The following is a 144,179-nucleotide window of genomic DNA, read 5'->3' as shown; positions in this document are numbered from 1 at the left end:
TTTTCAGGTTTTAGCGCTATCACACTTTGAATGACAATTCCGCGATTTAAAAAATGTATAAATTAGTGCTGTTACTGCTGTTAAAATTTTCGCGTTCGATTAATCGATTTTTTTAAATCGATTAATCACTAATTTCGATTAATTATAACACAGATACAGATGCAACTACTTTTAGCTGATCTACTTGCAAAGCAACTCTGCATTAGTCAGTGGTAAATGTGGTATACACTATATACAATCAGCCGACACTAGTTAGTTTCCACAATCCATGACTTAACTTCACAGTTCACACAAATACGTTTTAAATTCAAACTGTAGCACTGACGTAAGTCATTTTTTTTCCCACAGTAGCGTGACAATCCCTCCACCTCCGGTCTAAGGCCCCTTTCACACTGGGGCGGTGCGGCCGCTGGCGGTAAAGAGCCGCTATTTTTAGCGCCGGTTTACCATAGTTTTAGCGGCGGTCTGCGGGCGCTAGCGGGGTGGTTTTAACCCCCGCTAGCGGCCGAAAAAGGGTTAAAACCGCCCGCAAAGCGACGCTGCAGCAGCGCTTTGCCTGTGGTATAGCCGCGCTTTCCCATTGATTTCAATGGGTAGGAGCGGTTTAGGAGTGGTGAATACACCGCTCCTTTCACCGCTCCAAAGATGCGACTGGCAGGACTTTTTTTACCGTCCTGCTAGCGAACCGCTCTAGTGTGGCAGCCCTCGGGGCCGTTTTTTTCAGGCGCTACACAGGCGCTATTTTTAGCGCTGTAGCGCCTGAAAACCGCCCAGTGTGACAGGGGCCTAATTAATCACTCTAACCTTATGGCATGAACCCCTGTGCAAACAGGTGGTCATGCAAGCGGGTATCAAAAGGGTTAACACGGACCATAAACTTCTCTCACGTCTCCTTAGATCTCAGCCCCCCCCCCCCCCCCGCTTCCCTTCCCTTCATTAGCAGACGGTGCCACTTGGGGAAGGGGGAGGAGTCCAGTTACGTCGATGTCCGTGACGTCACCGGATCTCCGACGGAACTCCCTGAAGACCCGGAAGCTGGCAGAGAAGTGAGTACTGATCAAAAGAATGTTGATCGATCAAAAAAATGTATCAATTAATGAAGGAATTAATCTTTAATTTCCACAGCCCTAGCATAAATCGTTGAACATCAATAAAAAAAAGTGTAGAATGCAGATATAAAACCCCCCAAAAAGTCTCATATAAGGGTCCATATGTAGAAGAATAAATACATACACAATAAGTGAAGAAAGGGTGATGTTCCTTCAAACCAGAGAGAGTCCAGCTCCACACCCAGTGAAAGTAAATACAGACTGCTTACCAGCTGTACCTGACCACTAGATTATAGGTGGTTTAACCAAGCACAGGGAAACCTGATATGATCTCTCCAATCCTCTCTGCTCACACAGAACCTGGGAATAAAACAAAAAGTGCTTCCACTGCAGTCACTTATCCAGTTTATTTGTAATAAAATCATTGCACTTACAAGAGTTCAGATGTAATCAGCATAAGGTGAACTCCAGTGGAAAAACGAATGATAGCGGCATCCCTACGAGCCTCACTTCCTGGTTTACTCTCAGGGAGGTATAGCGTGATGATGTCACCATTGTAGGCTCCACTCTACGTGTTTCGTCAAATAGGACGCCATCTGGGGATTGGCCAAGTTTGTAAATATTTTGTACTTGCTTTCATTGGGTGTGGAGCTGGACTCTCTCTGGTTTTAAGGAACCCTTTCTTCACTTGCAGTGTTTCTACCCTGCGGAACACGGATGATAATTTCTGTATTTATTATTCTACATATGGACTCTTATAAGAGACTTTTTTGAAGGTTTTACATCTGTATGCTACACTTTTTTATTTGTGTTCAATGATTTATACATTTTAAGCTGTTTATTCATTCTAGCGCTGCACTATTTGTATTTACAATTTTAGTTTAGATTTACCAAAACCATATAATATAAGATCAAACCTAAACCCTTTCAATCTGTATGCAATCAGGCAGGCCCTTGCACTACATAGTTAAAGTTAAATCTAAAGGAAATCGAATAAGAAAATTGTATAACCACTTGCCACCCGCCTACAGTGCTTTTAAAAAGTTTTCATACCCCTTCCACATTTTGTCATGTTACAACCAAAAATGTAAATGTATTTTATTGGGATTTTATATGATAGACCAACATACAGTGGCACATAATTGTGAAGTGGAAGGAAAATGATAAATGGTTTTCAAAATGTTGTACAAAAAAAAATCTGAAAAGTGTGGGTGCATTTATATTCAGCCCCCCTGAGTCAAAACTTTGTAGAACCACCTTTCACTGCAATTACAGCTGCAAGTCTTTTTGGGGATGTCTCTACCAGCTTTGCACATCTAGAGAGTCACATTTTTGTCCATTCTTCTTTGCAAAATAGCTCAAGCTCTGTCAGATTAGATGGAGAACGTCTGTGAACAGCAATTTTCAAGTCTTGCCACAGATTCTCAATTGGATTTAGGTCTGGACTTTGATTGGACCATTCTAACACATGAATATGCTTTGATCTAAACCATTCCATTGTAGCTCTGGCTGTATGCTTAGGGTCATTGTCCTGCTGAAAGGTGAACCTCCACCCCAGTCTCAAGTCTTTTGCAGGGCCGGTGCAAGGACACCCTAGGCGAAAGTTTATTTTTGCCCCTGACTCCACCCTCTTTGCCAGTGTTAAATAGATTGATTTAACCCTCTAACTGCCACAACTGAAGACAGCAGGACCAGAAGCCCTGAAGAAGATGAGAAAGCCAAGGATCATCTTGTCCAGGTAGCAGGTGTTTGATCAGGCTGGTGCCACTGGATTAACCACTTACGGAGCTAGCTGCCATAACCCCGGTATCCTCCTTTTCAGTATACGGTCCGCTACAAGACAAAAGTGGTCTCTGCAGCGGTTTCGGCGCAAGATCACTTTTATCGGTGGTGGGAGAAGACCCCCCGCCAAAATCTGGTGCCCTCTGCTATGATCCGGAGCCACCGGCGATCGCGTCCTCTTGCTGGCTCAGTATGGAGGTGCGTGAGGGGAACATGGCCCCATATTGTCTCCATATAATTGCTGGGTGGAAGCGACATTAAAATGTCACTTCTGCCCACAGCTCTTAAAAGGCCATTTAAAAAAAACTAAAAAATTAAATAACCAAATTTTATTTATTATGTACCGGTAAATATGAGATCTGAGGTCTTTTTTGACCCCAAATCTCATATTTAATAGGTCCTGTCATGCTTTTTTCTATTACAATGGAGTTTACATTCCTTGTAATAGGAATAAAAGTGAATTTTTGTTGTAAAAATAAAAAATAAAAGGTAAAATTAAGAAAAAAAAACATTTTAACGTGCCCCATCCCGACGATCTTGCGTGCAGAAGCGAACGCATACGTGAGTAGCAAACCACACATGTTAGGTATCGCCACGATCGGGAGAGCAAGAGCAATAATTCTAGCCCTAGACCTCCTCTGTAACTCAAAACATGCAACCTGTAGAATTTATGTCACCTATGGAGATTTTTAAGGGTAAAAGTTTGTCGCCATTCCACGAGCGGGTGCAATTTTGAAGCGTGACATGTTAGGTATCAATTTACTTGGCGTAACATTATCTTTCACAATATAAAAAATAAATTGGGCTAACTTTACTGTTGACTTATTCTTAAATTCAAAAAAAGTGTATTTTTTCCCGTAAGACCGCTGCTCAAATACGGTGTGACAGAAAGTATTGCAACTACCACCATTTTATTCTCTAGGGTGTTAGAAAAAAATGTACAATGATTGGGGGTTCTAAGTAATTTTCTAGCAAAAAAATTGTTTTTAACTTGTAAACAACAAATCTCAGAAAGAGGCTTTGTCCTTAAAGTGGTTGTAAACCCTTACAGACCACTTTGACCTACAGGTAAGCCTAGATTAAGGCTTACGTGTAGGTCCATGAAATATCTCCTAAACCTACAAGGTTTAGGAGATATTTGCAAAAAGACAGGCACTGCTGTCTACGGCGCAGGCGCACTGAGCATGCTGCTGCTAGCGGCGATATTCCGTTAGTGGCAGCTCCCTGCGCATGCGCGGGAGTGACGTCATCGCTGCTCCGGTGCTGTGAGTGGCAGAAACAGCGATACCCGGAAGAAGATGGGCACTTTGTGCTACAGGGGACAGCGGTGACATCGCTGGCTCCTGTGTCAAGTGACAAGTGACACATAATGGGCTACTATGCATCGCCCATTATGCTTTACCTTTGCAGGGAGACAAAGAGGAAGTAAACCCATCAGGATTTACTTCCTCTTTAAAGCATCGCCTATGGAGGTTTTTAAGCGCTGTAGTTTGGCGCCAATTCCATGTGTTAGCCATTAGCTATCATGTTAGCTATTAATTTACTCGCTGTAACATCATCTTTCAAATTATACAAAAAATTGTGGTATATATAACAGTATGTTTCGGGTTTTTTTAATTTCCTTAGAGTGTATTTTTTCCAAACAAATTGCATTTTAAAAACAACATTTTATTCTCTAGGATCTCTGCTAAAAATATATATATAATGTTTGGGGTTCTAAGCGATTTTATAGCAAAAAATACAGCCCCGAAAAGGTTTTACCCCCTTCCTGACCAGGCCATTTTTTGCGATACACCATTGTGTTAATTTAATTAAAAATCTTGCAGTTGTGCGATGCTATACCCAAATAAAATTGATGTCCTTTTGCCCATTTGATCACCTCTGCGGTTTTTATTTCTTGTGCTATAAACCAAAAAAATAGCAACAATTTTGAAGAAAAAAATATATTTTTTACTTTCTGCTGTAAAACACACACAATAAAAATTTAAAAAAACAAAAAACAAATTTCTTCATCAATTTAGGCCAATATGTATTCTGCTACATATTTTTGGAAAAAAAATCCCAATAAGCGTATATTGATTGGTTTGCGCAAAAGTTAACTATGGGCTAGATTTCTAGACTTTTTTTCTAAATATTGTTTTTACTAGTAATGGCAGTAATCAGTGATTTTTAGAGCGAGTGCGACATTGCAGCTCCTAGAGAATGATTTCTGTGTGGGAGATGGACTGACTGGAGGAAGAGTGAGATCTGTGATCCTGATTAGCAAGAACACAAGATCTCTCTCTTCGTCTCTGACAGAACAGCGGTCTGCCTTGTTTACATAGGCAGACTGCCATTCTGCCTCTCCTACAAATGATCGGCGGGTCCCAATCACAGGAGTGCTACACCGGTGACGCACACGTGCGCCCCAGAGCCGATGATGTACAGGTACATGATTATGTGCTTAAAGGAGAACTCCAGCCAAAGCTCGTTTGGCTGTACTTCTCCCATGGATCACAGGAGTGCAGTTGGTTTTTGCACTCCTGTGACCCGTTTCTACTCACAGAAATCAGTCCAGGCACCTCGTCATTGCAACAATAAAGTCTGGATTCACCAGGTTCCTGGACTGACACCCAGTCAGCAAGCAAGCGGTTGAGAGCCTGAGCCAGCTGCCCCCTCCACAGCCCAGCGCTCCAGTGAGCGAGGAGGGGACAGTAATCCTTTACTTCTCTTTTAAGGGCCACAGTACATGTACGTGGGGCAGTCCTTAAAAAAAAAAAGGCTTACCTTCTATTGCTCTCAGCCTCTTCCAAATCGTCAAATGTATTTATTTATTTACTTTTTGCTGTGGTTCAATTTCCTTTTGGAGGGTGGCTACATTCATTTTTCATGGTCCCACTGTATGTAGGAACGTAGCCACCCTCTCTCGGCCATCTTGAGTAAGGGCAGATAATTCATGTAGCATTTACTCCCTGGAATACATCTGCCCTTGGCTCAGGCATTACAGGTGTTGTGTCAGAATCGGCAACCCATCAGATTAGGTAACAGAAGTGACATTCCATCAGCTGCGCATGTATTCCACCGCTACCAGGTTTGCTAATCTGACAGAACACCTGCAGTCAGAAGAAGGAGGCAGTGGACTTGCTACACCCAGCTACGTCTTGAATTTCATAGTAATTTTAGCAATAAAGTGAGCGTATATAAATAAATATAGTATATTGACATCTGTGATGCTGTTTTGATGTTACATCATTTTGAAATAAGCTGCACAGCAGCAGTAGAAAGGTGGCGGAGGCCATGTTTGTACACCCCGCACTGCTCAGCGCTAAACCTTTAGGCTGGGTTCACACACGTACGGTGCGAATTGCAGCTCTGGTTTCCCTGCAAAGATAAAAATTGTTCATTCAGCAGTTCCTCTCCGTTGTAGCTGCGGATTGACCAGGGAGAGGGTCAGAGGGGGTGTGTGTGTGTGTGTGTGGGGGGGGGATTTGTGTTCAGAATAGAACACATCTACAAATCAGATGCGTTCCCATTGAAGATTATGTGCCTGCAATTCGCACTGCCTAGAAAACGCACGTTTTTTTATGCATTGCAGAGTGCGAATGTAACACATATATGTGAACCAGACCCACTGAAAAGAACATATTTTCAAATGTTCTGCAAATTGAATGCTGTGCAAGCCGCATCCAATTGGCATATGTGTGAACCCCATACCTCCCAACTTTTTGAGATGGGAATGAGGGACACCTATCAGCAAAAGTATGCAGGCATAGGACACACCCCTTGCCACGCCCCCTTAAAGGAGAATTGTACAAAAAAACAAGATTGGTTAAATAAACAAGTGCTTTCTTTTTTTATCACTACTATTACTTTATATTGGCTTTTGGAATTCACAAATGTAGCAATTTAGAAATCAGATGAAAGGTTTAGCGGTGGGAAACACTTTTTGATAGATAAAAAGTGCATTTTATATACAACTATATAGATCAGACCAAAATGAGGGACAAATGAGGAGCAATGAGGGACAGAGGGACATTGCTCCAAATCAGGGACAGTCCCTCGAAATCAGGGACAGTTGGGAGCTATGGAACCCAGCCTGAAGCCCCATACACACAATCAGTTTTTCCTTCAGATTTACCAAAACCATATAATATGAGGTCAAACTTTAGGAGTTTCAATTCAAATGCAATCAGGCAGGCCCTTGTACTACATGGCTTTGGTAAACCTGAAGGAAAAACTCAGCAGAAAAACTGATAGTGTGTATGGGGCTTTAGGCTTTCAAGATTAAACATCCAAACAGCATCACAGATATAAATATACTATATATATTTTTTATATATGCTCACTTTATTGCTAAAATTACTATGACATTCAAGACGTAGCTGGGTGTAGTAAAATGCTGCCTTTTTCCGACTGCGGATGTTCTGTCAGATTACCAAACCTGGTAATGGTAGAACGCATGCGCAGCTGACGGAGCGTCACTTTCGTTATCTAATCTGACGAGTTGCCAATTCTGATGGAACACAGGCAAGAGGGCGTGCTTAGCTGGAAAAACCCCTCCTCCTTTCCTGGGATGTATGACATCATTTTGGCCTAAGCCAGAAACCAGGAAGCAAATGAAGAAATGTAAAAAAAAAAAAAAATGTAAACAAGGAAATATAATATGATTTATTATGTATTTACTAATGATAGTAGCATAAGGATTCAAACTAGTCAGTGTTGATTGAGAGAGTGAGGTTGAGCTTTACAATTAATATTTATTATATTTTGTTTTTGCTACCATCTTCCACTTTTAGAAATATATAATGTGTCGGGGGTTGTAAGTATTCCCGACCAAAAATGCATATTTTATCATGGAAGTAAAAAAATGAAAGGCCTGGCAGGCAAAGGGTGTCTGCATGCGGCCCATTAGGATGGCAGAGGACGGAGTGCGGGGAGGTGGGGGGGGGGGGGGGGGTTGCAGAGTCCAGGGGGGGGATGGAGGTTTCTCTGCACACTGGATGGGATGCATTGATCTCACAGATATAGCCCTGGGAGTCTGCACTTTGAAGGCTGTGTGTGGATATTAGGATTCCAAATCTCTGTTTGCTCTTGTGGTAATTGAATCCCGAATGTCTGCGGCTAGTCCTCTGCATCACTTATCAGCCTTCATCATCAAAATTTGTAATGATTAGAGGATCGGATTGTGAGGATGACAGGAGTCAGGGGGGTGAAATTTGCCAGCAGTGAAGAAGACATTGCGTGCAATCACTCTGCTGAAGCTGATGTCTACAAGCTGTGTTCAGGTGTCTGTTGTGTTGGATTGCCTTAAAGTGATTCTGCTATATATATATATATATATATATATATATATATATATATATAGAGAGAGAGATATATAGATATAGATATATATATACACTCTTTCTGCAGCAGAAGAAGTGAGACTCCTTGGCTTGGGATGGTTAGCACTGAAGTTTTTAATTCAAATGAACCCTGCGAGTAAAAAATCTTTCACAAATTTCAGTGCAGTGCCCTCTGAAAAGCGATTTTATTCAGATCATTTTTTCAGAGGGGATTTGACAGATGGTTTTAAAGTGATTTAAAGTATTAGGCCCCTTCCACACGATAGACCTGCTCAGATCTGTCTGTTTGTTTTTCAGGTGGATCAGAGCGGGTTACCCATTGGCGCATGTCAGCTAGGATTGCCACCTCATCCCTTTAAACCCAAACACACATTAATTACACAGGTTCTCTGGCTGATTAAGGTGGTAATTAAAGCGGGAGTCCCGCAAAAAAAAAAAAAATTTTTAAAAGTCAGCAGCTACAAATACTGCAGCTGCTGACTTTTAAAATAAGGACACTCACCTGTCCCAGGGTCCAGCGATGTTGGCACCCCAGGCCGTCCCTCGGTCCTCGGATGCTGGCGTCGCCACCTTCGGTATGGGAATCAGGAAATTAAGCATTGCGGCTTCACTTCCTGATTCCCTACTGCGCATGCGCGAGTCGTGCAGGGCAATGAGAATGGTCCGTGCTGTCTCTGGGACCCGTGTGTCCCAGCAGACAACGCGGCGGGACAGGATGAGGCAAAGATTCCCATGGGAGTCTATGCTCGGAAGTGGGTGCAAATACCTGTCTGTACCTCCCTCCCCCTGAAAGGTGCCAAATATGACACCAGGGGGGGGGTCCTGAAAAGTGGTGCTTTTGCAGTGCTTTAGCGTTCAAGTTCCGGCCATTGGAGCTGTAAAAAAAAAAAAAAGCAGCCGGGTAATGTATATCAACAACATTGCTCCGATGCTGATACAGAAAGATAAAAAGAAATATTGTTTATTTTTGTATCTTTCTGTTTATTCATCTACAGATCAAAGAGATTAACTTCAGTCTACAGATGATGTCCACCGGAAGGTTTACCCCCCTTCATGACCAGGCCATTTTTTGCGATGCGGCACTGCGTTACTTTAACTGACAATTGCTCAGTTGTACAACGCTGAACAGAAATAAAATGTATGCTTTTTTTCTCACAAATAGAGCTTTTTTGGCGGTATTTGCTTACCTCTGCGTTTTTTCTTTTTTTTCGCTTTGCAGAAACACAGGATCACTATCCTCCCTTTTCACAGAACAGCAATCTGCCTTGTTTACATAGCCGTTCTGCTTCTTCGTGTCAGCCAGACCCGCTGATTGGCTCCCGCTGTGCCCAATCACGGATGGGAGCGGGTCACCAGTGGCGCACGTCCCAGACCAGGAAGTGCAGGATCACTTACAGGTACGTGATCCTGCACAGAGGAGCCGCTTTGCCGCTGTATATATACAATAAATGGTCTTCAAGCGGTTAAAGCAACCTGTCAAGTAGAAAAAAAATGTTGTTTTTAAATAAATGTTTCTCTGTTTAACCCCTTATTAACACTTAATTTACTCTAATCAGCCTTAATAACCTCCTTATTCTCCTTCTCTATTTAATTATTATTTTCCTACGCATTTTTTTTTCTTTCACTATTTTATAAACTATTAAGCAATTCAATACAAGGTACTTTGACCCCCTTCCTGCCCAGACCAATTTCCAGCTTTCAGCGCTCTCACATTTCGAATGACAATTACTCAGTCATGCAACACTGTACCCAGACAAAATTGTTTATCATTTTTTTCATACAAATAGAACTTTGTTTTGGTGGCATTTAATCACTTTTTTTTTTTTTTTTTGCAATATACAGTGCCTTGAAAAATTATTCATACCCCTGAAAATTGTCCAAATTTTTCATGTTGCAACCGAAAACGTAAATGTATTTTATTGGGATTTTATATGATAGACCAACACAAAGTGTCACATAATTGTGAAGTAGAAGGAAAATGATAAATGGTTTTCAAAGTTTTTTACAAATAAATATGTTAAAGAGGAAGTAAACCCTGATGGATTTATTTCCTCTTTGTCTCCCTGCAAAGGTAAAGCATAATGAACGATAACAAAAGTGCAGGATCCGAAAAACGAAAGATCCGACATAAACAAATGCTTTATTTTCATTTTCGTTGTGACAACAGTTCGATACAGATAGGAGATTCGACGTGACACTGACAATAACAATCTGTGTCTATCGAACCTGTGGTCGAATGTGCCTAACCTTAACTCTCTTAGTCCAGGATTATTCTACATAGAGAGAAAAGATTCGACATAGAGAGAAAAGATTCGACAGAGAGAAAAGATTCGACAGAGAGAGAAAAGATTCGACAGAGAGAGAAAAGATTCGACATAGAGAGAAAAGATCGCTGCTGGAATTGGGTGGGGGAAGTAAAATAAAAATAATGATGATGATGAATGTTATTGGCTGATTGTAACAAAAGAGGAGGAGCAGTAAAATAGCTAGAACTAAGTACACACGTACAGCCAACTTACTTACGATTGCTAGCAGAGAGAGACACACACACTGAATCATTTCAGAAGACAGTCAATCTTATCTGGTCCTTTTGTCAGAGAACCTGAATTATTTAGCAATTAAGCATAAGCACAGAAGCAGAACAATAGTGAAGAAAGCTACAGTTCAACTTAACCTTCTCATAATAATCTGCTGTTATTGTGTTAGTGTTGTGAACTTGATAGTGATACTAGTGTTGCTAGTGTTGTGATAGCCTCAGAGGCTGCCCGTGTTGTGGGGGGGGATTTATTATTATAGATTCTATATTATAGACAGATTCTATATAGATTTTATATACCCTATCATGTTACCTGTCTGATCGCTGATCACTATCACCAGTCCATTTTCTGTTTGAACTACATACATTCAACATGAATCAGAAAGATTTGACAAAGCAGCGAAAAACATACAAACGTTGAACCTTTGGCTTATGGTGTCTGTTGAAAGTTCTAAAGAGATTCGATGGAGCAGCTAAACTATATGAAGTCATATAGTTTAGCTGCTCCATCGAATCTTCTTTGAACATTCGACAGACACCATAAGCCTTCAATGACAGATTCGACCTTAAAGTGGAGGGCCACCCTTAAAAACAAAAATACATTAAAATTTAGAAAAAAATCTGAAAAAAAAAATGAATTTTTTTTTTTTTACTTACCAGAAATGCCTATTGCTAGGCACATCGTCCTAATCTGTCTCTTCCTCCTCCGCGGTGATCTTCTGTCTTCTCTCCTCTTGCGGCATCTTCTGGGTAATGGGGCGCTGTGTGTTCTGGGAACTGCGTGTCCCAGAACACAGCGAGCCCCATTCACAAAGCGCTGCGCGACTCGAGAATGCGCAGTAGGAAACGGGCAGTGAAGCCGCAAGGCTCCACTGCCTGTTTCCCTTAGTTAAAATGACAGCGCCAGGACCCAAGAGCCGAGGGACGGGTCAGCCTCGGGCGGCCGACATCACGGGCGCCCTGGACAGGTAAGTCTGCTTATTAAAAGTCAGCAGCTACAGTGTTTGCAGCTGCTGATTAAAAAAAAAAAAAGAAATTTAAACTGGCTCTCCTCTTTAATTCATTTTGGATTTTTGGACGAATGCAATTTTTAACGAAAAACAAAATAAATCAAAACTAATTTTGGGAGTAACAAAATAAATTTCTTTTTCGGACGAAAACGAAATTCCGAAACAAAATATTTCAATGTGCACATGTCTAATAATGGGCTACTATGCATCACATAGTAGCCCATTATGTGTCACTTACCTGACACAGGAGCCAGCGATGTCACGCAGTCCCCTGTAGAACGAAGCGTCCATCTTCTTCGGGGTATCGCTGCTCTGGCGTGGCGAGGGGCCGGAGCAGCGATGACGTCACTCCCGCGCATGCGCACGGGAGCTGCCACTAACGGCATATTGCTGTTAGCAGCAGAATGCTCAGCGCGCCTGCGCGCTTCTGTCTACGGCGCATGTGCCGTAGACAGCGGTGGCTGTCTTTTTGCAAATATCTCCTAAACCATGTAGGTTTAAGAGATATTTCATGGACCTACAGGTAAGCCTTAATCTAGGCTTACCTGTAGGTCAAAGTGGTCTGTAAGGGTTTACAACCACTTTAAAAAGTGTGGTGTGCATTTGTATTCAGTCCCCCGGAGTCAATACTTTGTAGAACCACCTTTCACTGCAATTACAGCTGCAGGTCTTTTTGGGGATGTCTCTACCAGCTTTGCACATCTATAGAGTGAAATTGTTGCCCATTCTGCTTTGCAAAATACCTCAAACTCTGTCAGATTGGATGGAGAGCGTCTGTGAACAGGAATTTTTAAGTCTTGCCACAGATTCTCAATTGGATTTAGGTCTGGACTTTGAGTGGGCCATTCTAAAGCCTCATACACACGATCAGACTTTGTACAAACTTTCCCGTGGATTTTTGTACAAAGGGCATTGGCCGTGAACTTGTATTGCATACACACGGCAGGACTTTTTCAGCCAACTTTCATCAAATCGCGTGGTTTTTCTTCTCTTTACCACCACCTTTGGTCAACTTTTGTATTGTTGTCTGATCTTTTGCATTGGTTATGATCATGCGTGTTTGTACTTTGTACAAAAGTTCTATGGTTTTCTATACACACGATCAAACTTTGCTCCATCAGACTTTTGTTGCCAGAAAGTTTGTCCATTCGCACAGCCAACAAAAGTCAGATGAAAACCGAAAAAGTTTGTCCGATGGAGCGTACACACGGTCGGATGTTGCTCCAAAACAGCCAATTTGCATGTTTGCTGTCAAAAAGTCCGATAGTGTGTATGGGCCTTTTTGTAGCTCTGGCTGTATGTTTAGGGTCGTTGTCCTTGTGGAAGGTGAACCTCCACCCCAGTCTCCAGTCTTTTGCAGACTCTAAAGCCCCATACACACTATCAGATTTTCTGATGATTTTTTCCTTCAGATTTACCAAAACCATATAATATGAGGACAAACCTTAGGAGTTTCAATTTGTATGCAATCAGGCAGGCCCTTCTACTACATGGTTTTGGTAAACCTGAAGGGAAAAATCTGCAGAAAATCTGATAGTGTGTATGGGGCATAACAGGTTTTCTTCATAAGGCCCATACACACGATCTGACTTTTTGACAAAAACATTCAAATGAGCTGTTTTAAGGTAACATCTGACCGTGTGTATGCTCCAGCGGACAAACTTTTTCGTTTTTCAGTGGACTTTTGTTGGCTGTGCGAACGGACAAACTTTGCGGCAACAAAAGTCCGATCCTTTTTACAGAAAACTATAGGACTTTTGTACAAAGTACAAACACGCCTGCTCAGAACCAATGCAAAAGATCAGACAATACAGAAGTTGACCAAAGGTGGTGGTAAAGAGCAGAAAAAACACATGTTTTGGTGAAAGTTGGCTGAAAAAGTCCCATCGTGTGTATGCAATACAAGGTCACGGCCGACGCCCTTTGTATAAAAATCCACGGGAAAGTTTGTACAAAGTCTGATCATGTGTATGATGCTTAAGATTGCCTTGTATTTGGCTCCATCTATCTTCTAATCAACTCTGACCAGCTTCCCTGTCCCTGCTGAAGAAAAGCATCCCCAAAACATGATGCTGCCCCCACCATGTTTCACGGAGGGGATGGTGTGTTCAGGGTGAAGTGCAGTGCACCTTCTTCCATATGTTTGCTGTGTCCCCCACATGGCTTTTCTTTCAACAATGACTTTCATCTTGCCACTCTTCAAGGTCAGATATATGGAGTGCACGACTAATGCCACGTACACACGACCGGACTTTTCGAGGGACTAGGTCCAACAGACTTTCGACGGAGTTCTGACAGAGTTCTGACAGAGTTCTGACAGACTTTCCGAATGAACGGACTTGGCCACACACAATCACACCAAAGTCCGACGGATTCGAACGTGATGACATACGACCGGACTAGAATAAGGAAGTTCATAGCCAGTAGCCAATAGCTGCCCTCGCATCGGTTTTTGTCCGTCGGACTAGCACACACACGAGCGGATTTCTCGGTAGGAACTGGGTCCGGCGGAGTTCTGGCGGAAAAATTTGAAACATGTTCCATTTCTAAAGTCTGTCAGACTTTTGCAAATCAAAAGTCCGCTGCAGCCCACACACGATCGAATGGTCTGCCGGAATTATTCCGTCTGACTTTTGATGTTGAAAAGTCCGGTCGTGTGTACGCGGCATAATAGTTGTCCTGTGGACAGATTCTCTCACCTGAGCTTTGGACCTCTGCAGCGTCTCTAGAGTTACCATTGGCCTCTTGGCTGCTTCTCTGAATTCCCCCATTGCCTGGCCTTTCAGTATAGGTGGACAGCCATGTCTTGGTAGGTTTGCAGTTGTGCTATACTCTTCATTTTCGGATGATGGATTGAACAGTGCTCCAAGAGATGTTCAAAGCTTGGGATATTTTTTTAGAACCTAACCCTGCTTTAAACTTCTCCACAACATTATCCCTGACCTGTCAGGTGTGTTCTTTGGTCTTCGTGATGCGGTTTGTTCACTAAGGTTCTCTAACAAACCTCTGAGGGCTTCACAGAACAGCTGTATTTATACTGAGATTAAATTACACACAGTTGTACTCTATTTACTAACTAGGTAACTTCTGAAGGCAATTGGCTCCACTAGATTTTAGTGAGGGGTATCGGAGTAAAGAGGGCTGAATAAAAATGCACGACACACTTTTCAGATATTTGTAAAAAAAATTGAAAACCATTTATCATTTTTCTTCCACTTCACAATGATCTGCCACTTTGTGTTGGTCTATCTCATAAAATCCCAAGAAAATACATTTATGTTTTTCGTTGTAATATGACAAAATATGGAACATTTCAAGGGGTATGAATACTTTTTTAAGGCACTGTAAGTGAAAAAAGAATGAACATTTTGAAAAAATAAACTTTTTTTTTAGTTTGTATTATAAAATGTAGTAAAAAAATTATTTTTGTTCATAAATTTGAGCCAAAATTTATATTGCTACATATCTTTGGTAAAAATAACCCAAATTTGTGGATATTATTTATGGGTCCGTGGGAAAGAGTCTACAAGCTATGGTGCCAAGCATTAAAAATTGATCATAACTGATGATATCTCTTTTCTTTTCTTCGTCTCTCTACATCCTCCTCCTTTTCTTGACCTGATTTACTAATCCATATTTATTCATATCACTCTTTGTTTTCTATTACCCCTTGGTCCCAGTCTTTTCCTTCCTTTCAGGTTTCTCTCTCTTTCTTTTGTCTGTTTTCCTCTCCTATTCTCCTCTCCTTGTTCTACCGCTGCTTTGACGGCTGTGTTTCTCTCCACTCACTCACGTTCCTCGCATTCACTTCTCTTCCCAACTTCCCTTAATTGGACGCACTCTACCTTGATGGGCGGGGCCTACCGACGTCATATGTTTCCATGACATTGGCGGTCCCAGCACTGCACCGTCCCTCGTTACTTGGCTTCCCGCTGACGCATTGCACATGCGCGGCCAGTGATGATTGTTGTAATCCAAGCTGACCTGCAAGCATTGATCCCCACACTGGCGCTGATCTGGGTCTGGCCAGGATTCCCCAACGTCACACATTTCCATGGCATCGGCAGCCCCAGCACTGCTGCATCCCCCGTGGCTTGGTTACCACGGCCGCATCGCGCAATGCACAGCTGGTGATCGCTGCTGTGATCTGTCCTGCAACTATTGATCCCTGTACTGGCGCTGATCGGCGCAGATCTATATCCAGATCGTGCGCTGTATACAGATGCTCCCTAGAAACAGGTCTCACAGTGACTAAGGATCCACATCATCAAAAGTTTGTAGAATTCACCTCCGTAACATCTCTAAAATTCGCCCCTTTTTAAAAATCTAATCCACCAAGCTCCTCATTCACTCCCTCGTTATCTCTCGCCTTGACTATTGCAACTTCCTTCTCATTGGCCTGCCTTTCCATAGGCTATTTCCTCTTCAGTCTATCATGAATGCTGCTGCCAGACTTATACACCTTACTAACCACTCAGTGTCTGCCAACCCTCTCCTCCAATCCCTACACTGGCACACAATCACCCAGCGAATTAAATTCAAAATACTAACCACAACATACAGAGCCATTCACAACTCTGCCCCGAGCTACATCACCAATCTTGTCTCCAAATATCACCCAAATCGTTCTCTCCGCTCTTCTCAAGACCTCCTGCTCTCAAGCTCTCTCATCTCCTCCTCCCAAGCTCATCTCCAGGATTTCTCCAGAGCCTCTCCCATCCTCTGGAACTCACTACCTCAACCTGTCAACCCCTGCCCTTGTCAGGCGATCCCTGAAATCTCATCTCTTCAGGAAAGCCTATCACATCTCCAACTAATCTCCTACCACTTCCGACAGCTCATTCCCCACAGTTACAACCTTTTGTACCACCTGCCGCACCCTATTAGATTGTAAGCTCTTCTGAGCAGGGCCCTCTTAATCCTTTTGTATTTTATTGTATTATAACTGTATTGTCTCCCTTTTATATTGTAAAGTGCTGCATAAACTGTTGGCGCTATATAAATCCTGTATAATAATAATGATAATAATAAAAATTTTCATTGGCTCTTTATCCTGATTGCAAATGGGCTCTGTCCCAAGGGCCATGCCTCATCCTCATTGGTGAGAATGGGCGGACGTCATATGACATCCACCCAGAGGGAGGAAGGGATCCTGCCGGCGTAATTTTCCTATACGTCGGTAGGGAAGTAGTTAATAGTTAAAACTTTTTTTTGTTTGTTAATATTTTTACACCTTTAGCTGATATTTAATATATATTTACACGTTTCACATTGAAAAAAAAAATCACAAAATTTAAAAATAAATTCTATTCATTTGTAAATAACTTTTAAATGCTTTTTACCATTGCTGACAGCTGACGTGTAAACAGTTGCGGTAAGGGTCCGTTCACACAGGGGCAACACGACTTGTAGGCGACTTGAGTGAGGCAACTTGGACACGACTTGAGTTAAGATCACAGCGCGACTTGTGATGACTTCAACCTGACTTGGGACGACTTACAAGTCGCCCCAGGCCAGGCGACTTTTGCCGTGGCCAAGCAGAGAATGAGCTCAAGGGGGAACTCCACGCCAAATTTCTGAAAAAAATTTGGCGTGGGTTCCCCCTCCGAGAGCATACCAGGCCCTTAGGTCTGGTATGGATTCCAAGGGGAACCCCCTACGCCGAAAAAACGGCGTGGGGGTCCCCCCAGATCCACACCAGACCCTTATCCGAGCACGCTACCCGGCCGGCCAGGAAAGGGGGTGGGGACGAGCGGGCGGCCCCCCCCTCCTGAGCCGTACCAGGCCGCGTGCCCTCAACATGGGGGGGTGCCTTGGGGGAGGGGGGGCGTGCGGCCCCCCCACCCCAAAGCACCTTGTCCCCATGTCGATGAGGACAAGGGCCTCTTCCCGACAACCCTGGCCGTTGGTTGTCGGGGTCTGCGGGCGGGGGGCTTATCGGAATCCGGGAGCCCCCTTTAATAAGGGGGCCCCCGGATACCGGCCCCCCACCCTATGTGAATGAGTATGGGGTACAATGTACCCCTACCCATTCACCTGTGAAAAAAAGTACAAAAAAAACACAACACAGGGAAAAAATATTTTATTGCACAGCTCCGGGGGTCTTCCGTCTTCGGGGGTCTTCTCGCCGGACTCCTCCGCTATCTTCTTGTAGCTCTTTTGCTAGCGGAGGAGTCCGGCTTTCTTCCTCGCCGCCGGCCTCTTCTCCCGACTTCGGGGGTCTTGTCCCCCTCTTCGGTTCTTCTGCCGGGCCACCGCGCCTTCTTATAGCTTTTTTACAGGCGGTGGCCCGGTCTTCTGTCGCCGCCGTCGCCGCCACCGCCTTCCGTTCTTCTCCTTCTTCTTCTCCTGGAGATGTTGACTCGACGAGCTCTCCGGCCGCAATGCCAGGGACGCGCTGCGCTGCCACTTATATAGGGACAATGGGGCGGTGTCACATGGGTTGATGTCACATGGGTTGGTCACGTGGGTTGATGTCACATGGTGACCCCGCCCCCTTACCATGTGACATCAACCCATGTGACCAACCCATGTGACATCAACCCATGTGACACCGCCCCATTGTCCCTATATAAGTGGCAGCGCAGCGCGTCCCTGGCATTGCGGCCGGAGAGCTCGTCGAGTCAACATCTCCAGGAGAAGAAGAAGGAGAAGAACGGAAGGCGGTGGCGGCGACGGCGGCGACAGAAGACCGGGCCACCGCCTGTAAAAGAGCTACAAGAAGGCGCGGTGGCCCGGCAGAAGAACCGAAGAGGGGGACAAGACCCCCGAAGTCGGGAGAAGAGGCCGGCGGCGAGGAAGAAAGCCGGACTCTTCCGCTAGCAAAAGAGCTACAAGAAGATAGCGGAGGAGTCCGGCGAGAAGACCCCCGAAGACGGAAGACTACCGGAGCTGTGCAATAAAATATTTTTTCCCTGTGTTGTGTTTTTTTTGTACTTTTTTTCACAGGTGAATGGGTAGGGGTACATTGTACCCCATACTCATTCACATAGGGTGGGGGGCCGGTAACCGGGGGCCCCCTTATTAAAGGGGGCTCCCGGATTCCGATAAGCCCCCCGCCCGCAGACCCCGACAACCAACGGCCAGGGTTGTCGGGAAGAGGCCCTTGTCCTCATCGACATGGGGACAAGGTGCTTTGGGGTGGGGGGGCCGCACGCCCCCCTCCCCCAAGGCACCCCCCCATGTTGAGGGCACGCGGCCTGGTACGGCTCAGGAGGGGGGGCCGCCCGCTCGTCCCCACCCCCTTTCCTGGCCGGCCGGGTAGCGTGTTCGGATAAGGGTCTGGTGTGGATCTGGGGGGACCCCCACGCCGTTCTTTCGGCGTAGGGGGTTCCCCTTGGAATCCATACCAGACCTAAGGGCCTGGTATGCTCTCGGAGGGGGAACCCACGCCAAATTTTCTTCAGAAATTTGGCGTGGAGTTCCCCCTTCAGAGCTAATAATTCTGTCAAAGTCGCCTCCGTATAGACAGAAATCCGACTTGGAGGCGACCTCCATTGAAATCAATGGGTACCGGTCGCCTACAAGTCGGATTCAAGTAGTACAGGAACTTCTTTTGAAGTCGGAGCGACTTCAGTAGTGTGCATTAAGACAGCTCTCATTCACTTACATTGGTTTTTAAATGTTGTCCGACCTGAGGCGACTTGGGGCGACTTGAAGTCGGATCCCAAGTTGCCCCTGTGTGAACGGACCCTATCGGTAATTGGTATTGGCGAGTACTAAAAAAAAAAAAAAGTATTGGTACTCGTAGGCTATGATCTTCACCATAACATGGATGAATGACATAAGCTATGACACTCATGCATCTTCCTCATAGAGTGTTTATAAAGAAATGACTGTTGGGAACCTTTTCTGATAGCTCTAATGCCGCGGACACATGACCCGACTTTCCGTCGGAATGAACTCTGATGGACTTTGCGATGGAATTCCAACAGAGTTCCGCTGAAACAGACTTGCCTACACACGATCACACCAAAGTCCAATCGTTTAACGCGATGACGTACAACGGGACTAGAAAAAGGAAGTTCAATAGCCAGTAGCCAATAACTGCCCTTGTGTCGTTGTTGGTCCGTCGGACCTGCATACAGGCGAGCAGTTTCCTCTATAGGAACCCGTTCCGTCGGAGTTCCGGTGGAAAGATTTGAAACGTTCTATTTCTAAGGTTCGTCAGATATTTCGACAGAAAAGGTCCGATGAAGCCCACACAGGATCGAATTGTCCGACGGATTCGTTCCGTCTGAACTTTGCTGTCGAAAAGTCCGGTCGTGTGTACACGGCATTACTTGGCTCAAAGACTGCCCGGCCTGTGTGCATCCAGATCCTCACTCCCACAGCTCAGTAGGGGGTACCTTCTGCCGTTGCTTTTCCTTTGTTGAATGCCAAGAGCCTCATGAAAACAAGATATTCCATTCGTCCTGGCTTCTATTCTTCTGAGATCTACATTTTGCATTCCTAGAACAACTAAATTTTAATATCCAGAGGGACAGATCTGGCCTACTTTCCTGCACGCGGTTTTTATATCAGTGGGATAAATGCGTTAACATTTCCGTGCCGCAGTGAGAAAAAGCCTTCAGATTACACCTTAATGTGTTAGTGCTCATCATTACGAGGCTTTGAGGTAAAAGTATGTTTGTGCTGTACAATGCACAGTTCTCTCCTGTTGCGGATCGAATGTGATGAAAGGGACACTTGCACACCACAAAGGAGTGTGGGCGTCTTTGGTGTTTCCAGAGAGCACAAATGGACATTTCCCAGCAATTGTAGCTGTACAGAAGAAAAGTCTGAATGCAAGAACTACCAGTAAGGCCTCGTGCACATTGAGCGTTTAGCCCCGATGCGTGGGGCTTTGGCCCTTTGACTTCTTGCATTCTCTGAATTTTTCATTGAGCGCATTTTCCCCTAAACGTTTATATTGAAGGGTGCACCATTCAGCACTGTCCAGTCACATAAGCTGTCAGCCTCTTAGGCTGGATTCACACCTATGCAGTTTTAGTGCTTTTTGCATTTTTTGCAGATTTGCACTACAGTCCATGTAACATAGTTCCTTATGAAATACATTCTCTTGTGCAAATCTGCAAAATGCAAAACGCACTAAAACTGCATAGGTGTGAATCCAGCCTTATAGAGTTTGACAGGCTGTCTGCAGCAAGGCCACCACATCTAAATGCCAGGGCCCCATGCACTAGGGCTAAATGCTCAGCATGCATGGGACTTAAAGTGGTTGTAAAGGCTGAAGGTTTTTTACCTTCATGCATTCTGTGCAAGGTAAAAAAAAAACTTCAGTGTGCCGTTCCCCCCTCAGTCCTCCAATCAGGGTCGTAACTATAGGGGGTGCAGCAGTCGCGACCGCAACCGGACCCTGTGATGCAGGGGGCCCATGCAGCCCCCTCTACATATGGCCGGCAGCAGCATAGGCAGCTAGGGGTACCAGTGCACCATGCACACGGGTGGCTGGAGGGTGACTAGCAGAGCTCCATGCTCGACTATCGCACTGGCTGCTCTTCAGTTGTGCATTCCCCGCATGACCTGTGTCCTCGGCCGGCTCCTCAGAGTACCCCTCCCCTGCTCCATGCATTGCCGCTCAGTCCGATGTCTGTTTTCCCCAGCCACAGTCCCGTGCCCCCGGAGTCCGGCCTGCACTGCATACTTCCCCCGGGTAAACAAACTTTAAGCACACAGATGCAGTTCAGCCCTATGACAACCGGCTCCCCGGAGAACCTGTAGGCTTGTCTGCCAGCCCCCCTCCTCCCCCGTCATACACAGATGATGAAAGGTCTTTCTGGGAGATATGCTGATCACCCGTCCAGCACACTGGATGGAGCCCAGGCCAACATGGATGAGTGCGCGGCTTACAGCTTGTTCATGGTGAGTGAGAGGACCCCATCCCCCACACACCATTACATACCCCCTCCATCTCCCCCTTGGGACAGGGCCCCCTTCTCACGTGGGGACAGGGACTCCCACCTCCCCTGGGGACAGGGACCCCTTCTCACCTGGGGGGCAGTAACTTCATCTGCCCTGGAGAAAAGGACCTCATCTCTTCTGGGGACGGGGACCCCATCCTGCCTAGGAACAGTCCCCAAATGGGGCACCTAAAAATAAAATAAAAATAATAAAAAAAAAACTACTGATACCAGTGGTGGAACTACAGGGCTCACAAAGGTCATACCCGTGACCACGCCCTGGAGTTCCACCGCCGGAATCGGAGGGGAGGGCCCTGGCTGGGGTTCAGGGGGGCCCTTCATGGTTTCTTGCATCGGGGCCCTGAAGGTTCTAGTTACACCACTGCCTCCAATACTTACCTAAGCCCGATCTCAATCCAGCAATGTGCATGAGACCCAAGCAGACATCCCAACCTGCAAAAATGAAATTTCAGGGAGATTATAAACTTATTTCAAGGAGGTGGCGCTTCGCACCCGCAACCCACCCCCGCAGCAAAATAGTGCTTCTGGGGAAGGGGTGGTTGGTATGTGGCAGTGGATGGTGTCAGTAGTTTTTTTCGTTGTATTAATAGATTTTTTTACAGTTTAATTTGTTTCTTAATTTTTTTTCACAATCCTTTTTGGGGGGAGGCGGTTGGGGCAGTGGACAGTGTTGGTAGGGCAGGGGAGAGTGGTATCAGTAGTTTTTTATTTTATATTTTTTACACTTTAGAATTTTTTACAATTTTTTTTATATTTTTTGAGGGTCTTTGGTGAGATGTCAGCATATACACTTGTTATTTTTTTTTACTTCAAAGTAGATAAAAAAAAAATATATATATATATATATATATATAGATAGATAGATAGATAGATAGATAGATAGATAGATAGATAGATAGGATAGATAGATATCTGCTCTGAAAAAAAGTACACAAACAGTGTATGTGTGTGTGTGTGTGTGTGTGTGTGTGTGTGTGTGTGTATGTATGTATGTATGTATGTATGTAATATATATATAGATAGATAGATAGATAGATAGATAGATAGATAGATAGATAGATATATAGATATATATATATATATATATCTGCTCTGAAAAAAAGTACACAAACAGTGTGTGTGTGTGTGTGTGTGTGTGTGTGTGTGTGTGTGTGTGTGTGTGTGTGTGTGTATGTATGTATGTATGTATGTATGTATGTATGTAATATATATATATATATATATATAGATAGATAGATATAGATATATATATATCTGCTCTGAAAAAAAGTACACAAACAGTGTATGTGTGTGTGTGTGTGTGTGTGTGTGTATATATGTATGTATTATATATATATATATATATATATATATATTTTTTTTTTTTATTAATTAATTACATACATACATACATACATACATACACACACACACACACACACACACACACACACACACACACACACACACACACACACACACACACACAGTTTGTGTACTTTTTTCAGAGCAGATATATATATATATTATACACACATATTTATTTATTTCTTTGTCCTATGCTGTAAAGACACTCAACACTAGAAGAACGTTTGTTCTCTAGCGTTTGAGAATTCTCCCATTAAAATCAATGCAGTTTGGTCCACCACAAAATGGCCACCAGCCGGAGCGCTAATTACAAGGACAGATTGTTTAGTTTTTATGGGGCTCTCTCAGTGTGAAAGCATCTATTGACTTAAGTGCTAGTTCACACCAGATGCAGTTCTGTGCGTTTTTTTTTCTGCACTAACAATGCAATCATAGTGTTTTCCATGTATTCCAATGGCTGTAGTTCACACCAGTGCAGTAAGTTCCAGTTCGTTTCCGGCCAGTTTCTGCACTGGAAACTGACCTGAAACCGACTGGAACTGACTGCATTGGTGTGAACTAGAGCCATCGGAATGCATGGAAAACACTATGCATGCATTGTTAGTGCAGAAAAAAAGCGCACGGAACTGTATCTGGTGTGAACTAGCACTTAAAGCGGGAGTCCACCGGGACTCCGCGTTTATTTATTTTTTTTAAAAGCCAGCAGCTACAAATACTGCAGCTGCTGACTTTTAAAATAGTGACACTTACCTGTCCAGCGCGCCCGCGATGTCGGCACCCGAAGCCGATCTGTAGATTGTCACTCGGGTGCTGCCGCCGCCATCTTGGGTATGGGAATCAGGAAATGGAGCCTTTCGGCTTCATTTCCCGGTTCCCTACTGCGCATGCGCGAGTTGCGCTGCGCAATAAGGACGGTCCCCGCTGCCTCTGGGATCTGTGTGTTTCCCAGCAGGCAGCGGGGCACTTGCGGAAGGGGGCGGGCACTTGCGGAAAGGGGCGTAATCTACGCCCCTTTCCGCAGAGAGCTATCCCAGAAGTGGGTGCAGTTACCTGGATTATCCAGGTAACTGCACCCCCCTCCCCCCTGAAAGGTGCCAATTGTGGCGCCGGAGGGGGGGAGGATTCCGATGAGCGGAAGGTCCATTTTAGGGTGGACCTCCGCTTTAAATCACTTAAATCAATAGATGCTTTCACACTGAGGCGGTGCGCTGACAGGGAGGTGAAAAAACTCCTGCAAGCAGCATCTTTGGAGCATGTTTGGAGAGCTAAAAAAAGCGCCTCAAAAGCACCCCTCTTGAAATGAGTGGGAAGCACCTGAAAAGCTCTTCAAAAGCGCCTCAAAATGGTTCTTACAGCAGTCTTTTCAGTCATGTGACCTTCAAAAAAGCACACCTCCAAGACCCCTTTCACACTGAGCCACAAACAAATAAATAAATCCTTTAAAACCGCATTTTTTTTTTTTACACAATCAAATACACTCACATTTTAAAAGAAGAAGCAGCATGATGACGTCACTGCATTAGCTCCTGTCCCTACGTGTTTTGTCCTGTAGGCCTCCCCATTAAGCTATTGTGTTCTGACAGCGGGGAGACTTGTCAGAATTCACTGATCAGTGCTGTCGGCTGGAGCGGGAAAATCTGACAAGGTGGTTGTACAGAAGTCGATGTAGTCACCCTTTCGCTCCCAAGTGTAACCACGATAAGCCATGCCATTGCACAGTGTGCTGACTCCTTGTGTTGTAGTCACTGCAGTAAAACTGTGATAATCAACCACTGTTGGAGTGAAAGAACGTTCCTGCAAAAAGGTTATTGAATATGCAAGAAAAATAAACCCAAACAAAAGGGGGGAAAAATAGGAACATTTATAACAAAAATATATTGTCATCCCATAGTGTCCTACAAAACTAAGTATTTTTTTTGTAAAGTTTACTTTAAATTATCAGCACAAAACTGATAGACAGAAGATACAAGACGACAAGAGCATCACGTGACGCGTTATCTGGCTGAAAGATACATTTTCGTTCCAGCCGTGATGCACATAATAAAGCAGACATTGTGTAAAGATCTCACTGATAGAGATTGAGTAATAGATCTTCTGCACTAATCTAAGGAGAAAACATGTCCTTTCCAGCCGCATGTACAAAGTAATGACACCACTGTCATTCCAGCAGTGCAATAAACACAATTTAGGGTGATGGGTCATTTTCCTGCTTTTAAATGCAATCAGCTTAAGTGTAGGGAAAAAGAGGCTTAGTTGGAAATGGAAAAGTCTGACAAAGAAGAATTCCGACCTCATTAAAAAGCATGGTATTTACTTAATAATGAAGAGCTGTTCTAAATTCTACGTATAACCCAATGCAGAGGTTGTAGTTACCCCTCACAAACAAAAAATGTCATTGCATCCTTCCCAAATAAAGAGTTCCCCTTTCCAACATCACGTTATACTTGTCCACCTCACTGGCTCTGGTTCCTCTCCTCTCTTCCTTTATTTCAATATAGTCATCAATAAGCACTGTAAGTGAACTACCAGAGTCGCAAAGGTCGCACTTTGCGACTGGGCCCTGGCGTTCTGCCACAATGGAGGGACCAGTGCGGAACCCTAAGCCCTTGTACACACGGTCGGACATTCCGATGGAAAATGTCCGATCGGACCGTGTTGTCGGATAATCCGACCGTGTGTGGGCTTCATCTGACTTTTTCCGTCGGAATGTCCGACCAACAAAGTTTGAGAACTGGATATAAAAATTTTCCAACAACATGATCTGATCGGACTTTGTCCGATCGTTTGTAGAGAATTACAGTCGGACAAAGTGCCACGCATGCTCAGATCAAATTCCTAGACCAAAGCTATTGGCTACTAGCCTGAACATAGTCCCATCGTAACGAACGAACGTCATCACGTTACGAATGATCGGTATTTCCAACAACTTTGTCCGACCGTGTGTATGCAACATCAGTTTTGGACAAAATCTGTTGGACAAAATCCGACAGATTTTGTTGTTGGAATGTCCGACCGTGTGTACAAGGGCTATGGCGGTTCCCACTACAGCGACCCCAAAGTCCTGCAACTTGTTTGCAATTTCCTTGCGACTTTTGTGATTTAACGTTGCAGTCTATGCCACTCAAATTGTGCCAAAGTTGCAGAAAAGTAGTGCAGGAGCCTGCAACTTGAGTTGCTTTGATTAAGATGGCACATATTAAAATTAATGTGTTTTGACTTGTTATGCAACTTAACGTGTCACATTGTGAACCAGGGCTTGTAAAGGGCCCTGGAATCAGTGGGAAGGGCCCTGGGCCTGGAGGGACCGATGGAAAGGGCCCTGGGAGTCAGGGGAACCCTTCATGGTTTCTTGCACCAGGCACCTGAAGGTTAAAGTGGTTGTAAACCTCAGTCATGGAATTTGAGCAAAGCACATCTCACAAAAGTGAGTACACCCCTCACATATCTTTTCATTTGACAACACCGAAGAAATGACACTTTGCTACAATGTAAAGTAGTGAGTGTACAGCTTGTATAACAGTGTACATTTGCAGTACCCTCAAAATAACTCAACACACAGCCATTAATGTCTAAACCGCTGGCAACAAAAGTGAGTACACCCCTAAGTGAAAATGTTCAAATTGGGCCCAATGTGTTATTTTGTGTTGCCACCATTCTTTTTTTAACCCTCTTGGGCACAGAGTTCACCAGAGCTTCACAGGTTGCCACTGGAATCCTCTTCCACTCCTCCATTACAACAACATGGAACTGGTGCATGTTAGAGACCTTGTGCTCCTCCACCTTCCTTTTGAGGATGCCCCACAGAGGATTAATAGGGTTTAGGTCTGGAGACATGCCAGTCCATCACCTTTACCCTCAGCTTCTTTAGCAAGGCAGTGGTCGTCTTGGAGGTGTGTTTGGAGTCGTTATCATGTTGGAATACTGCCCTTCGGCCCAGTCTCCAAAGAGAGAGGATCATGCTCTGCTTGAGTATGTCACAGTACATGTTGGAACATGTTGGCACTTCCTTGTTCATGTAAACAAGGAAGTGCCGGTAATCAGCTCTTCTCGCCTCACACTGAAAGAGAGGCAATCAGCGGCATCTCCTCACAGGGGGACATGTAGAAATGTAATCAGGTCACTGAACATCAGTGCCCTGATTACAATAAAGAAATATAGTGTCACAATACAGTGCCCAACATTGCCCACCAATGCCACAATACAGTGCACACCATTGGCAGCAATCAGTGCCCACCACTGCCCACAAGTGCCACCAGTGCCCATTAGCCATGCCAGTCAGTGCTGGCAATCAGTGCTGCCTATCAGTGCTGCCCATCAATGCCCATCACTGCTGTCCATCAATGCCCATCAGTGTCGCCCATCAGAGCCACATATCAATGCCCATCAGTGCCCATATGTACCGCCTATCCATGCCCACCAGTGCCGCCTATCAGTGCCCACCAGTGCTGCCTATTAGTGCCCATCAGTGCCACCTAACAGTGCCCATCAGTGCCGCCTATCAGTGCCCATAAGTGCAGCATATTAGTGCCTCCTCATCAGTGCCCATAAGTGCTGCCTCATCAGTGCCCATAAGTGCCACCTCATCAATGCCCACCAGTTCAGCCTATCAGTGCCCATCAGTGCCGCCTCATCAGCGCGCATCAGGGAAGGTGAAAAATTACTTAGTTAAAAAATTTACTGACAGAAAAAAAAAGTTAAAAAAATGTATTTTTCAAAATGTTTGGTCTTTTTTTTTGCAAAGAATAAAAAACCCAGCAGTGATTAAATAACACCAAAGAAAGCTACCGGAGCAGAATTCTCCCCAAATGGGGACGGTGAAGAATCGGGAGACTTTAGCAGGTGTCAAGCCAGGGACCCGGCCAGCGAAGGTGACGCTTGCAGAGCAGCCTTGTGTGTCAAGCCAGGGACCGAGCAGGCCAGTGGGGTGAAGCTTGATAAGTATCTGGAGTGCCAAGCTAGGGAACCAGCGGAGAAGTGGGGGTAACGCTTGAGGAAGATACTACAGTGAAGATTGGAGGAGCTCAAGGGATTCAGTGGCAGTGAATCGTCTAGTCTAGTGAGAGAGACTGTGAGCTCAGTGGGTTGAAGAACTACAAGAAGTGATTGTAGTGGAAGTGATGCAACTGTTACACTTCGTGTTAGAAACTGGTAAAGACTGTTGCCATAGCAGACAGCACTCCTACACATGCAGATGTGGCGTCTCGCTGGATTCCTTTCCCTGCATGGCTGTCTACCTGTAGAGTCTCGGAGTCTGCTAGTTAACATTGCAACTACCTAAGGGTGTCCTGGCCCTAAACCCTCTCTCCCACAGTTCTGTTTAGGAGAAATAAAATCTCTTTGCATTCAAGAAGTGTCTGGCGCCCATGAATCTGTGAATCTAACTTGCATTACACCCACTATGCCTCACAACCCACTCTATATGGAAGGATGCCACCAGTCCTTGGCTATAAAGGTTCTCACTATGCCACATACACACGTTCTAAATTTTGGCCAGCAAAAGACCGATGAGAGCTTTTCATCGGAAAATGCGACCGTGTGTATGCTCCATTGGAATTTAGCTGGCCGAATTCCCACCAGCAAAAATATGAGAGCATGTTCTCAATTTTTCCGATGGAAAAACTTTCTGCCGGAAATTCCGATCGTGCGTATGCAATTTCGACATGCAAAAACTCACGCATGCTCAGATTCAACTACGAAATGGAAGCTATTGGCTACTGGGTATTGAACTTCCTTTTTCTAGTCCCGTCGTACGTGTTGTACGTCACCGTGTTCTTGGCGGTCGGAATTTGGTGTGACCGTGTGTAGGCAAGACAGCTTGAGCGAAATTCCATCAGAATTCCATCGGGAAAACCATCAGAGCTTTTTCCGACCAAAATTCCAATCGTGTGTACGCGGCATCAGAGTTATGCCCCGTACACACAATCGGATTTTCCAACAACAAAACCGTAAAAAAAATTTCCCGAAGGATGTTGGCTCAAACTTGTCTTCCATACACACGGTCACACAAATGTTGTCGGAAATTCCGAACGTCAAGAACGCGGTGATGTACAATGAGCCAAGAAAAAGGAAGGTTAATAGCCAGTGCGGCTCCTTCTGCTTGATTCAGAGCATGCGTGGACTGTTGTGTGACGGACTTGTGCACACACGATCGGACTTCCCGACAACAAGTTTTTTTGTCTGAAAATTTGAGGACCTGCTCTCAGACATTTGTGTGCGGAAATTCCAACAGAAACTTTTCGACTGAGCATACACACGGTTGGACTTTCCGACAACAAGCTCACATCGCACATTTCCCGTCGGAAATTCTGATCGTGTGTACGCGGCATTAGCCTACAGGAGGCCTGGGATCTTGCTACATATACTTTTTCTAAATCCGTAACAGTACAACATGATGAGTCCATAGGGGACACAAAGAGTGCTGAATGGAGTTTTCCTTTAAGAATTTTCTATTAAAAGAAAAGTCCAAGTCATACACAATGGCTATTCTTGCTAGAAGCAGAAGTCAGAATGCTTGACCTCTATGATTGCTATCGGAGGTCGGCACTCTAAATTTCCCATCAGGATGGATTATGATTACCCTGCAACCGCTGCAGAGAATGGAGGAGGCTATCCATTTTCTGTGTGGGGCCATCCGTGTTATCTGGCGAGGATACAAGTAGTTTGTCAGTATCTTCAGGAACACCTTGAACTCTCGCGGGTCAGCGTAATAGAAAGGTTTTGTCGGAAATGACATTTTTCTGAAGTATTCAACAGCAATTTACCACAACAGCCATTCCTTCACACTGTTAATCGATGGTGAGCCCCATACCATAAATAACAGTCTAATGCTTATCGTAAAGAGTCACGATTTATTTTTCTTCATTTGCCCTTTTCACAAAAAAAAAAAAAAATCCAATATGCAGCCAATTGTAAGCTAAACCTGATGTGATTTTAGAAGGTATTGTGATCTCATGCCTTTCGGACACAAATGTAGTGTAATAAGTATTGTTCTCTAAGATTTTTCCTCATACGCTCCCTAGTGGACAATTTATGAAGTTTACCTAGCCTGCAGCTTTTCCCAGTCTTTTTACCATGGAGGAACCCTTGAAAAAATATTCAGCTGTCAAGGAACGCCCGCTTAAAATTATTTTATTTATAGCTTTGGTACATTAGCATGATCAATAAATTAATTTTAGTATACTAATAAATAAAATAATAAGAATAGTAATTTGCCTAGGATATCTGAGACCTAGAGCACATCATTATTTAACACCACCTGCTCTAGGTGAAAAATTCATAATAGTATTAATTATGAAAGAACAAAACAATTTAAATTGTAATGTTCCCTTTCCTTAGTGGTCAGTGGAGATATTGCCCACATCACTGGTGGTCGCGGGAGGTATGCCCCCTTAAATTTTACATTAGTGGTCCGTGTAGTGTTCCATTACATTGGTGGTCATTGTAGAGCTACTTTACATTGGTGGTCAGAGGAGAGGCGCTCACTTGTATTGGTGGTCAGTGGAAGAAGAACCTCATACATACACTATATTGTCAAAAGTATTGGGACACCTACCTTTACAGGCACATGAATGGCATCCCAGTCTTAGTCCATAGGGTTCAATATTAAGTTGGCCCACCCTTTGCAGCTATAACAGCTTCAACTCTTCTGGGAAGGCTGTCTACGAGGTTTAGCAGTGTGTCTATGGGAATGTTTGACCATTCTTCCAGAAGCACATTTGTGAGGTCGGGCACTGATATTGGACATGAAGGCCTAGGTTGCAGTCTCCGCTCTAATTCATCTGAAAGGTGTTCTATCGGGTTGAAGTCAGGACTCTGTGCAGGCCAGTCAAGTTCCTCACCCCAAACTTGCTCATCCATGTCTTTATGGACCTTGCTTTGTGCACCGATTCAAATCACTTGGATGTGGATTATGGTGTTTGGTTGTTTTTCAGGAGTTGGGCTTGGCCCCTTAGTTCCAGTGAAGGAAACTCTTAAGGCGTCAGCATACCAAGACATTTCGGACAATTTCATGCTCCCAACTTTGTGGGAACAGTTTGGGGATGGCCCCTTCCTGTTCCAACATGACTGCGCACCAGTGCCCCAAGCAAAGCATAAAGACATGGATGAGTGAGTTTGGGATGGGGGAGACTTGACTGGCCTGTACAGAGTCCTGACCTCAACCTAACAGAACACCTTTGGGATGAATAAGTGCGGAGACTGCGAGCCAGGCCTTCTCGTCCAACATCAGTACCTGACCTGACAAATGCACTTCTGTAAGAATGGTTAAACCTTGTGGACAGTCTTCCCAGAAGATTTGATGCTGTCATTGTTGCAAAGGGTGGGCCAACTCAATATTGAACCCTACAGACTAAGACTGGCATGCCATGTATTCATGTGCTTTTAAAGGCAGGTGTCCAAATACATTTGACAATATACTGTAGTTGTTCAGTAGGAAACTAGAAAGAATTGGTGGTCAGAGGAGAGGAGCTCACTTGCATTGGTGGTCAGTGGAAGAAGAATTTCTTACATAGGTGTTCACTATGGAGCTAGAAAGAATATTCCTTACATTAGTGGTCAGAGGAGAGGCGCTCACTTGCATTACCCTACGTTCACACCTATGCGTTTTTTAGTCTGTTTTGCAGTCTGCAGAAACGCACTACAGTCCATTTATCATGGTTTCCTATGGTACTAGTTCACATTTATGCGTTTTGTGGCTGGTGCGTTTTTGAAAAGGGTCAGGGACACTTTTCCCTGCGATCTGCGGTTAATTGATTTCAAAGGAGCTTCACCAGAAAAGCAAGTGGTGTGTTTGTGATGTGATTTTTTGTATTTTGCGGTTCTTATTTTACCACTGTATATAGCTGGTTGCTAAGCAGGGGGCCGGGAAGCCGTCAGCGGGGTTTCCCATTCAATGCTGAATTGAAAATAAATAAATTTGCTGGCAAAAAAATGGGGTCCCCCCCAAGTCCATACCAGGCCCTTTGCAGCGGAAGAAGGCGAGGGCACTGGGAGAAACCACACCTGGAAAGAAGACAGCTCAGAGCTATTTTACTAATAAAGGAATTTTCAAAAACTGGCTGTTTTTTTTTTTACTTTTCACTGCTTTTTTGGTGAATGGGTACAATGTACCCTATACCCATTCACATAGGGTGGGAGGCCGGGATCTGGGGGGATTCTAATAAGCCCCCCGCCTGCAGACCCCGACAACCACCGGGCAAAGGTTTTCAGGAAGAGGCCCCTGTCCTCATCAACATGAGGGCAAGGTGCTTTGGGGGAGGGCGTAGAGCCCCCCTAAAGCACCCGTACACCTCCACATTGAGGGCTTGTTGCCCGGTATGGTTCAGGAGGAGGGGTGGCTGCTTGCTCATCCCCTCTCTTTCCTGGCCTACCAGTCGGCATGCTCGGATAAGGGTCTGGTATGGATTTTGGGGGGGACCCTACGCCATTTTTTTAAAATTTTTGTTGGCGTTGTAGTCCCCTTGGAATCCATACTACACCTAAAGAGCCTGGTATGGACCTGGGTGGTTTCTTTGCCGTTTTTTCTTTTTTTGCGATTTTTTTTTTGCAGTCAAATTTTACGTTTTTTTTCAATTCAGCTTTCAGCGAGGACCCCCGCTGACAGCTGATGACTCATCGGTTGTTAGGGACACGGCGGTTGGCTTCCTGGGCCCCCTCCTTAGCAACCAGCTTTATACAGTATGTTTTACAGTGCGTTTAAAGAGAAAAAACAAAAAAACGTAAAGGCTAAATGAATGAAAACTGCATGCAAAAAAGCATTAAAAACACTGGTTTAAAAACGCAAAATGCACTGAAAAACGTGCCTGAAAAAACGCATCAAACGCAGCTGCCTAGGTGTGAACCTAGACTTATTGGTCAGTGGAAGAAGAACATTTTACATAGGTGTGTAGTAGGAAGCTAGAAAGAATGTTCTTTACATTGGTGGTCAGGGGAGAGGTTCTCACTTGCATTAGTGGATAGTGAGAGAAGAACCTCATACACAGGTGTGCAGTAGGAAGACAGAAAGGATGCTCCCTTCATTGGTGGTCAGAGGAGATGGACGGGCTTAGGGGTGCATCATCGGGAGGTTCATCGGCTGAACACAGAAGAGCTGGCAAACTCACACAAGAAGATGGCAGTGGGAATGGGAGCAGGTACCTGTCTACCCCCCCCCCCCCCCCCAAAAAAAATAATGTGCCAAAAGTTGAAATGGAGGGGGGGGGGGCAGAGCAGAACTTCCCCTTTTGGGTGAAGTTCTGTTTTAGGGGTCTTTTAACCACTTGCTTACTGGGCACTTAAACACCCTTCCTGACCAGACCAATTTTCAGCTTTTGGTGCTCTCACACTTTGAATGACAATTACTCAGTCATGCAACACTGTACCCAAATGAATTTTGTGTCCTTTTTTTCCCACAAATAGAGCTTTCTTTTGGTGGTATTTGATCACCTCTGGGGTTTTTATTTTTTGCGCTATAAATGAAAAAAGACCGAAAATTTTGAAAAAAAACGCATATTTCTTTGTTTCTGTGATAAAATTTTGCAAATTATAATTTTTTTTTCATACATTTTGGCCACAATTTATACTGCTACATATCTTTGGTAAAAATAACCCAAATTATTGGATATTATTTGGTCTTTGTGAAAGTTAGAGAGTCTACAAGCTGTGGTGCGGATCGCACAAAATTGATCACACCTGATGTACTGGTGGCCTATCTCGCTTCTTGTGACCCGAACAAGTCAGGAAAGTACAAATACCCCCCAAATGACCCCTTTTTTGAAAGTAGACATTCCAAGGTATTTACCAAGATGCATGGTGAGGTTTTTGATGTTGTCATCTTTTTCCCACAATTCTTTGCAAAATGAAGATTTTTTATTTTTTTTTCTCACAAAATCTTTAATGTAATAGGTTATTTCTCTCACATGGCATGTGTATACCACAAATGACACCCCAAAATACGTTCTGCTACTCCTTCTGAGTATTACGATACCGAATGTGTGAGACTTTTACACAGCCTGGCCACATACAGAGGCCCAATATTGAAATAGCCCCATTAGGCGTTCTAGGGGCATAAATTACACATCTCATTTCTCAACCACCTATTACATTTTTGAAGGCCCTGGAGCACCAGGACAATGGAAATGCCCACAAAGTGACCCCATTTTGGAAAGCTAACACCCCAACGTATAATCTATGGGGCATATTGAGTCGTTTGAATGGTTCATTTTTTTTCCAGAAGTTTTGGGAAAATGTGGGAAAAAAATGAAAACGCATTTTTTTACGCAAAGTTGTCCATTTATAAGATATTTCCAACACATAGCATGTACATAGCAAAAATGACACCCCAAAATACGTTCTACTACTCCTCCTGAGTATAACGATACCAAATATGTGAGACTTTTACACAGCTTGGCCACATACAGAGGCCCAACATGCAAGGAACACCATCAGGTGTTCCAGGGACACATAGCATGCACATACCAAGAATTACACCCCAAAATACATTCTACTGAGAAAAGAGTAAACAAAAGATTACCTGTGGTTTTAGCAGCGCAGTTGTCCACAGGATGATAGCACTGGTCCAGGCAGCAGGCAGGGACTTGGTCAGCAAAAGTGAACACAATTTTCCAGGCAACAGGCAGGTATACTGTCCATAGTCAATATTGGCAGCAGGCAGGGATACTGTCCATATACAGTCCAAGGTCAGTGCAGGCAGAGATCGTCAGCATTGCCAAAATATTGGTCCTGGTAGTAGGCAGGAACATGGTCCATCCATGTGCTGTGGTCAGTTCATGCGACAGGCAGAGGCATGATGGTATAGGTCCTACAGGCAGCAAGCAGAAGTAGGGCCTTGTTCAGGACAGAATGGGGATAGGGGTAGAGGCTTCTCCCACCCAAATCTCTTTGAAGCCTCCGAGTCTCCAGACCCTAATCTAGGAATGAGAAAACAAAGGAAATTGTCTTCTTCATCCAAAAAAACTATTCTGGAGCCCCTCACATATGTGAGACCCCTGTTATGAATCCCACTAGTCCACAGAGGGTACAAGATCAGTCCAAGAGGCAGGCAAAAGGCATGGTCAAACAGTCCAGGGTCAGTTCCAGATCAGGCAGAGGTATGTACAGAATCAGTAGGCAGAAGCGTGGTCGAATAACAGTCCAGGGTCAGTTCCAGATCAGGCAGAGGCATAAACAGAATCAGTAGGCAGAAGCGTGGTCGAATAACAAGCCAGGGTCAGTTACAGAGCAAGCAAAGGCATAAGGGGTTTGAAGGTAAATGGCAGGAAGTGAGGGTTATGGTTACCATACTTCACTAATAATTCACTGAAGTATGGTAATGGCGGAAACAGTCACCTATGCAGAGGCCTGGTTGGGAAGGGCATTGGGCACAGTGATAAGTGGTGTCTCTTCTCACTCCTCGTTTGCTGCACACCCGACATTTTTTCTGATGTCTTCGGCCTGTTGGTCTGGGAGGGATTTTGTCAGGAAAGTGGCGTTCAGAGAGTCTGCTAATTACATCGGATCGAATGTTTTGTGGTGGGCCGTTGGGGTATATAAGGGCAGTGGTGATTTCCTCCTGGTAGCCAAGGAAGGGTATGGGTCTTTCTGTGGACTTACGATAAATTACATATGTGTTGTATATGGCCAAATTAAAGAAATAAATTGCAATTTTTTTATACCACTTGTATGTTCTTCTTGTGGCAAGACAGGGTTCGAGCATCTGGTCGTTCAAGTCGACACCCCCCATGAACATGTTGTACTCATGTATACAAGTGGGTTTTAGTATTGGGCCATCCCTCCTGGTGATCTCAACAAAAGTGTTGTTGTGGATCAAAGAAAGCATGTAGACATCCCTTCTGTCCCTCCACTTCACAGCCAAAATTTCCTCGTTCCGTAAACTCGCCGCTTCGCCTTTTCTTAGCCTTTTGTTGACGAGGCTTTGAGGAAAGCCCTTCCGGTTCGTTCTTACGGTGCCACATGCTGGAGTTTGCATTCTATGGAGGTTGCGGAACAGGGGTAAACTGGTATAAAAATTGTCCACATACAGATGGTAGCCTTTCTCCAGGAGTGGGTTTACGAGTTCCCAAACAACTTTTCCACTCGATCCGATGTATTCGGGGCAATTAGGGGGATGTAGCTGGGTGTCCTTCCCTTCGTATACCATGAAGGAATATGTATACCCTGTGGCTCGATCACACAACTTATACATTTTCACCCCATAGCGGGCCCTTTTGGAGGGAATAAATTGCTTTAGGCCCAGCCTGCCAGAAAATTTTATCAGGGACTCATCCACACATATGTGTTGGTCTGGGGTAAACAACTGGGGGAAAATCTGAGAAAAATAATTTATTAGCGGCCGAATTTTGTAAAGTTTATCAAAATTTGGGTCATTCCGGGAAAGGCACTGGGTATTGTCATTAAAATGTAGGAATCTCATTATCGTTAGATATCTGGTCCGGGACATTATTGAGGAAAAGATGGGCATGTGATAGATGGGGCGGGATGATCAATATGCACATATTTCATTTTTATTGTTTAGTCCCATACAAAATGTGAGGCCCAAAAATTTTTTAACTCCTCCACTGTTAGGGCTCTCCACTTGTAGGGACGGGCATAAGAGGACGTTGGGTTGCTTTCAATAAATTGTTGGGCATATAGGTTGGACTGGACCACAATGGATTCAAGCATGTCCTCTGTAAAAATTAGGTGGAAAAAGTCCATCAGGGAAAAATTGTGTGTGTCCACCTGGACTCCTGGGTTGGCAGTGAAAGGGGGAACGTTGGCTTCTCCTGAGTTAGGAGGAAGCCACAAGGGGTTCTGGAGGGAATAGGGAAGGCTGGCATGGGACCTAACCCTTTGGGGCCGAGTTGACACCCCACTTGTACGTGGCCTTTGCAGAGGTACTGTGGTGCCGGTGGATGGCACTGGGTTGCCGGTGGATGGCTCTGCGGTGCTGGTGGATGGTACCGCCTCCTCACCAGTGCGCCTTCGTCTGACGGGCGGACTATCATCTTCCTCCTCTGAGGCTGTCATGGTACCGCTGCTGAGGACAGGCTCGTAGTCCACGTCAGAGTCACAATCTGAATATGAGGAGGAATCCGAAGCGGAAACCTCCCCATTGCTCTCGTCGGCTGCAAGGATATCATATGCCTCCTCAGCTGAATATAATCTTTGTGACATTTTTATTGATCACAAATGACACTGACAGGTGACGCTGATCTGGCAGATGACACTGACAGGTGACGCTGATTTGGCAGATGACACTGACAGGTGACGCTGATGTGGCAGGTGACACTGACAGGTGACGCTGATGTGGCAGGTGACACTGACAGGTGACACTGACAGGTGACGCTGATCACAGGTGACACTGACGTGGCAGGTGGCACTGACAACACGTGGCACTGACAAATGGCACTGGAGGCAGATGGCACTGGAGGCAGATGGCACTGGAGACAGATGGGGCTGGCAGATGTCGCTGACAGATGTCGCTGACAGATGTCACTGGGGCTGGCACTGGCAGATGGCGCTGGCTATTTGCTCTGGCAAATGGGGCTGGCAGATGGCACTGCGGCTGGCAGATGGCGCTGGCAGGTGGCACTGGCAGGTGGCACTGGCACTGGTGGCACTGGCACTGGCGGCACTGGCGCTGGCGGCACTGGGGCTGACGGCACTTCGGCTGAAGGATGGCACTGGCGTTGGCAGGTGGCACTGGCAGGTGGCACTGGCACTGGCAGGTGGCGCTGGCGCTGGTAGGTGGCACTGGCGGCACTGGCACTGGTGGCACTGGCGCTGACGGCACTGGGGCTGACGGATGGCACTGGCAGGTGGCACTGGCACTGGCGCTGGCAGGTGGCGCTGGCACTGGCGCTGGTAGGTGGCACTGGCACTGGCGGCACTGGCACTGGCGGCACTGGCGCTGACGGCACTGGCGCTGACGGCACTGGGGCTGACGGATGGCACTGTCGCTGGCAGGTGGCACTGTTGCTGGCAGGTGGTGCTGGCAGGTGGCACTGGCGGCACTGGCACTGGGCTGACAGATGGCACTGGGCTGACAGATGGCACTGGCACTGGGGCTGACAGATGGCACTGGGGCTGACAATTGATTGGCACTGGGGCTGACAATTGGCACTGGGACTGACAATTGGCACTGGGGGACACAGAAACAATGTTGCACTCACAGATCCGCTCTCCCTCCTCACACGCTGTCTCTGTGTGAGGAGGGAGAGACACGGCAATGGGAGATGATCTCATATGTTTACATTTGAGATCATCTATTGGCAGCTTCGATCGCTCTGTGAACGGCCGCTTTGATTGGCCGTTCACGGCGATCTGTATTTGCCTGTCTTCGGGAGACACGGCGAATACAAAACTTCCGCGATGCGCGCCCCCGGCGGCGCGCATTGCGGAAGTAAACACCAGGCCATCCAGGGACGGCCAGGGGAAGGAAGCCGCCCGCTCTAAGGCCGTCATTCGGCCATAGGGCGGGTGGGAAGCGGTTAAATACCATTTCACCCAGAAACCCTATAAAACACCATAAGTATGGTCAAAATGGAAAATCCTTAATTCCTATCTCCACGTCTTTTTTCAATTATATCTAGCCTACTCCTATTAACCAGAACAATCTTGAAGTTTGTAAACCTACTTTGTGAAGATCCACACACATTTACTTCCCTGAATACTTCCCTAATAAAGTGTTCTGAATCTAAATTCTGAGACCTGTAGTCACCACGCCTTGTGAGTAGGGATGAGCCGAACACCCCCCGGTTCGGTTCGCACCAGAACTTGCGAACGACCCCCGCGTTCGGTACGAACGTTAGAACCCCATTGAAGTCTATAGGACTCGAACGTTCGAATTGGAAAGTGCTAATTTTAACGGCTAATATGCAAGATAGTGTCCTAAAAAGGGTTTGGGGACCTGCCTCCTGCCTCAGGGGACATGGGTCACTGCAAAAAAAAGTTTTAAAAACTGCCGTTTTGGCGGGAGCACTGATTTTAATGACGATTAAAGTGAAAAAAAAAGTGAAATATTCCTTTAAATATGGTGCCTGGGGGGTGTCTGTAGTATGCCTGTGAAGTGCCACGTGTTTCCCGTGTTTAGAACAGTCCCTGCACAAAATGACATTAAACGGAAATAACACCATTTAAAACTGCTTGCGGTTTTAATGTTATATCTGGTTCCTGCAATATGGTTGAAAATCATTGAGAAACATGGCATGGGTAGCCCTCCCTGCCCATTACCAGCCCCTTTGGGTCTTGTACGCATATTAAGGGGAACCCCGTACCCATATTAAAAAAAGGAAATGCGTGTGGCCCCCAGGCCCTATATACTCAGAACAGCAGTATACAGGCGGTGCAAACAAGACAGGGACTGTGTAGGTTTGTTGTGTTAAGTTGAATCTGTTTGTCATTTTCAACTGGTACATTTTTAAAGTGTAGCTCCAGTCAAAAAAACTATCTTTAAGCTTTTTGGAAAACATAGGGAAGGGTTATCACCCCTGTATAATTTGTTTTGTCGTCCATCTTTTTTCATCTCACTTGCTGCTGTCTCCTTGCGTTTGCAAGTAGGAGATGTTTGTAAGTTGGATGTTTGAAAGTAGGGGCCTGCCCTATATTATAGCGGTATGTACTGGGTACAGAGCACGCAGACAGCACGCACTATCTCCTAACACTACTGACTGCAAGCTCTATTATTAACCACTTGTTAGCCCAATGTTTGCATAAAGTGAAAGATGAAGTTATGCTGAGTAAATAGATATCAAACATGTCACTCTTCAAAATTGCACATGCCCGTGGAATGGCACCAAACGTCGCTACTTAAAAAATCCCCATAGGCGACGCTTTAATTTTTTTTTTACTGGTTACATGTTTTGAGTTGCAGAGGAGGTCTAGGACTAGAATTATTGCTCTCGCTCTAACATTCTCGGCGATATCTCACATGTGTGGCACATGCGAGCACATGGGGACATGGGCGCTTTCATTTTTATTTTATTTTTTTATTGTTCATTTTACTTTATTTATGTTAGTTTGACATTTTTTTCCCCAAAAATATATTTTTGATCACTTTTATTCCTATTACAAGAAATGTAAACATCCCTTGTAATAGGAATATGGGGTGACAGGTCCTCTTTACAGTGAAATCTGGGGGGTCAATATGACCCCACATCTCACCTCTAGGCTGGGAAGCCTGAAATAAAAAATAAAAAAAAGATTCTGGCTTTGATCGTACTGGCGAGTTGGTAGAAGCACCGGAGGGCGGTGAGGGGTGGGGGGCGTCTATGGCTGGGTATTTCAGGGTATCACCGAGTATGGCTGGGTATCTCTGAGTATGGCTGGGTATGGCAATTTATGGCAGGGTATTACAGAGTATTGGCGGGGTATTGGCGGGGTACTACAGAGTAATAGCAGGGTACTGCAGAGTATTGGGGGTTACTACAGAGTAATGGCAGGGTACTGCAGAGTATTGGGGGTACTGCAGAGTAATGGCGGGTACTGCAGAGTATTGGGGGGTACTGCAGAGTAATGGGGGTTACTGCAGAGTAATGGGGGGTACTGCAGAGTAATGGGGGGTACTGCAGAGTAATGGCAGGGTACTGCACTGCAGAGTAATGGCAGGGTACTGCAGAGTAATGGGGGGGTACTGCAGAGTAATGGCAGGGTACTGCACTGCAGAGTAATGGCGGGGTACTGCAGAGTAATGGGGGGGTACTGCAGAGTAATGGCAGGGTACTGCACTGCAGAGTAATGGCGGGGTACTGCAGAGTAATGGCAGGGTACTGCAGAGTATGCACTGGTATTGCAGAGTATTGGCAGGGAATTGAGGGGTTAAATTCGGTGAGCAGCGATGTGGGCACTGCAGATGCAGCCCACATCGCTGCTGACACCGATCTCTTTCCCCTCCGCTGTACCGATCGGTACAGAGAGGGGAGGGAGGAACAGGCGTCATAACATGACGCCGGTTTGTTTCCAAGTGATCACTCCGTCATTTGACGGAGCAATCACGTGGTAAACGGCCGCTATGAGCGGCCGTTTACCGTGATCCGTGTTGCGACCCGGCGGTCACGGATGCTCTTGAGTGGGCACGCGAGAGCAGAATTCTGGGAGGCCGTTAATTAACGGCCTCTCAGAGTTAAACAACCGCCCTGAAGCCGTTAATCGGCAATGGGCAGTTGTTAAGTGGTTAAAGCTAGATCACTAGCTATATAGGTGAGGTGAATATAGTGGTGTATACTGCAGTCAGGGCACAGACAACAATCACTACACAGCAGCAAGATAGGAAATCAGCCAAAAACGATTGGTGTGTACTGTGTTGAAGGTACACAGAACACCCACTGCTTCAGATGCTAAGTAACACACTACATGAAGCCGCCTCAAAGGCGGCCTTATATAGTGTGGGGCGTGCACTACACAGCCTGAGCTATGATTGGCCACAGGCAGGATGCCTGTGGCCAATCATGGCTCTCCTCGCTGCTGGCGCTGCGATTGGCCAAGCATGCGGGGTCACAGTGCATGCTTGGCCAATCATGGGGCAGCAATGCACTGCGCCACCGCAGTGCATTGTGGTCCGCGTGCGCGTCACTCGAATTTTGACGCGAACGGCCCAAACGTTCGGAATTCGCCGAACGGCCGAACAGCCAATGTTCGAGTCGAACGTACGTTCGACTCGAACACGAAGCTCATCCCTACTTGTGAGTAGGCATTGCCGTGTCACACATTTCACAGAGCCTGTGTTCTGTCGAAATAGCCAACCCGTCAAAATCTCCAATTACGTAATTTCCGGTGACTCCCCAGCAGCAGTTGGCTCTCCTGCCCATGCACGCATGTGCACCCAACATAATAACAGAAACCCCGTCCGATCTTCCAAATGAGTTTTCAAAAAAGGTTAGTGACATACCCTGTGCAATGTGCATGCACACTGCGGCAACTGGAAGATCCAACTGGGTTTCTGTTATTCAATTGGAAGATCTGACGGGGTTACTGTGATTCTGTCAGGCGCACACGCATGCATGGGCAGTAGATCCAACTCGTCAAAATCTGCTGCTGGAGAGTCGCCAGAAGTAACGTAATTGGAGATTTCGAATAGTTAGCTGTTTCAACAGAACACCAGACTTCTAAACGACAGAAGCACTGAGAGGAGGCGTTTCAGGAGGCGAAGTCAGTACAGGAACCACTGCTTGCAGGCAGCGAGGTACCATGGGATATGTAGTCCTTAGAAATGGAAAGTAGGTAGCAGAGGAGAAGCTGAAAAGCATGCAGGGAATCCAGGAAGTTGTGGAAAGAGATGGTAGCAGACAAGTAGAACTCACAACAGATTTTTCCAGTAAGCATGTATTGGCTTGTCAAATATAACTATTGTTTTTACTGTTATTACAATGCTGATGTTATAAAATGAAAGTGTATGCTGTAACCATAGAATTCCTTGAGGGCTTGTTTAGACTTTCAGTTGGGGGGGGGGGGTAAAAAATAAACAAACACATGGTTGAACCGTGTTTTTACTAACTGCCAACTGCCCCCCTTGAGCACCAACTGTACAGCTTAGGTTATATATCGCGGGTAGAGTCCGTGTGCTGAGAGAACTGACTCCTTTGCATCGCAGGTGTTATCTTATCCCGCGTCGACCAATGAAGATGGCCAAAGACCCAGAAGAAAATACTGGTGCCGGCTGGGACGGGGACCATTGATGGATAGGTAAATTTATCTCCACTTTAAGCTGCAAGGCAACAAATGGGGGTGTTCACATGCCACAGCCATGGCTAAAAATTATACATCCTGCCACGTTTGAATCTTACCATCAAATCTTCAGGTGAATGGTACAACCACGTGCAATGCATGTTATTGTGACACCATTTACAGGATTAAACCAGATGGTGAGGAGGAGACATATCATCTCCTTTCCACCTGTCAAACGCCCACTGAAAAGTCATCTGGACATGGAATGCTTTTTCAGAACCACAGCAGTCTTACTACACACCTAAAGGTAGCCTAAGGCCTTTTGCACGCTGCAGCTTGAAAAAGCTTAGTACAGCTTTTTTTTTTTTTTTAAATACAGCCCAATAATTTGCACACAGGTGCGTAAAAAAGCGGTGTGCATTGTTCATTAAAAAAAAAATTATATATCGAAAAATCGGCATTTTTGCTCAGAAATTTACGCCTCATGTGCGTGTGCTTGCAAATACGTGCAAGTGCGCACAAATGACCATTTGCATATTGTGCAGAACAAGAATGTGAGAATAAATTTGCGCTAAAATATGCGAAAATGTGCAAACGCATATAGGCGAAAATTTGTTTAAAAATTTCATGAAATAATTAAAATAAAATGTCCTGTTGTATATTGTGCCGAATGACAATGTGAGAATAAATTTGCGCTAAAATATGCGAAAATGTGCAAACGCAATACGCAAAAATATGTTTAAAAATGTAATTAAATAATTAAATTAAAATCAAATGTTCATTTGTATATTGTGCAGAACGAGAATGTGAGAATAAATTTACGTTAAAATATGCAATAATGCAGGAACGCATATATGTGAAAATAATTTAAAAAATGTAATTAAATATGTACCAAAAAAAAAAAAACACGCCTGAAATTACTTCTGAAAAAGTGGATGCTCAAACAGGAGTATCATGTGCAACAGGCCTTAAAATGAAACTTAAACTCTCTCAATCAACATGAACTATTTTTCATCCTTATGCTGCTAGCATTAGTAAATATATAATAATGTATATTATATTTATTTGTTTTAAACTTTTGGAAAGTACTAGGATGTGGCACCCAGGAAGACGTCATGTGTGACAAAACATGTGGGCGGAGCTACTCTCTGAGTTCATCACACCCCACGTGACCCCAGAAGTGCAGCCATAGACTTACAGTATGTTTGCTAGCAGACAATTTTATCCTATGTGCGATTGATTTTGTCCACTGTAAGTAGCCATTTGGCTTTTTTTCAATAATAGTTACATAAACAGTGTCACACTATTGGAGCTCTCTTTTATATGGTCCATCTCCTGCTCTTGGCCGGCTGGGATATCCCACTGTGAGGGCGATAACATCGGAGGATATACAGTATCTCACAAAAGTGAGCACACTTCTCACGTTTGTAAATATTTTATTATATCTTTTCATGTGACGAAACTGAAGAGATGACACTTTGCTACAATGTAAAGTAGTGAGTGTACAGCTTGCATAACGGTGTAAATTTGCTGTTCTCTCAAAATAACGCAACACACAGCCATTAATGCAGGGATGTGCAGAGAGGTCAATAGCTGGTGAGGCACTGGCTAGTATTAGAACCAGATACATACAGGTTACATACACCGTGATCGTTAGAGCGAGAGCAATAATTCTAGCCCTAGACCTCCACTGTAACTGTAAACATGCAACCTCTAAAAAAATGTAAAGCATCGCCTATGGAGATTTTTAAGTACTGAAGTTTGGCACTATTCCACGAGTGTGCGCACTTTTAAAGCGTGACATGTTGGGCATCTATTTACTTGGCGTAACAACATCTTTCACATTATGCAAAAAAAAATGCATTTGAAAAATTACTGTGCAAATACCGTGTAACTTAAGTTGCAATGACCACAATCTTATTCCATAGAGTGTCTGCTAAAACAGTATACTGTATGTAATGTTTGGGGGTTCTGAGTAATTTTCTAGCAAAAAATATATGACTTTTACATGTAGGAGAGAAGGGTCAGGATTGGCCTGGGTGGCAAGGGGTTATTTACCATAAGTAAGTAATATACAAATAATTATTATATATTATTTTTAGGATAATTTACTATATTTTCAAAAACTGGACTCAAGCAGGTGGCTTAATGGACAAATTACTGAAGTTTAAAGTTATAACTTCCAACCAGTAATTTCACAGTAAATGGATAAATAACAAATTATTATATTATAACATATAGCATAATAATTTATCATTTAGCTTGTACCTTTTCAGCAGCATCAGATTCTCATTCTCCCTCTTAACTGTGTGAGAAAAACATGGGATTGTGGGTAAATCTTATACACATAAACCCATGTATTTCCTTCTAGTTAAGAGGCCTGGGCTGGAAGGGAGTATTTGTCTTTTAGACACACACCCTTCTATGACAATGCAGTGAGAGGCCAGCCTCCACTGCACAATTTTTATATGACAGCTGGGGCCAATGGTACTTTACCATTGGTCGAAGACTCAAAGCTGTCCATTGAGCTCAGTGCCCAGGGGTGTTGCTAGGTGGCAAAATGACCAGGGGCTTCAGCCCCAAAGTCCAAGGGCAGCTGGGTGGTGGGGTTGTGTGGCGGGGGGTAAGCTCACTTTCTGGTTGCTGCCTGGCTTACCAATGCTGACTGCTAAACTCACCTGCCTGACGCACTGACCATTACACTGACCTACCTACCTGACATGCACTGACCTAACTACCTGACATACACACACAGAAGGTAGCGTCATGCACACACTGACCTACCTGACATGCACTGACCTACTTGACATACATACATACATGGCTTTTTTTCAGTGGAAATGCAGGGGAACGCATTTCCGGTACCTTCACCACTGACAGCAAATGGTGCTGGGGTGTGTTGCAGGGTCTATTGATACTCACTGCTGGGGGATCTATTCTAGCTGGAGGGTATCTATTTTTTAATGGGGTGTCTTTTGTTTCTGAGAAAGTCTATTGTTGCTGGTGGAAGACCTGCTGTTGCTGGGGGTGGATCATATATTGCTGGAGGGTCAGTTGTTGCTGGGAGAGATCTACTGTTGAGGGAGAGGTCTATTGTTGCTGGCTGCTGGACAATCTATGCTGGTTGGGGGGAGATCTGCTGTTGCTGCTGGGAGTTGATTGTTGCTGGGGGGGATTTTTTGTGGTGGGGTGGTCTATTGTTGCTGGCGGGTAAGCTATTGTTACTGTCTGTAGGGGTTCTATTTTACTGCTTTTCTTGTTATAATTACCAAATTCCTTACAGACTACTTAGCATCACAAATTGATACTTGGTTCTGTATTGTCTAAAAGGGCAGTACTGGGAGGTGGGTAGGGGGTGGAACCAAGGAACGGTGCACAGAGGTGGGTAGGGGTGGATAAAATCTCTGAGAAAAAAATCCCTGCATACATACATACACTGACCTACCTACTTGACATACTCTGACCTACCTGGCTGACCTACCTACCGGACATACATACACTGACCTACCTGACCAGGAAATAGACTTCACATATCCTGCAGCAGCTCAGCTCAGCCGTGGTGTGTGGTGCGCCCATCATCATCACAGCAGGCAGCAGAAGAGGAAAGCCACCTTCCCAAACACTGAGCGGGGATCTAACAGTAATGTGGCGGCCGCATTGTCATTTCCTGCCCTCTGGAGCCTGCAGCACCTATGATGGACGTCACACATCCCGCTGTCCCGGCATTGGACCAGTGAGACCTCCATCATAGGCGCTGCAGGCTCCAGAAGGCAGAACCTGCTGTGTCACTCGGCGGCACTCAGGATAAGATCGGTCCCCTCACGGCAGCGCCGGCGGTTCTCAGGGCTAACAATGGAAGGGTGTATGCCTGAGACCCGGGGCTTTTCTGGGACCCATGGGGTCTCCAGACCTCCCCAGCCCCCTCCCGACGCCACTGTCATTGGCTCTGACAAGAAGTGAGAGGCACTGTGAGCTTATCCTCTCAGTTTGCTTCAAACAGAGTGTGCCAGCTTGTGTTTAAGCTGGCCACTCTGTATTTGGCTTCTGACAGGCTGCGCAAGGAGCCCCATATCTCTGGAATCATAGGTCATAGGAGCCCCAAAATGTTACCAGTGGTGGGGTCTCTGTGACCCCTGGTCACCAAGCTATGACCCTTGAAGTTGATCTTTTTTTTTTTTTGCTCATGGCAGATGAGGCTCTGCCTCACCTGCCTCCCCTGACAGCACGTCCCTATATTAATGTCTAAACCACTGGCAACAAAAGTGAGTACACCCCTAAGTGAAAATATCCAAATTGGGCCCAATTAACCAATTTCCCTCCCCAGTGTCATGTGACTCGTTAGTGTTACACTGTCTCAGGTGTGAATGGGGAGCAGGCGTGTTAAATTTTGTGTTATCGCTCTCACTCTCTCATTCTGGTCACTGAAAGTTCAACATGGCACCTCATGAAAAAAACTCTCTGAGGTTCTGAAAATAAAGAATTGTTGCTCTACTTAAAGATGGCCTAGGCTATAAGAAGATCGCCAAGACCCTGAAACTGAGCTGCAGCGCCGTGGCCAAGACCATACAGCGGTTTAACAGGACAGGTTCCACTCATAACAGGCCTTACCATTGTCGACCAAAGAAGTTGAGTGCACGTGCTCAGCGTCATATCCAGAGGTTGTCTTTGGGAAATAGAGTGCTGCCAGCATTGCTGCAGAGGTTGAAGGGGTGTGGGGTCAGCCTGTCAGTGCTTAGACCATACGCCGCACACTGTATCAAATTGGTCTGCATGGCTGTCATCCCAAAAGGAAGACTCTTCTAAAGATGATGCACAAGAAAGCCTGAAAACAGTTTGCTTAAGACAAGCAGACTAAGGACATGGACTACTGGAACCATTTCCTGTGATCTGATGAGACCAAGATAAACTTATTTGGTTCAGATGGTGTCAAGCGTGTGTGGCGGCAACCAGGTGAGGAGTACAAAGACAAGTCTGTCTTGCCTACAGTCAGACATGGTGGTGAGAGTGTCATGGTGGTGGGGAGCTACATTTCATTGAGGGAACCACGATTGCCAACATGTACTGTGACATACTGAAGCAGAGCATGATTCCCTCCCTTTAGAGACTGGGCCGCAGGGCAATATTTCACATGATAACGACCACAAACACAAGATGACCACTGCCTTGTTAAAGAAGCTGAGGGTAAAGGTGATGGACTGGCCAAGCATGTCTCCAGACCTAAACCCTATTGAGCATCTGTGCCTGTGGGACATCCTCAAACGAAAGGTGGAGGAGCGCAAGATCTCTAATATCCAGCAGCCCAGTGATGTCGTCATGGAGGAGTGGAAGAGGACTCCAGAAGCAACCTGTGAAGCTCTGGTGAACTCCATGCCCAAGAGGGTTAAGGCAATGCTGTAAAATAATGGTGGTCACACAAAATATTGACACTTTGGGCCCAATTTGGATATTTTCACTTAGGGGTGTACTCACTTTTGTTGCCAGCGGTTTAGACATTAATGGCTGTATGTTGAGTTATTTTGAGGGGACATCAAATTTACACTGTTATACAAGCTGTACACTCACTACTTTACATTGTAGCAAAGTGTCATTTCTTCAGTGTTGTCACATGAAAAGATAGAAGAAAATATTTACAAAAATGTGAGGGGTGTACTCACTTTTGTGAGGTACTGTACCTCACCATCAGAATGTCCATGTTTCCTGGTTTCCAATACCCTGCAGAGGTTGTTCTGCCTGTCTGTCTGACCATCCTAGTAATAGGTGGTCCCCACCATCTAGTAAAAGTCCCTGATCACTAGGTGTGGGGTGCTCTGCATGATGTTTTGGTGGTGGAATATCTGTTTAATGGACCTTTTGGACTTTGGTATATAAACCATAAGAGCCGGTTCACACAGCGGGCGATGCGAGGCGACACGACTCGCCTCGCTCTCGCAAGTCGCCCCCGTTCTGTACAATGGAACCGTTCTGAGAGGAGCGACTCGAGTCGCTCCGACTCAGAAAAAAGGTTCCTGTACTACTTTTGGGCGACCTCGGGGCGACTTGCATTGACTTCTATACAGAAGTCATTTGCAAGTCTCCGCTGAGGCCGCGGCAGGTCGCGGCGAGGCAAGTCGGAGTCGCCTCGCCTCGCCTGCAGTGTGAACCGGCCCTGTGGATTCACTCCTTGCAGAAACTTTGAATTGTTTATTTTTGTTTTTTTTCGATGGAGCATACACACTTGTCGGACTTTCCGACAACAAGCTCACATCCAAAATTTCCCTTTGGAAAGTCCGACCGTGTGTATACCTCCCAAATTTTTGAGATGGTAATGAGAGACACCTAACAACAAAAGTATGCAGGCATAGGACACACCCCTGGCCACACCCCCTTAAGGAGGAGAATTGTACAAAAAAAAAAAAAAAAAGATTAGTTTATAGCTTTTTTTTTTAACCACTACTAATCCTTTATTTTGGCTTTTGGAATTTACAAAAGCAGTTATTTAGAATCAGATGAAAGGTTTAGTGCTGGAAAACACTTTTTGATAGATAAAAGTGCATTTTGTATACATCTATATAGATCAGACCAAAATGAGGGACAAATGAGGAGGAAAGAGGGACAGAGGGATATTGTTCCAAATCAGGGACAGTCAGGGCTGTCTTTAATATTGATTGGACCCTGGGCAAAAATTTTCTTGGGCTCCCCCCCCCCCCCCCCCATTCAATTTCACTCTCCATCTGCTCTGAGACATACAATAAATAGCAGCTATCAGTTTACTTTATCAGATCAGGCAGCAATTGCGATTGGTTGCCAACAGTTACAGCATATCCTTACTGACTGGTTGCTAGAGGTTACAGCACACATTACGGCTCACTGATTAGTTGCTAGAGGTTACAGCAAATTATTTTTATCAATGCTGCCAGCTGCAGCTATTTACTTAAGAATACTGGTGCTATTTACATATGAATGTCGGTTATTTACATGTAAACACAGGGTCTGCAGGTAAGTCATCTGTACACAACAACAAGGCAGAGCTGGGCAGCATTAGTACCAGCATTTCACACTGAGATATTGGGACACAGCACAAGACTAAAACTTCAAAGGACAAGGGAATTTAAACTGGGATAGTTGGCAAGTATGAGGCAGCTGCTTTGGGCCCCACAACAATGACAGGGCCCAGGGCAGCTGCCCCTTTTGCCCTGCCTTAAAGACGGCCCTGGGGACAGTCCCTCGAATCAGGGACAGTTGGGAGCTATGCGTGTGTACGTGGCATAAGGGGGGACTCTGCAGACTCTGATGTAAGGGAGAGCTCTGGGGACTCTAACATAAAGGATGCTCTGGGAACTCCGATTTAAGGGGGAACACTGAGAACTCTGATGTACAGAGAGGACCCTGATGTAAGGGGGACACTGTGGCCTCTGGTGTAAAGGGGAACTCTGATGTAAGGGGTGCTCTGAGAACCCTGAATTACCTCAGTGTACTCACTCAGAGGCAGGAGAGTAAAGGAGGGAGACTTGAATCACAGACAGGGATGGATGGTGAGCTCACTCACACCTTGGCAGTCAGCACCTCTCATCCAGATGCATCTGGAAGTCATAGTTCGGTCTGAATAATGTGTCCAGGTTTGAACTGTCTGGGTGAATCCCGGACAGGTGGCAACCCTAGAACACACATATACACACACACACACACACACACACAGGTGCAAGTGAACACACACAAAAAGGGCCCTTATGATTAAGGTATGCAACACCAGTTTCGGAAAAAATCTGATGGACTTTGTTGTCGGAATGTCCGACCGTGTGTCCAAGGGCTAAGAGGCAGGTTGCGGGCGTGCACGCGCGCCTGCCGGGAGCGTCCCGCTGTCTCGATGTCTGCAGGGATACCCTCGATCGTCTCACGGAGAGGAAGAACGGGGAAATGCTAATGTAAACAATCAACTCCCCGTTCTGCCTAATGACACTGACACTGATTACCGCTTCCTGTAATCGGGGGCGGTGATTAGTGTTGTCTCACACACAGCCTCCCCACACAGTTAGAATCACTCCCTAGGACACACTTAACCCCTACAGCGCCACCTAGTGGTTAACTCCTTCACTGCCAGTCACATTTACACAGTAATCAGTGCATTTTTAATTGCACTGATCGCTGTATGAATGTGAATGGTCCCAAAATCGCACCAAAAGTGTCCGATTAGTCCACCATAATGTCGCAGTCATGATAAAAATTGCTGATCGCCGCCATTACTAATAAAAAAAGTATTAATAAAAATGCCATAAAACTATCCCCTATTTTGTAAACGCTATAACTTTTGCGCAAACCAATCAGTAAACGCTTATTGCAATTTTTTTTACCAAAAATGTGTAGAATAATATGTATCGGCCTAAACTGAGGAAGAAAACATTTTTTTATATATATTTTTTGAGGATATTTATTATAGCAAAACATAAAAAATAATGAGTTTTTGTCACTATTTTTCGTTAATAGCGCAAAAAATAAAAACCGTAGAGATGATCAAATACCACCAGAAGAAAGCTCTATTTGTGGGGAAAAAAGGACGTCAATTTTGTTTGGGAGCAACGACCGCGCAAATTTCAGTTAAAGAGACGCAGTGCCGAATTACAAAAAGTGCTCTAGTCTTTGGCCAGCCAAATCGTCTAGGCTTAAGTGGTTAAATGACAATTAAAAAAAAAAAAAAACGTTGTGCGTTTTAGTGTAAATATGAGATGTGAGGTCTTTTTGACTCCAGATCTCATATTTAAGAGGTCCTGTCATGTTTTTTTCTATGACAAGTGATGTTTAAATTCCTTGTAATAGGAATAAAAGAGACAGATTTTTTTTTTTTTTTTAAACTGTGTAAAAATACAAAATAAAAGGTAAAATAAAAATACTAAAAAATGTTTCAATGCGCCCTGTCCCAACAAACTCGTGTGCAGAAGCGAGCGCATAGCTGGGTGTTCAAAACACACATGTGAGGTATTGCTGCGATCAGTAGAGCGAGAGCAATAATTCTAGCACTAGACCTCCTCTAACTTAAAACATGCAACCTGTAGAATTTTTTTTAATTGTCACCTATAGAGATTTTTAAGGGTAAAAGTTTGTCGCCATTCCACGAGCGGGTGTAATTTTGAAGCGTGACATGTTGGTATCAATTTACATTATCTTTCACAATATAAAAAAAAAAATTGGGCTAACTTTACTGTTGTTTTATTTTTTAATTAAAAAAGGTGTATTTTTTCCAAAAAAGGTGTGCTTGTAAGACTGCTGCGCAAATACGGTGTGACGGAAAGTATTGCAACGACCGCCATTTTATTCTCTAGGGTGTTAGGAAAAAAATGTATAATGTTTGGGGGTTATAAGTAATTTTCGAGCAAAAAATAAAAAAATAATGCTTTTTAACTTAACTGTTTTGTAAACAACAGGTCTCAGAAAGAGAAACGTTGAAAATGAAAGCTAGAACCTGATTGGCTGCCATGCACATCTTCGTTCTAGTAAGTTCTCAATGAGATGGAAGTTCTTGGAGGCCACGCCTCTAGAGCACACCCCCGCCCACTGGATCATCGCGGACTCAGAAGCGACGCCCCACACTGACACTAACACGGCCACGGCCACTTGGCCTCCTCCTTTCGCTTATTGCGCTGTATGCGAAGAAGGCGGGGCCCTGCTGGAACGCAGAAGTGACGACAGAGCAAGGCGCAGACACGGCTGGTGGGCTGAAGCTGGGCGGGGGAAATGACGTCAGAGAGAGGGCAGGCTGACGTCCTGAAGCTGGCGGAAGTGACGTCAAGGAAAGGGCAGGGGGTGGCTAGAGAGTGCCAGAGCCTTCCAGAAAGCAGGCACAGGCTACTAATTGCTGCTGCGTGAGGTATGTGTGTCGGGGGTGACTGGTGACGTTGTATCCTTTGTGTTCAGCAGGCGTTGTGCAGTGTAGGACTCCAGCACGTGTGTAGTTCTGTAGCCAGGCATGCCCTGTATTTGGTGTCCCTTGTGGGGGGAGGGGTCTGATATTAGGGGGACACCTTCCTCTGGAGTCTCTGTGGTGAATGGACTTGTATGGGTAGTCAGTATTGTACAGTGTGCTGGAAATCCTATGGGGATCCCCTACACTGGAAGGTCACATGTGGGGTGCACCCCTTCTTTAAACCATCAGTGTAAACTAGTGTGCTGGACACCCCAGGGAAAGGCTTCCTAGGAGAGCCCAGAAAGTGGGCAGCTCCTCGTCTAGAGAAGATTGCGTTCGGGTTATAGGTTGTGATTAGGATGCAAACAATTTCTAAAACTTTAAAGCAGACCTTTTTACTCTTTGGGTATCTTTTCCCTCCCCCGCTCCTGTTATACATTTAAAGTAGAAATGAAGGCAATTCGTTTTACCATCCCATTAGGAAGATTTCCACTCACTTCCTGCCCCATAATTAAAACAGGAAGTGATCCCAGAGTGTCACCAGAGGTAGTGTCCCCGTAGGAAGATGCAATGAAATACTCCAATGCACACATTCCTGCACAACCAGCTGTATCTTAGCCCTTGTACACACGGTCGGAGAATCCGTCGGAATGTATCCTATCGGACCGTTTTGTTGGATAATCCGACTGTGTGTGGTATGCATCGGACTGTTTCCGTCGGAATATCCGTCGGACCAAATTTTCCAACTTGCTGGAAATATTTTCCGACAAACTGGTCCGATCGTCCCATCGTAACGAAATTACGTCATCACGTTCTGAAAGATCGGATTTTCCGACAACTTTGTCCGACCATGTGTATGCAACAGTTTCGGACAAAATCTGACGGATTTGGTTGTTGAAATGTCCAACCGTGTGTACAAGGGCTAAGATTGGATGCTGAAATGACCAACGGCTGGGAACAACTGCAATCATGAGAGGGACATGTCGCCAGCACACCAGGACCTTCACAATTGGGTCCAAAACTTTAATCTCATAGTATCAAAAGATAAAAGCGACGTTTCGGAGCCAAGCTGGACCCCTTCATCAGGCATGTGTCTGATGAAGGGGTGCTGCGTGGCTCCAACACGTTGCTTTTATTTTTTTGATACTATGTGATTTAAAGAAGAGGTCCACATAAAAAAAATATATTAAAAGCCAGCAGCTGCAAATACTGAAGCTGCTGGCTTTTTAATAAATGGACACTTACCTGTCCCAGGGTCCAGCGATGTCGGCAACTGAAGCTGATCAATCGATCGGCTCTCGGCAGCTGCCGCCGCCATCCCCGGTGAGGGAATCAGGAAGTGAAGCATTGCGGCTTCACTTCCCGGTTCCCTACCGCAGAATGTCCTAACTGGTCCCCGTTATCTCCCGTGTTTATCCCAGCAGACAGCGCGCGGGGGGACAGGTAGAGGTGGGAGTCTATTCCCGGCAGTGGGTGCAAATTCCTGTATTGTAGAGGTATCTACACCCCCTCTCCCCCTCCCCCCCAAAGGTGCCAAATCTGACACCGTGGGGGGGGGGGGGGGCGGGGTTCTGAAAAGCGGAGGTTCCATTTTTGTGTGAACTTCCGCTTTAAAGTTTTGGATTTAATTTTGGAGATGCTGGTGACACTTCCGTCCTGTAGAAAGATGTTCTCGCTATTCTTGTTCTAGTGACAACCCAAAAATTTGGGATCTTCTTTTACTTCCAGTGATAAGGCCGGCCATACATGATGCAAATTTCTTTCCTACAACCACAGGTTGCAAGAAAGTAATTTGCACGATTCCCCCATAAACACAGATAGAGATGGGCTCAGGCGTGTTCGGGGGATCCTAGTCCCAACCCTCCTGCCCGATCCCGCCAGGAAGCCGACAATGTTAATCACAGGCAGTGAGACATTTCCTGGTCTGTGCAGCTGTGGACTCGGGAAATGTCTCGCTGCCTGCGATAAGCGGTGTGCAGTGCCGGCTTCCTGGCGGGATCGGACAGGTGGGATCCTGAACACACCTGAGCCCATTCCTAGTCAGCACAAGTAGGCCAACATCCCACAATACACTGAAGAGCAAAAGAACCCCCTAACTGGTCTTTTTAGGCCAAGTATATAAGTAAATCATAGAAATACATCTAAATATACTGACAAAAAAATATAAAATCACAATATACGTTTTATTGAAACAAAGATAAAAAACAAGCAAATCTTGGCTGGTGTATAAATGATTGCAGCTACAACATACATACCATAAAACATGTAACCAATGTTCTATGGTGTCCTGACAATTGTCGTGATACCTGTATCGAGACCAAACCTGGACAGGGTCCCACTGACGCATTTCAGAAACATATTCTTTCTTCAGGGGTGTATATTATATAAGGAATGCAGAAGGGTTTTAATTGTTGCCGCAGCTGCAAAGCAGAATGGCTGCACCATGTGTACATCAAAATCAGCTGCCTTTGCAGCCTTAAAGTGATTGTAAAGTCTTGTTTTTTTGTTTTGTTTTTTCCTCCTATAAAAATAACAAACCTGGTATACTTACCTGTTCTCTTGCAGTGGATTTGCACAGAGCAGCCCAGATCCTCCTCTTCTCAGGTCCCTCTTCTGTGAACCTGGCCCCTCACTCCTGTTCAGTGACCGCCCGCCTGCCGCAAGCAGCTTGTTATGGGGGCAGCCAAGCCACAGCTCCCTGTGTCCATTTAGACATGGAGCCACAACCCGGCCCCACCCCCTCTCTCCCCTGATTGGCTAGCTGACTTTGACAGCAATGGAAGCCAATGGCACAGCTGCTGTATCTCGGATGGCTGAAACACTAGTGGATAGGCTTGCATCGATACTTGTATTGGTGCTTATACTGAGTATTTGCACAAGTGCAAATGCACCCATGCCTGAAACCAATACTTCAGGCTCTGCTCTTTGAGCTGTCAAAGGGTCTCCCCAGTGTTAAAGCGGTTCTGCACCTTTTAAAAAAAATATATTAAAAGCCAGCAGCTACAAACATTCCAGCTGCTGACATTTAATAAATTGACACTTACCTGTCCCAGGGTCCAGCGATGTCGGCGGCAGATGACGAGCAATCGCTCGTCTCTCTGCTGCCCCCGCCGCCATCCTCTGTCAGGGAATCGGGAAGTGAAGCATTGCGGCTTCACTGTCTGGTTCCCTACTGCGCATGCATGTTTCTGCTGGTCCCCGCTGTGTCCTTGGAACTGTGTGTTTCCCAGAACACAACGGGGGGCGGGGCATCTGCAGCGGTCTTGGCCCAGAAGTGGGTGCAGATACCTGGATTATCCAGGTTACTGCACCCCCCTCCCCCCTGAAAGGTGCCGATTGCAGCACCGGAGGGGGGGAGGGATCAGATGAGCGGAACTTCCACTTCAGGGTGGAGGACCGCTTTAAAGAAGTCCGGTAATTGGAGCTGTAAAAAAAAAAAAAAAGCAGCCCAATGTTTATTACCAATGTTGCTCAACCCTGAAACACTAAAATATAAAAAGAAACATTGTTTCCTTTTTGTATATTTCTGTTTCTTTATCTGCAGATCAAAGGGATGAATAAATGTTCCTCTATTTAACCGTTTACTCTAATCAGCCTTATAGAGGAAGTAAACCCTAATGGGCTACTATGCATTGCATAGTAGCCCATTATGTGTTACCTGACACAGGACCCAGCGATGTCACCACTGTCCCCTGTAGTACGGAGCATCCATCTTCTTCTGGGTGTTGCTGCTCCGGCCACTCACAGCGCCGGAGCAGCATATCACCGTTGGCAGCAGCATGCTGCTAATGGCGATAGTGCGCCTGCGTGCCTCTGTCTACAGCACATGCGCCGTAGACAGTGGTGACGGTCTTTTAGTAAATATCTCCTAAACCGTGTAGGTTTAGGAGATATTTCTTGGACCTACAGGTAAGCCTTAATCTAGGCTTACCTGTAGGTCAAAGTGGTTTGTAAGGGTTTACAACCCCTTTAAATCCCTATTCTCCTCCATTTAAAGGGGTTGTAAACCCTTACAAACCACTTTGACCTACAGGTAAGCCTAGATTAAGGCTTACCTGTATGTCCAAGAAATATCTCCTAAACCTATACGGTTTAGGAGATATTTACTAAAAGACAGGCAGTGCTGTCTATGGCGCATGCCATGTGACAGTAATCGTCAGTGACCGGTACTCTTTATGGAGGGATCTGTGGTCTATAAAACCCCAAAAACCTCCTCTGCACTTGAAAGTATTCAAAACGTCAAGATCTGCATTTTTGAATACTTTTTATTTTTTAAAACTGCTGCCTTTTAAGATGCCAGTAATCCTGGAACATGACATCGCGTCTGGGTTATTAGATCCGATTATTACAATAAAGCCGACCGTCTGCTCTAAAGAGCTGCAGGCATCACCCCGGTAAAACCCCTTGAAGGAATATCGGGTACCTTTGTGCCCAATACTGATACTAAAAAAAAGTGAATATCAGCTGCCCATAATTGGCCCAGTGATAATTGGTCGATCCCTAATGCATGCACATGATTTTGCAGATAACGGGTCCATTGTCAGACTCTTCCAGTATTGTGCCCGTACCTCTGTACGCGCTTTCTGTTACAAAGCTGGGGGAAGAATGAACGAACTACTAGTGTGCTGATAAGCGCGATCAAAGGTCATTAAAACTGCAAGTCCGTCTGCCTGACCTAAAGTTTTTTTCATTCGTGTCCTCCTAGAACCACGTGCCCCCAAGGGCGCACATCCGACGCTCTTCGTGATCACTGTGACCTTCAGACAGCTGATCACAGATCGTGGTAAAAGGCCATTCTCAGTGCCCTTTACTATGTGACCAACTGTGTCCAAATCACAACTGATCACATGGTAAAAAAAAAAAAACTTACCGGTTATCATCATTCCTTTCCTCTGAGCTGTCACAGCATGAGGAAAGGAGAGCCGGTAACTGGCAATTCTGACAGGGCACAATTACATTGTTAATCAGGACACTGATCTTCAGTGCGACCTGTCAGTGCCTAATGCCGCGTACACACGACCAGACTTTTCGAGGGATTAAGTCTGACAGACTTTCGACGGAGTTCTGATGGAGTTCTGACGGACTTTACGAATGAGCGGACTTGGCCACACACAATCACACCAAACTCTGACGGATTCGAACGTGATGACGTACGACTGGACTCGAATAAGGAAGTTCATAGCCAGTAGCCAATAGCTGCCCTAGCGTCGGTTTTAGTCCGTCGGAATAGCATACACACGAGCGAATTTTTCGGTAGGAACTGGGTGCGGCAGAGTTCTGGCGGGAAAATTTGAAGCATGTTTCATTTCTAAAGTCTGTCAGACTTTTGCGAATCAAAAGTCCGTTGCAGCCCACACACGATCGAATAGTCTGCCGGAATCATTCCGTCAGACTTTGGATGTTGAAAAGTCCGGTCGTGTGTACGGGGCTTTACAGTGCAGGCTCATTAGCACACATCAGTGAAGGAGAAGAATTACTGTATTTGCAAAATTTTATAACAGAAACATTTTTGGTCTTTCTTCATTTGTTTAGCAAAAAAAATTAATAAAAACCTAGTGGTGATTAAATACCACCAAAAGAAAGCTCTATTTTGTAAAAAAAAAAAAATATATAAAAATGTTATTTGGGTACAGTGTTGCATGACTGCACATTTGTCATTCAAAGTGCAACAGCACTGAAATTTGGCCTGGGCAGGAAGGAGGTAAAAGTGCCCAGCTTTGAAGTGGTTAAAATGTGGCAGCAGGTGCAGCGAGAGGATCCATTGAAATGAATGGGCTGCCCTACGTGCAACGTGTGCAAAATGTTAGAGGTCGACCGATATGGGTTTTCCTCTGGCCGATGCCGATATTTAGAAATCATGGCGGCCGATAGCCGATATATGATGCCGATTTTTTTTTTTTGGGCCGCTATGTTAGGCCGATTTATTTTTTTTTTAAATCCCCCTTGATCTCATAAAATCTAACACACCTTTCCCACTGGGGCGTTTTTCAGGCGCTTTTGGGCTAAAAATAGCGCCTGTAAAGTGCTTGCAAAATGGCTCCCCTGCAGTCTGTGTGAAAGACAGAGTGCTTTCACACTGAGGCGATGCGCTGGCAGGATCTTAAAAAAAAAAAGTCCTGCAAGCAGCACGTTTGGAGTGGTGTATACCGCTCCTCCACCACTCCTGCCCATTGATATGGGCACCACTGCCGAAGCGCATGCAATGCGAATTGGCAGCGTGGCTTCACGGGCACATTTAAGCTCTTCCTCGGCCGCTAGCTGGGTTATATGTGCCCCACTAGCAGCCAAATAGCACCGCTAAAATGATGGTAAAGAGCCGCTAAAACTTGCGTTTTACCATCAACGCCTGCCCGCTCCAGTGTGAAAGCAGCCTTCATAAGTGATACAGAAAAATTTCTTACATTTAAACATTTATTAAACAAACAAACCTCCAATCAGTTTACTTGTATGTATGATTTAGATTAAAAACAAAATTCTATATTAAATAAAAACAGGTAGTCAAAACGTTTGGACGAAAAAAAAATGGGCTAACTTTACTGTATTTAATTATTTATTTTTTTTTTTTAAATAGTGTATTTTTTCCCCAAAAAATGCATTTGAAAGACCTCTGTGCAAATGCCGTGTGACATAAAATATTGCAACAACCGCTATTTTATTCCCTAGGATCTCTGCTAAAAAAAATATATATAATTTTTGGGGGGTCTAAGTGATTTTCTGGCAGAAAATACAGGATTTTTACTTGTAAGCAACAAGTGTCAGAAAAGATTTAGTCTTTAAATGGTTAAACTGAGAACTTCTACACAGAGAGATGATTTCATTCATTCACAAGTGTAAACATTGTATCTTTCTGTTCTTTTCTTGGCAGTCTGCCCAGAGAGGAGGAAAGGGTTTCTATGAAGACTCAGGCAACTTACACTGACTTCTATACAGAAGTCATTTCAAAGTCCCGCTGTTCTAAATCGGCCTTTTTATCATCACAATCGGCCGATGCCGATTAATTAAAAAACGGCAAATATCGGTCGACCTCTGGCGATGATGTCATCGTGGGCGATGTCATCGCAATGATGTCATTGCGGTGATGTCATGGGGCGATGATGTCATCGCAGTGATGTCATGGGGCGATGATGTCATCGCAGTGATGTCATGGGGCGATGATGTCATCGCAGTGATGTCATGGGGGGCGATGATGTCATCGCAGTGATGTCATGGGGGCGATGATGTCATCGCAGTAATGTCATGGGGGGAGAATAGTGCCCCATCATTGGTGATAGTGGGAGGATTAGAGCCCCATCATTGGTGTCAGTGGGAGGATTAGAGCCCCATCATTGGTGTCAGTGGGAGGATTAGAGCCCCACATTGGTGTCAGTGGGAGGATTAGAGCCCCATCATTGGTGTCAGTGGGAGGATTAGATCCCTCATCATTGGTGTCAGTGGGAGGATTAGATCCTCATCATTGGTGTCAGTGGTAGGAATAGTGTCTCGTGTTTTTTTTTTTTTTTTTTTTAAGACTGGCAGGGGACTTGTTATGTTAGATTTGGTAATGGTACCTGCATAAAATAAGTTTTCTGAAGGAGCACGGTATCCAGCGTGACTCCTCCGGACACAGGCTGCATTCACAAGCACAGGCTGAACAACTTGCGCTGGGGGTGACGTCAGTGCGCAGGTCGCCACCTCCGGGTGTACCAAGATAGCCGCCCGCTCTGGAGCTAGGCCGACACCGCGGCCTCGGATCACATGGGGTGCCGATCGGAACAGGCTGGCCCGTCCGGATCGCGGATCGGTGGTGATCCGTTGCACCCCTAATGTCATGGCGATGATATCGCAGGCGATGATGTTATTGCAATGTCATGTGTGGTGATGTCATCGGAGCGATGATGTCATCGCAGTGATGTCATGGGGGGCGATGATGTCATCGCGCTGATGTCATGGGGGGCGATGATGTCATCGCGCTGATGTCATGGGGGGCGATGATGTCATCGCGCTGATGTCATGGGGGGCGATGATGTCATCGCGCTGATGTCATGGGGGGCGATGATGTCATCGCGCTGATGTCATGGGGGGCGATGATGTCATCGCGCTGATGTCATGGGGGGCGATGATGTCATCGCACTGATGTCATGGGGGGCGATGATGTCATCGCGCTGATGTCATGGGGGGCGATGATGTCATCGCGGTGATGTCATCGCGGTGATGTCATGGGGGCGGTGATGTCATGGGGGGCGATGAGGTCATCGCGGTGATGTCATGGGGGGCGATGAGGTCATCGCGGTGATGTCATGGGGGGCGATGAGGTCATCGCGGTGATGTCATGGGGGGCGATGAGGTCATCGCGGTGATGTCATGGGGGGCGATGAGGTCATCGCGGTGATGTCATGGGGGGCGATGAGGTCATCGCGGTGATGTCATGGGGGGCGATGAGGTCATCGCGGTGATGTCATGGGGGGCGATGAGGTCATCGCGGTGATGTCATGGGGGGCGATGAGGTCATCGCGGTGATGTCATGGGGGGCGATGAGGTCATGGGGGTAATAGAGCCACATCATTGGTGTCACTGGGAGGATTAGAGCGCCATCATTTGTAGGATTAGAGCGCCATCATTGGTGTCAGTGGGAGGAATAGTGTCTCGTGTTTTTTTTTTTTTTTTAAGGCTGGCAGGGGACTTGTTAGGTTAGATTTGGTAATGGTACTAGAGGTCGACCGATATCGGTTTTTCTCTGGCCGATGCCGATATTTAGAAATCATGGCGGCCGATAGCCGATATATGATGCCGATTTTTTTTTGGGCCGATATGTTAGGCCGATTTTTTTTTTTTTTTTAATCCCCCTTGATCTCATAAAATCTAACACACCTTTCCCACTGGGGCGTTTTTCAGGCGCTTTTGGGCTAAAAATAGCGCCTGTAAAGTGCTTGCAAAATGGCTCCCCTGCAGTCTGTGTGAAAGGCAGAGTGCTTTCACACTGAGGCGATGCGCTGGCAGGATCTTAAAAAAAAAAAGTCCTGCAAGCAGCACGTTTGGAGTGGTTTATACCGCTCCTCCACCACTCCTGCCCATTGATATGGGCACCACTGCCGAAGCGCATGCAATGCGAATTGGCAGCGTGGCTTCACGGGCACATTTAAGCTCTTCCTCGGCCGCTAGCTGGGTTATATGTGCCCCACTAGCAGCCAAATAGCACCGCTAAAATGATGGTAAAGAGCCGCTAAAACTTGCGTTTTACCATCAACGCCTGCCCGCTCCAGTGTGAAAGCAGCCTTCATAAGTGATACAGAAAATTTCTTACATTTAAACATTTATTAAACAAAACAAACCTCCAATCAGTTTACTTGTATGTATGATTTAGATTAAAAACAAAATTCTATATTAAATAAAAACAGGTAGTCAAAACGTTTGGACGAAAAAAAAAATGGGCTAACTTTACTGTATTTAATTTTTTTTTTTTTTTTTTTAAATAGTGTATTTTTCCCCAAAAAATGCATTTGAAAGACCTCTGTGCAAATGCCGTGTGACATAAAATATTGCAACAACCGCTATTTTATTCCCTAGGATCTCTGCTAAAAAAAATATATATAATTTTTGGGGGGTCTAAGTGATTTTCTGGCAGAAAATACAGGATTTTTACTTGTAAGCAACAAGTGTCAGAAAAGATTTAGTCTTTAAATGGTTAAACTGAGAACTTCTACACACAGAGATGATTTCATTCATTCACAAGTGTAAACATTGTATCTTTCTGTTCTTTTCTTGGCAGTCTGCCCAGAGAGGAGGAAAGGGTTTCTATGAAGACTCAGGCAACTTACACTGACTTCTATACAGAAGTCATTTCAAAGTCCCGCTGTTCTAAATCGGCCTTTTTATCATCACAATCGGCCGATGCCGATTAATTAAAAAACGGCAAATATCGGTCGACCTCTGGCGATGATGTCATCGTGGGCGATGATGTCATCGCAATGATGTCATTGCGGTGATGTCATGGGGCGATGATGTCATCGCAGTGATGTCATGGGGCGATGATGTCATCGCAGTGATGTCATGGGGCGATGATGTCATCGCAGTGATGTCATGGGGGGCGATGATGTCATCGCAGTGATGTCATGGGGGGAGAATAGTGCCCCATCATTGGTGATAGTGGGAGGATTAGAGCCCCATCATTGGTGTCAGTGGGAGGATTAGAGCCCCATCATTGGTGTCAGTGGGAGGATTAGAGCCCCATCATTGGTGTCAGTGGGAGGATTAGAGCCCCATCATTGGTGTCAGTGGGAGGATTAGATCCTCATCATTGGTGTCAGTGGGAGGATTAGATCCTCATCATTGGTGTCAGTGGTAGGAATAGTGTCTCGTGTTTTTTTTTTTGTTTTTTTAAGGCTGGCAGGGGACTTGTTAGATTTGGTAATGGTACCTGCATAAAATAAGTTTTCTGAAGGAGCACGGTATCCAGCGTGACTCCTCCGGACACAGGCTGCATTCACAAGCACAGGCTGAACAACTTGCGCTGGGGGTGACGTCAGTGCGCAGGTCGCCACCTCCGGGTGTACCAAGATAGCCGCCCGCTCCGGAGCTAGGCCGACACCGCGGCCTCGGATCACATGGGGTGCCGATCGGAACAGGCTGGCCCGTCCGGATCGCGGATCGGTGGTGATCCGTTGCACCCCTAATGTCATGGCGATGATATCGCAGGCGATGATGTTATTGCAATGTCATGTGTGGTGATGTCATCGGAGCGATGATGTCATCGCAGTGATGTCATGGGGGGCGATGATGTCATCGCAGTGATGTCATGGGGGGCGATGATGTCATCGCGCTGATGTCATGGGGGGCGATGATGTCATCGCGCTGATGTCATGGGGGGCGATGATGTCATCGCGCTGATGTCATGGGGGGCGATGATGTCATCGCGCTGATGTCATGGGGGGCGATGATGTCATCGCGCTGATGTCATGGGGGGCGATGATGTCATCGCGCTGATGTCATGGGGGGCGATGATGTCATCGCGCTGATGTCATGGGGGGCGATGATGTCATCGCGCTGATGTCATGGGGGGGCGATGATGTCATCGCGCTGATGTCATGGGGGGGCGATGATGTCATCGCGCTGATGTCATGGGGGGCGATGATGTCATCGCGCTGATGTCATGGGGGGCGATGATGTCATCGCGGTGATGTCATGGGGGGCGATGATGTCATCGCGGTGATGTCATGGGGGGCGATGAGGTCATCGCGGTGATGTCATGGGGGGCGATGAGGTCATCGCGGTGATGTCATGGGGGGCGATGAGGTCATCGCGGTGATGTCATGGGGGGCGATGAGGTCATCGCGGTGATGTCATGGGGGGCGATGAGGTCATCGCGGTGATGTCATGGGGGGCGATGAGGTCATCGCGGTGATGTCATGGGGGGCGATGAGGTCATCGCGGTGATGTCATGGGGGGCGATGAGGTCATCGCGGTGATGTCATGGGGGGGCGATGATGTCATGGGGGGCGCTGATGTCATGGGGGTAATAGAGCCACATCATTGGTGTCACTGGGAGGATTAGAGCGCCATCATTTGTAGGATTAGAGCGCCATCATTGGTGTCAGTGGGAGGAATAGTGTCTCGTGTTTTTTTTTTTTTTTTTTTTTTAAGGCTGGCAGGGGACTTGTTAGGTTAGATTTGGTAATGGTACTAGAGGTCGACCGATATCGGTTTTTCTCTGGCCGATGCCGATATTTAGAAATCATGGCGGCCGATAGCCGATATATGATGCCGATTTTTTTTTTTTTTTTTTTTTTGGGCCGATATGTTAGGCCGATTTTTTTTTTTTTTTTTTAATCCCCCTTGATCTCATAAAATCTAACACACCTTTCCCACTGGGGCGTTTTTCAGGCGCTTTTGGGCTAAAAATAGCGCCTGTAAAGTGCTTGCAAAATGGCTCCCCTGCAGTCTGTGTGAAAGGCAGAGTGCTTTCACACTGAGGCGATGCGCTGGCAGGATCTTAAAAAAAAAAAGTCCTGCAAGCAGCACGTTTGGAGTGGTGTATACCGCTCCTCCACCACTCCTGCCCATTGATATGGGCACCACTGCCGAAGCGCATGCAATGCGAATTGGCAGCGTGGCTTCACGGGCACATTTAAGCTCTTCCTCGGCCGCTAGCTGGGTTATATGTGCCCCACTAGCAGCCAAATAGCACCGCTAAAATGATGGTAAAGAGCCGCTAAAACTTGCGTTTTACCATCAACGCCTGCCTGCTCCAGTGTGAAAGCAGTCTTCATAAGTGATACAGAAAATTTCTTACATTTAAACATTTATTAAACAAAACAAACCTCCAATCAGTTTACTTGTATGTATGATTTAGATTAAAAACAAAATTCTATATTAACCACTACAATACAGGGCACTTTCACCCCCTAACTTCCCAGCCCAATTTTCAGCTTTCAGCGCTCTAGCGCTTTCAGTGACAATTGCGCGGTCATGCTACACTGTACCCAAATGAAATTGTTATCATTTTGTTCGCACAAATAGAGCTTTATTTTGGTGTTATTTATTCACGACTCCGTTTTTTTTTTTTGCGATATAAGCGCAAAAATAGCGGAAATTTGGAAAAAAAACAATATTTTCTTTTTTCTATTTGAAAAGAAATCCAATAAAATCAAATTTTGTCATAAATTTAAGCCAAAATGTATTCTGCTACATGTTTTTGGTAAAAAAAATTCCGTTAAGTGTATAATAATTGGTTTGTGTGATCACGGACATATGTACGCAAATGATCATGTACATATGTGTGCAGGTGATCACGTACATATGTGTGCAGATAATCATTGGGACATGTGATTTTAGTGGGACATATGTGGGGGACATGTTTTTATTATTAGGGACATGTGTTTTTATTATTTGGGGACATGTGTGTTTTGGGGACTGTGTTTATACTATGTGGTGTGTTGTGTGTTTTCACTACACTGATGATCAGTGAGTAAAAAGCAGCCCATACTCACTGATCATCAGCCGGCTGCAGCGTTCTGCTCTCCTCTCCTCAGCGGTGACTTCCGTGTGATGAGAGGAGAGCTGATTGCCTAGCAACCGGCTGTTTGTTTACATCACATGACGGCCGTGATTGGACACGGCCGTCATGTGATCAGGAGGGCCAATCACAGAGCCCTCCTGCCGATCTGAGATGTGCCGTGTCCGGGTGACACGAGCACATCGGGATCGCGCCGCTGCGCGAGCGCGCGCGCGATCCCGCTACTCCTGAAGGACGTTCCTGAACGGCCTGTCAGGAGTAGACGGCTCCCACCCGGCCGTATATATGCATTGGCTGGGTGGGAAGTGGTTAAATAAAAACAGGTAGTCAAAACGTTTGGACGAAAAAAAAAATGGGCTAACTTTACTGTATTTAATTTTTTTTTTTTGAATAGTGTATTTTTCCCCAAAAAATGCATTTGAAAGACCTCTGTGCAAATGCCGTGTGACATAAAATATTGCAACAACCGCTATTTTATTCCCTAGGATCTCTGCTAAAAAAATATATATAATTTTTGGGGGGGTCTAAGTGATTTTCTGGCAGAAAATACAGGATTTTTACTTGTAAGCAACAAGTGTCAGAAAAGATTTAGTCTTTAAATGGTTAAACTGAGAACTTCTACACACAGAGATGATTTCATTCATTCAGAAGTGTAAACATTGTATCTTTCTGTTCTTTTCTTGGCAGTCTGCCCAGAGAGGAGGAAAGGGTTTCTATGACGACTCAGGCAACTTACACTGACTTCTATACAGAAGTCATTTCAAAGTCCCGCTGTTCTAAATCGGCCTTTTTATCATCACAATCGGCCGATGCCGATTAATTAAAAAACGGCAAATATCGGTCGACCTCTAGCGATGATGTCATCGTGGGCGATGATGTCATTGCGGTGATGTCATGGGGGCGAAGATGTCATCGCGATGATGTCATCGCGGTGATGTCATGGGGCGATGATGTCATCGCGGTGATGTCATGGGGGGCGATGATGTCACCGCGGTGATGTCATGGGGGGCGATGATGTCATCGCGGTGATGTCATGGGGGGCGATGATGTCATCGCGGTGATGTCATGGGGGGCGATGATGTCATCGCGGTGATGTCATGGGGGCGATGATGTCATCGCGGTGATGTCATGGGGGCGATGATGTCATCGCGGTGATGTCATGGGGGGGCGATGATGTCATCGCGGTGATGTCATGGGGGGCGATGATGTCATCGCGGTGATGTCATGGGGGGCGATGATGTCATCGCGGTGATGTCATGGGGGGCGATGATGTCATCGCGGTGATGTCATGGGGGGCGATGATGTCATCGCGGTGATGTCATGGGGGGCGATGATGTCATCGCGGTGATGTCATGGGGGGAGAATAGTGCCCCATCATTGGTGTCAGTGGTAGGATTAGAGCCCCATCATTGGTGTCAGTGGGAGGATTAGAGCCCCATCATTGGTGTCAGTGGGAGGATTAGAGCCCCATCATTGGTGTTAGTGGGAGGATTAGAGCCCCATCATTGGTGTCACTGGGAGGAATAGAGCCCCATCATTGGTGTCAGTGGGAGGATTAGATCCTCATCATTGGTGTCAGTGGGAGGAATAGTGTCTCGTGTTTTTTTTTTTGTTTTTTTAAGGCTGGCAGGGGACTTGTTAGATTTGGTAATGGTACCTGCATAAAATAAGTTTTCTGAAGGAGCACGGTATCCAGCGTGACTCCTCCGGACACAGGCTGCATTCACAAGCACAGGCTGAACAACTTGCGCTGGGGGTGACGTCAGCGCGCAGGTCGCCACCTCCGGGTGTACCGAGATAGCCGCCCGCTCCGGAGCTAGGCCGACACCGCGGCCTCAGATCACATGGGGTGCCGATCGGAACAGGCTGGCCCGTCCGGATCGCGGATCGGTGGTGATTCGTTGCACCCCTAATGTCATGGTGATGATATCGCGGGCGATGATGTTATTGCAATGTCATGTGTGGTGATGTCATCGGAGCGATGATGTCATCGCGGTGATGTCATGGGGGGCGATGATGTCATCGCGGTGATGTCATGGGGGCGATGATGTCATCGCGGTGATGTCATGGGGGGCGATGATGTCATCGCGGTGATGTCATGGGGGGGCGATGATGTCATCGCAGTGATGTGATGGGGGGAGAATAGAGCCCCATCATTGGTTTCACTGGGAGGATTGGAGCCCCATCATTGGTGTCACTGGGAGGAATAGAGCCCCATCATTGGTGTCACTGGGAGGAATAGAGCCCCATCATTGGTGTCACTGGGAGGAATAGAGCCCCATCATTGGTGTCACTGGGAGGATTAGATCCTCATCATTGGTGTCAGTGGGAGGATTAGATCCTCATCATTGGTGTCAGTGGGAGGAATAGTGTCTCGTGTTTTTTTTTTTTTTTTTTTTTTTTTTTAAGGCTGGCAGGGGACTTGTTAGATTTGGTAATGGTACCTGCATAAAATAAGTTTTCTGAAGGAGCACGGTATCCAGCGTGACTCCTCCGGACACAGGCTGCATTCACAAGCACAGGCTGAACAACTTGCGCTGGGGGTGACTTCAGTGCGCAGGTCGCCCCCGCCGGGTGTACCAAGATGGCCGCCCGCTCCGGAGCTAGGCCAAAGCCACGGCCCTGCGGATCACATGGGGTACCGATCGGAACAGGTCGGCCCGTCCGGATCACGGATCGGTCATGATCCGTTGCACCCCTAATGTCATGCCAATGATATCGCGGGCGATGATGTTATTGCAATGTCATGTGTGGTGATGTCATCGGAGCGATGATGTCATCGCGGGCGATGATGTCATCGCGGTGATGTCATGGAGGCGATGATGTCATGGGGGCGATGATGTCCTCGCGGTGATGTCATGGGAGCGATGATGTCATCGGTGATGTCATCGTGGGCGATGTCATCGCGGTGATGTCATGGGGGGCGATGATGTCATCGCGGTGATGTCATGGGGGGCGATGATGTCATTGCGGTGATGTCATGGGGGGCGATGATGTCATCGCGGTGATGTCATGGGGGGCGATGATGTCATCGCGGTGATGTCATGGGGGCGATGATGTCATCGCGGTGATGTCATGGGGGGCGATGATGTCATCGCGGTGATGTCATGGGGGGCGATGATGTCATGGGGGTAATAGAGCCACATCATTGGTGTCACTGGGAGGATTAGAGCGCCATCATTTGTAGGATTAGAGCGCCATCATTGGTGTCAGTGGGAGGAATAGTGTCTCGTGTTTTTTTTTTTTTTTTAAGGCTGGCAGGGGACTTGTTAGGTTAGATTTGGTAATGGTACTAGAGGTCGACCGATATCGGTTTTTCTCTGGCCGATGCCGATATTTAGAAATCATGGCGGCCGATAGCCGATATATGATGCCGATTTTTTTTTTGGGCCGATATGTTAGGCCGATTTTTTTTTTTTTAATCCCCCTTGATCTCATAAAATCTAACACACCTTTCCCACTGGGGCGTTTTTCAGGCGCTTTTGGGCTAAAAATAGCGCCTGTAAAGTGCTTGCAAAATGGCTCCCCTGCAGTCTGTGTGAAAGGCAGAGTGCTTTCACACTGAGGCGATGCGCTGGCAGGATCTTAAAAAAAAAAAGTCCTGCAAGCAGCACGTTTGGAGTGGTGTATACCGCTCCTCCACCACTCCTGCCCATTGATATGGGCACCACTGCCGAAGCGCATGCAATGCGAATTGGCAGCGTGGCTTCACGGGCACATTTAAGCTCTTCCTCGGCCGCTAGCTGGGTTATATGTGCCCCACTAGCAGCCAAATAGCACCGCTAAAATGATGGTAAAGAGCCGCTAAAACTTGCGTTTTACCATCAACGCCTGCCCGCTCCAGTGTGAAAGCAGTCTTCATAAGTGATACAGAAAATTTCTTACATTTAAACATTTATTAAACAAAACAAACCTCCAATCAGTTTACTTGTATGTATGATTTAGATTAAAAACAAAATTCTATATTAACCACTACAATACAGGGCACTTTCACCCCCTTCCTTCCCAGCCCAATTTTCAGCTTTCAGCGCTCTAGCGCTTTCAGTGACAATTGTGCGGTCATGCTACACTGTACCCAAATGAAATTGTTATCATTTTGTTCGCACAAATAGAGCTTTATTTTGGTGTTATTTATTCACGACTCCGTTTTTTTTTTTTTTTGCGATATAAGCGCAAAAATAGCGGAAATTTGGAAAAAAAACTATATTTTCTTTTTTCTATTTGAAAAGAAATCCAATAAAATCAAATTTTGTCATAAATTTAAGCCAAAATGTATTCTGCTACATGTTTTTGGTAAAAAAAATTCTGTTAAGTGTATAATAATTGGTTTGAGTGATCACGGACATATGTACGCAAATGATCATGTACATATGTGTGCAGGTGATCACGTACATATGTGTGCAGATAATCATTGGGACATGTGATTTTAGTGGGACATATGTGGGGGACATGTTTTTATTATTAGGGACATGTGTTTTTATTATTTGGGGACATGTGTGTTTTGGGGACTGTGTTTATACTGTGTGGTGTGTTGTGTGTTTACACTACACTGATGATCAGTGAGTAAAAAGCAGCTCATACTCACTGATCATCAGCCGGCTGCAGCGTTCTGCTCTCCTCTCCTCAGCGGTGACTTCCGTGTGAGCAGAGGAGAGCTGATTGCCTAGCAACCGGCTGTTTGTTTACATCACATGACGGCCGTGATTGGACACGGCCGTCATGTGATCAGGAGGGCCAATCACAGAGCCCTCCTGCCGATCTGAGATGTGCCGTGTCCGGGTGACACGAGCACATCGGGATCGCGCCGCTGCGCGCGCGCGCGCGATCCCGCTACTCCTGAAGGACGTTCCTGAACGGCCTGTCAGGAGTAGACGGCTCCCACCCGGCCGTATATATGCATTGGCCGGGTGGGAAGTGGTTAAATAAAAACAGGTAGTCAAAACGTTTGGACGAAAAAAAAAATGGGCTAACTTTACTGTATTTAATTTATTTATTTTTTTTTAAATAGTGTATTTTTCCCCAAAAAATGCATTTGAAAGACCTCTGTGCAAATGCCGTGTGACATAAAATATTGCAACAACCGCTATTTTATTCCCTAGGATCTCTGCTAAAAAAAAATATATATAATTTTTGGGGGGGTCTAAGTGATTTTCTGGCAGAAAATACAGGATTTTTACTTGTAAGCAACAAGTGTCAGAAAAGATTTAGTCTTTAAATGGTTAAACTGAGAACTTCTACACACAGAGATGATTTCATTCATTCACAAGTGTAAACATTGTGTCTTTCTGTTCTTTTCTTGGCAGTCTGCCCAGAGAGGAGGAAAGGGTTTCTATGACGACTCAGGCAACTTACACTGACTTCTATACAGAAGTCATTTCAAAGTCCCGCTGTTCTAAATCGGCCTTTTTATCATCACAATCGGCCGATGCCGATTTAATTAAAAAACTGCAAATATCGGTCGACCTCTAGCGATGATGTCATCGTGGGCGATGATGTCATCGCAGTGATGTCATGGGGGCGATGATGTAATCGCAGTGATGTCATGGGGGCGATGATGTCATCGCAGTGATGTCATGGGGCGATGATGTCATCGCAGTGATGTCATGGGGCGATGATGTCATCGCAGTGATGTCATGGGGCGATGATGTCATCGCAGTGATGTCATGGGGGGCGATGATGTCATCGCAGTGATGTCATGGGGGGCGATGATGTCATCGCAGTGATGTCATGGGGGCGATGATGTCATCGCAGTAATGTCATGGGGGGAGAATAGTGCCCCATCATTGGTGACAGTGGGGAGAATAGAGCCCCATCATTGGTGATAGTGGGAGGATTAGAGCCCCATCATTGGTGATAGTGGGAGGATTAGAGCCCCATCATTGGTGTCAGTGGGAGGATTAGTGCCCCATCATTAGTGTCACTGGGAGGAATAGAGCCCCACCATTGGTGTCAGTGGGAGGATTAGATCCTCATCATTGGTGTCAGTGGGAGGATTAGAGCCCCATCATTGGTGTTAGTGGGAGGATTAGAGCCCCATCATTGGTGATAGTGGGAGGATTAGAGCCCCATCATTGGTGATAGTGGGAGGATTAGAGCCCCATCATTGGTGTCAGTGGGAGGATTAGAGCCCCATCATTGGTGTCAGTGGGAGGATTAGAGCCCCATCATTGGTGTCAGTGGGAGGATTAGAGCCCCATCATTGGTGTCAGTGGGAGGATTAGAGCCCCATCATTAGTGTCAGTGGGAGGATTAGATCCTCATCATTGGTGTCAGTGGTAGGAATAGTGTCTCGTGTTTTTTTTTTTTTTTTTTTAAGACTGGCAGGGGACTTGTTATGTTAGATTTGGTAATGGTACCTGCATAACATAAGTTTTCTGAAGGAGCATGGTATCCAGCGTGACTCCTCCGGACACAGGCTGCATTCACAAGCACAGGCTGAACAACTTGCGCTGGGGGTGACGTCAGTGCGCAGGTCGCCACCTCCGGGTGTACCAAGATAGCCGCCCGCTCCGGAGCTAGGCCGACACCGCGGCCTCGGATCACATGGGGTGCCGATCGGAACAGGCTGGCCCGTCTGGATCGCGGATCGGTGGTGATCCGTTGCACCCCTAATGTCATGGTGATGATATCGCGGGCGATGATGTTATTGCAATGTCATGTGTGGTGATGTCATCGGAGCGATGATGTCATTGTGGGCGATGATGTCATCGCGGTGATGTCATTGGGGGGCGATGATGTCATCGCGGTGATGTCATTGGGGGGCGATGATGTCATCGCGGTGATGTCATGGGGGGCGATGATGTCATCGCGGTGATGTCATGGGGGGCGATGATGTCATCGCGGTGATGTCATGGGGGGCGATGATGTCATCGCGGTGATGTCATGGGGGGCGATGATGTCATCGCGGTGATGTCATGGGGGGCGATGATGTCATCGCGGTGATGTCATGGGGGGCGATGATGTCATCGCGGTGATGTCATGGGGGGCGATGATGTCATCGCGGTGATGTCATGGGGGGCGATGATGTCATCGCGGTGATGTCATGGGGGGCGATGATGTCATCGCGGTGATGTCATGGGGGGCGATGATGTCATCGCGGTGATGTCATGGGGGGCGATGATGTCATCGCGGTGATGTCATGGGGGGCGATGATGTCATCGCGGTGATGTCATGGGGGGCGATGATGTCATCGCGGTGATGTCATGGGGGGCGATGATGTCATCGCGGTGATGTCATGGGGGGCGATGATGTCATCGCGGTGATGTCATGGGGGGCGATGATGTCATCGCGGTGATGTCATGGGGGGCGATGATGTCATCGCGGTGATGTCATGGGGGGCGATGATGTCATCGCGGTGATGTCATGGGGGGCGATGATGTCATCGCGGTGATGTCATGGGGGGCGATGATGTCATCGCGGTGATGTCATGGGGGGCGATGATGTCATCGCGGTGATGTCATGGGGGGGCGATGATGTCATCGCGGTGATGTCATGGGGGGAGAATAGTGCCCCATCATTGGTGTCAGTGGTAGGTTTAGAGCCCCATCATTGGTGTTAGTGGGAGGATTAGAGCCCCATCATTGGTGTCACTGGGAGGAATAGAGCCCCATCATTGGTGTCAGTGGGAGGATTAGATCCTCATCATTGGTGTCAGTGGGAGGAATAGTGTCTCGTGTTTTTTTTTTTTTTTTTTTTTAAGGCTGGCAGGGGACTTGTTAGATTTGGTAATGGTACCTGCATAAAATAAGTTTTCTGAAGGAGCACGGTATCCAGCGTGACTCCTCCGGACACAGGCTGCATTCACAAGCACAGGCTGAACAACTTGCGCTGGGGGTGACGTCAGCGCGCAGGTCGCCACCTCCGGGTGTACCAAGATAGCCGCCCGCTCCGGAGCTAGGCCGACACCGCGGCCTCGGATCACATGGGGTGCCGATCGGAACAGGCTGGCCCGTCCGGATCGCGGATCGGTGGTGATCCGTTGCACCCCTAATGTCATGGCGATGATATCGCGGGCGATGATGTTATTGCAATGTCATGTGTGGTGATGTCATCGGAGCGATGATGTCATCGCGGTGATGTCATTGTGGGCGATGATGTCATCGCGGTGATGTCATGGGGGGCGATGATGTCATCGCGGTGATGTCATGGGGGGCGATGATGTCATCGCGGTGATGTCATGGGGGGGCGATGATGTCATCGCAGTGATGTGATGGGGGGAGAATAGAGCCCCATCATTGGTTTCACTGGGAGGATTGGAGCCCCATCATTGGTGTCACTGGGAGGATTAGAGCCCCATCATTGGTGTCACTGGGAGGAATAGAGCCCCATCATTGGTGTCACTGGGAGGATTAGATCCTCATCATTGGTGTCAGTGGGAGGATTAGATCCTCATCATTGGTGTCAGTGGGAGGATTAGATCCTCATCATTGGTGTCAGTGGGAGGAATAGTGTCTCGTGTTTTTTTTTTTTTTTTTTTTTTAAGGCTGGCAGGGGACTTGTTAGGTTAGATTTGGTAATGGTACTAGAGGTCGACCGATATCGGTTTTTCTCTGGCCGATGCCGATATTTAGAAATCATGGCGGCCGATAGCCGATATATGATGCCGATTTTTTTTTTGGGCCGATATGTTAGGCCGATTTTTTTTTTTTTAATCCCCCTTGATCTCATAAAATCTAACACACCTTTCCCACTGGGGCGTTTTTCAGGCGCTTTTGGGCTAAAAATAGCGCCTGTAAAGTGCTTGCAAAATGGCTCCCCTGCAGTCTGTGTGAAAGACAGAGTGCTTTCACACTGAGGCGATGCGCTGGCAGGATCTTAAAAAAAAAAAGTCCTGCAAGCAGCACGTTTGGAGTGGTGTATACCGCTCCTCCACCACTCCTGCCCATTGATATGGGCACCACTGCCGAAGCGCATGCAATGCGAATTGGCAGCGTGGCTTCACGGGCACATTTAAGCTCTTCCTCGGCCGCTAGCTGGGTTATATGTGCCCCACTAGCAGCCAAATAGCACCGCTAAAATGATGGTAAAGAGCCGCTAAAACTTGCGTTTTACCATCAACGCCTGCCCGCTCCAGTGTGAAAGCAGTCTTCATAAGTGATACAGAAAATTTCTTACATTTAAACATTTATTAAACAAAACAAACCTCCAATCAGTTTACTTGTATGTATGATTTAGATTAAAAACAAAATTCTATATTAAATAAAAACAGGTAGTCAAAACGTTTGGACGAAAAAAAAAATGGGCTAACTTTACTGTATTTAATTTTTTTTTTTTTTTTTTTTTTTTTTAAATAGTGAATTTTTCCCCAAAAAATGCATTTGAAAGACCTCTGTGCAAATGCCGTGTGACATAAAATATTGCAACAACCGCTATTTTATTCCCTAGGATCTCTGCTAAAAAAATATATATAATTTTTGGGGGGTCTAAGTGATTTTCTGGCAGAAAATACAGGATTTTTACTTGTAAGCAACAAGTGTCAGAAAAGATTTAGTCTTTAACCACTTCAGCTCCGGACCAATAAACACCTTAAGGACCAGAGGTCTTTTTGCAATTTCGCACTGCGCTGCTTTAACTGGTAATTGCGCGGTCATGCAATATTGCACCCAAACGAAATTTGCGTCCTTTTCTTCCCACAAATAGAGCTTTCTTTTGATGGTATTTGATTGCCTCTGCGATTTTTTTTTTTTGCGATATAAATGGAAAAAGAGCGAAAATTTTGAAAAAAAAAGATATTTTCTTCTTTTTGTTATAAGAAAAATCGAATAAACTAAATTTTAGTCATACATTGAGGGCAAAATTTATTTAGCCACATGTCTTTAGTAAAAAAAATGTCAATAAGCGTATATTTTTTGGTTTGCGCAAAAGTTATAGCGTCTACAAACTAGAGTACATTTTCTGGAATTTACACAGCTTTTAATTTATGACTGCCTATCTCATTTCTTGAGGTGCTAAAATGGCAGGGCAGTACAAATCCCCCCCAAATGACCCCATTTTGGAAAGTAGACACCCCAAGGAAATTGCTGATGGGTATGTTGAGCCCATTGAATATTTATTTTTTTTGTCCTAAGGGATTGAATAATGACAAAAAAAAAACAAAAAATTTTTTTTTACAAAAAGTTGTCACTAAATGATATATTGCTCACACATGCCATGGTTATATGTGGAATTGCACCCCAAAATATATTCCGCTACTTCTCCCGAGTATGGCGATACCACGTGTGTGGGACTTTTTGGGAGTCTAGTCGCGCAGGGCACCCCGAAAACCAATCACCACCTTCAGGATTTCTAAGGGTGCAAATTTTTGATTTAACTCCTCACTACCTATCACAGTTTCGAAGGCCATAAAATGCCAAAATAGCACAAAACCCCCCAAAATGACCCCATTTTGGAAAGTAGACACCCCAAGCTATTTACTGAGAGGCATGTTGAGTCCATGGAATATTTTATATTTTGCCACAAGTTGCGGGAATATTACAAACTTTTTTTTTTTGCACCAAGTTGTCACTAAATGATATATTGCTCACACATGCTATGGGCATATGTGAAATGACACCCCAAAATAAATTCTGCTGCTTCTCCCGAGTACGGGGATACCACATGTGGGGGACTTTTTGGGAGCCTAGCCACGTACGGGACCCCGAAAACCAAGCACTGCCTTCCGGATTTGAATATAAAATGCTATAAAAAACAAACTAACCAGAGTCACCCGTAACACTTATACGGTGATCAGTGGTGAAAGGGTTAACTAGGGGCAATCAGGGGGTTCAAATTTTTATTAGGTAGTATATGGGGGTCCCTGGCGCTATATAAAAACCTGACGGGGAACCTAAATAACTAACTGGCTAACCAGCGTCACCAGTGACACTTATACTGTGATCGCTGGTGAAAGGGGGTGAAAGGGTTAACTAGCAGCAATCAGGGGGTTAAAGCCATTATTGGGTAGTATATCGGGGTACCTAGCGCTATAAAAACCTGGCGGTGAACCTAAAAAAATAACTAGCTACCTAGCGACACTGATGCAGCGTTCAGAAAAATTATCGCTTAGTGACACTGGCAAAAGGGGGTGAAAGGGTTAACTAGCGGAAATCAGGGGGTTAAAACCATTATTGGGTAGTATATCGGGGTACCTAGCGCTATAAAAACCTGGCGGTGAACCTAAAAAAATAACTAGCTACCTAGCGACTGTAGCGACACTAATGCAGCGATCAGAAAAACGATCGCTTAGTGACACTGGCAAAAGGGGGTGAAAGGGTTAACTAGCGGCAATCAGGGGGTTAAAACCATTATTGGGTAGTATATCGGGGTACCTAGCGATATAAAAACCTGGCGGTGAACCTAAAAAAATAACTAGCTACCTAGCGACACATGCAGCGATCAGAAAAATGATCGCTTAGTGACACTGGCAAAAGGGGGTGAAAGGGTTAACTAGCGGCAATCACGGGGGTTAAAACCATTATTGGGTAGTATATCGGGGTACCTAGCGATATAAAAACCTGGCGGTGAACCTAAAAAAATAACTAGCTACCTAGCGACACATGCAGCGATCAGAAAAATGATCGCTTAGTGACACTGGCAAAAGGGGGTGAAAGGGTTAACTCTAGGGGCAATCACGGGGTTAAATCTTTATTGGGGGGTGATAGGGGGCTACCCTGGACCTAACACTAACTGTCCTGACAGTTTTTACTGTCACAACTGACACTGAATGCATTGATCAGTAAAGAAATGATCAATGCAATCAGTGACACTGTGACTGGGGGGGGGAGGGGGGGCGGGGGGGGGATCGGGGGGGGGTTTGTGTGCCTGTGTGTACCTACATGTCAGTGTAGTGTTGGTGCACACTTACTTTTACTGTTCTCCTCGTAGTCCTGTCAAAAAGACCGCCCCGAGGAGAATGACATCACTTCCTCCTTCCTGTGTAAACAATACACAGGGGAGGAAGCTTCTCATTGGCCAGGAGCGATCCAGAGGGGGTGGCCGAAAACCAACGGCCATCCCCTCATCACGGAGCGCTCCTGGACCGAATCGGACCGCCGTAACCAGCGGGAGGGGGTCCGATCGGACCCCCCACCCGCTGGAAGGCAATCACGTAGATGTACGTGATTATGCCTGCCTGTGCCATTGTGCTGACGTACAATGGCAATACGGCGGTCCTCAAGTGGTTAAATGGTTAAACTGAGAACTTCTACACACAGAGATGATTTCATTCATTCAGAAGTGTAAACATTGTATCTTTCTGTTCTTTTCTTGGCAGTCTGCCCAGAGAGGAGGAAAGGGTTTCTATGACGACTCAGGCAACTTACACTGACTTCTATACAGAAGTCATTTCAAAGTCCCGCTAAATCGGCCTTTTTATCATCACAATCGGCCGATGCCGATTAATTAAAAAACGGCAAATATCGGTCGACCTCTAGCGATGATGTCATGGGGGGCGATGATGTAATCGCGGTGATGTCATGGGGGGCGATGATGTCATCGCGGTGATGTCATGGGGGGCGATGATGTCATCGCGGTGATGTCATGGGGGGCGATGATGTCATCGCGGTGATGTCATGGGGGCGATGATGTCATCGTAGTGATGTCATGGGGGCGATGATGTCATCGCAGTGATGTCATGGGGCGATGATGTCATCGCAGTGATGTCATGGGGGGAGAATAGTGCCCCATCATTGGTGATAGTGGGAGGATTAGAGCCCCATCATTGGTGATAGTGGGAGGATTAGAGCCCCATCATTGGTGTCAGTGGGAGGATTAGAGCCCCATCATTGGTGTCAGTGGGAGGATTAGAGCCCCATCATTGGTGTTAGTGGGAGGATTAGAGCCCCATCATTAGTGTCACTGGGAGGAATAGAGCCCCACCATTGGTGTCAGTGGGAGGATTAGATCCTCATCATTGGTGTCAGTGGGAGGAATAGTGTCTCGTGTTTTTTTTTTTTTTTTTTTTTAAGACTGGCAGGGGACTTGTTATGTTAGATTTGGTAATGGTACCTGCATAACATAAGTTTTCTGAAGGAGCACGGTATCCAGCGTGACTCCTCCGGACACAGGCTGCATTCACAAGCACAGGCTGAACAACTTGCGCTGGGGGTGACGTCAGTGCGCAGGTCGCCACCTCCGGGTGTACCAAGATAGCCGCCCGCTCCGGAGCTAGGCCGACACCGCGGCCTCGGATCACATGGGGTGCCGATCGGAACAGGCTGGCCCGTCCGGATCGCGGATCGGTGGTGATCCGTTGCACCCCTAATGTCATGGCGATGATATCGCGGGCGATGATGTTATTGCAATGTCATGTGTGGTGATGTCATCGGAGCGATGATGTCATCGCAGTGATGTCATTGTGGGCGATGATGTCATTGCGGTGATGTCATGGGGGGCGATGATGTCATTGCGGTGATGTCATGGGGGGCGATGATGTAATCGCGGTGATGTCATGGGGGGCGATGATGTCATCGCGGTGATGTCATGGGGGGCGATGATGTCATCGCGGTGATGTCATGGGGGGGCGATGATGTCATCACGGTGATGTCATGGGGGGCGATGATGTCATGGGGGTGATGTCATGGGGGGCGCTGATGTCATGGGGGTAATAGAGCCACATCATTGGTGTCACTGGGAGGATTAGAGCGCCATCATTTGTAGGATTAGAGCGCCATCATTGGTGTCAGTGGGAGGAATAGTGTCTCGTGTTTTTTTTTTTTTTTTTAAGGCTGGCAGGGGACTTGTTAGGTTAGATTTGGTAATGGTACTAGAGGTCGACCGATATGGGTTTTTCTCTGGCCGATGCCGATATTTAGAAATCATGGCGGCCGATAGCCGATATATGATGCCGATTTTTTTTTTTTTGGGCCGATATGTTAGGCCGATTTTTTTTTTTTTTTTAATCCCCCTTGATCTCATAAAATCTAACACACCTTTCCCACTGGGGCGTTTTTCAGGCGCTTTTGGGCTAAAAATAGCGCCTGTAAAGTGCTTGCAAAATGGCTCCCCTGCAGTCTGTGTGAAAGACAGAGTGCTTTCACACTGAGGCGATGCGCTGGCAGGATCTTAAAAAAAAAAAGTCCTGCAAGCAGCACGTTTGGAGTGGTGTATACCGCTCCTCCACCACTCCTGCCCATTGATATGGGCACCACTGCCGAAGCGCATGCAATGCGAATTGGCAGCGTGGCTTCACGGGCACATTTAAGCTCTTCCTCGGCCGCTAGCTGGGTTATATGTGCCCCACTAGCAGCCAAATAGCACCGCTAAAATGATGGTAAAGAGCCGCTAAAACTTGCGTTTTACCATCAACGCCTGCCCGCTCCAGTGTGAAAGCAGTCTTCATAAGTGATACAGAAAATTTCTTACATTTAAACATTTATTAAACAAAACAAACCTCCAATCAGTTTACTTGTATGTATGATTTAGATTAAAAACAAAATTCTATATTAACCACTACAATACAGGGCACTTTCACCCCCTTCCTTCCCAGCCCAATTTTCAGCTTTCAGCGCTCTAGCGCTTTCAGTGACAATTGCGCGGTCATGCTACACTGTACCCAAATGAAATTGTTATCATTTTGTTCGCACAAATAGAGCTTTATTTTGGTGTTATTTATTCACGAATCCGTTTTTTTTTTTTTTTTGCGATATAAGCGCAAAAATAGCGGAAATTTGGAAAAAAACAATATTTTATTTTTTCTATTTGAAAAGAAATCCAATAAAATCAAATTTTGTCATAAATTTAAGCCAAAATGTATTCTGCTACATGTGTTTGGTAAAAAAAATTCCGTTAAGTGTATAATAATTGGTTTGTGTGATCACGGACATATGTACGCAAATGATCATGTACATATGTGTGCAGGTGATCACGTACATATGTGTGCAGATAATCATTGGGACATGTGATTTTAGTGGGACATATGTGGGGGACATGTTTTTATTATTAGGGACATGTGTTTTTATTATTTGGGGACATGTGTGTTTTGGGGACTGTGTTTATACTGTGTGGTGTGTTGTGTGTTTACACTACACTGATGATCAGTGAGTAAAAAGCAGCCCATACTCACTGATCATCAGCCGGCTGCAGCGTTCTGCTCTCCTCTCCTCAGCGGTGACTTCCGTGTGATGAGAGGAGAGCTGATTGCCTAGCAACCGGCTGTTTGTTTACATCACATGACGGCCGTGATTGGACACGGCCGTCATGTGATCAGGAGGGCCAATCACAGAGCCCTCCTGCCGATCTGAGATGTGCCGTGTCCGGGTGACACGAGCACATCGGGATCGCGCCGCTGCGCGCGCGCGATCCCGCTACTCCTGAAGGACGTTCCTGAACGGCCTGTCAGGAGTAGACGGCTCCCACCCGGCCGTATATATGCATTGGCCGGGTGGGAAGTGGTTAAATAAAAACAGGTAGTCAAAACGTTTGGACGAAAAAAAAAATGGGCTAACTTTACTGTATTTAATTTTTTTTTATTTTAAATAGTGTATTTTTCCCCAAAAAATGCATTTGAAAGACCTCTGTGCAAATGCCGTGTGACATAAAATATTGCAACAACCGCTATTTTATTCCCTAGGATCTCTGCTAAAAAAAATATATATAATTTTTGGGGGGTCTAAGTGATTTTCTGGCAGAAAATACAGGATTTTTACTTGTAAGCAACAAGTGTCAGAAAAGATTTAGTCTTTAAATGGTTAAACTGAGAACTTCTACACACAGAGATGATTTCATTCATTCAGAAGTGTAAACATTGTATCTTTCTGTTCTTTTCTTGGCAGTCTGCCCAGAGAGGAGGAAAGGGTTTCTATGACGACTCAGGCAACTTACACTGACTTCTATACAGAAGTCATTTCAAAGTCCCGCTGTTCTAAATCGGCCTTTTTATCATCACAATCGGCCGAAGCCGATTAATTAAAAAACGGCAAATATCGGTCGACCTCTAGCGATGTCATCGTGGGCGATGATGTCATCGCAGTGATGTCATGGGGGCGATGATGTCATCGCGGTGATGTCATGGGCGGCGATGATGTCATCGCGGTGATGACATGGGCGGCGATGATGTCATCGCGGTGATGTCATGGGCGGCGATGATGTCATTGCGGTGATGTCATGGGGGCGATGATGTCATCACGGTGATGTCATGGGGGGCGATGATGTCATCGCGGTGATGTCATGGGGGGCGATGATGTCATCGCGGTGATGTCATGGGGGGCGATGATGTCATCGCGGTGATGTCATGGGGGGCGGTGATGTCATCGCGGTGATGTCATGGGGGGGGGCGATGATGTCATCGCGGTGATGTCATGGGGGGGCGATGATGTCATCGCGGTGATGTCATGGGGGGGGGCGATGATGTCATCGCGGTGATGTCATGGGGGGGGGGATGTCATCGCGGTGATGTCATGGGGGGGGGCGATGATGTCATCGCGGTGATGTCATGGGGGGGCGATGATGTCATCGCGGTGATGTCATGGGGGGGCGATGATGTCATCGCGGTGATGTCATGGGGGGAGAATAGTGCCCCATCATTGGTGTCACTGGGAGGAATAGAGCCCCATCATTGGTGTCAGTGGGAGGATTAGATCCTCATCATTGGTGTCAGTGGGAGGAATAGTGTCTCGTGTTTTTTTTTTTTTTTTTTTTTTAAGGCTGGCAGGGGACTTGTTAGATTTGGTAATGGTACCTGCATAAAATAAGTTTTCTGAAGGAGCACGGTATCCAGCGTGACTCCTCCGGACACAGGCTGCATTCACAAGCACAGGCTGAACAACTTGCGCTGGGGGTGACGTCAGCGCGCAGGTCGCCACCTCCGGGTGTACCAAGATAGCCGCCCGCTCCGGAGCTAGGCCGACACCGCGGCCTCGGATCACATGGGGTGCTGATCGGAACAGGCTGGCCCGTCCGGATCGCGGATCGGTGGTGATCCGTTGCACCCCTAATGTCATGGCGATGATATCGCGGGCGATGATGTTATTGCAATGTCATGTGTGGTGATGTCATGGGGGGCGATGATGTCATCGCGGTGATGTCATTGTGGGCGATGATGTCATCGCGGTCATGTCATGGGGGCGATGATGTCATCGCGGTGATGTCATGGGGGCGATGATGTCATCGCGGTGATGTCATGGGGGCGATGATGTCATCGCGGTGATGTCATGGGGGCGATGATGTCATCGCAGTGATGTCATGGGGGGCGATGATGTCATCGCAGTGATGTCATGGGGGGGCGATGATGTCATCGCAGTGATGTCATGGGGGGCGATGATGTCATCGCAGTGATGTCATGGGGGGCGATGATGTCATCGCAGTGATGTCATGGGGGGGCGATGATGTCATCGCAGTGATGTCATGGGGGGAGAATAGTGCCCCATCATTGGTGTCAGTGGGAGGATTAGAGCCCCATCATTGGTGTCAGTGGGAGGATTAGAGCCCCATCATTGGTGTCAGTGGGAGGATTAGAGCCCCATCATTGGTGTCAGTGGGAGGATTAGAGCCCCATCATTGGTGTCAGTGGGAGGATTAGAGCCCCATCATTGGTGTCAGTGGGAGGATTAGAGCCCCATCATTGGTGTCAGTGGGAGGATTAGAGCCCCATCATTGGTGTCAGTGGGAGGATTAGAGCCCCATCATTGGTGTCAGTGGGAGGATTAGAGCCCCATCATTGGTGTCAGTGGGAGGATTAGAGCCCCATCATTGGTGTCAGTGGGAGGATTAGAGCCCCATCATTGGTGTCAGTGGGAGGATTAGAGCCCCATCATTGGTGTCAGTGGGAGGATTAGAGCCCCATCATTGGTGTCAGTGGGAGGATTAGAGCCCCATCATTGGTGTCAGTGGGAGGATTAGAGCCCCATCATTGGTGTCAGTGGGAGGATTAGAGCCCCATCATTGGTGTCACTGGGAGGATTAGAGCCCCATCATTGGTGTCAGTGGGAGGATTAGATCCTCATCATTGGTGTCAGTGGGAGGAATAGTGTCTCGTGTTTTTTTTTTTTTTTTTTTTTTTTAAGGCTGGCAGGGGACTTGTTAGATTTGGTAATGGTACCTGCATAAAATAAGTTTTCTGAAGGAGCACGGTATCCAGCGTGACTCCTCCGGACACAGGCTGCATTCACAAGCACAGGCTGAACAACTTGCGCTGGGGGTGACGTCAGTGCGCAGGTCGCCACCTCCGGGTGTACCAAGATAGCCGCCCGCTCCGGAGCTAGGCCGACACCGCGGCCTCGGATCACATAGGGTGCCGATCGGAACAGGCCGGCCCATCCGGATTGCGGATCGGTGGTGATCCGTTGCACCCCTAATGTCATGGCAATGATAACGCGGGCGATGATGTCATTGCAATGTCATGTGTGATGATGTCATTGTGGGCGATGATGTCATGGGGGCGATGATGTCATCCCGGTGATGTCATGGGGGCGATGATGTCATCGCGGTGATGTCATGGGGGCGATGATGTCATCGCGGTGATGTCATGGGGGCGATGATGTCATCGCGGTGATGTCATGGGGGCGATGATGTCATCGCGGTGATGTCATGGGGGGCGATGATGTCATCGCGGTGATGTCATGGGTGGCGATGATGTCATCGCGGTGATGTCATGGGGGGCGATGATGTCATCGCGGTGATGTCATGGGGGGCGATGATGTCATCGCGGTGATGTCTTGGGGGGCGGTGATGTCATGGGGGGGGGCGATGATGTCATGGGGGTAATAGAGCGCCATCATTGGTGTCAGTGGGAGGAATAGTGTCTCATGTTTTTTTTTTTTTTTTAAGGCTGGCAGGGGACTTGTTAGGTTAGATTTGGTAATGGTACTAGAAGTCGACCGATATGGGTTTTTCTCTGGCCGATGCCGATATTTAGAAATCATGGCGGCCGATAGCCGATATATGATGCCGATATGTTAGGCCGATTTTTTTTTTTTAATCCCCCTTGATCTCATAAAATCTAACACACCTTTCCCACTGGGGCGTTTTTCAGGCGCTTTTGGGCTAAAAATAGCGCCTGTAAAGTGCCTGTAAAATTGCCTTTCACACAGACTGCAGGGGAGCCGAGTGCTTTCACACTGAGGCGATGCGCTGGCAGGATCTTAAAAAAAAAAGTCCTGCAAGCAGCACGTTTGGAGTGGTGTATACCGCTCCTCCACCACTCCTGCCCATTGATATGGGCACCACTGCCGAAGCGCATGCAATGCGAATTGGCAGCGCGGCTTCACGGGCACATTTAAGCTCTTCCTCGGCCGCTAGCTGGGTTATATGTGCCCCACTAGCAGCCAAATAGCACCGCTAAAATGATGGTAAAGAGCCGCTAAAACTTGCGTTTTACCATCAACGCCTGCCCGCTCCAGTGTGAAAGCAGTCTTCATAAGTGATACAGAAAATTTCTTACATTTAAACATTTATTAAACAAAACAAACCTCCAATCAGTTTACTTGTATGTATGATTTAGATTAAAAACAAAACTATATATTAAATAAAAACAGGTAGTCAAAACGTTTGGACGAAAAAAAAAATGGGCTAACTTTACTGTATTTAATTATTTATTTTTTTTTTTTTTTAAATAGTGTATTTTTCCCCAAAAAATGCATTTGAAAGACCTCCTTGCAAATGCCGTGTGACATAAAATATTGCAACAACCGCTATTTTATTCCCTAGGATCTCTGCTAAAAAAAATATATATATAATTTTTGGGGGGGTCTAAGTGATTTTCTGGCAGAAAATACAGGATTTTTACTTGTAAGCAACAAGTGTCAGAAAAGATTTAGTCTTTAAATGGTTAAACTGAGAACTTCTACACACTGAGATGATTTCATTCATTCACAAGTGTAAACATTGTATCTTTCTGTTCTTTTCTTGGCAGTCTGCCCAGAGAGGAGGAAAGTGTTTCTATGAGGACTCAGGCAACTTACACTGACTTCTATACAGAAGTCATTTCAAAGTCCCGCTAAATCGGCCTTTTTATCATCACAATCGGCCGATGCTGATTAATTAAAAAACGGCAAATATCGGCCGATCTCTACAAAATGTGCATGCTTCTTCACACCTACATAATGGGAATGGAGCCTAACACATCACATCGCCCTAGTGCACACGTTTTAGGGAGCGTAAAGCCCCATACACACTATCAGATTATCTGCTGAGTTTTTCCTTCAGATTTACCAAAACCATGTAGTAGAAGGGCCTGCCTAATTGCATACACATTGAAACTCCTAAGGTTTGTCCTCGTATTATATGGTTTTGGTAAATCTGAAGGAAAAACTCAGCAGAAAATCTGATGGTGTGTACGGGGCTTAACACTCACCAGCTGGTGTGAACAAGCCCTTGTTGTAAGATTCAGATCAGTGGGGGGTCCTATGAGGATACAAAAAAAAAGGTTCTGCCTTCGTCTTTATATAATTTAGAAGGGGTCAGCAATTGCAGCCTCTGTGTTGAAAAGCCCACCCTTTTGGTCTTATGTATTTATTTTATGTTCGTAGCTTCCTGCGATCCATTGTTTAGTTGTTGTTTTCCTGTCTCTGCAGTTACCTCACATACTTGCACAATGGTTGACTACAGCGTGTGGGATCACATTGAAGTGTCCGATGATGAAGACGACACTCATCCCAACATTGATACAGCTAGCTTGTTCAGGTGGCGCCACCAGGTGAGAGAAAACTTTTTGTTTTGCAGAGTTTAAAGTGGAACTGTTATGTGCAATTGTACATTGTAAACTTTCAATACGGCTGAAGAAAAAAATTCTTCTCACCCCCCTCGCCTTTTATAGCCCTGAGAAGGCTCCAACTCAACAATGCCAACGCCAACACAAAGTGGCACATGTTTGTGAAGTGGAAGGAAAATGATAAATGGTTTTCCAATAAAAAAAATGATGTGAAAAGTGTGGCGTGCATTAGTAGAACCACCTTTTGTAGAATCACATTTCGCTGCAATTACAGTTGCAAGTCTTTTTTGGGGATATCGCTACCAACTTTGCACATCTAGAGAGTGATATTTTTGTTCATTCTCTTTTGCAAAATAGCTCAAGCTCTGTCAGATTGGATAGAGAGCGTCTGTGTACAGCAATTTTTAAAGTGGTTGTAAACCCTTACAACACGCTTTGACCTACAGGTAAGCCTAGATTAAGGCTTACCTGTAGGTCCAAGAAATATCTCCTAAACCTACACGGTTTATGAGATATTAGCCAAAAGACAGGCACCGCTGTCTACGGCGCATGTGCGTGGTGGCTCCCGTGCGCATGCGCGGGAGTGACGTCATCGCAGCTTCGCTGAATGACAGCGGCGGAGCAGCGAGACCCACCGAGAAGATGGATGTGCTGGACTACAGGGGACAGCAGTGACTTCGATGGCTCCTGTGTCAGGTAAGTGACACATAATGGACTATTATGCGATGCATAGTAGTCCATTATGCTTTACCTTTGCAGGGAATGAAAGAGGAAGTAAACTCATCAGGGTTTACTTCCTCTTTAAGTCTTGCCACAGATTCTCAATTGGATTTAGGTCTGGACTTTGACTGGGCCATTCTAACACATGACTATGCTTTGCTCTAAAACATTCCATTGTAGCTCAGGCTGTTTGTTTAGGGTCGTTGTCCTGCTGGAAGGTGAACCTCCGCCCCAGTTTCAAGTCTTATGCAGAATCTAACAGGTTTTTTTCAAAAATTCCCCTGTATTTGGCTCCATCCATATTCCCATCAACTCTGACCAGCTTCTCTAGCAATACTGAACAAAAGCATCCCCACAACATGATGCTACCACCACCATATTTCACGGTGGGGATGGTGTGTTCAGGATGATGTGCAGTGTTCGTTTTCCATTGCACATATTGCTTTGCTTTTAGGCCAAAAAGCTAAATTTTGGTCTCATCAGACCAGAGCACCATCGTCCTCTTGTTTGCTGTGTCCCCCTCATGGCTTGTCGCAAACTACAAATGTGACTTCTTATGGCTTTCTTTCAACAATGGCTTTCTTCTTGCCACTGTTACATAAAGGCCAGATTTGTGGAGTGCACAGCTAATAGTTGTCCTGTGGACAGATTCTCCCACCTGAGCTGTGGATCTCTGCATCTCCTCCAGAGTCACCATGGGCCTCTTGGCTGCTTTTCTGATTAATGCTCTCCTTGCCCGGCCTGTCAGTTTAGGAGGATGGCCATGTCTTGGTAGGTTTGCAGCTGTGCCATACTCGACCCTGCTTTAAACTTCTCCACAACTTTATCCCTGATCTGTCTGGTGTGTTGCTTTGCCTTCATGATGCTGTTTGTTCCCCTTAGGTTATTTTACAAACCTCCTGAGGGCTTCACGGAACAGCTGACTTTATACAGAGATTAAGTTGCACACAGGTGGACTCTATTAATTAGGTGACTTCTGAAGGCAATTGGTTCTATTAGATTTTATTTAGGGGTATCAGAGTAAGGGGGGCTGAATGCAAATGCACGCCACACTTTTCAAATATTTATTTGTAAAAAATCTTTTGAAAACCATTTATCATTTTACTTCCACTTTACAATTATGTTGCACTTTTTGTTGGTCTATTACTCAAAGTCCCAATAAAATACATTTACCTTTTTGGTTGTAACATGACAAAATGTGTAAAATTTGAAGGGGTTTGAATACTTTTTCAAGGTACTGTAGCTTACGCAAGGACGAAGAGTCTTCCTGATCTCATATGAAAGTGCTGAGCCAATCACCAGAGTTGTCACATGCTCCTTCATACCTGAATGTAGTGTTTTTTTTCTTTTTCAAATGTGTTTATTGGTATGGAAGAGTCAGAGAGGTAACATACAAATAATGCAACCGATGTGACACCTAAGAGAACACGTAACAGTACTTGGTGCAATGTGCGTGTGAGTAGAAAAGCTTACCCGATATATATTTTTACATCCGCAGGCTGAACAGTTGAGTGGTGGAGGTGTAAAGGAAAGTCACATAAATGCCCTTGGGAGGACAAGATTGTAGTATATGAATTATGACTGGAAAGGTTCTGCAAGCTTGCCACGTTCTTTACTAAAGTTCCTAATTTTTATTTTTAGGCCCGTGTGGAAAGGATGGAGCAGTTTGAAAAGGAGAAGGAAGAACTGACGAAAGGGGCAAATGAATGCAAGAAAAAATTACTGGATTGTCAGAAGAAACTGAAGGAGATGGAGGTCCAAGAATCTGCAAAGTCTGAGGCAAAGAAACTGCAGCAGGAGATGGAGCAGCTGAAGAAAGAGGAGAAGAAGTGGCAGAAGAAGGAGGATGAGCTGAAGAAGAAGGAAAAGACTTTGCCATGGAATGTGGACACACTGAGCAAAGAGGGCTTTAGCAAGGTATTGTATCACATCACAGATTTTACAGGGCACTGGTTCCTGGGGACTATGGAATTTCTTTCTTTTTTTTTTTCTTTTTTTTTAAGGGCCGGTTCACATCATGCCCCTGCACATGAATTGCACAGAAACACACTGTGTGCGTTCCTGTGAGATTCACATGTGGTTCAGTGTCGTGCCATTTTGGCCCATTTATTTTGAATAGGCTAAAATCGCAATGTACCAAAGTAGTGAATGCACTACTGTTTAAAATGTACTGTAACCGGATCTCATTCTAAAAAAGTGCCATGGGATCCGGTGCAGGCAAATGCACTGTGTTTCGACCTCCGTTTGGGGTGTCGTTTTCAGTCTAAATCAATTATGTCCTACTGGAGTGCATATGATCTGGATTTTGTAATAAATATGGTTTGTTCAATAAAATTTTATCTACGTTTAAAAAACAAAACAAAACAAAAAAAAAAAAAACATCATAATGAGACCGAAGCTGACCATAGACGACTCAAATTTTACACAATTCTTACTGTGTCGAAATTCAAGCCGAGTGTCCTTGCATGTACCACCTAGCTCAACAGACATTCATTCAAAATAAGTCAGACCTGGTTAGAAAATTATTGGCTAAAAATGCAGTCAGTGTTCAGCATAATAATTACAAGCCAGGCCTCGATTTCTCCAAAACCTGAATAAGTCTTGTGAACAAAAGCGGCCAACCTGATCCCTGTGTGCTGGAATGACTAGCTCCTGCGCATACATAGGGGTGATATCATCCCGTGTCAGCCAATGAAGATGGCCAAAAACAAACACATAGGAGAAGATGCTGAGGCCTGTCTTTTTTTTTTTTTTTTTTTTTTTTTTTTTTAAATGGAATTTATTTGTCGTGGGTTGGCTGCAGCTGCTAATCAGTGTATTCGGACGACTGTAGGTCCCGCTGTCAGAATACAGTGTCTTGGCAAGGTATATCTGGCTGAACGAAAAAGAACTGACTGTCTATGGCCAGCATAGGTCAGCCTACTTTAAACCCGCAGTTTTGCTTTTCTTTCTAAACATTGGTTTCTCTTTCTCTAGAGCGTGTTTAATGTAAAACCAGAAAATAATGAAGTGTCAGAAGAAGAGAAGGAGCAAAAACACAAAACCTTTGTGGAAAAGAATGTTAAGCAGTTAAAACATTTTGGTAAGTAGGAATACCCTCTTGTCTTGTGTTCAGGGCTTATGGCAGTGGGGAGGTTCATCTTCTACATGCCTAGTTTGTCAACCTAGTTGAGCTGAGGCACCCAACAGGTTGACAGGGACACCAAACTCCACATGACATCTTTTGGAATTTTTCAAATCTTGTTTTATTTATTCAATCTGTTTACACCTGAAAAATAAAACCTTTTGGTCCAGAATAATGTTTGTGTCCCTCATACTCCTAACTTTTATGCTAGTTTCTAGGGGCACAAGATGATAACATCAGCTCTTTGGCTTTGACGGATGCTGTGGGTGGTACTGATGTATTTTGCTCAGTTTATATTCTCTATTTTGGTCCAATAGGAATGCTGCATCGCTGGGATGACAGCCAGAAATACTTATCTGATAATTCCCACTTGGTGTGTGAAGAGACAGCCAATTATCTTGTCATCTGGTGCATTGACCTGGAGGTGGAAGAGGTGAGGAATCTGCTGTAAGAGTAATCTCATCCCAACAATGTTCCTTTTTAAAGAGGAGCTCCAGTGTCTCCTAAATAAACCAAGTCGACAGCTACAAATACTGTAGCTGCTGACTTTTAATATTAGGGCACTTACCTGTCCAGGGATCCAGTGATGTCCTCACCCAAGCCGATTCTTCAGTTGGTTTTGGGTGCAGGTGTTGGCAAGGGAAATGGGCAACTTGCATGTGTGTGTCGTGAATGGTCCTGCAGTCTTATGGGACCTGTGATGTGTCTCAAAAGACAGCGGGGAGAAGGAGCTCAATGTTGCAACAGCGATCTGACCAGAAGTGGGAGTAGATACCTTCACCTTTTGGGTGAAGTTCTGCTTTAATCATTTCTGCCTGGAGCTTAGGGAATGTTTGCACTGAATGCAGGTCTGTAATGTCCCTTGGTGAAGCCTGGAGCCTGGGGATTGTATAAAGTGAATATAGTATGCAGCTAAACTTCTTCCCATTTTTTTTTTTTTTTTTTTTTGGTGGACAGCAGTTTACACCTTTCACTGCCAGGCCCCTGCGCTCTACTTTTGTAAAAGACCCCTGAATCTATACATTTTCTGAAATCACAAGACTGGTAGAAAAAAATTAAAAAGATGCTACTGATTTTGTAGGCAACGTGATGGTAGCATGTTTATCACACCAATATTTTCGATAAAAATACTCTCTAAAATCATTACTATTGCACACAAACACAACATAACTTACAAAATAAAAAAAATATATATAATAAAATTTTCTCTCAGCTCGCAAACTGACAGAATATTGAGCCATGTGTGGTTGGCCTAAGGCTGGGTTCAAAAAGTGCAAATTGGATGCGGATTTTCCGCCTCCAGTTCGCAATAGCAAGAGATTGACTGGCTCTCTATGGAGCCGCTTCACATATCTCTGTGGTGGCTCTTGTGCAAATTTGTCTGGGGGGGCCTGTGCATCTTTTGGTCTGTTTCGGGTCTGAATCCTGCCAATTATTCGGGCTGAAATCGGACCTGAATCGGTGAACGGAGGGACACACCGGACTCCTGCTGTGAGCCGCATGTGGCAATAGTGTGAACCCAGCCTAAATATGGTGACACCAAGAGACAGCTTTGGCAGAAAAAGGACAGGTACCCTCATGAAGGAGTATATTTCGAGATAGGTGGGTTTTGCCCACAAATGGGTAGAATCTGCAATCGGGCCGCCTCTGTGGCAAGCTGCAGCATGCGATAATAATGCTTGGAAAGTGTGTCTAGACCACTTTGGTCCTAAAAAGACCAGCCACCGAAATCAGATGAACATCTGAGCTAAGTGACAGATGCTATTGAGACATGTAGTCTGTGTGTGTGAAGACTAGAAGTCTAATCTAGAGAGCAAAAGAGTCAGTCCAGCGAAGGGATGGGACTGATGCAGTTGGGTCTGGTTGAGTGAGCGGTTAGAGCTTTGCAACAAAATCTTCATTAACCTGTTGTGCTATAATACCCCAACGTGCACATTTTTACCTCTTCGTTGACAAGAGCTGGCTGATAGCCAAAAGCCCTAAAACGCACCTCCATCAGTGAATTAAGCCCTTCAATGCCTTTTCTTGAAAGTAGCTCCATACACTAATGTAATGAAAATGTACCCTGCCATCATGCTGCACAGTGTGACCCGTGCGCTTAATGGAAAAGCAGTGGTATCTCTGCAGAGGTCTGACACACCGCTGTGATCTTCAATCAACTGGGAGCAAGTTGGGGAAAAATCATGGCATGTATAAATAAATAGTGAAGTGCCTCAAAAAGCATAAAAAGCAAAGAACATAGAGCATAAATGAGTAATGCAATAAAGTCCAAATCTTGAAGTTGACATTGCAATGTGATGTCCAATATAGTGATAAATATCAAACAAGAACACCAGTAAAAGCCGCTGTGACCCATAATCGAGCAGCGCCGTGACGTCGGCTCCAAAATCTCTGCTGCTGCTTGATTATGAGTTGACAACGGCTTTCAGATGTGAGTTTATTGATTCACTGTCCTTTATCTTCTGTATGCATGGTTTTAACAATAAATACTACTCTATTTGAACTTTCTCTGTGGCTCTTGGTGAGCTTCATTCATCTGCAGTTGGAGGCTATAAAAAGGAGAGGTCCTTGGAGTCCCTATGCTGTTATGTTTCTTGCTGGATCAATATACTACTTTGGGTGTTTTTGTTGCTGTGATGACAGCTGCGCCATGTGGTGAGTTTTTAAATTAATTTGGTGGTGGGAGATCACTGAAGAACTTCTATGAAGAATTGCTGCATCAACACTGGTGTTATTGTTTGATATGTCACTATATTGGACATCAAATTTGGAATTTCAAATATATACGCACCCGCACACTAATCTGTTATGCGATAGTTCACACCAGATGCAATTCCGTGTGCTTTTTTTTTTTCTGCACAAAATGCATGCAGTGTTTTCCATGTATTCCAATGGCTCTAGTTCACACCATGCAGTCCGTTTCTGCACCAGAAACTGACTGTATGGAGTTAACTAGAGCCATTGGAATACATGGGAAAACACTGCATGCATTTTTAGGGCAGCAAAAAAGCACACAGAACTGCATCTGGTGTGAACTGTCCCTATAACTTTATAAGCTTGCCTAATAGTGAGTAGGTCTCCCATTTGCCGCACAACAGCCCTGACCCATCGAAACATGGACTTCACTAGACCTCCGAAGGTATGCTTTGGTATCTGCCACCAAGCCATCAGTAGCCAATCTTTTAAGTCCTGTTATGAGCTGGGGGCCTAATGGAATGGATTTGGTTTTTCCAGCACATCCTACAGATGTTTGATTGGATTAAGATATTGAGAATTTAGAGGCCAAGTCAACACCTTAAAGATGCCTTCTTCCATTGCCCCATGTTTGAGTTCTGATGCTTACGTTCTCATTGTAGACCTTTGTGGCTGTGGTCACGAGTCACCTTGGGCACCCTGGCTGGTCTGCGGCTATGTGGCCCCATACTCAACAAACTGGGATGCACTGAGTGTTCTGACACCTTTCTATCAGAACCAGCGTTAACTTGTTCAGCAATTTGAGCTACAAAAGCTCTTCCATTGGATTGGACTACACAGACCAGCCTTCCCTCCCCACGTGCATCAATGAGCCTTTGTTCTCCGTTGATCCTGTTGCCGGTTTTCCTTCCTTGGACCTCTTTTGTTTGGTCCTTGGAAATGCTTTTACCCAGTCATCACGCCATTACAAATTTGGTCCTTGTCAAAATCAAGAAATCCTTACAATTGCAAATTTTTTCTGCTTTCAACACATTGACTTCAGGGACAACATGTTCACTTACTGATTTAATTTATTACACCCACTTTTGGGTTCCATTGTAATGACATAATTAGGGTTTTTCACCTTTCAGTGGCCATAATGTTATGGCTGATCGGTACACACCAGAAAAAATGTCTGCCACTATAATATGTAATATGGGCAGATATCTGGTATATGTAGCACTGAAGTTGCCATTTGATCTTGTAATTCAGGTAATCACAAAGCTTTAATGAATAATTAAACGTTACTGATTGTTCCATTGTCAAATTGAGTACCCTGTGGGATTTCTATCTTTATTTGACTCTGATTGTGACTCTACTTGATTGATGGGTAATTTCCCTCTATTAGCTGTTCTATTGTTCTGGCACTGTAATGAATACAAGGAGCCGATGTTCTGTACAGCGGCTGCCAAAGAAAATAGGAACCCTTGGCCTGTGCCCACGCTGATCTTGGGTTGTGCTCTCCTGGGCATAAGACCGCATGAAGAATTCTAGTTGTTTACACCTTCCTTCTGGCTCATTCTGATGCCAGAAGTAAAGTGGTAGTTAGTTTGGTCTAGACTAAATCTGGCCATATGCATAAAGACTGTATGAATGAGAGAAATCCCATAGATTCCCCCATCCACACTAAACAGCATGGATGGACAAATCTCTGCTGCCAGCTATTGAATGAATGTTCTGCCAACATTTCTGCCCAGCTATCTTTGATTTTCCTGTTGAAGTTATGGAGATTGGTGTCCCCAGGACCACCCATGACTAATCTTGGCAGATTCACAGGAAGGAAGCCGTTTTTGTGCCTCATTTACATAGGTATACTTATGCGCACATCTTTGCCTTAACAGGATGCACAGGTGTTGCGTGCATTTATGTGCAGGTTATCCCGTTCATGTCTATTGGAATGCAACAGCTGCTGGTCCCAGCTTGATATCTGTGTGGGTGCGTGTCCTTGAATGCACGCTGCCTGTGCTCATAAGTATGCCTGTGTGCATGAGGCCTTACAGTGTTGTACAACTAAAGCCCCATACACACTATCAGTTTTTCTGCTCAGTTTTTCCTTCAGGTTTACCAAAACCATGTAGTAGAAGGGCCTGCCTGATTGCAAACACATTGAAACTCTTAAGGTTTGACCTCATATTATATGGTTTTGGTAAATCTGAAGGAAAAACTCAGCAGAAAAACTGATAGTGTGTATGGGGCTTTAGAGCTGCGATGTTTACCAAATGCGCGCAGACTTTGACCTCCCACGCATTTACCTATTCTACTACTACCAATTCGGACATGCTGTCCGTGCGCAATTTGGTTCTCTGGATAATCCTATTATGCCGTGTACACACGGCTGGACTTTTTGACAGCAAAGGTCAGACAGAACGAATCCGTCGGACAATTCGACTGTGTGTGGGCTTCATCAGACCTTTGCTGTCGAAAAATCAGACGGACTTTTAGATTTAGAACATGTTTCAAATCTTTACAAAGTCCATTCATCTGTATGCTAGTCCGACGGACGAAAACCAACGCTAGGGCAACTATTGGCTACTGACTATGAACTTCCTCATTCTAGTCCGGTCATACGTCATCACGTTCCAATCCGTCAGACTTTGGTGTGATTGTGTGTGGCCAAGTCTGTCGGAAGACCGTCGGACGTAGTCTGCCGGAAAGTCTGGTCGTGTGTACACGGAATTAAAGTGCCTTAACTGGAGAAAATGCTAAGACCAGATCCCACTAAACTTATCTCCACATATTATGCTGCCCTCACCACAGACTGTAACCCTAGAGTCCAGGTTGCCCAGACAAAGTGGATCTCGCAAGACATTCCTCATGGAGGCCGACTGGTCTGAATTTAGTGACACGTATAAGTCTTCAGTGATGTACTCCTAAGGACCACATTATACAGCTTAAGCTCTTTCACCACTCCCACCTTACCCCTGCCAAGTTATATAAAATGGGGTTGTCCTCCGCAGAATGTTTTAGAGGATTTGGCCAAACTGCTGACTTCCTACACTGCCCAGTGGTTCAGGACTTTTGGCTAGATATAGGCTCTTTTATCTCCTCTGCACTAGGTCTACTAAACATCCTGAATCCCAAGAACTGCCTCTTGGCCATCTTTGACCTACCTATTCCCTCTCATGCTGAGAAACTACTCCGCATTTTATACTTTTATGCAAAGAAGTCCATCTTCTTATCATGGAAGGGATCGCAATCCCCATTGAGACCTCTTTGGTTGAAATTAATCAATGACTCTCTACCATTGTATAAACTCACATTTGAGACTTGGAAAAGAACTACATTTCATAAAATGTGGGGAAGATGGATGGATAGCCCTCGGACCCTCAACCATGTGTAAATACACTAGCTTGATTACTCTTTGGTCATGCCAACTACCCTATTGATTTTCAATTACTATTTCACTGATTCATAATTCTGATACCTGTGCAGCTCCTTGTAACTATACATTTAATAACATGTATGTGTAATGTAATGTGTGTAATGATAATCGTTTATTGCTTGTTTAAGTGCATGGACCCTCTAGGAACTGCGTTGGACAACAAAAGCTTTTCTTTTTTGTATGCAAGTTTGTCTTAACTCAAATATATAAAAAGGGAAAAAAAATTAAATAAAAAAGCTGTTATGTTATCCATACAACATACAAAATTTTGATTTCTACCAGCCAAAAATTGATCAAGGGATCGTTTTCCTCCTATTATTTGAATTGTTTTAAATAAAACTTTATTATCATTTTGTGGTTGAGCAAACCAGTGGGGTTAAAACAATTATTTTAACATAATTTTACTGGCTTTTTTTCATTCCCTTAGGCCAGGTTCACACCGGAGCGATGTGGGACGCCACAAATCCGCTGCGTTTTCCCGCATCGCATGCCTCCCGCCGGCAGTTCACACTGCCCTATGCGGACTGCTGGGAGTGTCAGTGAAATGTTAATGACACCTCCAAATCAGTCCGCATATCGCAGTGCGATCTGCAAACTTGGACAGGAATCGGATCGCATGGTGTGAACACCCATGCGATCCGATTCTGCTGCGGACCAAAAAAAGGGTCCCGTGCGAGTTTGCGGCGGGTGCGATGCAAATTCAGCCATACTATCTGTATGGCTGAACTCGCATCGCACAGAGATCGGATGTGATTTGCACTGCAGTGCGGTGCGAATCGCATCCGGTTCTCGCTTCCGCAGCAGTGTGAACCCAGCCTTAAAGTGACCCTTTTAGTGCAGGCGTCAATGTGTGAATGGCCTACATTGCCATCTTAAACCCCCATTCACACTTGTGCATTTTTCTGCTCCTTTCCCTACAGTATGTATGACTATGATCAACATGCAGAATCCTGTTCTTTCTAATTATCACTGTTCACACTTTTATGCTAAGGTGTTTTTTATATATCTCTTAATGCAGCCTCCCCAGCAGCCCTTAATGCTTACCTGAACCCCATTTCTGTCCAGCAATGTCCACGAGACCCTTGGTCACCCCCGGGACTCCTCTCCTGATTGGCTGAGACACAGCAGCAGCGCCATTGGCTCCCACGGCTGTCAATCAAAGCCAATCGGAGGAGAGAGGGTTGGAGGCCCATGGAGCTACAGCTCGGCTCAAGTGCTCCCATAACAAGCTGCTTGCTGTGGGGACAGGAGGAAGGGGCCAGGAGCACCGAAGAGGGAACCCGAGAAGAGGAGGATCTGGGCTGCTCTGTGCAAATCCACTGCAACAGAGCAGGTAAGTATAACATGTTGTTGTTTTTTGAAAAGACTTTACAATCACCTTAGATAAAGCCCTCTGTGTGCAGCAGCCTCCCTAATACTTAGCGGAGCCCCATCTCTGTCCGGCGATGTTCACGAGGGTCTCGGCCATCCGGGACTCTCCCTCCTGATTGGCTGAGACAGAGCAGCGATGCCGTTGGCTCCCGCTGCTGTCAAATTTGGTAAGCCCATCGGGGGGGTGAACGCAGCTCCACATTGAATGGATACACGGAGCTGCTGCTTGGCTTGGGTGCCCCCATAGCAAGTTGCTTGCTGTGGGGGGCACTCAACAGGAAGGAGGGGCCAGGGGCACAGAAGCGGGATCCAAGAAGAGGCAGGTGCCGTAAGTATAACATGTTTGTTAAAAAACAAGACTTTACAAGCACTTTAATGGGAGTGTTTGTAAATGGTGCGCATATGTTCAAAAGCACCTGTAGAATGCTTAAAAATCAAAAGGAACACACTCTGGTCAGGTGTGAATGCAGGCTCTATGCCACAACATAACTTCTAGGCAACTCTTACTAAATCTGTCCTTTAAAGCATTTGTAAATTTAACTAAAAAAAGGTCCCCATACTAACACATTCTGTCAGACTTGCCTAAAGACCAGATCCCTCCAATGGCATGCTGTCACCTCTGACAGCAATTCCACCTTTACCTGATCTTCCTTCCGGGATCACGGGCTCCGGCCGTTTAACCACTTTCAGACCGGACCATTTTGCTGGTAAATGACCAGAGGTCTTTTTACAATTTGGCACTGCGCTGCTTTAACTGGTAATTGCGCGGTCATGCAATGTTGTACCCAAACAAAATTTGCGTCCTTTTCTTCCCACAAATAGAGCTTTCTTTTGATGGTATTTGATTGCCTCTGCGATTTTTTTATTTTTTGCGATATAAACGTAAAAAGACCGAAAATTTTGAAAAAAAAAAGATATTTTCTACTTTTTGTTATTAGAAAAATCCAATAAACTCAATTTTAGTCATACATTTAGGCCAAAATGTATTCAGCCACATGTCTGTGTAAAAAAAAAGTCAATAATTGTATATTGGTTTGCGCAAAAGTTGTCACATCTACAAACTAAGGTACGTTTTCTGGAATTTACGCAGCTTTTAGTTTACGACTGCCTATCTCATTTCTTGAGGTGCTAAAATGGCAGGGCAGTACAAAACCCCCCCAAATGACCCCATTTTGGAAAGTAGACACCCTAAGGAAATTGATAAGTGGCATGTTGAGCCCATTGAATATTTAATTTTTTTTACACAAAGTTGTATCTAAATGATATATTGCTCACACATGCTATGGGCATATGTGAAATGACACCCCAAAATAAATTCTGCTGCTTCTCCTGAGTACGGGGATACCACATATGTGGGACTTTTTGGGAGCCTAGCCGCGTACGGGGCCCCGAAAACCAAGAACCGCCTTCAGGTTTTCTAAGGGCGTAAATATTTGACTTCACTCCTATTACAGTTTTGAAGGCCATAAAATGCCAAGATGGCACAAAACCCCCACAAATGACCCCATTTTAGAAAGTAGACACCCCAAGCTATTTGCTGAGAGGCATGTTGAGTCCATGGAATATTTTATATTTTGCCACAAGTTGCGGGAAAATTACAAACTTCTTTCTTTTTTTTTTTTCACAAAGTTGTCACTAAATGATATATTGCTCACGCATGCCATGGGCATATATGAAATGACACCCCAAAATAAATTCTGCTTCTCCTGAGTACGGGGATACCACATATGTGGGACTTTTTGGGAGCCTAGCCGCGTACGGGACCCCGAAAACCAAGCACCGCCTTCAGGCTTTCTAAGGGCGTTACAGTTTTGAAGGCCATAAAATGCCAAGATGGCACAAACCCCCCCCAAATGACCCCATTTTGGAAAGTAGACACCCCTAAATTTAGGGGTACACTAGTGAGACTAGGTAATAAATGGCGGGTGCCCTGAAACTATAAAAAAATAACTAACCAACCAGCGTCACCTGTAACAGTTATATGGTGATCACTGGTGAAAGGGTTAACTAGGGGGCAATCAGGGGGCTTTATGCGGTAGTATATGGGGGTCCCTGGCGCTATAAAAAGCTGCGGCGAACCTAAATACCTACCTGCCTAACTAGCGTCACCTGTGACACTAATACAGCGATCAGAAAAACGATCGCTTATTAGGCTGGGTTCACACTGGAGCGATGCGGGAACGCCACGAATCCGCGGCGGGTTCCCGCATCACATGCCTCCCGGCGGCAGTTCACACTGCCCTATGCGAACTGCTGGGAGTGTCAGTGAAATGTTAATGACACCCCCAGATCAGTTCGCATATCGCAGTGCGATCTGCAAACTCGGATCGCATGGTGTGAACACCCATGCGATCCGATTCTGCTGCGGACCAAAAAAAGGGTCCCGTGCGAGTTTGCGGCGGGTGCGACACGAATTCAGCCATACTATCTGTATGGCTGAACTCGAATCGCACAGAGATCGGATGTGATTTGCACTGCAGTGCAGTGCGAATCACATCCGTTCTCATAAACCGCTGCAATGTGAACCCAGCCTTAGTGACACTGGCGACGGGGGGTGATCACGGGGTTAAACCTTTATTGGGGGGGTTAGGGGGGTACCTTAGAACTAAAGGGGGCTAACCCTAACTGCCCTAACAGTTATTACAGTCACAAATGACACCCGCCGGGTGATCAGGGGGTTAAACCTTTATTAGGTAATAAATGGCGGGTGCCCTGAAACTATAAAAAAATAACTAACCAACCAGCGTCACCTGTAACAGTTATATGGTGATCACTGGTGAAAGGGTTAACTAGGGGGCAATCAGGGGGCTTTATGCGGTAGTATATGGGGGTCCCTGGCGCTATAAAAAGCTGCAGCGAACCTAAATACCTACCTGCCTAACTAGCGTCACCTGTGACACTAATACAGCGATCAGAAAAACGATCGCTTATTAGGCTGGGTTCACACTGGAGCGATGCGGGAACGCCACGGATCCGCGGCGGGTTCCCGCATCGCATGCCTCCCGGCGGCAGTTCACACTGCCCTATGCGAACTGCTGGGAGTGTCAGTGAAATGTTAATGACACCCCCAGATCAGTTCGCATATCGCAGTGCGATCTGCAAACTCGGATCGCATGGTGTGAACACCCATGCGATCCGATTCTGCTGCGGACCAAAAAAAGGGTCCCGTGCGAATTTGCGGCGGGTGCGATGCGAATTCAGCCATACTATCTGTATGGCTGAACTCGAATCGCACAGAGATCGGATGTGATTTGCACTGCAGTGCGGTGCGAATCACATTCGTTCTCATAAACCGCTGCAATGTGAACCCAGCCTTAGTGACACTGGCGACGGGGGGTGATCACGGGGTTAAACCTTTATTGGGGGGGTTAGGGGGGCACATTAGAACTAAAGGGGGGCTAACCCTAACTGCCCTAACAGTTATTACAGTCACAAATGACACCAATGCAAAAAAAAAAAAAAAAATGACATTGGTGTCACTGTGACTGGGGGGCAGGGGTAATTGGGGGGTGTGAGTGTGCCTGGCATGTTCTACTGTGTAGTGTCGTGTTGGTGCAACTCACCGATCCTCTCTCCTCGGTGTCGGAACGAAAAATACCGACACGGAGGAGAGATTACATCACTTCCTCTCCTGTGTTTACATTACAGGAGAGGAAGTGATGTCACGGAGCATTTTCATTCGTCGGGAGCGATCGCGAGGGGGTGGCCATGAATGAATGGCCGTCCCCTCGTCCGGGATCGCTCCCGAACGAATACCGACCGCCGCAGGCACCGATCCGCGGGCAGGCAAGGACGTACATGTAAGCCCTTATGCCTGCCCGTGCCATTCTGTCGACGTACATCGTCGTGCGGCGGTCGGGAAGTGGTTAAATGGCTGAGCCACAATACTGTTATGCATGCGCACAGAGACCGCATGAGTATGCCATCCCATCAGAGTGCATGATGCTTATTTGGGAAATATTCATTTTACCTACAGGCAAGCTGTATCATAAAATTACCTGTAGGTAAAACCTGCGAAGTGGACTTTAAGTCCTACCAGCAGTTTGTGGTTTGGTAACTAATACTATGAATGGCATTGCTAAGACACCGATGACTCTCCTTGTGTGGTTACCTTTTAGGCCGGGTTCACATATGTGTGGCCGCAGGTTCGTGCCTGGGGTCTGGTGCGTGTCTGTTCGTAGGTTCGTGCCTGGGGTCTGGTGCGTGTCTGTTCGTAGGTTCGTGCCTGGGGTCTGGTGCGTGTCTGTTCGTAGGTTCGTGCCTGGGGTCTGGTGCGTGTCTGTTCACCGGTTTAGATGTGATTCAGGTCAGAATTTTTGCCTGAAATTTCACCTGACCCACACCCAAACGTGCACAGGCTGCACCCCGGCCACCCTGGACCTGTGTGAACTGGCTCCATTGAGAGACGGTAAAACTCGCCTGTCATGCGAAAAAACCCACATCCAATTTGCATATATGTGAACCCAGCCTTAAGATAAGTGGGTGGGATGTTTGAAAATACTGATGTATTGTAATTCGGACTGTGTGTGTGTTTGTGCACATGTATAATCTTCTGGTTATTACCATGACCTTGTGTAGGAATTTTAATTTTATAGTTTTCATTCCTGGGTGTGTTGGTTCTTTTACTTGTAATACTACAGCAAGTTTCAGCTAAGAAAGTGTGCTTAACTTCCCTGCTGTGCGCCTACACAAACCAGATGTTGGTGAATGGGGATCATGTGGGTCACAAGATGGAGGTAGAGAAGGGAACAGACACGGATGTCCCATTTATGTCTGTTTTTGTTCTGATCCAGCCCAGCAGGAATTAGTCTAGGATCCCCTTCTAAGACTGAACAGAGGGTGTCCATGTGAATGGGGCAGAAGAGATTTTGCAGTTCTTGTCGGAAGCAAAGTGAGCATGTTCTGTGGCAGTACATCAGTTTGCCACATTATGACTAAAGTGATTGTAAAGATTTAAACTTCTTTTACTTTTTTTTTTTTTTTTTTTTTTTTTGCACAGAGCGCATCCGAACCTCCTCTTCTGAGGTCCCTCACCAATGCTCTTGGCGGCTCCTCTTTTTCTTTGAGTGCCCCGCATAGGAAGCTGCTTGCTATGGGGTGCTCTTGAGGTCTCGAGCGAATGCTGGGCTGTGCGTCTATAGACACACGTAGAGTGGCTCCGCCCTGCCCCTGCTCCCTCCTCACAGGAAGCAGCTCTTGGATTGACAACAGCAAAAGCCAGTGGCTCCTGCTGCTACCAAGTGTCCTGTGATAAGTGAAAGAGGGGCCTGAAGGATCAACTTTTGAAAGGGCTGTTTTCCTTGTGTTTGTTAACCCCCAAAAAATGTCATTCAGTCCCTTAAAGCAGATTAAACGGCACAGTGCTTGTGCTATGTAATCTGCTCCCCTCTAAACTTAAAAAAAAAAACCCTTCCTGTATCCCCTCACTGTACTAACCACGAAAATTGGGGCTGCTGAGCCCTGACCACCGTGGTCAGAGTGCATCCCTCTGTCATCCGCAGATATCCTCTCTGTTCTGCTCTCTCCCCCTCCTCCTTGCCTGTCGACTCACCCCCCCCCCGTGTGTGTGTGTGTGTGTGTGTGTGTGTGTGTCTCTCCGTCCCCGCCACTATTAAAATTTTAAAAACCTACAATGGTCACTGCCAGCCCCTCTATTAGAGCCTGGCATACCACACTAAGTAAGTATTTTCTAAAAACTCAGCCACTTTACAGCTCCGAGACAGGGCTTCTGCGGGAGATCTTGGCCCCTCCCACAGAAGCAATGTATCGGAGCTATAAAGCGGCCACGAGTCACGTGACCGGGCCTGAAGATTGCTCTAAATAGGTATTTACAGTGCTCGTTTATAGAAATGACTTGCATAGTGTGGTATGCCAGCCCCTTAAAGGGTGGCTGGCAGTGTTTTTTTTAAATTAGACTTAACACTATTTAATGTAGAGAATGCATTAGGGCAATAAATCTTTTTACCTTTACAACCACTTTAATATTTGTGTGGATAATAGTACCTTCATATACTCTGTTACCCACTCTGTATATATTTTCTTATACATCTGATTTGTTTTTAATTGATGCTGTCAGGTCTTCTGTATGTGTTACATGTGACTCTTCATGGTATAACAATTGTGTTTTCTTGCTGTAGAAACACGCCCTGATGGAACAAGTGGCTCACCAGACCATCGTCATGCAGTTCATTTTAGAACTGGCTAAGAGCCTGAAGGTGGATCCCAGAGCCTGCTTCCGCCAGTTCTTCACCAAGATTAAGGTTAGAGCGTGGATTATTAGATGTCCTGAGCCATGGGTACCTTAGTACAACAGAAAGAATAGAAAAAAAGTCAGATGACCGCACACCACTATCAAATAAAATGCATCTTCTTGTTTGTAACTTGTACCTACAGGTAAGGCGGCATACCTGTAGGTACAATGAATATCTTCTAAACTGTGCTATTCACACTGCATGCAGCGGGTGACGTTGCGGGCACATGCGCTCTGAATGGACGGGTTGTAAAATCTTTGCTTTGTTTCTGAGCTAAGCTGGCTGAATGGTGTGCATTTCCTTCTCAAACCCCAACGTCATTGCAAGACACACTAGTGTCATGGGGACACAAGGGTGTCGCATGTGAAGATCCTTCAGGGGGCTTTCTTTAGCAGTGGCTTGAAGTTTCTACAAATTGGGACAAGTGGGAGCCTTTTTTAATTATTATTTTTTCTGTGACAGGATCAGTTTTTAAATTTTGGTAATGGAAAAAGTTAGAAAAGTATAGCTAACCACTGTAAACTTGTGCTTGATTTTGGAAGTTCTTTTAAAAAAATCTCCATTTCTCAGACCGCAGATCAGCAATATATGGACGCGTTCAATGACGAGTTGGAATCCTTTAAGGGGAGAGTCCGGGAGAGAGCCAAGGTGCGGATAGAGAAAGCCTTGAAGGAATATGAGGAAGAGGAACGGAAGAAGAGGCTAGGCCCAGGAGGTCTGGATCCTGTAGAAGTTTATGAAACGCTTCCTCCTGTAAGTAGTAGTTTTAATACCCCAGCCATTAAAGAATACGTAAATGTGATATTTTTAATTGATTGTATTTATGTTGAGTTCCACTGAGTGCTGATTTTTAAATTGCCAACTTTTCCTATTCCTGATATGTGCCTGATCTGCCATGTACCTGTATGGAAAAGTATCCTGTTCTGTTCTCTTTGTATTTCCATTGTGTAAAAAGCCCTGGTGTTCCTGCCAGTCCCTCTGCTTTCCTATTAAAAAATAAATAAAAAACTGACCACAATAGGCAGGAGAGCACACCGTAATCCGTTTTCTAGCTGTGCTGAGAACTCAGTCTGCTCTCCTTCAATGATCAGTATTTTCCCAATGCCTCCCCTGCACAGTCATTCACTGGGAAGACCAGTGTGCTGGTGTTTCTCCTCCTTTAGCTGTCTGAGCTCCTTATTCAGCTGAGAACAGAGCATATGTGATCACTTAAAAAAAAAAAATAAAAAAGGGTATTTTTAATGTTTTATATATCTATACACAAATATTTTACACTATTTTAAATGGAATGGGTTGTTTTACAAGGAGAGAGTTTACATGTACTTTTATCTCCAAAGCTTTCATCTTTTCATATAAGACCAATGTATTGTACGGATGGAATAACTGTATTCTATGAAATAATTTTGTTGACAAATAAGATGTACCAAAGCAAGCAGTTGGACAGCCAATAATGAACACCCACTAGGAGGGTTTTTGGGAGACTCCCTTTGTAGGGGTGCAACAGATCGCCACAGATCCACATTCCGAACGGGTCACCCTGTTTGGCTTGGCACACTACACGATCCACGGAGCACTCTGCTGATCGCATGGCTTTGGAAAGGCGGCCATCTTGGTACACCTGGCTGCGGCCACTGTCTCGTCCGGAAGTGATGTTTCATCACCGCCATCTTGCTACACCCCACACTAATGCACAGTAATGATAGTGAGAAGGGGGCAAGCGGACATCTTGTTACACCCACCGGAGTTTTACATTTCTCAGTTGTTTTCAACACAAAACTGAGCTTATATGCTTAAATACAGTGTTTGTAAATCCGAGGGACTGTTTAGATATTACATTTTAAAATTGGCAGCAAACCTGCTGTGACCTTACATGATTGCTAATGTGACAGAACACCTCTGATTTTCACATTTAACATAACCAAATTTTGTTACACTTTACACTTAAACATTACACTTAAGACTTTTTTTTTTTTTTTTTGATGCTCTTTTCTGCAAACTTCAGCAGGGAAAAGGCCTACTTAGGCCCCCTTCACACTTGTGTCACTTGGGACTGCAAAGTTGTATTGAAAGTGATGCCCCATGATTTCCAAGAGTACCGTTCAGATCTGTGCGACTTCAAAGTAGTCCCTGTACTACTTTGGTCCGACTTTGATGCAAGTTGAGGTCCATAGACCACAAGTTTACACAGGAATTCCCTGAAATCGCATCAAAATCGCAAGACTTTCAAGTCTCAGCAGTGTGAAAGGGGCTTTAGCTCTTTTTCTTTGAGGCTGGGCAGTAGGGCTGAGCAACTAATCGGCTTAATCAATTATAATCGATTATGAAACTGGTTGTCAACTATTTTCATAATTGAATAGTTGGTCAGCCGATTAGTTGGCCTCAGAACCCAATATTTGTTTACATATCAGGAAATAGAGCTCAGCATACCACTCATGCATGCCAGTATACACCGTGCAGCACACATACAGCCCAATACACCGCCCATACAGGTCAGTAAGTGCCTGAGAGCCTGTGAATGTTGAGGAGCAATACAGAGGTCGCAGTTGTGACCCAGTCCCATGCTGCAGTTGGCATGTGCAGTTCCTCTTTACACCTGGATAGGAGGAGCGACGGGGGCAGCTGCATGAACCTTTCATTTCATTCTGCGGCTGCTGAATGCCACTTTTCCTCCCACAGGCATTCGGCAGCTACCACCACTCCAACTCCTATCCAGCTTATTTCTGTTCCCCACTCCCCTCTCCTGCTGGCTGCGGGGGATTGGTCAGGATGGATGGAGAGCTTGTCTAAATGAATAGCCAGTGTACCGGTCACTGACTCTGTCCATAACTGAAACATAGTAAACTGTGTGCAAAATCACACTGAACTCAAGCAAAAATCTGCATGAGAATCGCACCCATTCGCATCACATCAGACTAAAACCTAGAAGCTGGTCAGATACTATGCATGGTTGTAGCAGATTCTGTGTGCACCAGGTTTATTAAATCTCTCCCTTTTTTTTTAAAGCAAAAATCCAAATTTTTGTGACTTACAGTAAATTGGGCTTTATGATGACAGCATGTTTCCAACAATAAGGGTTCAACTGGTGTGAAAGTCTAGGATCTTCATGCCCACTAAGTAGCAGCTGTCGGCACACCACCTGTTCATCTGTCTGAACTGGTGGGCACAGTGCATGTTCGCATGTCGCAAAATGTGCCCTGCTGCAGCCTCTGTCATAGCTGTCAAGTGTTTATTGCTAACAAAGTGAGTGCAGCTCTATGAATGTAAGCATCTCCAAAACCTAAATCTGTGTAATGTACCGTATATACTCGAGTATAAGCCGAGATTTTCAGCCTCTTTTTTGAGGCTGAAAGTGCCCCCCTCGGCTTATACTCGAGTCACCGCTGTCTGACTGCCCGAACAGCGTGTCGAGCAGACAGACAGCGGCCATTCTACCTTTCAAAAGCCGCGCCTCCGGCTCCGCCTCCGCCTGTGATAGGCGGAACACTCAATTTCCCAGCAGTCAGTGTTCCGCCTATCACGGACATCGGCTCATCCTCGTACTACGGACGAGGATGAGACGATGTCTGTGATAGGCGGAACACAGACTGCTGGAAAATTGAGTGTTCCGCCTATCGCAGGCGGAGGCGGGAGGCGCGGCTTTTGAACAGGGGAATGGCCGCCAGGGCGCCGACGAAGAGCGGCGATCCTGGCATGGGACGACACGGAGGCTCGGGACGGGACGACACGGAGGCTCGGGACGGGACCGGACGGAGGCTTGGGACACAGGTAGGCTGGACACACAAGGCTGCACGGACACACACACACACACACACACACACACACACACACACACACACACACACACACACACACACACACACACACACACACACACACACACACACGGACACACACACACACACACAGGGAGGGATGGATGGATGGACACACACACACAGGGAGGGATGGATGGATGGACACACACACACACACAGGGATGGATGGATGGACACACACACACACACAGGGATGGATGGATGGATGGACACACACACACACACACACACACACACACACACACAGGGATGGATGGATGGATGGACGCACACACACACACACAGGGATGGATGGATGGACACACACACAGGGATGGACGGACACACAGGGATGGACGGACACACAGGGATGGACGGACACACACAGGGATGGACAGGCATATCTCACCCTCGGCTTATACACGAGTCAATAGGTTTCCCAGTTTTTTGGGGGTAAATTGGGGGCCTCGGCTTATACTCGGGTCGGCCTATACTCGAGTATATACGGTAACTGTAAGGGAACCTGACTACATATGTGACATTGGCAGAAGGGGAAAAATAACTGAAAATGAGAGATTGAAAGAGTTTGTGTGGAATTGCCATAATTGATTTTAGTATTAATAGGTTTGTTAACAGCCATAATATAAGCTTTTTTTTTTTCTTTTTTTTTGTATTTTATTTCCAACAGGAATTACAGAAATGTTTTGATTCAAAAGACATAGAGATGTTGAAAGAGACAATCAGTAAAATGGACCCCAAGGTGAGTTAGGGGGGTGTAATGGTAGCGGGGGAGTGTTAACAGGGAGATATCATCTCTATCGCTATCATCTCTATCGCTATCATCTCTATCGCTATCATCTCTATCGCTATCCTCTCTATCGCTATCCTCTCTATCGCTATCCTCTCTATCGCTATCCTCTCTATCGCTATCCTCTCTATCGCTATCTGCAACCAGCACAGTTCATTGATCATCAAACAAAAATATAAAGAGTCCAAAATTCAGCACTTAAAATTTGTCATTAATCATGTATATGGAAGTTCTGTCATTGAAGAGATGGGGAATATGAAAGACCCTTCACCAGCTTCAGTGTGTATGAAACAGCACACCACACCCAAGTGAATCCAATCTGCTTACCAGAAAGTAATGGTAAAAAAGCATGTAATCATCACAGAGGATCAAGATGTCACACTCCAAATACTGCAAACTGATCACAGGGAATTTCTAATCCAGACCACATATAGCCACCAGCTCACCAAACCCCAAAACAGGGATACATATGATATATGCTCATCAATGACAAGTTACCCAAATGGAAACAAAATAAGGCAGCAAAAGTGAAGCCCATAAGGTATAAAAACAGAAATTTATTGTAGTCCACTTACAGGTAGTAGAAAAATAATTGCATCATGATTTATAGTAGAATATATACCTCATGATGCCTTTATTTTTCTACTACCTGTAAGTGGACTACAATAATTTTTTGTTTTTATACCTTATGGGCTTTGCTATTACTGCCTTATTTTCTTTCGATTTGGGGAACTTCTCTTTGATGAGCTTCTATCATATGCTTCCCTGTTTTGGAGTTTGATGAGCTGGTGGCTATATGTGGTCTGGATTATGGATTCCCTGTGATCGATTTGGAGTGTGACATCTTGATCCTCTGTGATTTATGATTACATGCTCTTTTACCATTACCTTCTGGTAAGCAGATTGGATTCACTTGTGGTGTGCTGTTTCATACACACTGAATCTGTTGAAGGGTCCTTCATATTACCCATCTCTTCAATGACAGCACTGCCATATGATGACAATTTGAATCGCTGCATTTTGGGGTCTTTCACACTTGGGCGTTGGCGATAAAGTGTTACTTAGCGCCTTTTCGGGGGCTAGCAGGGTGCTTTTAACCCATGCTAGCATCTGAAAAAGGGGTTAAAAGGGTCACAGATGAAGCTGGCCATTGATTTCAATGGCAGGGGCGGTTTAGAAGTGGTGTATACACTGCTCCTGCACCACCCAAAGATGCCGCTTGCAGCATCTTTTTTTCCTCTCCTGCAAGCGCACTGCCCCAGTTTACAGAAGCTTTTCAGGCACTATTTTTAGCACAAAAAACGCCTGCAAAAGGCCTCAGTGTGAAAGTGGGCTAAAGTCTGTCTCAGTTCAAACAATCTAGAAAGACCTGCTGTGTGTTAAAGCCCGAGGTGCGCTGGCAGGACGTCAGGAAAAGTCCTGCCAGCAGCTTCTTTGGAGGGGTGAAGGAGCGGTGTGTTTACCTCTCCTCCACCACTGCTCCCCATTGAAATCAATGGGGCAGCGCGGCTATACCACTAGAAAAACAGAATGCGGGCGGTTTTAACCCTTGGCCGCTAGTGGGGGGTTAGAAGCGGCCTGCTATCGGCCTGCGTGTGTCTGTCTGTCGGTCGGTCGGTCCGGCCTGCGTGTGTCTGTCGGTCCGGCCTGCGTGTGTCTGTCGGTCCGGCCTGCGTGTGTCTGTCGGTCCGGCCTGCGTGTGTCGGTCGGTCGGTCCAGCCTGCGTGTGTCTGTCTGTCGGTCGGTCGGTCCGGCCTGCGTGTGTCTGTCGGTCCGGCCTGCGTGTGTCTGTCGGTCCGGCCTGCGTGTGTCTGTCGGTCCGGCCTGCGTGTGTCGGTCGGTCGGTCCAGCCTGCGTGTGTCTGTCTGTCGGTCGGTCGGTCCGGCCTGCGTGTGTCTGTCTGTCGGTCGGTCGGTCCGGCCTGCGTGTGTCTGTCTGTCGGTCGGTCGGTCCGGCCTGCGTGTGTCTGTCTGTCGGTCGGTCGGTCCGGCCTGCGTGTGTCTGTCTGTCTGTCGGTCGGTCGGTCCGGCCTGCGTGTGTCTGTCGGTCGGTCGGTCCGGCCTGCGTGTGTCTGTCGGTCGGTCGGTCCGGCCTGCGTGTGTCGGTCGGTCGGTCGGTCCGGCCTGCGTGTGTCTGTCGGTCGGTCGGTCCGGCCTGCGTGTGTCTGTCTGTCGGTCGGTCGGTCCGGCCTGCGTGTGTCTGTCTGTCGGTCGGTCGGTCGGTCCGGCCTGCGTGTGTCTGTCGGTCGGTCCGGCCTGCGTGTGTCGGTCGGTCGGTCGGTCCGGCCTGCGTGTGTCTGTCGGTCGGTCGGTCCGGCCTGCGTGTGTCTGTCGGTCGGTCGGTCCGGCCTGCGTGTGTCTGTCGGTCGGTCGGTCCGGCCTGCGTGTGTCTGTCGGTCGGTCGGTCGGTCCGGCCTGCGTGTGTCTGTCGGTCGGTCGGTCCGGCCTGCGTGTGTCGGTCGGTCGGTCCGGCCTGCGTGTGTCTGTCGGTCGGTCGGTCCGGCCTGCGTGTGTCTGTCGGTCGGTCGGTCCGGCCTGCGTGTGTCTGTCGGTCGGTCGGTCCGGCCTGCGTGTGTCGGTCGGTCGGTCGGTCCGGCCTGCGTGTGTCTGTCGGTCGGTCGGTCCGGCCTGCGTGTGTCTGTCGGTCGGTCGGTCCGGCCTGCGTGTGTCTGTCGGTCGGTCGGTCCGGCCTGCGTGTGTCTGTCGGTCGGTCGGTCCGGCCTGCGTGTGTCTGTCGGTCGGTCGGTCGGTCCGGCCTGCGTGTGTTTCGGTCGGTCGGTCGGTCCGGCCTGCGTGTGTCGGTCGGTCGGTCGGTCCGGCCTGCGTGTGTCGGTCGGTCAGTCCATGAAGGAATACAAAGCTTCCGCTTATTGGCTGAGGTGGGTGGATGGCATCAATCTCCACCTCGGCCAATCAGAGGAAGCTTTGTATTTAGTCATAGAGCACAAAGCTCCCCGGGAATGGCTGAGCATCGGTCAGTCCAACTCGATTTTGTTCTGGGAGTGAAATGGGAGGTTCCCACCCCACTGCTGGAACACAGCGTTGTAATCTGCTATGATTTGTGTCTTTTTAGATTAGCCCAGGGCTCAGTTGTAATTCAGGTGCTCTGTAACCACAACCAATGCATGATGTATGGTTATACATTGAAGTATGTTTCTCTTTACACTCTGCAGGAAGCCAGCATTTACATGAAGCAATGTGTTGACTCAGGACTCTGGGTTCCGAATGCCAAAGATGGCCTGGGCGCTGATTGCGCAGAAACAGAACCTGTTTATGAAGAAGCCAAGACCGAAACGGGCAATCAGAGCACAGCGTCATAAAATGTCCAGTCTTGGAGTGGGGGGTGGGGGGTGTGAAGAGAGAGTGTCCTCTCCAAAGCAGCAGTTGGAGCAATATGGTGCAATAGAATTAGCAAGATCTCTTGTGCAAGCTCTGGGGGGGTGGGGGGGTGGGGGGGGGGAGAGATACAGCAAATACCATTAACCTGGAAGGGGAACAATGCTCTGGTGATGTGGGCAAAGCAGGATACACTTCAAGTGTAAAATGCCATATATTCCCAAGCTCCATGATTTATTGCAGGTAGTAAAATACATATTTGTTTATTTTTTTACCCAGGAGATTGTGATTTTTAAAATAATGTGGGTTAAGATCACCATCCTGGGAGTTGTTAATGAGCATCTGAACTCCTTAGAGCCAAGCATGCAGATTGGGGACAGATTACCTCCATATTTTGCTAGTTTGTTGCGTGTAAACTAGCCGTTGGGACACTTTTAATCGGTGTCCCATGCGGCTGTGAATCCTTAGCCTGTCCTGCTTTTATGTTTATTGTTACAGCACTGAAAATAACATAAAGTTACTTTTTTCACTGTACTCCTCTGTGTATTTGTTTCATTTAACATGTGTACTGCCCTGTACACACGGTCGGACATTCCGACGACAAAATCCATCAGATTTTTTTTTCTGACGGATTTTGGCCCAAACTTGTCTTGCATATACACGGTACCACAAAGTTGTTGGAAAATCCGATCGTTCAGAACGAGGTGACGTACAACACATACAACGGGACTATAGCTTTTGTCTCGTAATTTATTCTGAGCATGCGTGGCGCTTTGTCCGTCTGTGTTTTCTACACACGATCGAAATTTAAACGGATTTTGTTGTCAGAAAATTTTAGATCCAGCTCTCAAACTTTGTGTGTCGGAAATTCTGACGGAAAAAGTCAGATGGAGCCCACACACGATTTTCCGACAACACAATCCGATCGCACATTTTCCGTTGGAAAATCCGACCGTGTGTACAGGGCATAATTCAGTAGCCAATGTTAAAGGGTAAATATATATATGTGTGTGTGTGTGTGTGTGTGTGTGTATATGTATATGTATATGTATATATATATATATATATATATATATATATATATATATATATAATATACATATATACAATCTCACACACACACACGATTTAAAAAGTCTATACACCCCTATTAAAACGTCAGGATTCTGTGATGTAAAAAAATGAGACAAAGATCAATCATTTCAGAACTTTTTCCACCTTTTTTAGGTGTCCGTTTACTGCTCCGTTCGGCATTCAGAGAACATCTCTCTCCTCTTGATTCCAGTTTTATGAAGCCGTGTAGATCACTTCTCCTCCTTTTATGAAGTGAAGCGATCTACAAACAGTGGAGAACGTCCCCTGATACTGGAATCTCATGAGACATAACGAGATTACAGTACCAGGGATTCAATAAAATACTGAGGTGTCCGTTTAGTAACTACTTCTGGATGGCCTCACGCAGATATACTGCAGCAGAAGGGCACGTACAGGCAGATTAACGTACCTGTACGTTACCCTTTAAGAGTAGGCTTGAGATCGCACTCCCGGGAGCTCCGTGAGTGTGATCGCGGACTCCATATCTATCCGCAGTGATACCCGCGATCGTCTCATGGTGAGGAATAACGGAGAAATGCTGATGTAAACAAGCATTTCCCCATTCTGCCCACTGCCCACTGACACTGATCACCACTCCCTGTAATCTGGAGCGGTGATCAGTGTCCTGTCACACACAGCCCACCCCTCCACAGTTAGAATCACTCCCTAGGACACACTTAACCCCTACAGCGCCACCTAGTGGTTAACCCCTTCACTGTCAGTCACATTTACACAGTAATCAATGCATTTTTAATTGCACTGATCGCTGTATAAAGCTGAATGGTCCCAAAATTGTGTCCAATGTGTCTGCCGTAATGTCGCAGTCACGATAAGCTGATCGCCGCCATTACTAATAATAAAAAAAAAATTATAAAAATGCCATAACTATCCCCCATTTTGTAAACTTTTGTGCAAACCAATAAAATACTTATTGCGGTATTTTTGGTAAAAAAAAAATGTAGAAGAATATGTATCATTCTAAACTGAGGCGGAAAAAATGTATATTTTTTGGGGGGATATTTACTATAGCAACATTTTTTTTCTCAAAATTGTTGCTTTTTTTTGTTTATAGCGCAAAAAATAAAAAACGCAGAGGTAATCAAATACCACCAAAAGAAAGCTCTATTTGTGGGGGAAAAAAGGACGTCAATTTTGTTTGGGTACAACGTTGCACGACCGCACAATTGTCAGTTAAATCAAAGCAGTGCCATATCGCAAAAAATGGCCTGGTCAGGTAGGGGGCAAATCCTTCTGGGGCTTAAGTGGTTAATTTACATTCCGGCACAGTGCCTGTGTTCTGTATGTCTGGACTCCTGGGCCTGCACAGGAGTAAGGTCACCCCGCGCCAGCCAATGAATATGGCTTCATCTTGACACCCAGAAGAAGCCAAGTAAAAGATGTTGATGAGGGATGTTGGATCATCGAAGAAAAGGTGTAAGTATTGTGGGGTTTAACGTCGCTTTCGGTTTGGTACTCAAGACTACTCAATGTGGCTTTACTTAACAGTCCTAATAGTATGCCACTAGGTGGCAGTATATAAAAAAAAAACTGAAATAGCACAGTACATGCCAAGCAATGGGTTGGATTTGAGGCAGGTTTGGCAAACATTACTGAAGTTCAGATGCTGAATATGAACCCCATTTGAAGTCAATAGGAGCCAAATGACAAAAACTAGTAATGACCAGTTTCTGGGCTAATGCAAATATCATCAAACAAATGGCATTGGAGGTAGGTGGGCACTGCCCTGGGAAAACATGTACCAAAGCAAAAAAGTAATTGAAAAAATTAAGTTTGGCATGGAGTGATTTAAAAAAATAAAATGTAATAATGTTAAAAACAAAACATGTAAAATGCAAAATTCCTTTAAAAATGAGAGATGCCTTAAAAGGATAAGTATACCTTTTTGGAAATGTTTTTAGGGTAGAACAGGTAACATGTTCCCACTGCTGCAACCGCTCCCCACTGCCTTCTCTCCCTGTAACAGCAATATGGGGAGAAGTTCCCGGTCTTAGCTGTCACTTTTTGAAAACCAAATTCTGTGTATGAATGAACTACAAGTCCCGACAGACATTGTGAAAGCTTGTCGTTTTCAATGCACTACCAGAGCTCTGTTCGGTGCCGGGGTAGTTCATTGAGTCTTCCTGTCAGTGTGAAACTGCTTGGCCGTACAGTACTGACAGTCTGCAGGAGACCTACGTGGCATCAGGGATCATCTGATCACTGGTGCAATGCTTTCCAGGTGCCTAAAAGTGAACTTATCCTTTTAACTTGCCTGTGAAGTGGCCCATGCAACCTGCTACAGCAAAATTAAAAATTACAAAGGGAAATAAATGCTGGTTAATTTGCGGGTAAATTACCGCTCCTGGCTGCTTCCTTCTGTTAGTAGAAAAAAAAAGTGGCCTTGAAGTCCCCTTATTTATACTAACTAGACCATTAACTTAATTGAAGGTCTGACAATAGATGTTAATGTTAACCCATGCAAAAAGAGAAAAAAAAAAAAAACTGCATTAGGTCCACTCCAAATTTAATTTCAGACAAGGGTCTGGTATTCCTCTTAGAGGAAGAAAACCCTGATGGGTTTAACTTCCTCTTCATTTCCCTGCATTGCATAGTAGCCCATTATGTGTCACTTACCTGAAACCGAAGCCTGCGATGTCACCACTGTCCTCTCTTCCATGAAGCGTCCATCTTTCTTCCGGGTATCGCGGCTCCGGCGGAGTGATTGCCGGAGCCGCCTGTCAAAGCATGATCTAAAAGGAGTCTAAAGTGCGCCTGCGCTGTTATCTACGGCACATGCGCCATAGACATTGGGGATAGCCTTTTTTGTAAAAAAAAAAAAGTGGATTCCCCCAATTCCACACAAAGTCTATATCAGACCCTTATCCAATGCATGTAGACTGTTGTGACCCATCCTCCTGATGCCTACAGTGTGCGGGCTTGTTAATATATACCGTATTTATCGGCGTATAACACGCACCCCAAGTTTAGGAGGGAAATTTAAGGAAAAAAAAAAAACTTACATTTAAATGCCCATTAGTGCAGCCTTATCAGTGTCATATGCAGCCTTGTCTATCATTGCAGCCTTGTGCATCGTTGTCCCTTTTGTCAGTGTTCATTTCAGATTTTATTTTTAAAAATGGCGTCGCAGAGATACGCCCGGTAGTTCTCGGCGGTTTTCAGCTGCCGAGAACGGCTGAAAGCGGCCGAAAGCCGCTGATAGTCGCCCAGAGGCTCAAAAATCGCAGAGGATCGGCGTATAACACGCACCTGCAATTTTCCCCTGATTAAGGGGAAAAAAGTGCATGTTATATGCCGATAAATACGGTAGTTAGGCTGAAAAGACACAAGTCCATCTAGTTCAACCAAAAATAAAATATGATGCGATATATCCGCAGGCTTCACTGCAGTGCTAACCAGGAAGAGAAAATCTCCTAACACAATGTGCACTTTCAAAAGAATATATAAAGCTAAAGACAGCAGATATACATGTAAAACTTATGTAGGGAGATTTGTTTAATCTCTGTGTATCTGAGGCTGTTCATTTCACTGGGTATATGTGAGTATTTATATACACTTTAATATAAAATGAAAAAGAGAAAAAAAATCCCACAATGTGCATTCCTATGACAAGATCTGCTCTTGCTCATTTGAATTGCATGACCTTTTTTGCACCCTGATGCTGAAAAAATAAAAGGGTGGGGCCTTCTGGGTGTCGGTGAAATGCTGGGCTCAGGCAGCAAAGAGGTGTTTTACTCTCTAGTTCCTTTCCAGATGACTCTGCAGCAAGATAAGAACACAGAATGGCTTACAGCAAATCTTTCTACAGTGGGTGTGCTGAGGAGGGCTGAATGTTCTGTGTTTGAATCTGGGTTGCTTTGTCCCCCCCCCGGGCCCTGTGGTCTGTGTGTCCCCTCCCCAATCATGCAATTCGGGGAGGGGAAGTTTTTTCTGTGTGCCCCATTCACACCACAGCACTGGTGTGATGTACAGCACAGTGCAGAAAGTAATATTGCCATGCAGGCTAGTGTGACTGTGAACCTAGACTAAATAGTTGAGGGGAAGTAAATCAATGATTTGTATGGCTCTGCCCACTTTTCTGAAATGAGGATTAATCTTATTTTTGGGATGTGATGGAATGAAACGTGTATCTTCTGTTCTACAATGGCTTTAAGCTGGCCATAGGTGGCTCTTTTTTCAGCTAAGGAGTTGAAGAAAAAAAATTAAATAGATTCCTACATACACACAAAAATCCTTATTATGAACCTTGAAACGGCCACACCACATGTTTTCAGAGAGTCCTGTATTTTCCTGGCAGTTGTGTCTGAAATTTTAGTTGGTCTACCTGACCGTGATTTGGTTTCAACAAAACCTATCACGTACCAGGTGCTGGAGGCCAATGGAGAGAGGGCTTCCTTTGCAGCTAAGGTCCGGACTCCCCGGAAGGTGAGATAGGAGGAGTCGGGCACAAAGTAGCACAGGTCGCCTGTGAAGTTGCTTGCAGAAAACTCAGGAATGCTGCTGTTGGGATGAACAGAGTCTGCAGGCAGGTGGCACCTGTGAGGTGAGACAAGTCTGTAAAGTCACTGAGAGAGAGTAGTCAACACAAGCCGAGATCAGAACCAGGTTTAAAGCAGAGCAGACAGTCAGGTGGAAGCTGGGTCAAACATAAGAAGCAGGAAGAGGGTATCTGTGAGACGAGCCGGGGTCAGGGCCTGGAGATAGGCAGACAGGTCAGGAACAAGCGGAGTCAGAACTAGGGAACACAGGAGCCAGGAATCACAGGTAACATGCTGAGATCAGTCAGCAACTTCTGACACTGTTTCAATTCCCTATAAAGGCCCATGTGATGTGCTGCTGGGGACACTGGGTCCTAGAGCCCTTCTCCTGTTGTTGGTGCCCTGACAGATGCTGGGTCCTAAATACCTTTTCCTGCTGTCAGCGCCCTGACAGAACCCATTTTCCACTTCTTCATTTAGAGTTTGAACACTGCTGATTGGCATTCTCAGTTGCTTGGATATTTTTTTTTATCCCTTTTCCTGTTTTATACAGTTCGACTAGCTTTTCCCACAGATCCTTTGACAATTCTTTTGCTTTCCCCATGACTCACCATGATCCAGAAACATCAGTGCAGCACTGGATGAAAGATGCAAGGGTCTGTCAGGAGTCCAGAAACTCATTGACCTTTTATATACACACACATTAATTACAAGCAAACAGATCACAGGTGAGGATGGTTACCTTTAACAACCATTCAAACCCCTTTGTGTCAACTTGTGTGAATGTTATCAGGCCAAAATCACCAGGGTATGTATGTAAACTTTTGATCAGGGTCATTTTGGGTAGTTTCTGTTGTGATTATGATTTAAAAATAGTAAACACAGTTAATTGATAAATGGCTTCAGCCAAACACTAACCATGAGTGAAAGAAATGTTATTCATATTCTCTGAAAAATGGCCAAGAAATCATAAATTCTGCCAAGGTGTGCAAACTTATGAGCACAACTGTATATGCATTTTATTTGCACAGCTGGCTTCCTTCCTTCATTACTTCAATTCTGCTACACAAGCGACTAGCAGTCAAGTTATTAAATGATTGATCCCTTTTGATAGTTTAGTATGGCAATGTAATTGCATAAAATAATAAAATTGCATAAATATTGGCAATTCAACTCCACAGAATTATGGAACATTAGAGATTAATTGCCCTAATGAGAATTTAAGTTTTAGATATACCCCTGTGGGACTATTCTAATAAGACTAATTTCAGCAATTGCTTACAAAATTCAAGCATTTAAAGCAGCAACATGCACAGTTTAAATATATAGATTATGTGAACTGTTTTACATACCAATGTTTTTTTGACTCCGTTTAGACAGACCAAGTAAAAGCTGGCAACACACATTGTTGTAGAACACAGCCCAAGGATGCTGACTGGGCAATAAAACAGCAGTAGATTGAGTCATCATTCTGCTCTGTCTTCCTGTTTTCATGTTTCCTAACACAAGTGCAGAACCTGATTGGCTCAGAGTGTGGGTCCCCCTTTCATAGTCTGTAGAAGGGGCAAATAACACGTAACGTGTTACAGCTTATCAGATCTTAAATGTGGTGACTGCTTTAAATTTCAGATGATTCGACATCCATGCCCATCAGTCCATCAAGAACAAAACAAAAGTGAATATGTTTTCATCTTCCAGATTTAGCTTGAGGTGATTATGGCTCTATTAGTTCAACTGAGTCCTTTTTTTATCTTTTATTTCCCGGAACCCCGAAAAGCTTGTCCTGAAAATGTACAAATAAAAAATAAAAAACATACCATAGACAGTACTCAGTTGTGCCTTTCATCTTTCACAGACCTCTGTCTCCATGACCAAACTTTGTACCTGCTTTTGCTGCAAGCTCTGGCCTCCCAAGCTGGCCAAGTTTGGATCCAAGTGTCGAGGTAGTGGGGCACCCCTCTTCTTTAAGTGGATGAATGTCCGTCAGGCTTCAAGGCTACCTGATTCCGGGACATCCAGGGGGTACAGGTTGGTGTTTCATTTTCTTCACTCCACTGTATGCCTTTCAATCTGCCCTCTTCCCCACAAAGTTTATGGGATCTGCCAGCAGCGCTGTGACATCTGCTTGCCTTGAGGAGCTTTGTCCCAATGCCTGTGCAGAAGCAGTTTTGGGGTTTCTACTCTAGCCTGTTTACAGTTCAGAAGAACAACAGCGCCATCTATCCTGTCCTGGAGCAGGAGACTCTAAACTTCATCCATTGGGTTAAGACGTTCTGAATGGAACTGACTAGGTTGATCTTTGGAGGGGGATCTCATGGTGTTTGTGGACATCCAGGGTGCCTATTTACCTACCCCTATCTTTCCCATGAATTAGTGATTTTTGCAGTGGGCAATCATTTTCAGTTTGTCATTCTTTCCTTCAACCTGTCCAGAGCTCCTTGCATCTTCATGAAAGTGATGGCCCCTGTCCTGGCGCTGCTTCATTCTGAGGTTGACCACATTGTGAGCTATCTAGATGATCTGCTCTTTGAAGAAATGGTCTGTCTAGACGCTTTCTGACAATGTTAAAACAGACAGTGCAAGCACTGCAGAATAATGATGAGCTGAACTGCCCTGGGTTCAGTGACAACTGCCTGTAAATTCACAGACAGTTTGTGAAAATCTGTGATCTTTTACAGCTGTCCATGAATGTCCATTACAGACATATGTAAAATGTCCGTAGAAACCCTACAGAAATTGCAGCCAGGGGTGGTGCCAGGAAATGCATACGCTCAGTGGTCCATTCATCTTACAAAAAGACAATTTTTTTTTCCTGCTGTCCTGCCGTGGCCACTGACAGCTCTAGTGCTCAGTTGCTAGGATGGACCAGTGCCCTAATACCCAACCACATGCTTGCTCTACCCCCAACAGTCAGAGGAGGAGGATGAAGCATCCTATCCAGAGTCTGGACCTGCTGCCTGCTGCCAACGGGATGTAAGAGGGGTTGTGCGACTGGGGATCCTAAGGTAAGGGAGGAGTGAGGAGGTGTCAGGAACCATGAATCAGACAGACACAGAAAATGCAGTAAAAACCACACCTTTTAATATAATGGTAAAAATTGTACAAATCCGTAAATGTAGTCAAAACGCAGTCAGGGTACAGTAGCCAAATCGAGTAGTCAGAACAAGCCAGTAAATCAGGAAGCCGGCGATCAGCATAGTCGGAGGCAGCAAACAGGATCAAGAACCAGAAGGGACATCATCCAGCAAGTCTTTAACAGGAACACAGCAGAGAGTCTCCAGATAGGTTTGAACAAGGAGAAGGCCTGGAAGGAATGAACCAGGCAGTTTAAATACTCAGAAGGGGCTGGCTGACGAGCAGGAAATGATCACCAGGTGAGCCATTGTGGAATGATGTGCTGGCAATTAACCAACAGCTGAGCATTGAGAAGGGAGGGCTGAGCCCAGGCCTGGCAGGAGGACACCGATATAAGGGGAACTCTGCAGACTCAGGGGTAAAAGTGAACTCTGATGAAAGGGAGTCTTTGATCATCAGTGCTCCCCTTACATCAGATTTCCCAGCATTCTCCCTTAAATCAGGGTTCCCAGAGCTCCCTTTACATCAGAGTCCACATTGTTCCCTCTTACAATGTAAAGGGGAACCAGCAAAAAATCGTTCTGTCACATAAACCACATGGAGTCAACATGAAGAGATTGCCACGGGTGACGTCAATCCCTCTCGCATGCGTATCGTCCCAAGGAGCAGGACTTCATGATGAAGTCCTGCTCCTTAGGACGTCTCCTCATGCTGACTCCATGTGGTTTTATGTGACAGAACAATTTTTTGCTGGCACTTAATGGAAGTGCTTTGTATGTAAGTGTGATTCTTCCTTTTTATCATATTAAATACATGCCAGCTGAGAGCACTAGATATTTCCTGTTTTATTTGCATATATCGGGATATTGCGACACAGATGATTTTATACTGCGATCCCCTGTCTATGAGCTGATGTGGTGATCCAAGTGCTTTGCACAATGAAGAGGTTTTATCTCTACTCTCCAGGATTTTGCCCATAAGGGAAAGCCTTTTTGACCCTTTGTTGACTCGGGGGTCCTATCATTGAGGTAAGCGGCAAAGAGTATCTTATGGTGGAGGTCGCACTTCCAGCACCGGGTTTCAGTCTTCATTGATGCACATTTTTTGGAATCCTGATTTCTATATGAACTTTTTATGATTTTTCCTTTTCAATAACTATATCTTTCATGTATTGATTTACTGGATGAGGAGATGTGTTAATTGTGATATTTAGCGCTGCACTATTCTTTGTACATCTAACTAATAGTAACAAACTATTAAATTATAGGTATTAGAATTTCCTTTCAAATTTGTCTGTTAGTCAATGTAACGAATACGAATTCATCCGAAGTTACGAATTATCCAAAATAACGAATGCTGCATCTAAACAAATGGAACGGAATGAATTGATAAAAGTAAATAAAAAGTTTTTATTATTATTAATTTAATTTGTTTTGTTCCATTCGTTTAGATACGGCATTGATTATTTCAGATAATTCGTAACTTTGGATAAATTTGTATTCGTTACATTCTCTAACAGCCAAATTTGAAAGGAAATTCCAATACCTATAATTCAATACTTAGTAGAAGTTAATTAAGTTATAACTGAAACAACTACAACTGAAACAACAACTACAACAACTGAAAACAACTACTGAAACAACAACAGAAACAACTACTGAACTTTTGAATTTCCGAATTCTCAAATTTATGAATTTACAATTTTTCAAATATATAAATTTACAACTGAAAGCTACAACAACTCTAAACAGCTACAAACAACAAAAACTACTGAAACAACAACTGAAAACCACAACAGAAACGACAACTGAAAACAACTACAACTGAAAACAACAACAACTGAAACAACAACTAAAACATCTGAAAACAACTACTGAAAAAACAACAGATACAACAACTACAACTGAAATAACAACAACAATTGAAAACAACTACAACTGAAACGACAACTACAGAATTTTTTGAATTTCCAAATTTTTTAATTTACGAAATTACGGATCTACAAATTTTTGAATATTTGAATTTACGAATATTTGGAAAAAATTCATTCAAACGGGTTATCGTTAATTTAAATGTGTCGAAACCGTTGATCACCGCCATTATTAGTAAAAAAAAAAAAAAAAAAATTATAAAAATGCCATAAATCTATCCCCTATTTTGAAGACACTATAACTTTTGCGCAAACCAATCAATATACGCTTATTGTGATTTTTGTTTACCAAAATATGTAGAAGAATACATATTTGCCTAAACTGATGAAGACATTTTATTTTATTTTTTTTACTTTTTTTTAATTGAATATGTATTATAGCAAAACGTTTTTTCTTTTTTCAAAATTGTCTTTCTTTTTTTGTATATAGCATGAAAAATAAAAACCACAGAGGTGATCAAATAACACCAAAAGAAAGTGCGCCTGCACAAGTGTCAGTAAAATGAACTCAGTGCCGTAGCGCAAAAAATGGCCTGGTCATTAGGGGGGTTAATCTCTCCCGAACTGAAATGGTTAATGTAAGGCAGGGGTGCCCAACCAGTGGCCCGCGGAGCCCTCTGAAGGGGCCCGCGGAGCCCTCTGAAGGGGCCCGCGACCTCCTTCTGTGGGATGGCAGATTGGCAAGCCCAGATCATTGGTTGCAGACCCGCCATCCCAGAGCATTTGTGTTGTTAATGAAGCCGGCAAAGCAAGCAGCTGTGGAGTGGAGCTGTATAAGCTGATGCTTCCTGTATAGCGCAGTTTCTTGCCACAGGCGGAGTGATGCCAAATGCACTCTGCCGAGGACAGTAACAGCAGGTGATACCTGAATGGAAGACTGTTATTAAAGGTCAGTTTATTACTAAAATTGCAGTGTATATATATAGGCACATTTGCACATTGGTTACTGGGCTGCTCTCAAACTGATCCGTAGGTGCAGTGCACCTTCAGGTTACCTGCACTGAGGCATAGATGTCTGTTATTACCTGCGGGTTTGGTGAGCTTTCAAAAAGTGCACCACACCTGCAGGAAATAATAGAAGTCTATGGCAAAGTGTAGCTAACCCACAGGAAAGACACAGGTGCACTGTGCTGCATTAGTGTGAAAGGCCCCTTTCACACAATAGGTCCAACTCAATCGGACCCTCCATTCACCTCTCTGAAACGGCAGATGTAAACAGATTTGTGTCCTTTTACACCCGCCCCCAGCTCAGCAAGGAGGACTGGTCTAAATGAATCTTAACGGGGAACTCTGATGTAAAGGGAGGCTCTGGGAACCCTGAGTGTAATGCTGGCCACAAATTATATAATTTTCTAGTAGCATTTTCATTTAGATTTACCAAAATCATATAATATAAGGTAAAACTAAGAATGCAATCAGGCAGGCTCTTGCACTACATAGCTAAAGGTAAATCTACAGGAACTTGAGCAAGAAAATTGTGTAATGTATGGCCAGCGTATGGATTGAATGCTGGGGACTTTGATTTAGGAGGGAACTCTGCGAACTTTGATGTAAGGGGGAATTTTGCAGATACTGATGTAAAAGGGAGCTCGGGGAAATTCTGCGGACTCTAACATAAGGATGTAATGTGAACAGAGAATTCATCCGGACTGCTGCACTCTGTATGTTGTTTTACATTATTTATCCTGACCCTGGCAATCTATACATTATGTTGTACATTACATAGGCCTGACTAAGGTGTTCATTGTCTCAGCAGTTGCTGGTTATAATGAAGGTAGACTCAGTAACACAATATTATTATTTTGATATTGATATTCTTGTTCTGTGCATCAAAGCATATGTAAGGGATGTTTAATGTTTACTTTTTTTTTTTTTTTTTTTAACCACTTCCCGACCAGCGCACGACGATGTACGTCGACAGAATGACACGGGCAGGCATATTGGCGTACATGTACGTCCAATATTCGTTGCCGCCGTGCCATCGGGAGCGCGCCGCCGCCGGCGCGCTCCCGCGCTGGTCGGGACCCCCATGAGTCCGGTCGCGGGACCCGCGGACTCGATCGCCGCGGGCATCCCCGCGATCGTCTCACGGAGCGGCCGAATGGAGGAAATGCTGTATAAACAACATTTTCCCATTCTGCCTAGCAACTAGTGATGCTGATCTCTGCTCCATGTGATTGGAGCAGAGATCAGTGTACACTAAATGAAAGCCCAACCCCCCCACAGTTAGTAACACACCCCTAGGAACACTTAACCCCTACACTGCCACCCACTGGTTAACCCTTTCACTGCCAGTGTCATTTACACAGGAATCACTGCATTTATATAGCAGTGATTACTGTATAAATGACAATGGTCCCAAAAATGTGTCAAAAATGTCCGATAGGTCCCCGACAATGTCGCAGTCACAATAAAAATCGCAGATCGCCGCCATTACTAGTAAAAAAAAAATAATAAAAAATTATTAATAAAAATGCTATAAAACTATCCCTATTTTGTAAACGCTATAACTTTTGCGCAAACCAATCAATAATCGCTTATTGCGATTTTTTTACCAAAAATATGTAGAAGAATACGTATCGGCCTAAATTGAGGGAAAAAAATGTTTTTTTATATATTTTTGGGGGATATTTATTATAACAAAAAGTAAAAAATAATGCGTTTTTTTCTAAATTGTCGCTCTATTTTTGTTTATAGCGCAAAAAATAAAAACCGCAGGGGTGATCAAATACCACCAAAAGAAAGCTCTATTTGTGGGAAAAAAAGGACGTCAATTTTGTTTGGGAGCCACGTCGCACGACCGCGCAATTGTCAGTTAAAGCGACGCAGTGCCGAATCGCAAAAAGTGGTCTGGTCTTTGACCAGCAAATTGGTCCGGTCTGAAAGTGGTTAAATCATCCTTTGTTCTGAGGTTTATTTGTGTCTGAGGCTATCAGTTGTTGTACAGCAACAAGGACTAGATGCCAGGAGGTGGGATTGGCTGTCACAGCAGTCACATGATCAGAAAGCTCCTAATTGCAAATATGCATCCGGCGCTTTCCAATTCCTGCTGGCAACTGCTCTCAGCATAGAAATGTTTACATTTAGGCTGCATATATGTGGACACGCTGCATTACAGCCCACCTGCAGAGAGGCCGTATAATATATATATATATATATATATATATATATATATATATATATATATATATATATATATATATATATATGCGTATGGCTGGCAGGAAAAGGTTAATCAGTGGTGTTTTTTTGTTTTGTTTTAAGGAGTCGGCGATGAAGCTTTATTTGGTAATTTAAACTGTCATTTTTTTTCTTTATAACTGTGACTTTTGCAGCAAGAATGAGCTGTCATCAGTTATATAAGAGAATGGACAGGGATAGTGGCCATATTTGGGCAACAATGTCACCATTGTCCTCGCCCCTTTATTTACTTGGCCAGGATTCCAGAGGAGGTCAGCAGTTCCTAGCACTGCAGCAGAATGTGCAAACCTTTGCGCCTGGAAATTTTTTCTTGGCTTGGTGCAACAGAGGATGTTCCATTCTAGAGGATACTCAATGACATGGATCTGGGCTTCCACCAGTCAGAACTGGATCAACTTCGATCATCCAGTCAGATCTGAATCACTTTGGCATCTCCTGAATGATCTGTGGAACGAAACGCATAAGGGCGGGGTCAAACAGTGACATTATTACACCCGCTCGAATGGCCAGCAGTTTTTTTCTTAGTGCCTGGCTGTGTTTTTTTTCCTTGTAAGCATGTAATTTGGTTTTTAACCACTTCCCACCCGGCCAATGCACATATACGGCCGGGTGGGAGCCGTCTACTCCTGATAGGACGTTCAGGAACGTCCATCAGGAGGAGCGGGATCGCGCGCGTGCCCGCGCAGCGGCGCGATCCAGATGCGCACGTGTCACCAGGACACGGCACATCTCAGATCGGCAGGAGGGCTCTGTGATTGGCCCTCCTGATCACATGACGGCCATGTCCAATCACGGCCGTCATGTGATGTAAACAAACAGCCGGTTGCTAGGCAATCGGCTCCTCCTCTCCTCACACAGAAATCATCGCTGAGGAGAGGAGAGCAGATTGCTGCAGCCGGCTGATGATCAGTGAGTATGAGCTGTTTTTTACAGCTTTTTACTCACTGATCTTCAGTCTAGTGTAAACACACAACACACCACACAGTGTAAACACAGTCCCCACATATGTCCCCATAACACACATGTCCCCAAAACATACATGTCCCCAAAAAATAAAAACACATGTCCCTAATAATAAAAACATGTCCCCCACATATGTCCCACTAAAATCACTTGTCCCAATGATTATGTGCACACATATGTACATGATCATTTGCGTACATATGTCCGTGATCACACAAACCAATTATTATACACTTAACGGAATTTTTTTTACCAAAAACATGTAGCAGAATAAATTTTGGCTTAAATTTATGACAAAATTTGATTTTATTGGATTTCTTTTAAAATAGAAAAAAGAAAATATTGTTTTTTTTCCAAATTTCCGCTTTTTTGCGCTTATATCGCAAAAAATAAAAAACGGAGCCGTGAATAAATACCACAAAAATAAATCTCTATTTGTGCGAACAAAATGATAAAAATTTAATTTGGGTACAGTGTAGCATGACCGCGCAATTGTCACTGAAAGCGCTAGAGCGATGAAAGCTGAAAATTGGGCTGGGAAGGAAGGGGGCGAAAGTGCCCTGTATTGTAGTGGTTAAATAAATACTTGGAAAATGACTATACGATGTGGTTCCCTCTTCCACCTTCTTTCCACCTGTGAGACCGTTTCTTGGTGTAAGCGGCATCCTGCACAGAGAAATCCATCCATCCTTCTATGAAATATTTAAAACTGTGAGGCATTGGGCTCTGGTAAGCATGTTTATGTGGTGGTGGCTGGAGCACTGAAGTTGGTGAAGGAGATTCAATTTACTGAGTTTCACAAGTTGACGCACCTTTTAAAATTATTTGGAACTCTTATTGTGGACTTGTTTCATTACCTTATCCAAAACCGTGCAATACATTGTTTCTATGTAGAACTGGATTAATGCCTGGCCTTTACCACTGTGGAAGGGGCAAACTCTGCCTTAGCTATTGTTTCAGCAACCGCTGGCCTCTTACCTTTGGTGAAGGCCTTTGTGCTGTGGGGTTCACCCGCACTGCTCCCCCAGATACTCTCTGGTGACACCATGGAATCTCAACCTGGTCCGTGGGCCTCCCTTCAGGTTTTTTAGGGTCATTCCCTTGGCTGACCCTGCATGCAAAGTTGTCTTCCTTGTTGCAGTCACCTCCACCAGGTAAGTGTAAGAGCTGGCAGCCTTGACGTGTAAATAACCTTTCTTGGTGTTTCACAAGGATAAGGTTGCTTTGGACTTTTTGCTTAAGGTGGTCGCTTCCTTCCACCTCACCCAGGACGTTTGGGAACCAGACAAAAAGATGGCAGGAGAATGCTGAGGGTTCTCGCAATGGGAATTCCTGCTTATTCTAACAGCATTGCCCAGTGGATCAGGCAAGTCATGTACAAGCCTATTCTTTGCAGAATAAGGTTCTTCCCCTTTCTAGTAGGGCACACTCTACAAGATATGTGTGTGTGCCTCTTGGGTCTTATAGTATCCACCATTTGTTTCATGGATTGCAAGGGTGCTACCTGGTCCTCTATTTACACATTGGCTACTCAGGTGGATATTGGGGCCTCCGTTGATGCAGGGTTAATCTGAAAAGTGCTCTAGGACTTTTTACTTACATGTAAAATTATTTTCTTGAAGTATAGTACAGGATATAGGATTCTCCCCTCTGTATATCATCTCATTGTTTGCAAAAAAAACGAAGGAATGCTGAGAATGGGAGGGGGGATATTGGGGTCCTTCTAAAACGATGCCTGTGTCCCATGCTGTACTCCAGGAAAAGGATTTACAGATAACTCAAAAATTCCGTTTTTTTTGGGCAGTTTATTGCATGGTGTGCTCAACCTTTTCTACTAAGCTAAACACGTCACACAGGCAGCGAAGGAAGTTAATGTCAAATGATTGACAACAACCCCAGCTGAAAGCCTTGCTGTCATTCTTTCTCACAGCAGTGCACAAGTTGAGCGTCGGTGTGCCACTGATTCCGGTTTGATCAGATGCTTTGGAGGCCAGAGGACAGATCTGGAGTCTAATAGACCCCAGATCTCTCCAAAAAGAGGACCTGTCACTGCCCATGCTATCATAAGGGATGTCATTCCTTGTGATAGCAATAAAGTTGATACACTATACCTTTCATTTTTATAATTTTTGTAATGAAAAATTTCTCTTATCGTCTTCCAGGACAGCCTCTGAGACATAGGGCTCCTCCCTCCGGGACAGGAAACACATTCACCATAAAGGTTAAAAGGCGGTCCTCCAGGCCTTCCCCTTCAGTTTTTGTGTTTCCTGCCAGACGAGAAGGAAGCATGTGAGGAACTTAGGGAGCTCTAGGTTCCAGGATTGTCCTAGGAAAGAGCCTCTGAAGTACCTTCTCCTCTGCCCAAAGCACCCCTCTGTCTAGGTGCAGTGAAGAGAGGGCTGCTTAGACCCCGCTGCCTATAAGCTCGGAGAGAGTTGGATCTCTGAAAAGGGTCGGATTCCCTAGCTCCATTTTTGCACAGTCCGGTCGGCGGATCGGAAAGGAACGTACTGCGCCCAAGAATGAACGGCGTCCACGAGGCATGCGGGACGTCCGTTCCGGGTATGGTTACGAACGTGCGTGCGTCCGAGGAGGGGCTTCCGCGTTCCAATGAACAGAAGTGGCGCTGCTTCCGGCAGAACTGCTTCTTCAGAGGGCGCCAGGAAACGAAGGTTCCAGTTTCCAGGTGCAGCGTGTGTGGTTTGGTGGGCATCCGGAGCCTGTGTAGATCCAGCAGAGGCTGTGACAGACACTGAGGAGCCATGGAGGGCACTGCAGCAGTTCAGGCGGTTGACTCCGGTTCTTCTGGCACCAGCACCTCTCAGGTAAGCGTGGTGAGGGCAGACCATGGCTTACTCTGGGAGGGAATAAGGTCCTTGTGGCCAAGGCCTTTCCCTGGGTGGGGAACCACAGGTGAAGGGCTGGGCACTTCTCTCCTTCCCCTGAGCACAGTGGTGGCAACGGTTGGGAGCAGGCTTTCATGGTTGTTTTCTGCCTTTTCTCTTGCTTTCAGGGTAAAGCACAGGACAGAGCTCAGATACAGCCTCCAAGGAGAAAGTGTACTGTCTGTCGGACAAAACTTCGGCCCAGTTGGGAGAAGCCAGTTTGCCCCGAATGTGTTAGTAATCTGTCTAAGGATGACTCCATGACTGAGTGTCAGAAGATCCTTTCGTCAGTTAAAGACGAGATGGCATCCACCTTCAAATCGTTTAGAGGAATGATGGATAGGATGCAGGGTCCCTCAGTGCCCTTATCTAGGGCGGTAAGTTTACCTTCCCTGTCTGAGCCCAGTCAGGAGGACAGGCAGAGGGAGCCCAGGTCGCTGGCCTCTTCCCAGGTGGACCTAGGATCTGACTCTGAGGAAGATTACTCTAGAGGGTCCAGGTACAAATTAACATTTGACGATGTGGGGGATCTGTTAAAAGCAATCTATGACACCTTAGATATCAGAGAGGAGTCGGTACAGCTTTCTAAGCATGACCTCAAGTATCAGGGGGTGTCTGCTCAGAAATCCAGAGTTTTCCCTGTGAACAAATCTCTAGTGGAAGCGATCTTGCTGGAGTGGGGGCACCCTGGGAGGAGACCGTTCTTTTCGAGCAGTCAGAAGGATACGGCCCAGCCTTGGAACAAGGTTCCTAAGTTGGATGCGCCACTAGCTAAGGTCTCTAAGAAGACTGATCTGGCCTTCAATGACCTAGGATCCCTTAAGGACCCAATGGACAAGAGGGGTGATGTGCTGTTGAAGAGGGCTTGGGATGCCTCCTCTATTGCACTCAAGCCTGCCCTTGCAGCCACCTGTGTGGCTAGAAATTTTGAGTGCTGGTTAACCCAGTTACAGACAAATATTTCTGCAGGCACATCCCGACAACAGCTGTTAAAGACCTTTCCCTTATTGTTTAAGGCTGTTGGTTTCCTAGCTGATGCTTCTGCGGAGTCAGTTAAGCTTGCGGCTAGGTCTGCGGCTTTGGTTAATGTGGCAAGATGGGCTGTATGGCTAAAGGCCTGGTCGTGAGATGCAGCATCTAAGCTTAGGCTGTGTGGATTGCCTTTTTCAGACGACCACCTTTTTGGTCCTGGTCTCCAGGAGGCCCTGGAACGTACCCAGGACAAAAGGAAAGCTTTTCCTGAGAAAAAGAAGAAGCCTGAGAGCAGGCGTCTTTTTAGAGGCCTTGGGCAACAGTCCCAACAGGAGAGAGAGGGTCGGCCTAAGAAGCACTGGTCGGATCACAAGGGACGTGACAGAGGAGGAATATTATTCAATCCTCCTCAATCCACCTCAAAATCCCAGTGACTCCTGTGTTCCAGTGGGAGGAAGATTGGGGGATTTCCTCCCACAATGGATAAATGCAACTTCAAGTCCGTTTATATTAGAAATAATAAAAAACGGTTACAAGTTGGAGTTCAGTGCCATTCCCCCACCTACCTTCCTAATAACCAAGTTACCCAGAGACCGGGAGAAGGCAGAGGCCCTGAGTCTGATGTTGGGAGAGCTGTTGGATCAACAGGTCATCAGCCGGGTACCAGAGGCAGAACACGGACAGGGGGTATATTCCCATGTGTTCATGGTTCGAAAGCCATCAGGCAAGTTCAGGCTGATCCTCAATCTCAGGCCCCTGAACAGGTTTATCAGGTACAAACGGTTCAGGATGGAGTCGTTTTTTACGATAACGAACCTCCTGTTTCCCGAATGCTTTATGGCAACAGTCGATCTCAGGGACGCATATTTGCATGTACCGATACACCGGGAATTCCAGAAGTTCCTCAGGTTGGCTGTAAGGGTGAACTCAGAAATCCTCCACTTCCAGTTCAGAGCTCTTCCATTTGGCCTAAAGTCCTCTCCCAGGATCTTTACGAAAGTCCTGGCAGAAGCTCTAGCTCCGCTACGTGTCAGGGCCATTACAGTGATCCCCTACTTGGACGATCTTCTGTTTGTCACCCAGTCCTATCGGCAGCTAGAAGAGGATCTACAGGAGGTGCAACTCTTCCTGCGTTCTCTTTTTTGGCTGATCAATCAGGACAAGTCCCAGTTGAATCCAACCCAGGAAGTATTGTATCTGGGTTACAGAATTTCCTCTGTGGAGGGGAAGGTGTTTCTCCCATCAGAGAAGATAGAGAAGGTAGGTCTGGCAGTAGCATGGCTTCAGACCAATCAGGAAGCCCAGGTCAGAGATGTCATGAGAGTGGTAGGCTTAATGACATCCTGTTTCCCAGCAGTCCCTTGGGCAAGGATCCACCAGCACCTGCTGCAGGCTCTTTTGCTGCATTATTGGGATGGCAGTCAACAGAGTTTCGATCATCCCATACCAATACCCACAAGGGTCAAGAGGACTTTGTGGTGGTGGCGAACCAGTCACAACCTAGACAGGGGTCTGTTGTGGTTCAGACCAACAGCTCTGGTGCTGACAACAGACGCCAGCTCTTTTGGCTTGGGTGCACACCTGGAAAAAGATCTGGCTCAAGGATCCTGGTCTTAGGCGGAAGCCAGACAGTCCTCAAATCAAAGGGAATTGCTGGCAGTCCAGAGGGCGATGGCGGCCTTCCAGCAAAAAATAAGGGGACAACACCTCCAAGTGAGATCAGACATTGCAGCTATTGTCGCTTATATAAACAAGCAGAGGGGGACCAGGAGCCCTGCTTTGCAGAAGATAGCGGGAGAGATTTTCTCTTGGGCCGAGATCAATCTAGCATCGCTATCAGCGGTTCATCTAAAGGGGACTCAGAACTTGCTGGCGGACTTTCTCAGTCGCCAGTGTGTAAAACAGGACGAATGGTCTCTCAACCAGGATGTGTTCTAGCAGGTGGTGAGGACTTGGGGCATACCAGAGGTGGATTTGTTCGCTTCAGAAAGCAACAAGAAGGTTGCTCAGTTCTTTTCCCGGCACTCTCAGGATCAAGCCAAAGGGATAGATGCCTTTGCCGGTGCGTGGCACATCGGCCTGTGCTATGCCTTTCCCCCAGTAAGACTGATGGTGGCAGTCCTTCAGAAATTTCAGACCCAGGCAACGGATTTCATCCTAATAGCTCCTTTTTGGCCAAGAAGGGCTTGGTTTGCAGTCCTACAGAAATTGGCAATATATCCTCCGATTCATCTTCCGAGGAGGGAGGATCTAGTTACACAGGGTCATATCCGGCATCCTCAAATAAAGACCCTCAGGCTTGCAGCGTGGTATCTGAGGAACAGCTGCTGAGGGCCCAAGGTTTTTCAGAAAGGGTCATTAAGACTCTTTTAGAATACCTTAAGCCAGTGACCAGGGCCATTTACACCAAGGTGTGGAAGAGGTTCAATTCCTGGCTGATGGAACAGGGTCAGAAAGATCCAGGTATTCCCGCAGTGCTGGACTTCTTCCAGGCAGGGGTGGAATTAGGGCTTTCTGTCAGCACCCTGAAGGTCCAGGCTGCCGGTTTAAGCATCTTTCTTCAGGTCCCCCTGAAGCAAGATCATTTCGTAAACAATTTCTTTAAAGCCCTCTCCAGGTCCAGGCCTGTAAAGGTCCGAGCCTGTCCCTCCCGGGACTTAACCTTGGTGCTTGGTGCTCTCACAAGAAGTCACTTCGAGCCTCTGGAGAAATCTGATGTTAAATGGGTTTCCCTAAAAACAGCTTTTTTGATTGCAATTAGCTCAACTAGGAGAGTGAGTGAGTTGCAGGCGCTCTCGATTAGAGAGCCTTTTTTGTTGATTTTGGAGGATAGGGTTGTGCTCAAAACAGATCCTTGTTTCTGCTTTTCACAGAACGCAACACATTATCCTGCCAACATTTTACTCCTCCTCAGAGGGTGATGAGGAAGGAGGATTTAGTTTAGTTGATGTTAAGCGTAGTCTTTTTAGTTTGTTAAAAAATTTGCAAAGAATTCAGGAAGTCGGAATCTTTGTTTGTAAATTTTGCGGGGTCACGCAATGGACTTAAAGCATCTAAATCCACCATCGCCAGATGGATTAGAATGACGGTTTTAGAGGCATACAGGTTGGCAGGGAGGCAAGCGCCTCTAGTTAAGGCACATTCAACTAGAGCGGTGTCAGCTTCCTGGGCAGAGAAGGCCGGTGCCACTCCGGAGGAGATCTGCAGAGCGGCGACGTGGTCCAGCTACTCCACGTTTGCAAAGCATTATCGCTTGGACCTGGCTGCTGATAAGGATCAAGCATTTGGGAGAAAGGTCCCGCCCTAGCAGAGTAAGTTTCTTGTTTATCATCTCAGAGGCTGTCCTGGAAGACTATAAGAGAAAACGGGAGTTAGACTTACCGGTAACTCTTTTTCTAGGAGTCTTCCAGGACAACCTGGTTTCCCGCCCAGAGTTTTTTGGTTGGATTAAAACAGTGTTTCTCAAATCCAGTCCTCAGGCCCCCCCAACAGGTCATGTTTTCAGGTTTTCCATTATTTTTCACAGGTGATTTGATCAGTTTCACTGCCTTAGCAATTACCACAGCCGTTTCATCTGAGGGAAATCCTGAAAACATGACCTGTTGGGGGGGCCTGAGGACTGGATTTGAGAAACACTGGATTAAAAGGAGATATACTAACGTTGTGCCAGTATGTTAGGTCTTTCAGAGCGGTTCTTGTGGAAACTGAAGGGGAAGGCCTGGAGGACCGCCTTTTAAGCTTTTTGGTGAATGTGTTTCCTGTCCCGGAGGGAAGAACCCTATGTCTCAGAGGCTGTCCTGGAAGACTCCTAGAAAAAGAGTTACCGGTAAGTTTAACTCTGGTTTTTAAAAATATATAAATAATGAAAACATTTTAAAGCGCCCTTCCCCATGCTCGTGCACAAATGCGCGGGTCCCGTTTGCATATGTATATGTTTAGTGATGGACGAACTTCCGACGGGACGTTTCACGAACGCGGACCGCGAATGCGGCCGATAGTTCGCGAACCGGAACGTTCGCGGCGGGCCCCATTGACTTCAATGGGAGGCGAACTTTGCAAACCTACAGGTCAAATTTGCAGCCACAAAATAATTAATAGCTGTGCAAACATAGTCCCACCACATGGCCAATGACATAACACATGTATGAGGTGAATCTGGGATCGGCAACTACAAGCATTCTTTTTTTATATGGGAAATTGTTGTGACAATTCAGGACTGTGGAGCACATGAAGGCAATGGAGGAGAGGGAAGGTCAGGGACCAGGGTAGGCAAAGAAGAGGGTGCAGGAGATGATCACCAGCAGCGTGACATACAGCAATGACACCTGCACCGTGATATACAGCACTGACACCAGCACCGTCATAGAGAGCACTGACATCAGCAGCGTGACATAAAGCACTAACACCAGCACCGTGATATACAGCACTGACAGCAGCACCATGATAGAGAGCACTGACATCAGCAGCGTGACATAAAGCACTAACACCAGCACCGTGATATACAGCACTGACAGCAGCACCGTGATAGAGAGCACTGACAGCAGCATGACATACAGCAATGACACCTGCACCGTGATAGAGTGATCTGACACCAGCACCGTGATAGAGAACACTGACATCAGCAGCGTGACATAAAGCACTAACACCAGCACCGTGATATACAGCACTGACAGCAGCACCGTGATAGAGAGTACTGACATCAGCACCGTGATATACAGCACTGACACCTGCACCATAAGCAGCCCCAGGAGGAAGTCAGCATAGCACAGGGATGGTGGGAGCCCCTCATAATGAGCATAGCACAGGGATGGTGAGAGCCCCTCATAATGAGCATAGCACAGGGATGGTGGGAGCCCCTCATAATATGCACAGCGGTGGTACAGCCCCAGGAGGAAGTCAGCACAGCACAGGGATAGTGGGAGCCCCTCATAATAAGCAGCCCTAGGAGGAAGTCAGCACAGCACAGGGATGGTGGGAGCCCCTCATAATAAGCAGCTCCAGGAGGATGTTAGCATAGCACAGGGATGGTGGGAGCCCCTCATAATAAGCAGCCCCAGGAGGAAGTCAGCACAGCACAGGGATGGTGGGAGCCCCTCATAATAAGCAGCCCCAGGAGGAAGTCAGCACAGGGATGGTGGGAGCCCCTCATAATAAGCATAGCACAGGGATGGTGGGAGCCCCTCATAAGTAGCCCCAGGAGGAAGTCAGCACAGCACAGGGATGGTGGGAGCCCCTCATAACAAGCAGCCCCAGGAGGAAGTCAGCACAGGGATGGTGGGAGCCCCTCATAATAAGCAGCCCCAGGAGGAAGTCAGCACAGCACAGGGATGGTGGGAGCCCCTCATAATAAGCAGCCCCAGTAGAAATATGACACCGCTCAACCTCTTCAAAGAGGAGGGTATGGGCATATAGTACGTGTGCTTTTTTTGGACAAGGAAGTGAGCCAAATGAAGAAAGAAGGTCTGTGTGCTCGATTAAAAAAATTGTTTATAGACATATACATGGTCTACTGGTCACATGTGTTGAATTCCTCTGAGATCCACGCCTCATTCATTTTTAGAAATGTGAGGTAGTTAACACTGTCGTGAGCTAGGCGAGTATGCTTATCGGTCACGATCCCCCCTGCTGCGCTGAACGTCCTTTCGGACAGGACACTGGACGAGGGGCAAGCCAACAGTTCGATTGCAAATTGGGCAAGCTCTGGCCAGAGGTCAAGCCTGCCCACCCAGTAGGCCAGGGGTTCATCACTCCTCAGAGCGTCCACATCGGCTGTTAACCCGATGTAGTTGGACACCTGGCGGTCTAGGCGTTCCTTGATGCTGGATCCGGGTGACACCTGTCGATGGGTCGGCTGAAAGAATGACCTCATATCCAAAGTCACCAACACATCTTCAAACCGGCCTCTTCTTGCAGGCGCTGTTGGATTGGTACCCGCAACTCCTTCTCTGGGAGTGGAAATTGCTCCTCTGCCAGCGCATGCAAAAGCAGAATGCAGCATTTCTCTAAGCAAGGCCTGGAAGTGCTGCATTCTGACAGCCCTCTGTGACGGCGGTAGCATTTCCGCCATTTTGTGTTTGTACCGGGGGTCTAAGTGTTAGGAACTTCAGGTATTGAGTCTGTCTTAGTAGAAGGGGACCTCTCTTACGGCTCTGGTTCTGGTCTCACTGGAATGGGAACAGGGAGACCGGAGCGCAGTGGGGTAGGAGAGTCCAGCCAGGAGCAGTAGCAGGTATCCGGAGATGAGGGTTCTCAGAAGCAGGGACTCTCTGTAGTAGGAAGGCTGAGGACTGCAGGCCACTGGATCAGGTTGGATGGGTCCTCAGGATACAGGGTAGCGATGCAGGAACAAGCAGAGGTGTCAGGTACAAGCAGAGTTCGGCAACAGGAGATCAGTTCAAGAAGGGTCAAACAAGCCGGGGTCGAAGCAGGAGAGGTCAACAAGGTCAGACGGAGCCGGGTCGGATATCAGGTAGGTAGCAGGTAGACAAGCAGGTATACACAGGCACAAGCTGCAGACGAGACAGCACAGAGCTGCTGCAACTGTGCCTTTAAAAAGGGCTACTGGCGCCAATCGTGCTAACGCTCGCCCGTGCGTGCGTGTACCGCGCGCACACACGAACGGCGTGCACCCGCGCGCGTTGGAAGACGCTCGTACCTACGACGACCCGCTGCACGAACGTGCACGCGCGCACGGAGAGCCGATCGCGCAGGACGAGCGGATCCCTGACACTAAGTATGTTGCCACCCAGTACTGGTCCTTGACCCTTATGCTTTTTTTACGGGGTCCCTATTAAAACACTGGAGCATGAAGGCCCCCATTTGCACTAAACTGGAAGCGGTGTGGTGGCCTGGCTCCTGCTCATCATCCAGGATAATGTCGTCCTCTTCATTCTCCTCTCCCCATCCACGCACAACAACAGGGGTCCCAGAAAGGTTTAAAGCATGCTCTTCTTGCTCCTCCTCATCCGCCCCGGCACCATCCTCCTCTGACTCCTCTTCAGACTCCTGTTGTTGACTTGTCTCAGATAGAGTAGCCCCCCCTGGGAATTCATCCAGCATTGCGACTTCCTCATCTTCCTGCTCCTGCTCCTCCACAGCTTGATCAATGACACGAAGCAATGCATGCTCCATAAAGAAGGCAATAAGGTACCATGTCACTGATGGCGCCATGGCTGCGAATGACCAGTTTGGTGATCTCCTCAAATGGCCGCAAATGTCTACATGCGTCGCGCATGAGCAGCCACTGGCGCGGTGAAAAAAATCCCAGCTCCCCAGAACCTGTTCTGCCACAGAGTTCATACAGGTAGACTTTAACTGCACGTTTCTACTGGAGCAGCCTATAAAGCATATATAAGGTTGAGTTCCATTGCGTCGGGCAATCGCAAATAAGCCGTCTGACTGGCAGATTGTGTCGCCGCTGAATGTCAGCAAGGCGAGCCATGGCCGTGTAAGATCTTCTGAAATGGGCCGAGATTTTCCTTGCCTGCCGCAAGATGTCCTGGACCCCAGGGTATTTGACAACGAATCGCTGCACGACCAAGTTTAAGACGTGTGCCATGCATGGCACGTGCGTGATTTTGCCCTGTTTCAATGCGCTAAGCAGATTGGCACCGTTGTCACACACCACTTTACCAACTGTCAAATTGAGCGGTGTTAGCCACTGATCTGCCTGTGAACGCAAAGCTGAAAGGAGTGCCGGGCCAGTGTGGCTCTTGGCTTCCAGGCACAACAGACGCAGCACGGCATGGCAACGTCTCACCTGGCATGTCGAATAGGTTCTGGGGAGCTTGGGCGTCGCAGCGGAAGAGACGCTAGCAGTGGAAAAGGAGGAGTCAGCCGAGGAGGAGAGGGAGGAGAATGGAGTAGGAGGAGGAGAAGGAGAAGAAGAGCCAGGCCTGCATGCAATCCGTGGCGGTAAAACCAAATCTACACGGGTGCCACAGGTTACATGCTTGACGGCTGTCAGAAGGTTCACCCAGTGGGCAGTAAACGTGATATACCTTCCCTGCCCGTGTTTGCTAGACCACGTGTCTGTGGTCAGATGTATCTTGGCACCGACACTGTGTGCCAGAGATACATTCACTTGCCGCTGAACATGGCCATATAGCTCTGGGATGCCCTTCTGTGAAAAATACTTCCTTCCTGGGACCTTCCATTGTGGTGTTCCAGTGGCCACAAATTTCCGAAAGGCCTCTGAGTCCACCAGTTTATATGGCAGTAGTTGGCGGGCTATCAGTTCTGACAAGCCAGCCGTCAACCGTTGGGCAAGAGGGTTATCCGGCGTCATCATTTTTTTACGCTCGAACATTAGGCCCAGAGAAGCCTGCCTTTTTGCAGAAAATCGTGAGCTTGGCGTGATGGAAGGTGGAGTGGAGGACAATTGTGAGGAGAGAGGAGAAGTAGAAGACGAGGCTGGACGGTGAGAGCCTGGAGTGTGGCTTTGTGTGTTCCGTTGCTCCCACTGGGCTCGGTGATGGCTGCTCATGTGCCTTCTTAAGGCGGTCGTCCCTAGGTGAGTGTTGGGCTTGCCGCGACGAATGCGTTGACTGCAAAGATTGCAGATGGCAACGCTATTGTCAGCAGTGGACACGTTAAAAAAAGCCCACACTGCGGAACCATGTGCCGGCATCCTGAAAGCGCCAGATGTGACCGTACATGGTTGATGCCTTGCTCCTGATACATTAGCAGTCTGCGTTGTCCCTCCTTTGCAATCTATGTTCCGCCTGCTTCTTCTCCCTATCTGCTGGTCCATATCTCCCTCTGAACTCCCCTCCTCTTCCTCTCTTGTGGGCACCCACGTGACATCACTAGACACGTCATCATCGACGTCACCTTCCCCACCACTATAAGTAGAGATCTCGGAGTAGGCAGCAACACCGGGGACCAACCTCCTCCTTGGGCTGATCTGGGTACTGTCGTCAGACTGCTGAGTAGCGGTTGTTGCTACCTCTTCTTCCTGATCCAATACCAAGAGTGGCTGCGCATCAGAAATGTCTTGATATGGATCGGAAAATAATTCCTGTGACTCAAGCGGAAGGTATGTGGTGGTGGTGGTGGTGTTGTTGGTGGTAGTGTCTTTGGGGGTGCACATAGCAGAGAGTGAAGAAGAGGGTGCAGATCGAGAGGATGAGGAGGGTGCAGAAGAGTAAGGCTGAGTGAGCACCAAGTCTGGTGCGTCCTTTAAAGTAATTGAACGCACCTTCTGCAACTTCCCACTTTGGCTCAAGCTTGTTGCTCCTGCCCTACCCCTACCACCCCTGCGGAAGGGCCTGCCTCTTCCTCTGCTTGTCATTTTTTAAATGACCGTGTGACAAAACTCTCAGTCCCTATACTGATGAAGGGCTGCTGCAGTATAGGGCAGTGGTCAGCAGTAGTGCATCTCAACCCTATGTATTGTGGACCTATACCAGTCCTTATAGAATAGCAGACTGTACCTCACTCAACCCTATGTACTGTAGTACCCTATACCTTACCAGTCCTTATAAGGACCTTTGTGGAACAAGTAGGTGACTGATTAGCAGACTGTACGTCAGTCCCTATACTGATAAAGGACTGCTGCAGTATAGGGCAGCGATCAGCAGTAGTGCACCTCAACCCTATGTATTGTGGACCTATACCAGTCCTTATAGAATAGCAGACTGTACCTCACTCAACCCTATGTACTGTAGTACCCTATACCTTACCAATCCTTATAAGGACATTTGTGGAACAAGTAGGTTGTGACTGATTAGCAGACTGTACGTCAGTCCCTATACTGATAAAGGACTGCTGCAGTATAGGGCAGCGGTCAGCAGTAGTGCACCTCAACCCTATGTATTGTGGACCTATACCAGTCCTTATAGAATAGCAGACTGTACCTCACTCAACCCTATGTACTGTAGCACGCTACACCAGGTTACCAGTCCTTGTAAGGACCTTTGTGGAACAAGTAGGTTGTGTGTGAGTGATTAGCAGACTGTACGTCAGTCCCTATACCGATGAAGGACTGCTGCAGTATAGGGCAGCGGTCAGCAGTAGTGCACCTCAACCCTATGTATTGTGGACCTATACCAGTCCTTATAGAATAGCAGACTGTACCTCACTCAACCCTATGTACTGTAGCATGCTACACCAGGTTACCAGTCCTTATAAGGACCTTTGTGGAACAAGTAGGTTGTGTGTGACTGATTAGCAGAATGTACGTCAGTCCCTATACCGATGAAGGACTGCTGCAGTATAGGGCAGCGGTCAGCAGTAGTGCAGCTCAACCCTATGTATTGTGAACCTATACCAGTCCTTATAGAATAGCAGACTGTATCTCACTCAACCCTATGTACTGTAGTACCCTATACCTTACCAGTCCTTATAAGGACCTTTGTGGAACAAGTAGGTTGTGAATGATTAGCAGACTGTACGTCAGTCCCTATACTGATGAAGGACTGCTGCAGTATAGGGCAGCGGTCAGCAGTAGTGCACCTCAACCCTATGTATTGTGGACCTATACCAGTCCTTATAGAATAGCAGACTGTACCTCACACAACCCTATGTACTGTAGCACCCTAGACCAAGTTACCAGTCCTTATAAGGACCTTTGTGGAACAAGTAGGTTGTGTGTGACTGATTAGCAGACTGTATGTCAGTCCCTATACTGATGAAGGACTGCTGCAGTATAGGGCAGCGGTCAGCAGTAGTGCACCTCAACCCTATGTATTGTGGACCTATAACAGTCCTTATAGAATAGCAGACTGTACCTCACTCAACCCTATGTACTGTAGCACCCTAGACCTTACCAGTCCTTATAAGTACCTTTGTGGAACAAGTAGGTTGTGACTGATTAGCAGACTGCAGCAGAAGGGCAGCAGTCAAGTATAATATTCTTTCTATATTTGGAAGAAAGAATATTATACGTGTACAAGCCTATTACCATACCACTGATACCAGTCCTGAAAAGAACCTTTGTGGACCTAATATACAGCTACTGATTAAACTGACCCTCACTGCCTCACACACTGCTTCCTGCCTGTCCCTATATAAACTGACAAAACAGAGGCTGCTGGAACAATAACTGGTTACTGGAATAGCACTTTTGTGGACCTGATAGTAACAGCTATTGATTAAACTGACTCTCCCTGCAGCACACACCGTCCTGTCCCTTTCTCTAAACTGACAAAAAACACTCAGGCTGCTGCAACAATCAGTAGCACAGCAAACCTATATACACCTAACACCTATACCAGTCCTGAAAAGAACTTTTGTGTACCAAATAGCTAGCGATTTGGGTCACTGCAATCTCTCCCTGCTCCACACAGCAGCCTCTCCCTATAGTGACAGAAGAAAAAATTGTAAAATGGCCGCCGGATCGGGTGTATTTATAAGTTAGGGGGAATGTCCAAGTGTCCATGTGCTGTAATGTCTCAATTGGCTGTCCTATACCCCATGATGGATGTGTCATCATAGGTCAAAGTTCTTTTTCACAGAAAACACGGAAGTCCGCCGGGCGAACGGCGGCAATAGTCCGCCGATCGGGCGATTCGCGAACAGCCGAAATTCGCCGCGAAACGACCGCCGGGCGAACCGTTCGGCCATCTCTATATATGTTTATATATAAGCGGTAAGCACCATAAACGTCAGAGCAAGAGCAATAATTCTAGCACCAGATCTCCTCTGTAACTCTAATCTGGTAACCTGTATAGGCTTTTAAAGCATCACCTATGGAGAATTTTAGGAACCATAGTTTGGCACTGTTCCACGGGCATGCACAATTTGAAGCCATGACACGTTTTGGTATCTACTTACTTGGCGTAACATAATATTTTATATTTTACCGAACAGTTGGTTATTATATTGTTTTTGTGTATTAAAATTCAATAAAGTGTATTTTTTTCCAAAGAATTTGCATTTTAAAACTGCCGCGTAAATATCGTGTGACATATAAAAATATGCAACACCCACCATTTTATTCTCTAGGGCTTCTGCTTAATATATATATATATAATATATATATATGTTTGGGGGTTCTAAGTAGTTTTCTAGCAAAGCAATGCTGGTTTTTACATGTAGGAGACAATGTCAGAATTGGCCCAGGCTGGAAGTGGTTAACCCCTACGTTGCTAGCGTCAGAACTGATTGCACCTGTGGCCTATATCAGGAGGTACAAAACCAACCATAGGAACATTTCCAGGGACCAATCTCAACTGTACCGCCCCACAAAATCAGCAGTGCATTCTGAGACTTGTATTCCCTCAACATTGCATGGGCTTCTATTACTCCTCCCCCCAGACACAGGCACCCACATGGCTCTGTACTTTCTATATATACTCACTGGCCCCTTTATGAGGTACACCTTGCCAGGGCCGTCTTTAATATTGATTGGACCCCGGGCAAAAATTTTCTTGGGCCCCCCCATGCAATTTCACGCTCCACCTGCTCTGAGACATAAAATAAATAGCAACTAGACTTAAAATCAGTTTGCCTATCAGATCAGGCAGCAATTGTGATTGGTTGCCAGGTTACAGCACACATTAGGGCTCACTGTTTAGTTGCTAGAGGTTACAGCAAATGATTTCTGCTTATTAATTGGTTGCTAGAGATTACTGTACAGTAATACTGGTCACTGGTTGCTAGAGGTTACAGCACATCATCTCCTCACTGCAGGAGAGCATGATATACATATGAATGCTACCTTTATTTACATATCAATGTTGCCAGCCGCAGCTTTTTACTTAATAATGCTGCCGCTATTTACATATGAATGCCGATTATTTACATGTAAACACAGGGTCAGCAGAGTCATCTGTACACAATAATAGGGCAGAGCTGGGCAGCATTAGTACCAGCACTTCACATTGAGATATCGAGACACAGCAAAGGACTAAAACTTCAAGGGACAGGGGAATTTAAATCAGGATAGTTGTCAAGTATGAGGCAGCTGCTTTGGGCCCCACAACAATGACAGGGCCCAGGCTGCCTCTTTTTCCCTGCCTTAAAGACGGCCCTGCACCTTGCTAGTACCCAGTTGGACCCACTTTTGCCTTCAGAATTGCTTTAATTATTCATAGCATAGATTCATCAAGGTTTTGGAAACATTCCTGAGAGATTTAGGTCCATATTGACATGATAGCATTACGCAGTTGCTGCAAATTTGTCGGCTGCGTATTCATGATGCAAATTTCCCATTCCATTACACCTCAAAGATGCTCTATTAGATTGAGATCTGGTGACTGTGGAGTCCATTGGAGTACAGTGAACTCATTGTCATGTTCAAGAAACCAGTGGTGAGATGATTTGATCTCTGTGACATGGTGCATTATCCTGCTGGAAGGAGCCATCAGACACTGTAGTCATAAAGAGATGAACATGGTTAGCAACAACACTCAGGTAGGCCGTGACTTATTTGGTTCAGATGGTTGTCAAGAGTGTGTGGCGGCAACCAGGTGAGGAGTACAAAGACAAGTGTGTCTTGTCTACAGTCAAGCATGGTGGTGGGAGTGTCATGGTCTGGGGCTGCATGAGTGCTGCCGGCACTGGGGAGCTACAGTTCATTGAGGGAACCATGAATGCCAGCCAACATGTACTGTGACATGCTGAAGCAGAGCATGATCCCCTCCCTTCAGAGACTGGACCGCAGGGCAGTATTCCAACATGATAACGACCCAAACACACCTCCAAGACGACCACAGCCATGCTAAAGAAGCTGAGGGTAAAGGTGATGGACTGGCCAAGCATGTCTGCAGACCTAAACCCTATTGAGTATCTGTGGGGCATCCTCAAATGGAAGGTGGAGGAGTGCAAGGTCTCTAATATCCACCAGCTCTGTGATGTCATCATGGAGGAGTTGAAGAGGACTTCACTGGCAACCTGTGAAGCTCTGGTGAACTCCATGCCCTAAAGCGTATCTCCCAGCTGTCCCTGATTTGCAACAATGCCCCTCTGTCCCTCTTTACTCCTCATTTGTCCCTTATTTTGGTCTGA

At 45.8% G+C, this 144,179-nt stretch overlaps 1 protein-coding gene across 1 annotated transcript; it reads left to right on the top strand.

Annotated features, from left to right (window-relative positions):
- The first annotated feature begins 52,291 nt into the window (after window positions 1-52,291).
- On the top strand, window positions 52,292-112,146 carry CDC37 (cell division cycle 37, HSP90 cochaperone). Its single transcript, XM_077470220.1, has 9 exons — window positions 52,292-52,447; window positions 85,958-86,079; window positions 88,456-88,731; window positions 89,791-89,896; window positions 90,256-90,371; window positions 103,562-103,684; window positions 104,246-104,428; window positions 108,158-108,229; window positions 111,450-112,146. The coding sequence occupies exons 2-9, from the start codon at window positions 85,978-85,980 to the stop codon at window positions 111,594-111,596; spliced, it is 1,125 nt and encodes a 374-aa protein (XP_077326346.1). The 5' UTR covers window positions 52,292-52,447; window positions 85,958-85,977; the 3' UTR covers window positions 111,597-112,146.
- The last annotated feature ends 32,033 nt before the right edge of the window (window positions 112,147-144,179 follow it).

Source organism: Lithobates pipiens, unplaced genomic scaffold, assembly GCF_037356315.1.
Source record: "Lithobates pipiens isolate NorthernLeopardFrog02 unplaced genomic scaffold, aLitPip1_a1.2 Scaffold_8, whole genome shotgun sequence".
NCBI classification, from domain to species: Eukaryota; Metazoa; Chordata; class Amphibia; order Anura; family Ranidae; genus Lithobates; species Lithobates pipiens.
The sequence above is the reverse complement of the archived record's forward strand: the minus strand, read 5'-3'. Positions and strand labels throughout refer to the sequence as shown.

What these genes read in the sequence shown, in the direction of transcription:
- CDC37 (XM_077470220.1), top strand. Translation starts at nt 85,978, where the DNA reads ATGGTTGACTACAGCGTGTGGGATCACATTGAAGTGTCCGATGATGAA. An exon ending in GCAAAGAGGGCTTTAGCAAG is followed by an intron (nt 88,732 to 89,790) that starts GTATTGTATCAC and finishes CTCTTTCTCTAG; the next exon opens with AGCGTGTTTAATGTAAAACC. An exon ending in TCAGTAAAATGGACCCCAAG is followed by an intron (nt 108,230 to 111,449) that starts GTGAGTTAGGGG and finishes TACACTCTGCAG; the next exon opens with GAAGCCAGCATTTACATGAA.